The sequence below is a fragment of the Leptodactylus fuscus genome, chromosome 8, assembly GCF_031893055.1.
Source record: "Leptodactylus fuscus isolate aLepFus1 chromosome 8, aLepFus1.hap2, whole genome shotgun sequence".
Classification (NCBI taxonomy): domain Eukaryota; kingdom Metazoa; phylum Chordata; class Amphibia; order Anura; family Leptodactylidae; genus Leptodactylus; species Leptodactylus fuscus.
In genome coordinates this window covers 89012401-89126047 of record NC_134272.1, presented here as the reverse complement: position 1 = coordinate 89126047, position 113647 = coordinate 89012401, and the positions used below count along the sequence as shown (strand labels likewise).

The window sequence follows — 113647 nt, the reverse complement described above, 5'->3', positions numbered from 1 at the left end:
CTATCTATCTATCTATCTATCTCCTATTCATCTATCTATCTATCTCCTATCTATCTATCTCCTATCTATCTATCTATCTATCTATCTATCTATCTATCTCATATCTATCTATCTATCTATCTATCTATCTATCTATCTATCATCTATCTATCTATCTATCTATCTATCTATCTAATATCTATCTCCTATCTATCTATCTATCTATCTATCTATCTATCTATCTATCTCATATCTATCTATCTATCTATCTATCTATCTATCTATCTATCTGTCTGTCTCCTATCTACCTATCTATCTCCTATCTATCTATCTATCTATCTATCTATCTATCTATCTATCTCCTATCTATCTATCTATCTATCTATCTATCTATCTCCTATCTATCTATCTATCTATCTATCTATCTATCTATCTATCTATCTCCTATCTATCTATCTATCTATCTATCTATCTATCTATCCATCAATCAATCATCTCCTATCTATCTATCTATCTATCTATCTATCTATCTATCTATCTCCTATTTATCTATCTATCTATCTATCTATCTATCTATCTATCTATCTATCTATCTATCTATCATCTATCTCCTATCTATCTATCTATCTATCTATCTATCTCCTATTTATCTATCTATCTATCTATCTATCTATCTCCTATTCATCCATCTATCTATCTATCTATCATCTATCTATCTATCTATCTATCTATCTATCTATCTCCTATCTATATCTATCTATCTATCTCCTATCTATCTATCTATCTATCTATCTATCTATCTATCTGTCTGTCTGTCTCCTATCTACCTATCTATCTCCTATCTATCTATCTATCTATCTATCTATCTATCTATCATCTATCTCCTATCTATCTATCTATCTATCTATCTATCTCCTATCTATCTATCTATCTATCTATCTATCTATCTATCTATCTATCTATCCATCAATCAATCATCTCCTATCTATCTATCTATCTATCTATCTATCTATCTATCTATCTATCTATCTATCATCTATCTCCTATCTATCTATCTATCTATCTATCTATCTATCTATCTATCTATCTCCTATCTATCTATCTATCTATCTATCTATCTATCTATCTATCTATCTATCCATCAATCAATCATCTCCTATCTATCTATCTATCTATCTATCTATCTATCTATCTCCTATCTATCTATCTATCTATCTATCTATCTATCTATCTATCTATCCATCAATCAATAATCTCCTATCTATCTATCTATCTATCTATCTATCTATCTATCTCCTATCTATCTATCTATCTATCCATCTATCTATCTATCTATCTCCTATTTATCTATCTATCTATCTATCTATCTAATATCTATCTCCTATCTATCTATCTATCTATCTATCTATCTATCCATCAATCATCTCCTATCTATCTCCTATTTATCTATCTATCTATCTATCTATCTATCTATCTATCTATCCATCAATCAATCATCTCCTATCTATCTATCTATCTATCTATCTATCTATCTATCTCCTATTTATCTATCTATCTATCTATCTATCTATCTATCTATCTCATATCTATCTATCATCTATCTATCTATCTATCTATCTATCTATCTCCTATCTATCTATCTATCTATCATCTATCTATCTATCTCCTATTTATCTATCTATCTATCTATCTATCTATCTCATATCTATCTCCTATCTATCTATCTATCTATCTATCTATCTATCTATCTATCTATCTATCTCCTATTCATCTATCTATCTATCTATCTATCTATCTATCTCATATCTATCTATCTCCTATTTATCTATCTATCTATCTATCTATCTATCTATCTATCTATCTCATATCTATCTATCATCTATCTATCTATCTATCTATCTATGTCATATCTATCTATCTATCTATCTATCTATCTATCTATCTCCTATCTATCTATCTATCTATCTATCTCCTATCTATCTATCTATCTATCTATCTATCTATCTATCTATCTATCTCCTATTTATCTATCTATCTATCTATCTATCTATCTATCTCATATCTATCTCCTATCTATCTATCTATCTATCTATCTATCTATCTATCTATCTCCTATTCATCTATCTATCTATCTATCTATCTATCTATCTATCTATCTCCTATCTATCTATCTCCTATCTATCTATCTCCTATCTATCTATCTATCTATCTATCTATCTATCTATCTATCTATCTATCTATCTATCTATCTATCTATCTCATATCTATCTATCTCCTATCTATCTATCTCCTATCTATCTATCTATCTATCTATCTATCTATCTATCTATCTATCTATCTATCTCCTATCTATCTATCTATCTATCTATCTCCTATCTATCTATCTATCTATCTATCTATCTATCTATCTATCTCCTATTTATCTATCTATCTATCTATCTATCTCCTATCTATCTATCTCCTATCTATCTATCTCCTATCTATCTATCTATCTATCTATCTATCTATCTATCTATCTATCTCCTATCTATCTATCTATCTATCTATCTCCTATCTATCTATCTATCTATCTATCTATCTATCTATCTATCTCCTATTTATCTATCTATCTATCTATCTATCTATCTATCTCATATCTATCTCCTATCTATCTATCTATCTATCTATCTATCTATCTATCTATCTCCTATTCATCTATCTATCTATCTATCTATCTATCTATCTATCTATCTCCTATCTATCTATCTCCTATCTATCTATCTCCTATCTATCTATCTATCTATCTATCTCATATCTATCTATCTATCTATCTATCTATCTATCTATCTATCTCATATCTATCTATCATCTATCTATCTATCTCCTATCTATCTATCTATCTATCTATCTATCTATCTATCTATCTATCTATCTCATATCTATCTATCTATCTATCTATCTATCTATCTATCTATCATCTATCTCCTATCTATCTATCTATCTATCTATCTATCTATCTATCTATCTATCTCCTATCTATCTATCTATCTATCTATCTATCTATCTATCTCCTATCTATCTATCTATCTATCTATCTATCTATCTATCTATCTCATATCTATCTATCTATCTATCTATCTATCTATCTCATATCTATCTATCATCTATCTATCTATCTCCTATCTATCCTATCTATCTATCTATCTATCTATCTATCTATCTCCTATCTATCTATCTATCTATCTATCTATCTATCTATCTATCTATGTCATAGCTATCTATCTATCTATCTACAGTGTTGGAAAAAATTTTGGCCCCCCTGCAGTTCTGTCAGATAATCCTCGGTGTCCCCCAGATAATGATTACAAGCACAAACTCTTTGGTAATATCTTCAGTTATTTTGCTTGCAATGAAAAAACACAAAAGAGAATGAAAAAAAAGTCACATCATTGATCATTTTACACAAAACTCCAAAACTGGTGCGGACAGAAGTGTTGGCGCCCTCAGCCTAATACTTGGTCGCACAACCTTTAGACACAATAACTGCGCACAACCGCTTCCGCTAACCAGCAATGAGTTTCTTACAAGGCTCTGCTGGAATCTTAGACCCTTCTTCTTTGGCTCCTGCTCGCGGTCCCCCCTGAGATGTGAAGGGGGCCTTCTCCAAACTGCCACCAAGAGATCTCTCCCCCTCCCCCACAGGTGTTCTATGGGATTCAGGGCTGGACTCATTGCTGCCACTTTACAAGTCTCCAGGGCTTTCTCTCACCACCATTTTCTAGTGCTGACCTGAAGTGTGTTTTGGGTCCTTTTCCTGCTGGAAGAGCCCTGACCTCTGAGGGAGACCCCGCTTTCTCACACTGGGCCCTACATGATGCTGCACAATGTGTTGGTCGTCTTCAGACTTCATAATGCCATGCACACGGTCAAGCAGTCCAGTGCCAGAGGCAGCAAAGCCACCCCAAACCATCAGGGACCTCCGCCATGTCTGACTGTAGGGGGCGTCTTCTTTTCTTTGAAGGCCTCTTTTTTTCCTGTAATCTCTATGTTGAATCCTTCTCCTACTTTTGTCTCCTCTGACCAGAGAACATTCTTCCAGAACGGTTTTGGCTTTCTCAGGTAAGTTTTGGCAAACTTCAGCCTGGCTTCTGTCTGTGGGTAAGAAGTGGGGTCTTCCTGGGTCTCCTACCATACAGTCCCTTCTCATTCAGACGCTGACGCTGGATAGTACGGGGTGACACTGTTGTACCCTCGGACTGCAGGGCAGCTTGGACTTGTTTGGATGTTGGTCGAGGTTCTTTATCCGCCATCCGCACAATCTTGCGGTGAAATCTCTCATCAATGTTTCTTTTCCGTCCACATCTAGGGAGGTTAGCCACAGGGCCATGGGCTTTACACTTCTTGATGACACTGCGCACGGTAGAAACAGGAACATTCAGATGTTTGGAGATGGACTTGTAGCCTTGAGATTGCTCAGGCTTCCTCACAATTTTGCTTCTCAAGTCCTCAGACAGTTCTTTGGTCTTCTTTCTTTTCTCCATGCTCAATGTGGTCACACAAGGACACAGGACAGAGGTGGAGTCAACTTTATCCATTTCAACTGGCTGCAAGTATGATTTAGTTATTGCCACCACCTGTTAGGTGCCTCAGGTAAGTAACAGGTGCTGTTAATTACACAAATTAGAGAAGCATCACATGATTTTTGAAACAGTGCCAATACTTTTGTCCACCCCCTTTTTTATGTTTGCTGTGGAATTAGATCCAATTTGGCTTTTTGTGGTTTTCCATTGAAGACAAATTAAAAGAAGATAATAATACCAAAGAATTTGTGATTGCAATCATTTTCTGGAAAAACATGAGTATTATCTGACAGAATTGCGGGGGGCCAATACTTTTGGCCAACTATCTTTCTATCTATCTATCTATCTATCTATCTATCTATCTATCTATCTATCTCCTATCTATCTATCTATCTATCTATCTATCTATCTATCTCCTATCTATCTATCTATCTATCTATCTATCTCCTAAGATAAATAATTTCAATACGTAGTTACTTAATCCTAGTTTTTGGATTAAAAATCAGCTATTGAAATTATTTGGATTGCTGCCACTTTTCCTTCTATCACTTCATTTCCTATTTATGTGTCTATAATATAGAGACGGACAGACAGATCTGATACAGACATTATATTCCATTATTGTCTTGTTTAAGGTTCTTAATAATACGGCTGTATTAATTTTGTTATTTTTGCATCATTAAATGATTACCGTATATCTTATTCTATTATAGTAGCATTATTATATTATATATTATTATATATTATTATTATATTATATATTATTAATTATTATTATTATATTATATATTTTCCCATTATTCTGCTCTTTGCTCCTTTTTCATTATGATTAGACATATCACTATATATTACTATTATCTTCAGTATATTAGTGCTGTGCTGTGTATTATACACCACAATCCCTCTGTATATGGCATTCTATACATCTCTGTCCCCGTCACATCTTTAGCCTATAGAGCTCTGGGGTGCGCACATTTAATATCAGAGCGGACATTCTTCCCTTCAGTTGGGTTTACATTTCATCTCCGTCTATGTAATTCCCCCCCAGTATCTGATGTACAATCTTATACACACGACGTCTCCCGTCAGGCCGACCTTCTACAGAACTTTTTTTTTCATTTAAAAAGTCTACATTGAGTTTAATTGAATTCCCTGTAAACCGCAGTCCGCAGAATATTCTCCTGGATATTTGCCTCTCTATACAGTGCAGCGGCCTGGACTTGGCTATGGCTATGACATTTTACTAGAAGGTGCACACATTTATAGTTTAAGGAAGTCAATTCCAATATATCTGCAGTACATGATAGAATCCTGCCTTCTGCCACCACTAGGGGGAGCTCAGGAGCCTAATGCCTCTGATAGTACATCCTTCAGTAGGTACTGCTCCACTTATTCTGACACTGTTGGAATTTTTCCTCTTGCCCCCACCGTTCCTGAGTAATCATGCTCCCTACGATGTGGGCGGTCCTGCTCTGTCTAGGACCACCCACCTCACTGTAAGGAGCTGTACTGTGCAGAAACTAACAAATGATTGCTCAGGAATGGTGGGGGCTAGATCCAACTGAGCTGGAATAAGTGGAAGGGCAACTATTGAAGAGTGCAAAGTGTTGGAGTTGGTGAAAGGATGTTTTTTAGGAACAGAAACATCTTAGGCACAAAAAAAACTTCAGATGTTCCAAAATACGAGAAATTCCAATAGTGTAGAAGATCCTGGAAGATTGTTCAGGATTCTGCTGCTCCGGCACTTTCACGGTACATGAGAAAATGGTGGCGGACTAATGTATGGTGGAGCAGTGGACGAGAAAACTTACCTTGTAGCATAAGACATAAGACATGAGACATGATTGTCCTCCACGTTATGGCTGTTGCTTCTTGAACCAGAAATAGACGATCGGTCACATCTCACAGGCAGCAGGAACAGAGCGCTCGTATTTCCATAAACTTCCTCTACGTGTTAATTTTTCATGTTACTTTTATGGTTCTTGCTGATCATTTGGTTCCCGGCGTATTTTTATTATTATTGAGGCTAACACATTTGTGTCTGTAGATTTCCATAAACTGGGACTGAAGCTGTAACAATAACATAGAACTTATGGTGTGAATAGTGCTATACCCTTATAGTATAGAGGAGAGAGGACCAGGGTCTGCTGAGAGACTGCCCCGAGATCTCCAAGTCAGGGAAACAGGTTATATCCTGTATTATACTCCAGAGCTGCACTCACTATTCTGCTGGTACAGTCACTGTGTACATACATTACATTACTTATCCTGTATTATACCCCAGAGCTGCGCTCACTATTCTGCTGGTGCAGTCGCCGTGTACGTACATTACATTACTTATCCTGTATTATACCCCAGAGCCGCGCTCACTATTCTGCTGGTGCAGTCACTGTGTACATACATTACATTACTTATCCTGTATTATACTCCAGAGCTGCGCTCACTATTCTGCTGGTGCAGTCACTGTGTACATACATTACATTACTTATCCTGTATTATACTCCAGAGCTGCGCTCACTATTCTGCTGGTACAGTCACTGTGTACATACATTACATTACTTATCCTGTATTATACTCCAGAGCTGCGCTCACTATTCTGCTGGTGCAGTCACTGTGTACATACATTACATTACTTATTCTTTATTATACTCCAGAGCTGCGCTCACTATTCTGCTGGTACAGTCACTGTGTACATACATTACATTACTTATCCTGAAACACTTTGTGCTGCTGGATGGCCTTCATCTTTGACTATATAACCCTCTACGTATAACCTCTCACAAGTGCAGAACACGTCCCTCCTAAAATACTCTGTGTTGCTGGGAACGCTGCTCCTTCCACTATGTCATTCATCTTTTACCATCCACAATATCAGCACACTTCTCTTTTATAATACTCTGTGCTGCTGTGGTCCCTGCTTCTGCATTTTAATATTAGATGTCCATGTAACTAAAGGGAATGCAGGAATTCTAGGGGACACCTACATTTAGGACTCCGCTCCTGACCGGGCTGCAGGGTAGAAATGGTTAAATGTCCCCATATTATTGCTACACTGTGTAGTGTTACTAGAGCAGCATCAGATTGGCCCATTCGGGGGCCCGTAGGTTGGTGGGTCAGTCTGCTGCAGGTTGGTGGGTCAGTTTGCTGCAGATTGGTGGGTCCGTCTGCTGCAGGTTGGTGGGTCAGTCTGCTGCAGGTTGGTGGGTCAGTCTGCTGCAGGTTGGTGGGTCAGTCTGCTGCAGGTCAGTGACCATTTGACTCAGATCCCGCAGATTATTGCAGCCTTTTCCTGCAGATCATCTCACACTTGACCTTATTGTACAAATTAAACTGTCAAATGTAGAAAAAAAAACAAAAATAAAATCACATTTATTAGAAAGATGATCATAAAATAAATCCTTAACGTCCTGGATATAAAACTCGAATCCACGGTAGACTCCTCGCAGCCGCAGCCAGACACATAGGAACGGGAGTGTGATCTGCATCATCACCACTAGGGGGCCACAGCTTATCAGATGGAAACCTATCATGGTGAATCAATGCCCTGATAGCCAGATAACTGGGGGGAGGGGAGGGGGAGAGCTTCTGTCCTGTGTAGTGTCGCCCCCACCTGCAGAGGTTTCTCATGTGAACAGTCCCTTGGCTTTCCTTTTCTTGGCCTTGGATACTACAATTGAGGGGCGCTGCGTCATAGAGAGGACGTCTTCTGGGGGGGCCTGTGTGAGACAAGATATATACAAGGGGTTAATACACGTCAGAAATTGTACAAAGAAAGGCTTTGTGTTGTGATCTCTGCTTGCTGTCAGTGAATGGGGGTCACATCTACAAGCTGAAAACCTGCACACACCTAATACTTCTCGCAGCTGAGCGTTTGTCACAGTTGTATTCAGTCTACACCTTCCTCTGTGCTACAATGTATCAGTCTGGACTGTCAGAACAGGAAAGAGATTTGTTATGTGTAACCTGCGGCTCAGAACTACAACTACCAGCATGCCCTGAGTGACTCTGTCATCTCCAAGGGTTGTCAAACTACAACTCCCAGCTTGCACAGATAGCCACATGCTAGGAGTAGTAGGTACAAGACTGTTGGGGATGGTCTTAGGCTGGGCATGCTGGGAGTTGTAGTTTTGCAACAGATGAAGAGCCAGAGGTCAGAGGTCACTGCCCTACAAGATTGTCTAGACTGGATACAACTGTATCTAACAATACTGTGCAAGCGGCCATTTTCCCGTGGCCTGTGCGCCTGCGCAGTCTGCTCTGCCCAAGGCCTAGAAGTTACGAGCCTGCGCCGGAAGAAGACATTGAAGATGACGCTGCGGACGAAGGAGGCGGCGGCGCTGGAGACAATTCTCTGGCAGTGGTGGGGACGCCCTCATCACTGCGAGAGAACTCATTTGCATACCGGTAAAAACCGGTATTTCGGCGCGGCGGAGACCATGTCTAGAGGTAAGAGACGAATAGACTTTCTAAAGACTATTCCGACGTCTTATCCACACAAAAAAAGGTTTTAATGGTAGAATCCCTTTAAGGAGGGACCCTGCTTCTATTAACCTGAAACAGCAGCTCCATCTCTGGTGTGACCGGGTATTACAAGGCGGCCTATTCATAACTATTAACCATGTGAGTCAACTGCAAGGTGTGAATACGGCCTTATAGACACGGACACTGTTATATCCCCTGGCTAAGGATTCATGGTGGGTCTGGTCGGGATTTGCGGGGCTCTTGGGTAGCGTCTGGAGGAGTTCACCCCTTGTCTTAGCTCCTGAGCGCAGTGACCTGACTGGTCCAATCCAGCGAGCTCAAGAGGTCACAAGACAGTAGTGGGCACCAGATCAAAGGATCTCCTGGGTCACAATGTCCCCGGTGATCAGCAGAGCAAAAACCTCGCAGCTTCTCCCTCATCTGTGCATTCACCTTCCCTCTGAAACTTTGCAATAGTGCACAGTAACAGTAGTCACCCTGATGACATCATGTGATGACATCATCGGTGGATTACTAGAGGTAATAGATGAGGATGTGCTGCCCCGAGGGCAGGGAGGTGACCAGTCCTCCTCCAAATCACAGACTCACATTAGATCTATTAAATCCAAAGTGTATAAACACCGTCTTGTCTCCAAACTTGGCAGATGATGTTTAGAGGTGATCTGTCACTTTAAATGTTTCCCTTCTTGTAATTGGTTATTCTGCGTATCCTCCATTCACATCCAAAGCTGCATTTAGAATTCTTTTGCGCTCTCATTGCTGGATTCCATTTCTTCCTGCCTGTATATTGCATGCTGTGCTGCAGTGCATTGTTAGAGACGTTGTGTTTGCAGTGCAGACTGATGTATGTCGTGGTCTTGGTGATCTGGACTCACCTGGGAGGGTTTCTGCGTCTGCCCATTGTCCACCTCTTGCTGAGTTGCTGTCGGGTCGCTCACACCACAACCACGGCTGTCACTTGCAGGCGACTGTGCAGACATCGGCAGGGCTCCATCAGCTGATAATACATAATGATAATACACAGTTGGTTCTGGTCTGGTGTATACATGGGGAGGGGTCCGGGGTCTGTATACCAGGGAAATCTCATTCATTGTTATGATGAGGAGGGGTCTGTTCCGGGATCTGTAAATATGGGGGGGGGGGGGGTTAGTCAGGGGACTTTATATGGGGGTCTGGGCTATGGTTTGTATATGGGGAAGATCTGATTTGGTGTCAGTAAGAGAAGAGGAGTCTCGGGTCGGGGTCTATAAAAATGAGGGCGTCTAGTTGGTGAAGTTTTGGGTCTGGTCTGGGATTTGTAAACATGGGGGAGGGGTCTGTATAAAGGACTGGGCCGGAATAAGGAGGGGTCTGGTTTGAGCTCTGTATACATCTTGGACAAGGCTGATGGGGGTCTTATCTATATACTAGGATTTGTATACTGTAGGTTGTGGGCGTGTCCTATATAGACTTCATAAAGGCTGTCACCCAACTTTCCATAGACTCCATTCCATAATAATGCAGCATTACATCCATTCTGAATCTGTGGAAAGCTGGGTTGCTGCCCCTGTGCAGTTTGAACGGGACCTGAATATAAAGAATTCAATCTCTTCTGAGTTTTTAAAAATTCTAATTAGCCATTTCTTCATTATCTGTGCCTGGGAAAGCTGGGTGACACCCCATAAATCCAGAACGGCGGCTCCTGCAGAGGTTGGCACCCAGATTTTCTAGATTCCTGAATGGTAAGCCACCTCGTTTGCAGCCTTATATCTGGTTTCCTTTATAACTTTGAGACTTAGCTGTGCTGGGGCCTAGTAAAGCTGAGTGATGGTCTCCTGTGTCATGGCAGCAATACCGACCATCACCCAGCCTTACAAGAAACTGATATATAACCAGGTAACAGTAGTGGAGACTTTTTGGGTTTAACCCCTTTTTACCTGCAGCCTCTGCCTCCTGCTGCTCTTGAATGGCGATCACGTCACTGTACAACTGCTGCAGCCGCTGACCGAGCCCCGACGCACCGCACGGCTCCGGAATATTCTGAAAGCACATCATAAAGAACTATGAGACCATGAAAATACACAGAAACATGGGAAGGGCACTAGGGGACATTCACAGGCAGTAATAACCACTGAGCCAGGAGAGGAGCAGCAGTGCTGCAGAACTGGTGGAGGTGCTTCAGTGCCGTCAGAAGACAGTACTGGCCACTGAGCCTGAAACTATACCAACAAAAGGCTGCAGTGCTGCGAGAAGACTGTACTAACCACTGAGCCAGTGGAGAAACCTCAATATAGCAGAGACTGTACTAACCACTGAGCCAGTGGAGAAGCCTCAATATAGCAGACTGTACTAACCACTAAGCCAACCGAAGAGCACCACTGCTCCTAGAGGACAATACTAACCACTAAGCCAGTGGAGAAACCTCAATATAGCAGACTGTACTAACCACTAAGCCAACCGAAGAGCACCACTGCTCCTAGAAGATAATACTAACCACTGAGCCAGTAGAGAAGCCTCAATACTGCAGAGCCTGTGCTAACCACCGAGCCAGTGGAGAAGCCTCAATAATGCAGAGACTGTACTAACAACTGAGCCAGCAGATGATCACCACTGCTCCTAGGAGACCATACTAACCACTGAGCCAGTGGAAAAGCCTCAATACTGCAGAGATTGTAATAACCACTGAGCCAGTGGAGAAGCCTCAATACTGCAGAGATTGTAATAACCACTGAGCCAGTGGAGAAGCCTCAATACTGCAGAGATTGTACTAACCACTGAGTCAACAGAGGAGCCCCACTGCTGACAGGAGACTGTACTAACCACTGAGCCAGTGGAGAAGCCTGAATATAGCAGACTGTACTAACCACTGAGTCAGTGGAGGAGTCTTACTGCCGTTTTCCCATTTGCAAAAATGATGTGACAAAGCCAATGTATGTGTCAGGTGCAGAAATCAGCGGCGGAGCTGAGACATTGTTACAGTGTTTTCTACAAGGCTTCTTGAGAATGTATCAGTCTTATATCCAGGGAGAGCGAGATACTGGAACTGGACAAGGCCATGCAGGACCCTGGAATGTCATTAACACTTTGGGTCCCAGAAACATTAGATGGTTCGGCTAAATGTACAGGTTACTAGAGGGGAGCAGAAGAGATGAGCAGCTGCCAAACAATCCCTGGCACCGCTTATCTACAGAAGATTCAGAGGATTTCAACTAAAAGAGCCCATCACGTCCCCCTTAGATTCAGGTCTAGTCCTCGCTGAGGGTCGGGCAAGTCAGTAAACCGGAACAAAGCAAAATGGTGCAAGATTCATAGCAGCCCTTCCTCCTCAGTCACTCACTAGAGTCTAACAGGCCATGGTTGTATTTTTGACGCCTATTACAAATATTCAGAGGGCGCCACCATTGGTGCTGGGCAGAAGTAGCTATTACACCGCACGGCTCCAGGACAGTCCAGGTAGGTAGTGATATAATGCAAGGTCAGCAAAATGTCATATTTCTGGAAGTCCTAGGGAAGACGGGTGCACCCCAATAACCCAGCGCTAGGTTACAACTCGTGCACCCCAACAGGGAACGACAATGAGCACGGGAGAGAACTCTGTGCTTCATCCTGAGGCATGATGGGAGCTTTAAATGGACCTGAGCAGTATTCACAGTGCCATGATAGAGTGGTCGGGTGTAACTGGAGTTGCCCTTTAAGAACCGTGGGCCACTAGTGATGCCTGTGACTGCAGAATGACGATAACGCCGGTCAGATGTCTCCTCTGCTACAAACAAGGACTCAAGGTTGTGCAAAAGACGTAACAAGAGCTGATAAAGCAGACGAGTGGAGGAACCGCGTCTGTACGGACATGGCCTGTACACACAGTGACGTCCACCGTACTGTACTGGGAAGGGAGACGCATGTGGACCTGCCCTTTAAGAGAACATTCCACATCCTAAATAAAACATCAAGTAACATTGTGACTACTGTACACAGGTCATTCCTTCTCCAATCACATCTGGAGCTATAGTCCGAGATCTGCCCCCGGCGTGCAGAAGACAAGGGAAGAGCTAAGACAGGGGAAGAGAAACAGCCCAAATACAGAGCGGAAATTGGCCAAACCAAACATTTCAAGATGGCAGAACCCATTACCATGGATAGAAGAGAGAATAAACAATCTACAAAATAAAAATGGATTAGAATAAAGTGATCGCTTTCACTTTCTGGGTTTAATAAATAAAGAATTGGTGATACATTCCCTTTAAGAGTAAATTAGTCTTCTAACCACCCATGATATGACGACCTGAAGGGTTTGCAGCACATTGCACTGGATACGCCGTATACAATGCATCTGCTGTAGTGTGACAAGTTCCATTTGTTCCCCCTGGTGCCGATAGGTGTTGTATTTACAAGCTGCAATGATAGGACGACCACAGCCGAGACTGCGCGGCAATGACCTGACTCCAGACATTCATTACCCGTCATCCTGCGGTCGCTGACAACCAGTGAGACTACTCGGAGCTGCAGCCTTTGTTGCTGTGTTACATGCACAGTGCCAGATCTTACATCATAAATATCAGGGCACAGCAGAGAACAGCGTCTACCCTTCCATTTCCCACATTAAAGCCGCCGTCTTACACTAATGTGTCCTCTGGGCTACATGAGAGGAGTATTTTGGGCCGTACTCTCCCCCTTCTTCCAGTATCTCTGTGCTCCATTAAAATCCATCTCCGCTCAGGGCTATTTTCACCACTGCGGGTGAGGCACAAGCAGAGATTAACTCCTCCTCTCCTGCAGCGCACAGCAGGGGTAGCGCTTACATCGCCCCATCATAATGGGAGTTGGGATATCATGACAAGCTAGGCAAAGCCAATGTCACCAGCTCAGCTCCTGAGTCACACAGTCACCCAGGCTTCACAGAACTGCATAGCCCCTGCTAGCTCCTCCCCTCTCTTGGCCCCTCCCCTTCTATACTGATCTTGATGCCCGAGAGGGGAAAACCTAGTAAAATATATGATGTAATACATTAACACATGTGGCATCCTGCTGTGGGATATCAATGAAGAGCCGTCTGGTTTTCACCTCTGGGGTTAGAGCGGTTTTTAATCTTTGCATTGCAAAAGGGCTCACAGCAATAACTGACATGCTGCAGGTTCAGAACCCGCAACACTAAACAGGTTGTGCAGCTGACGAGTTATCTGCTGGTGATTCTGCTTACAATCCCGCTGCCAAATTGAGACATATGGTCCTGACTTAAAGAGGACCTTTCACAATCCTCTATTTCCATCCTTTAATAGCCGCTCTTCAACCGATTCTGGTACAGTTGGAATTTTCTCTCTAGCCCGCACCATTCCTGAGCAATCAGTGCAGTAAGTTTTAGTGCCTGATATGTGAACTAGACTCCCTAAGTCCATGTGGGTGGTATAAGCCAGGAGGTTGTGACACGGTCTGTCCCTGATTGGAGCTCTAAGTCACACCCTCTTGCCTGCCCCTCCCCAACACCATCCACTGGACATTAGGGAGTCTAGTTAACATATCAGGCACCAAAAGTAACTGCACTGACTGCTCAGGAATGGTGGGGGCTAGAGAAAAAATTCCAACTGAGCTGGAATCAATGGAGGAGGGGCTATTGAAGGACTAAACGCACCGAGGTTGATGGATTTGGTGAAAGGTCCTCATTAAAGGGGTTTATGACATGATGACTCCAAGGATCAGTCACTGGATTTGATGTGGATTTTGGTGCAGATTCCAGGCTAAAGTCCCCATCAAATCCTGTGACAATCTACATGTCATTCATCAGTCTCTGTCAGTGACTAAGAAGTCTGATTTCCATTCAGGGCAGTGACCCTGCACATCGCTGGTCCTGCTCTCAGCTGATACACTTACATCTAGCCTAGACAATGCTCTGTGAGCCTTGATCTCCCTGCTAGTTTGCTACAATGTATCAGTGTGGAGTCCAGACTCTTTAGCTCACATACAATGGTCTCCACTTCTCAGCTTAGAGCTATGTACAGGAATGTAACCAGGGGTGTCCTCATTCTCTGACAGCAAGCAGAGATCTTACAGATGGTATATTATGATATATTAGATAGTTGTAGAAGTTTAGTAACCTGACCCCTGACCTCCCCTTTCATACAGTGAGCCCTGTAACCTTTCACCTTACCCATTCTGCTGAATCACCCGGCCCCGTCCGCCCCCATGTGGTGCGGTCACCTGTAAGTCTTGTACCCAGGAGCCTCGGACTATAAATCATTGAACAGCTGAACTGCTGACTCCTGGGAAAGCAGAACTGAACCCAATGAACTAGAGACGAGAGAGCCCGGCCCCATTCTCCGCAACACTGCCAGGTTGTCAGACATCATCTTGCTCCATCGATTAGGATTTAGAGAAAAATTCCTTTAACCCGGCATCTATAGGGCAAAATATCAGGAGGACGTCTGTGGGGACCTGCAACTGTAACGAAGCAGGAAGCTCTGACAACTCCGGCTGCAGGAGAGGATATCCCCCTATGGGACAAAGTAACAAAAGCAGCTGACACTGGGGTGCGAGGAATGAGGGCAGCAAAATTGAATTTTTGGACACACATATCCAATACCAGTCCAATGTATCTCAGATACACTTAAAGGGAATGTGTCCACAACTATCGGCCTGCCTTTTATAGTGAACTTAGTGACATGAAAAATAAAATCAATATCTATGTGGAATAAAATGTATTATATCTTGCAATTATTATTTTTTTTACTCTGGCCACTAAGCCTAATAATAGAATGATGTTTGCCAGTTCTGTAAGGGTGTTCTTTGCAGCATTCGCCTCATTTACATCGCAGACAGGTTAACAATAGATAACACCTTTATAGATAACACCACTGAGCCATCATTACATCACTACTGACAATAGATGATGTCACAACTTAGCTCCTCCCCCTCCCTGCACAGAACAAGTCTAGATACCGTTCCCATAGAGCTGAATGAGTCGGCTCCTAACAAGTTAAAGAAGCCCTGCGGCATTATGACGTGACCGTGTTACCTGCTTAGACAGAGGTGCGGTCATTGCTCCCAAATGTGATCACAATTCTGGGTAGTGCAGTTCCTCTGTTATTCCTCCTGAACTTATATGGGTAAACTGTCAACGGGGCGTTACCATTCCCAATGTCCAAGGCGTGTGGCAATAGTGTCACTGGCAATAGTGATTGGACAATGTGCAAAGACACGCCCCCAAGTGGTAACACCTAAGTGTCCATATATCCATACATTTCTAGGAGGAATAACAGAGGGACAGGGCAACACAAAGTTATAAGAATTGATATTTTATGAGGAAAACAATTATTTAGCGTTAATGTGACTGAGTTGTAATACCACACCTAACCTGTGGACAAGTGTGGCGCTGTTTTTGGAAGAAAGCAGCTAGGTTTTTCCAGTTCTGTCCATATCATCTTTATATGAGCAGTCAGATTATTAGTGAATATGGCCAGTAGAGGGCACTATGAGCAATAACTGCAGTCTACAGTGGGCAATTTGGGGAAGAATACATGATTTTGGTTACCTTCTGCCTTGATCGCACCTTTATATGACGCTTCATTTTAGGAAATACGAGAAGTTTCAATAAAATATCAATTTTGGAGCATCTGTAGTTCTGTACTTCTGTTATTCCTCCTGGAAATGAGTCTTATTGTCAAGGGGGATGTCCCTCTGCTCTGTGTTATCATTGCTGACACATGTTGGTGAGGCCTAGTTGTCGACCAGTTCATACTCTTCCAGGAGGAATAGCAGAGGAATGACACAACGCAGAGTCTAAGACTTCTAGATTCATCCCCTCTCATCTAATAGGGTTTTGACTTTGGCTCTAAGTGATGTCAATGACCGAAGTGAAGAGACCGAAGGGCCAAATATGCGTCTGCTCCATAATAAGGCAGTCATTAATCTTAATATAACAGGACAATCGGCTACGACTCGCCACATTCACACTATGCATCATTTATAGGGCGCTGACAGTATAGATTCATCACAACGGAGGAACCGCCGATCCCTGTAGTCACCGCGTCAGGATTAATAATAGTGGGACTACAGCAAACAGGCTGCGGGGTCTGCTCGCCTCAATGTGACTGCTGCCATATACCCCATACTGATCTCTATACGTCACCTCTATATGTGACAATACATTGCTACTATAGAGTATACAGAAATATTCTAATATACTGTCTATAGCAATTTCTCATGGAAGTTATATCCTGTATTATACTCCAGAGCTGCGCTCACTATTCTGCTGGTGCAGTCACTGTGTACATACATTACATTACTTATCCTGTATTATACTCCAGAGCTGCGCTCACTATTCTGCTGGTGCAGTCACTGTGTACATACATTACATTACTTATCCTGTATTATACTCCAGAGCTGCGCTCACTATTCTGCTGGTACAGTCACTGTGTACATACATTACATTACTTATCCTGTATTATACTCCAGAGCTGCGCTCACTATTCAGCTGGTGCAGTCACTGTGTACATACATTACATATCCTGTATTATACTCCAGAGCTGCGCTCACTATTCTGCAGGTACAGTCACTGTGTACATACATTACATTACTTATCCTGTATTATACTCCAGAGCTGCGCTCACTATTCTGCTGGTGCGGTCACTGTGTACATACATTACATTACTTATCCTGTATTATACCCCAGAGCTGCGCTCACTATTCTGCTGGTGCAGTCACTGTGTACATACATTACATTACTTATCCTGTATTATACTCCAGAGCTGCGCTCACTATTCTGCTGGTACAGTCACGGTGTACATACATTACATTACTTATCCTGTATTATACTCCAGAGCTGCGCTCACTATTCTGCTGGTACAGTCACTGTGTACATACATTACATTACTTATCCTGTATTATACTCCAGAGCTGCGCTCACTATTCTGCTGGTGCAGTCACTGTGTACATACATTACATTACTTATCCTGTATTATACTCCAGAGCTGCGCTCACTATTCTCCTGGTGCAGTCACTGTGTACATACATTACATTACTTATCCTGTATTATACTCCAGAGCTGCGCTCACTATTCTCCTGGTACAGTCACTGTGTACATACATTACATTACTTATCCTGTATTATACTCCAGAGCTGCGCTCACTATTCTGCTGGTACAGTCACTGTGTACATACATTACATTACTTATCCTGTATTATACTCCAGAGCTGCGCTCACTATTCTCCTGGTGCAGTCACTGTGTACATACATTACATTACTTATCCTGTATTATACTCCAGAGCTGCGCTCACTATTCTGCTGGTACAGTCACTGTGTACATACATTACATTACTTATCCTGTACTTGACAGATTGTTAGGAGCAGACAGCAGACTTGTGAATACAGCTCTGGATGTGACTACAGTAGAGAGCTGTTGTGATTATTTTGCTGGTTTCTGTTATTTCTGGGTGTCACTTCCAGCTCAGTCTTCGTTTCTGTGATTTCTATAAATACGCGCCCCCCTGGGTCTATAACCGGACGGACTCCGCATTCACCGACCCCACAAATCTAAAAATATTCTCCCAAATTTATATTTATCCGAAACAAGAAAACAAATTGCTTAGACCAGGCTTTACCCCCCGTCATGTGGCGCAGCGTTCCCGCCATCAGACTGCAGCCTCCTGTTTGAAGTGGCCAGTGGGCTGACAAGGCTCGAGACACCGATGGCCGGCAGACGTCTTCTGGTGGGCCGGGGGCCTTCTGGGCACATCTGTCTCTTCACCACAGATAAAGATCTGCCCATCAACTTCTACCCAACCAAAAACTGGCAAGAACTTCAGGGTCTTACTGCTGGGAATGGGCGGGAATATTTATCTGTGCCCACCAGCAGGACGGGAGGGGCGGCCATTGGTGACCGGGGCTCCAGGATGGGTCTAGTGACCTCCAACTCCAAAATAATTCAGAATGCAGCTTTGGATGTGATTGGAGTAAAAGATGTAACTCAAGATGTTATGGATATTCAACGAAGGGGTTCCAAAACTAATTTGAATTCTGAATGCAGCTTTGAGTGTGACTAGAGTAACAATATAACCTATAGAATATATTACTGTATACTAAGGCAGATTTGCAATGGGGTCATCCTTGTAACCTGCCCAATGGAATTCTGAATGCAGCTCTGGATGTGACTGAAGCATTTGATCTAAATCAATAGGGAAACTGTAAAGGCAGCCATATTGTTTGCCACCCAGCTTTCCCAGAACCGAACTAGTTCATAGTATTGTTAATAAATTGACTGGAGAGAAGTCTTTGGATTCCAACTGTTGGCCAACAGAATTCTGACTGCAGCTTTGGATGTGACTGCAGCATTGGATGTAACACAAACGGTAAGGTCACCCATATTGTTTTTCATCCAGCTTTCCCAAAAACGAACGTTATACTAAAGTATAACGAACCAATTCATGTTAACGAAGAGAGGAAAGTCTTGGCATTCCAGGCTTCAGTCAGCTGAGTTCTGATTGCAGCTCTGAAGGTGACTGGAGTAAACCATAGAATTTATAGCGTATAGGGTTTATTACTGTACAGTTAGGCAGATTGGCAATCGAGTTGTCATTGTAATCCGTCCAATGGGCGACTGCAAGAATTAGCCAATGGAATTCTGAACGCAGCTCTGGATGTGACTGGAGCAGGATGTATCTCATGATAAGATTTGATGGGATTGATAGGTGAAGTGTCTGTGATGTGTGCTCCGGCCTGTCTCATTGTACTTTGCCACTTGTCATTGTACACATGTATTTCGGGGACTGCAGGGACGCCATGGCCGCGCTCCGCTCTCCCCCATACGCTCCATCACAAGCTCGCCTTTCTTCCTGGAGGGTGTCATTCCTGGCAGGCTCTACGGCAGCAAGCAGCGATGAAGGAATCTTTCAGTGCCTACATGTTTATCTTCCTTCGGGGAGTGACTAGGTTCGGCTGGCCCCGGCTGCAGCCCGTAGCATGCCATATATGATGTGTGCCAGGGGGCACCGTCACTGACACTCACAGGCCTGGCCATCGGCCACACATTCCGTATTCTGCCGACCCCTCGACAGTGGGGAAGTGACGGCCGAGCGCTGGAAGTGTTCGCCTCGTATGGGAAGTGAGGGCTTACTAATCTAGAGCCTCCACTTCCTAAAGTAACTGGATCCTAAACCCGGTAATATCCAGTAATCCCGATCACAGCTCCTGGGCGAGCCGTAAATCTCCTAATCCAGAGCATTAGCAGGTGAAATCCCCGCACCGTGAAGACGTCTGCAAACTTTCTAATATACTCTCTGCATCCATCCCACCATCTCTGCTGCATGGCAGGGAATAGAAACATTAAGGTTTAGGTCTATGGGCTTAAAACCCATCCTGATCTCATACTGGTGCAGGGCTCGTTACAGTGTATCAGTATCTTTTACAATACCGCACAACATTTAAATGGAGTCCATCAGCAGAACGCAGCCCTGCAGACAGATAAGTTAGGGTTGCCCGAATTAAATGGTGTGTGCCCGTTGTGAATCGGTGACTCCATTCTCAAGACCATGAATGGGGTCAATGGGGCTGCTGTATACCTAGCCTCTCTCAGAAGTCCGCTGTTGTGACACTACAACTCCCAGCATGCTCCATTTACTTCTATGAGAGTTGTAGCGTCACAATAGCTGAAGGTTCCTGACCCCGGTCTTAGTCTCGATGGGCAGATTTGCTCCTTGCAGATGACCTTAGCACCATCTTGGTGTCACTTTAGGAAAAGGAAGGAACCTGACAAGTAAGGTGGAACTTGTCAGAGGGGCTGAATACACAGAGGGGTGCGGGGGCTGTTTGTGGCCCAGGGGCCCAGAGGTTTATTGCCAGCAATCAGATCTTACTAAGTAGGTCAGAGGCGCAGAAGAATAGAGAGCACCTTCTTAGGTAGCCGGAGGCCGTGAACCCCTCATCACAACGGGGGGATTGAAAGTCTTCACCTTAAAATATGCCGCTTCCTGCACGAGCAGAACATGTACGTTTCAGGCTCCAGATCTCAGCTGACTGTGGCTTGGCACGGCCCGGACCTGCTCTCTATGGTCAGGGCTGACATGAAACATCTGGGAGACACAGTGAAGGAAGCGAGCGGGGACCCCGACCCAATCAGACAGCGGCAGCACGGCACCCTGTCACAGAGGTGCCACCGCAATAAGCAGGAGGGGAGGGGGGCAGACAAATATTTACACTGCTGTATCACAAGTCTGTATTATGTTCAATAAACAGGATAGTGTCTTATTCGCGCTCTTCGAGGCTGGATTTCAGTTTATTTGGATTTGTTATAAAATAAATGTACATAAATAGACGCGACGGCCGCCGATCCAAGGGGATGTATCCCGGGTCATTGCTAGCACATCACAGGCATGGCAGAGGGGGTGGGGTGTAGGGATCCCAAAAAGAATATTCTGCAAAAATGGAGTGGTTTTGTTCCAAAATTCCAGGAATGCTACATGTAGCAACATATCGGTGCAGCAGAGCCGAGTCTGTCACTAAACATTGCTATATACGTAGGATTTCAGGGACATCGAACTGCAGGATATCCTGGTCCAAAAAGAAACGGTTCAGTGACAAATTCATCTCAGCTGTATCTCTATAGATGTAGCAGGGGTGCATGAAACAAATTCAGCTCTGCTATATCTCAGGATCTTCTGGGGATTTTGCAGTTCTAGAAAACCTTGCATACAAATCTTCTGGCCTACTCACAGCTGATGGCTTGTTACAATGTGACAGTGCAAGTAAATCTCTCGTTCCCTGTTATCAGCCACTTTGGTTGTAACACTGCTGCACATTTATAAGCTGCCAATTTCAGCATCCCCGGCCCTTTAAATAGTTCAGGGGGACCCTCGTCCTGCTCAGGCTCAGTCCCTGTGATTGCATTATAGCATGTTCTAGAATATTATATGTTATTTTTGGCACTTGAGGATTTTAACATCATATTAACAGATCAGACCCATGGAAATTTCACACGTTTAACTAAGTGTCAAACACTCATAAACTGCAGCCGGGGGCGCGGGAATAGTCCCCAGGCGAGGAGAGCCCTATAGAAGTGGATGGAGCAATATAGTGTGTGCAAGGCAGGCTAGGGGTGGGAAGACGTGGCGCACGTAACCACTGAGCATGCCGACTGACCCACTGACACTACTGGGCATAGAACTAGAAGGCGGATTTACACATAGCTTGTCCCCTGCCCAGTAGGGGGAGCTGTATTCAAGAAGCTCTTTAGCTCCCCCAAGTGGTGGCCACACGTAAAGGGTTTGCATACGCCTGCAACCATTTTTTCATTTTATGCAGCTAAAAATTTTTTAAAAAAGTATTTTATATAGCGCTGATGAACTATCCGCCATGTTACAGCTCCTGTACAGCTCCGTGTGCTGCAGACTTTGTAGTATGAGCCTGCAGTCGTGTTAACTCTTTGTCATCTGCCGCCTCTTCTACTGATTTTATGTCGTCATGAAGACAAAGGAGATGGAGGGAAAAAAAACTTCTGCAGAATCTGACCGCACTCAGGACTGCCAGTAACCAGGGACACACAAAGTTATCATTTCTGCCTTTTCTAAAAGACATTTAGAGCAGTGATATAATAAGTAGACCTATACAATGATTATCTGCAGAATTATAAAACTTCCCCCAACTTACACAGCCTGCCTTTACTATCTGTGAGTGCTGTGTGCAGAATCTTCAGAGTATTACTATGATAAGCAGCTTCACACCGCTCCCTCATATTGCCGTTTATACTATCTGTGAGTGCTGTGTGCTGAATCTTCAGTGTATTACTATGAGAAGAAGCTTCATACTGCTCCCCTAACCTAACAATGCATGTCTATACTATCTGAAAAAGTTGTATGCAGAATCTTCAGTGTATTACTATGATGAGCAGCTTTACACTGTTCCCCCAGACTGACAGTGCCTGTCTATACTATCTGTGAATGCTGTATGCAGAATCTTCAGTGTATAACTATGAGAAGAAGCTTCATACTGCTCCCCTAACCTAACAATGCATGTCTATACTATCTGGGAATGCTGTATGCAGAATGTTCAGTGTATAACTATGAGAAGAAGCTTCATACTGCTCCCCTAACCTAACAATGCATATCTATACTATCTGGGAATGCTGTATGCAGAATGTTCAGTGTATAACTATGAGAAGAAGCTTCATACTGCTCCCCTAACCTAACAATGCATATCTATACTATCTGGGAATGCTGTATGCAGAATTTTCAGTGTATTACTTTGATAAGCAGCTTCACACTGCTCCCCCAGACTGACAGTGCCTGTCAATACTGTGAGTGCTGTGTGCACTGCAGAAAAACCCATTTAATAGTGATCTAGGCTGCAGTGTATAGGTTAAAGAAGCACAGAATTTCAGATCTTTCTCTACCCTGACCAGGGGTGTAGCTATAGGGGGGTGCAAAGGAGCAGTTACTCCTGAGCCCTGGACCCTTAGGGGTCCCAAAATTCCATCTGCCACATAAAATATACAACTATATATATTTACATAGTAGATGAGGTTGGATAAAGACATGAGTCCATCAAGTCCAATTCTAAATGGTACAAGGTAGGTTGGCGCTTATCACAGATTTTACACTGGGACCTATGACTCTAAATTTTGTAGATTTTGCACCCCACACATCAGAAGATATACCCAGTATTTCCTCGTAATTGCAATCATTTATTGTCATTTTGCACTTGGAGTGACACAGTTAAACGTCTCCTGAAAGAAATTGTAACCCCGTTCGGTAGCGGCTGCAGAGGAAATCTAATTATTGCGTTTCTGTGTTCTCGGGTGCCATTATCAGGAGCAGGCCCGCGCACACATCACCTCTGCGGCTTTATGAGGGGAGATGAAGGGCTTTCAGGGGTCTGGCCCCAGCTTTCTCCGAGCTCCTGGTCTGGCTGCTGCTGGGGACAGAGCCCCGCCGTTTTATTGAGAAACCTGACTCTCAGGTTCGGAGTCCATAGGGACCTACCGTCGAAATCCGACTGAGAGCAGGCCCTGTTGTAAGAAGGGGGACTTTTCACAAATTTTTTTTTTCCGTCCTTTAAAACTAAAAATACCCACGCACGCACAAACAGAAAAACAAACATAATAAAAGGTGAGACACTCCCCTGTATTCATGCAAAAATAACTCTGGTTAGCCGTGAGGTGAAAGCGCCTGCCTGTCAGACCGGCCGTCCAGACCCCTTATTACCCTCAGCCCAGAGAGCAGCTGGAAAGGGACAGATAAGGAAGCAGAGAGGGGAGTGCGGGCGCCTGGCGAAGCTCGGGATTAAGAGGAGGGGGTGCAGACCAAAACTTCCCAAAAAAAAAAGGAATTGCAACGTCCTAGAATGTCCCATATCGGGTCATAGACCTGAACAGAACAACTGATAGCAGGGATCTGCAGGAAGGAGGGGGGGCAACTGGCCCTTTGATGCCCCAGGCTCCGTGTCACTTGAAGTGGGATTGGGATGTTTGGGCTGGAGAATGGCCAATCAGGGATCAGCATTCCAAGTGCGGAGAAGTATGGGAGACGGGAGTCACCGCAATACAGGTAGCAGAGGGAGCGAGAAGGGGGAGGGGGGGGGGGTCGCAGCCAAAACCCCTGTCAGGGAAGTGATAGGTTTAGCGCAGCGGAAACAATGCCAGCTACTGTATATTTTACGAGGTAAGGAGCACAGGACAGGAAGGGGAATGGAGACAGTACGAGGAGCAGTCTGCGTGCAAGCCACCAAAAAGAGGGGCATTGACTAGCCCCAGTGCCACAAAGCCTCGTATATAAAGTGTTCACATACACAAGTCCTGTGTCCGGCGGGTGACACCAGAATACAAGAGACCATTGCTACGCCGGGTCACCAGATTATAGAATGATAGTGAGTATCAATGCCCCATTCAGGGAGCCGCAGCAAGGTCAGAATATCGGGTGCACTGCCGGAGCGCAGTACATAGAGTCTGCAAACCTGAAGATGTAGCAGAGGTGGATCTGTCCTTGGCCTTTATGTCATCGTGTCCTATAGAATGGCATTATAGCTGTGCACAGACTAGTTACCTGCAGTCCTATGGAAGGCCAGATATGGGGAGGTATATATATATATGTATGTATATATATATACTGCAAAATCCCTTTCATCTGCCCTTTGACACAGCACTGAGAAATGTCTCTAATACTTGTGTACAAGAGAATCGGAGGGAAAACAATAAGGAAATGAAAAATACTCCAAAAACACTCGAAATCTTATGGAGCTTTACTTAAAGAGCATCTACCTTCTTCCCCAAGTATATTCAGCTGTCAACACCACATTACAGGCATAGACATCATACCCCTGTTATATATACCAAATAACAGGGTACACGCAGATGAGTGCACTGGAGGCGGAGCTTCAGGCTTCAGAAGACTGCACTTGCCACTCAGACCCGTCATTTCCTGCCTGAACCAGCCCATAAGAGGTGATACTAACCATAAAGGCCCCGCCCCCTGTGCACTAACTGCCTCATTTGCATAAGAATTCAAAGTTCGGTTTCCTCCAAATCTACAAAAGAAATAACATAACAGGGGAGCGATGTACAGTATATAATGTCATGTGGTGGTGACAGCGGAATATACGAAGTGGAGGTGGGAGGCTCCTATTAATGCATTGTCTCTGTACCGTGACATCACTGTGTGTATTATCTCTGTACCGTGACATCACTGTGTGTATTATCTCTGTACTGTGACATCACTGTGTGTATTATCCCTGTACTGTGACATCACTGTGTGTATTATCTCTGTACTGTGACATCACTGTGTGTATTATCTCTGTACTGTGACATCACTGTGTGTATTATCTCTGTACTGTGACATCACTGTGTGTATTATCTCTGTACTGTGACATCACTGTGTGTATTATCCTGTACTGTGACATCACTGTGTGTATTATCCTTGTACTGTGACATCACTGTGTGTATTATCCCTGTACTGTGACATCACTGTGTGTATTATCTCTGTACTGTGACATCACTGTGTGTATTATCCCTGTACTGTGACATCACTGTGTACTATTAGATTGTGGATATAGGACGCGCCATATTCCGTGCACCAGGTGGGTTATTATATTACAGGTATTATAGATTATAGGCATGCTACACTTGGGGTCCGGAGCTCTTCTCCTCACAGACTGACCTGAGACGTCTCAGACATGACAGCACATATTAGATATAAAGCCTTGTGCCCGCGCTCAATGTCAATCAGGTGCTGCAAAAGCCACAGAAATATAATAGATGATACAATGAAGTGTTGGGCCCCAGGAATAAAGTAATCCATTCAGATTCGGGGTGGGAGTGGATGTTATTCAGGGACAGACAGCAAAATGAACAGGGAGGGAAATCTCGGTTATGAAAATAGACACATCTTGGTGAATATAATAACTTTATCCAAATATATTCAAGGTCATCGAGTCGGCGCTGAAGGAAACGTTTTCACCCAGCTGTATAAATAGAATGAAGTCATCTCGAGAATTATCAGAAAAAGGAACGAAGCAGATCCCTGTACACGAGCCGCAAACCCCCCATGTCCTCAGATAGGGGGAGATAACGGACTGCCCATCACAGGGCTGCTCTCTGAAATACTCTGTGCTGCCGCCATACCCCCCATTCCTTCCACATCTCCAGTCTCTCCTCCCATCATGACATGCTGCCCTGTCCTCACTCACATCATTATCTCTAGATACTCTTCTTCTGAAACACTCTGTGCTGCTGTGAATCTTCACCTTGTTCACTGGTAACTCTAATACCCCCCCTCAAATCATGACGCTGTCACTATCCCCTGCAGCCCTGGCCTCACTAGTATCATCACATGAGCAGATCGGTCATTGCCATTGGTCAACCAATGTGCGGGGACATCAGGCCTCATTCTGCTGCGTACTGCAGCGAGGACAACAACCCCCAGCGGGCGTACGGAGCGCGGAGCAGTCGTATAAACACAACACCCTAAACAAGCAGCGCCGGCTGTCAAGCACATTGGAATATAATTATAAAGCCATATTAATTACCGGTGATACTCTGCCACCCCAATTTGTCCGGGCACACCCTAAATAGATACAACGAAGCATAGAAAGCAAATAACACATAACGTGTGACTATGTAACAACCCCGCTCCTGTATCGCTGGGCGACAACTGTGGGAGCTGAAATTGTGGCCACTTTGGTTGTCATCAGAATTTAGAGGGGTTTTACAGTGATAAAACATTCCCAAGCCAAAGGAGTAAGGGTCTGATCAGCCAGGGGTCTGGGGGTCAGACTCTGGCCAATCTTTCATTGAGGGGTCGTCAAACATTTAGCCTGTGAAACCCCTTTAATGGAGCAGTAGACGCATTTGTGCAACCATCCCAATCACATGGAGGGGAAAAAGAGCAGCAGACACACAGGCAGAGAGGCTGCTGCAGCTAATAGTAAGTTTTCTATATTATCTGAAGTGGTTTATTCACATTAGTACTATTAAGGACTGCTGTATAACGTCCTCTATGCTGCCACTGAGAACACTACGGAGCACAATCTCCTGTTTTACCATACGACAGACATCATGGCAGCCAATCCCTAAGAATTAGATATAGAGCCTGCAGAGGGGAAAACTGCAAAAATACAAGTCATGTAATGGCCAGAAATAGTGTTACTGCTCATGTGCACGCGCCGCAGCTTTTCCTGAAAGCACAGATGTATTTTACATAAAGCTGTATGATTGTGCTCAATGTCAGTAAGGTGCTGAAGAGGACACAAAGTTATCACTTACAATAATATTAACTTTGTCCTTAAAGGGAGTGTCACCAGAATGCAGGATATCAACCCAGATAGATAGGTTAGGGTTCCCTGAATCAAACACTGTTTTCCCCTTGTAAATCAGTGTAAATGCACTCTTTGGAGCAATAAGGGCATGGGCACTTACCTTAGCAGCAATGTTAGTGCCCATGTTGCTCCAAAGAGCTAATTTTCATATTGACAGAAACAGCGATATCTTGGCAATGGAGGCAGCCGTTCACCAGCAGGATATGCTTCATATGATCCAGGTAACACTAACCTATCTATCTGCAGGGCTGGGGTGATATGCTGGTTCAGGTGACACTAACCTATCTATCTGCAGGGCTGGGGTGATATGCTGGGTCTGGTGACAGTAACCTATCTATCTGCAGGGCTGGGGTGATATGCTGGGTCTGGTGACAGTAACCTATCTATCTGCAGGGCTGGGGTGATATGCTGGGTCTGGTGACAGTAACCTATCTATCTGCAGGGCTGGGGTGATATGCTGGGTCTGGTGACAGTAACCTATCTATCTGCAGGGCTGGGGTGATATGCTGGTTCTGGTGACAGTAACCTATCTATCTGCAGGACTGGGGTGATATGCTGGTTCTGGTGACACTAACCTATCTATCTGCAGGGCTGGGGTGATATGCTGGTTCTGGTGACAGTAACCTATCTATCTGCAGGGCTGGGGTGATATGCTGGTTCAGGTGACACTAACCTATCTATCTGCAGGGCTGGGGTGATATGCTGGGTCTGGTGACAGTAACCTATCTATCTGCAGGGCTGGGGTGATATGCTGGGTCTGGTGACAGTAACCTATCTATCTGCAGGGCTGGGGTGATATGCTGGGTCTGGTGACAGTAACCTATCTATCTGCAGGGCTGGGGTGATATGCTGGGTCTGGTGACAGTAACCTATCTATCTGCAGGGCTGGGGTGATATGCTGGGTCTGGTGACAGTAACCTATCTATCTGCAGGGCTGGGGTGATATGCTGGTTCTGGTGACAGTAACCTATCTATCTGCAGGGCTGGGGTGATATGCTGGTTCAGGTGACAGTAACCTATCTATCTGCAGGACTGGGGTGATATGCTGGTTCCGGTGACAGTAACCTATCTATCTGCAGGGCTGGGGTGATATGCTGGTTCCGGTGACAGTAACCTATCTATCTGCAGGGCTGGGGTGATATGCTGGTTCTGGTGACAGTAACCTATCTATCTGCAGGGCTGGGGTGATATGCTGGTTCTGGTGACAGTAACCTATCTATCTGCAGGGCTGGGGTGATATGCTGGTTCTGGTGACAGTAACCTATCTATCTGCAGGGCTGGGGTGATATGCTGGTTCTGGTGACAGTAACCTATCTATCTGCAGGGCTGGGGTGATATGCTGGTTCTGGTGACAGTAACCTATCTATCTGCAGGGCTGGGGTGATATACTGGTTCTGGTGACAGTAACCTATCTATCTGCAGGGCTGGAGTGATATGCTGGTGACAGTAACCTATCTATCTGCAGGGCTGGGGTGATATGCTGGTGACAGTAACCTATCTATCTGCAGGGCTGGGGTGATATGCTGGTTCTGGTGACAGTAACCTATCTATCTGCAGGGCTGGGGTGATATACTGGTTCTGGTGACAGTAACCTATCTATCTGCAGGGCTGGAGTGATATGCTGGTGACAGTAACCTATCTATCTGCAGGGCTGGGGTGATATGCTGGTGACAGTAACCTATCTATCTGCAGGGCTGGAGTGATATGCTGGTGACAGTAACCTATCTATCTGCAGGGCTATAGCGATATGCTGGTTCTGGTGACAGTAACCTATCTATCTGCAGGGCTGGGGTGATATGCTGGGTCTGGTGACACTAACCTATCTATCTGCAGGACTGGGGTGATATGCTGGGGTCTATAGACTGTATCCTATCTATCTGCAGGACTGGGGTGATATGCTGGTTCTGGTGACAGTAACCTATCTATCTGCAGGACTGGGGTGATATGCTGGGGTCTATAGACTGTATCCTATCTATCTGCAGGGCTGGGGTGATACGCTGGATCTGGTGACACTAACCTATCTATCTGCAGGACTGGGGTGATATGCTAGTTCTGGTGACAGTAACCTATCTATCTGCAGGGCTGGGGTGATATGCTGGGTCTGGTGACAGTAACCTATCTATCTGCAGGGCTGGGGTGATATGCTGGTTCTGGTGACACTAACCTATCTATCTGCAGGACTGGGGTGATATGCTGGGTCTGATGACAGTAACCTATCTATCTGCAGGGCTGGGGTGATATGCCGGGTCTGATGACAGTAACCTATCTATCTGCAGGACTGGGGTGATATGCTGGGTCTGGTGACAGTAACCTATCTATCTGCAGGACTGGGGTGATATGCTGGTCCTGGTGACAGTAACCTATCTATCTGCAGGGCTGGGGTGATATGCTGGTACTGGTGACAGTAACCTATCTATCTGCAGGGCTGGGGTGATATGCTGGTTCTGGTGACAGTAACCTATCTATCTGCAGGGCTGGGGTGATATGCTGGTTCTGGTGACAGTAACCTATCTATCTGCAGGGCTGGGGTGATATGCTGGATCTGGTGACAGTAACCTATCTATCTGCAGGGCTGGGGTGATATGCCGGGTCTGATGACAGTAACCTATCTATCTGCAGGACTGGGGTGATATGCTGGGTCTGGTGACAGTAACCTATCTATCTGCAGGACTGGGGTGATATGCTGGTCCTGGTGACAGTAACCTATCTATCTGCAGGGCTGGGGTGATATGCTGGTACTGGTGACAGTAACCTATCTATCTGCAGGGCTGGGATAATGGATGTTTTTTTGGCACTGTCTTTAATAACAATGTAATCCATTCTATCCTATCAGGCAGTGAATATTCTTATTATTTAGCAGTAACCGCAGTAAGTTCTCGGTCTCTCTGTTAGTCCCGGCTTGTAGCATTATTGTAGATAAATTCACATTTTGCATCAGATACAATCTTTCTCCACGGCCGTGTTCCCTGAGCCCTGCTGCAATGTGTGACTGCTCTTATATGAATTCCCTTCTTCTCTCTGACACTGTCTACTGAGTACTGACACTGTGTGTGTTGCCCTTTAATGTGTAGTAGCGCAGACAGGAGGACGGATCAGTCCCGGGGGAGTCTACACCAGCAGCCTGGAAGGTGAAAGGTGGCCGGGCTGTCACCAGTGAACAATAGAGAGGGTTATATACAGGACACACGCGTGTCACAACGTCCGGCATGTTGTGCTGCAGCTTTCACATGCCAATAATTCTCTACATGGGGTTTCCCAAACTGTGTGAAGTGAATACAGGGAAGAGCGGCGCAGATCCTACAAAGGAAAGCCTCCTCGCCTACACTCTGGGCCTGGAAGAACATTTACTGCTTATTCCCTGATCCTTAGAGGTCCCCCTAGCAGGGTATCATGTACTAAAATATTCTATATCAGATACTGAGGGTTTATCCTTAGGATTGGTCATCAATACAGGATTGATGAGAGTCTGACTTCCAAGAAACAAGGAACTCGGGTGAGCATTACAGCCTCTTAATCTAATACCACAGCGCCGTACCTTATATAGTGGCTGTCCTTGGTACTGCAACTCAGTCCCATTCACTTAAAGGGGACTGTGCCACAAAAAGTTCATGTGACTAGAACATGGTGTCACAGGTTGAAGAAGAGTTCTGTTCCACTTATTGGTGGGGGTTCTGAAAGTTGGCCAATGGTAAAATGCAAGAAAACCTCTCGGATAAAGAATGAAGAGTCAAGTTTTGGAGAAAAACAACTTTCCTACTTCAACTGGGCACCAATAATGAGGACTTAGGATTGGCCTTGGTGCATGTGCTGGACCCTACCCGATTTACAGAGGGGGCCAGTGGTTAGCGGTGTGCCTAAATCCTAAATACAATTCAACAGAAACATCACTGATCTCAAGGCATCTCGCCGAGCATGGCCGCCACATTGCCACGGAAATCAATGTACGTTATTAAAGACTGGGTGGGGCAGAACTGGGCACAACTGGACCCCTTTGTTTAGAAAATTTTAGGACAAGCACATAGAAAACCCCAAAATGACACAGTGACCCCCTCACCTATAACTAGGTGACCAGACCCCCACCCCATAACATGGAACCGCAGAGTTGTCATCTCAGTAACAACCATTATAAGGAGGTAATTAGCGAAGAGGCTGGAACAAGGAAGTCATTGCCTCCGTGTTCAGTACAAACAGACACAAAGAATAAAATTTCCCTAAATTAAAAATTAAAGCAGACAAAGCAAATATAGAAACAAATTGTAATTAATTTTCGGCAATTGCCTTTTTGTTCTGCATGTTCCGAGCGCCGATGATACAAATGTTATTAAAATTGGAATTTTTCCACTTCAAATGATTCAAGACACCTAACAGAGTATTTGGCTGCGAATGTCCAATTTGGATCCTTCGGATATTGGTGTTCAGGGATTCGTAAATCTTAGCTACTAATGGTTCATAGTGGGGCGAACTAAGTGGCCTCCTAAATTGCCAGTCATGGGCTGGAAAGCAGATTGTCAACATTTACCTGCTGTCTGTAAACTCTTCCAGCCATTAGGGTGAGCAGGCAGAGTCACTCCATAAACTTTCCAGCAGTCCATACAAAACGAGGCTCACTTTTGGAATCCAAGGTTCTATGTATGGGATCCATTTAGTAGGTGCCATCGCTGGATCAGATTTGCAGATATCGGGGTCTAAAGAGCTCTGGTCCTGTAGTGGTTCTCCCTTTGGCTAAGGCAATTTCCACATTAGAAGAGGCCAACCCAAAGGTCTAACGTCATGGTAGTCAAGTGCAAAACCCTTCTTTAGGGTAGACTTTTTTCATGCCAAACTGACTGGGAAAACTGTGCAGCACCCTACAAAGTGGTATCAAGAAGAACCTGGGAAACAGAAGTGACTGGATTTCTCCTCTCATATGTTTCCTACACAGTAGAGAATAAGATGTCTCAGCACCTCGAGAGGTATAGCAATAACCAAGTCACAATCTAACCGAAGAACCAGAAGATCTAAGGTGAAGATGATCAACCAAAATTCTTTACCAAGAAGTGTACACAGTATGCTACACTTCCATACCTAAAGCACTAGAGAAGCCTAGATCTAACATTCCTAGATCAGAGTGATTTCTAAAAAATTGGTAGGAGAACCAAGATATACAGTATGAGGTCTTTCTCAAGCCTCTACCAAGTTCTCGTCCCGACTTTACGGCGTTGGGGTTATAAGGTTTAATCTTTATCCCCTTTTACTATCCATTAGCACAAGTGCGCTCACCAGTTGGTACACATGCTGCAATGTAGAGAGAACCCGTCTCGGAAACAAGTTTCCTCCAAATTTTTGTTATAGAGTAGTAGTGTTAAAATCACAAGGATGGAGTAGAAGGCACAAAAGAAGAAATCATTGATGTATTTGTAAAAAAGAAACAAAGTCTAATTTTAAGATGGTCAACCAAAATTGTTTACCGACGAAGTGTTTATAAGTGCACCGACAAGTTACGATCTTCTAGAGAAGATTGCTTTCATAGGGAACTGAGCAGTGACCGCTTTACCAATCCACCAGCGCTCCACCAACGATGTTTTAGTCCATGTCAATCATGGCTGGTGTCTGGAGACTGTCCAAACTTTGTAAAATTGTGTCTCTTCTTCTTCTTACGTAAAGGTAACCTTCACAATATTGGATCGCGCTCCAAAACTTCAACCTCCACACACTTGAAACACTGCCTACACCCTAATACCAATGGTTTAAAATTTGGAAAAACCTAGGTTAACAAATAATAAGATCTACCTTCAAGATGGTCAACCAAAATTTCTTACAGCAGACAGAGTACAATATTGGAAATATCTACCTGTCCATCAGCAACGTCTCAGTGATTCAGAGAAGATACATGGCCAGGACTTGGTGTACAGAGATGGTTCTAGGGGTGTGAAACTGGGTAACTATTCTTCATGTAACGTGGTGTTATCCAACATGCAAACACACCCAAAATTCAATCATCTCCAAACATCCACACAAGCCTTCACCATAAACCAAGAATTTCCAAATTGGAAAACCAAAATATTTTATTGGCTCCAGGAAAATCAAGACAATAACCTTGAGGTCTTCTTTTCCGCTCCTCCACAAAGTTGTCTTGTTTTTAAGGGATGACAGAGCTTGAACCTAATGCCCGCTCACTTGGCACTCTACCGGGGTGCAAATGTATCCTCTATTTGGTAAAGATGTCATAATGTAAAAGGAACCTGTCAAGGAGACAGGTTAGTCCTTAATTATATGTATGGCAACGTCAACGTCACAAGAGGGTCAGTAGAGGCCGCAAGAGAAGAAGACATCTTTCTATCCGTACGAGGAACCACAAGGTCTAATTTCAAGATGGTCAACCAAAATTGTTTACTGAAGAAGTGTTCAAAAAGTACAACAACCTTCCCACCCAAACCTTGAGATCTTCTAGAGAAGACAGCTTTCATAGTGAACGGAGCAGAGTCTATGACCATCATCATCCTACCAACTAAGACTTCTCTGTGATTCAAAAAAGCATCACGGCAAAGACTCGATGTCCGGAGACAGTCCAAGGCGTGTGCAACTTGGTTTCTTCCACGCGCTAGAAGCAAGATGTACACCTTGTGGGTATAACACCCCCACAACCCAACCACTCGCTACACACAGGGCACAAAGACGACGATTCTACTGTCTCCGCACCTCGAGCGCCGTCCCCACCATAAAACCTTTCCAAAGATTTCAAATTTGGAAAACTAATATCATTTAATGGGCTCCAAAATAACCAAGACAAATGTCATGAGGTTGGTGACGCTGCTGAGACCACAAGTTATCGTCACACTGTAATCAATATTTATTTAGCTTGTCCCCCCCCATGGTCTGTCATCGGAGCGTGATAGGCTTATTTGTTCTTTCGGGTTAAGAGTCTGGCTCAGACCACTGGGGGAAAAAAAAAAGCAAAACCCACAAAAGCATCTGGTGAAGAGAAAGATGAAGCCAACAGTGTGGACAAACCACGGAGCAAGCCACAGACAGATTGGGCATTGGAATAATTACCGGAAAAAGGCACAGAGTCTCCGATGGCCGGAGCGGGGTGAGGGGGGCAGGTACAGAATAAGCCACCATGTGTGCGTCACCGGCAGTTATATACATAGAAACCTATTACTGTGCTACAAACTGAAGGGGTTAACGCAGGCCAGCGCGGTATATATATATATATATATATATATATATATATATATATAACGTATCCGAATAGCCCGTCTGTGTGCACCTTATTACTGCAAGATTGTGGCAGACAGAAAATTAATGGGTATGGGTTGAAATATATACGGAAACGTATACAGATTAAATATCAAATTGCTCGCACACCAGCGGCTGCTTTCACTTTAGGCATTTTGTGGATTCCAATAGTATTAGTGAAAAAATATGATCTAATACAGAAGGAGCTTTCTGCGGGATGGTTCACCGACATCCACTAGTACAAACCAGTGCTTCTAGAAAAGCTGGATACAACCAAAATGGCCGCCATCGGTATGTGATCTGCGGGGGTCTGACCCTCCGGACCCCACACACATCAGCTGTTCGGGCACCACAAACTGCTGCAGTGAATGGGGAGCTCCTACTAAAGTAATAGGAGTGGCGCAGCAGCCCCGTCTACTATACAGCGGTCATCAATATAAGAACTCCCTGCTCCACCTTACCGCGGGTGCTGTGGCTGATTTAGTGGCGGAGTCCGCAGCTCATGGCTCCCCGCTTATAAGGTCCATTCATCTATTCATATATAATGAGACAAGATGGCCAATGCCCCAATAGTCTATACAGCTGTGTGGTAAGTCTGTAAGGATGCATTCACACAGTGCCGTTAAAACTGCATAAAAAAAATAATAAATTGTTGCCGTTTATTCATTTATTTACCATGTTAATCCTGTAAAATCAAAAACAGCATCAAAACTGCATGCACGTATATTCATTGCACCCAGCAGCAGTGTGTGAATACACCCTGACAAGAGAGTACAAATCCTAGATCAATACTACGCCCCCTGTTGGTGCCTACATGGTAGCGTCTTCCTGCAGCTCCCATTATACTACGCCCCCTGTTGGTGCCCCACAGTAGTGCAGCTCCCATTATACTACGCCCCCTGTTGGTGCCCGCACGGTAGTGTCTTCCTGCAGCTCCCATTATACTATGCCCCCTGTTGGTGCCCGCACGGTAGTGTCTTCCTGCAGCTCCCATTATACTACACTCCCTGTTGGTGCCCGCACGATAGTGTCTTCCTGCAGCTCCCATTATACTATGCCCCCTGTTGGTGCCCGCACAGTAGTGTCTTCCTGCAGCTCCCATTATACTACACTCCCTGTTGGTGCCCGCACGGTAGTGTCTTCCTGCAGCTCCCATTATACTACGCCCCCTGTGGTGCCCGCACGGTAATGTCTTCCTGCAGCTCCCATTATACTACGCCCCCTGTTGGTGCCCGCACGGTAGTGTCTTCCTGCAGCTCCCATTATACTACGGCCCCTGTTGGTGCCTACACAGTACTGTCTTCCTGCAGCTCCCATTATACTACGCCCCCTGTTGGTGCCCGCACGGTAGTGCCTTCCTGCAGCTCCCATTATACTACGCCCCCTGCTGGTGCCCGCACGGTAGTGTCTTCCTGCAGCTCCCATTATACTACGCCCCCTGCTGGTGCCCGCACGGTAGTGTCTTCCTGCAGCTCCCATTATACTACGCCCCCTATTGACATCAATGGCTGTACATATTGGTTTCTTCCTGCAGCTCCCATAACACGTTGCCCCCTGTTGGCACCCTGCATGTTAGGTTGTCGCCCCTGGCACGACTATTGTCTCCCGGACGGATACATTTGCATCCAGTGAAATCTCGCACCCGGACTTGCAGCTCATGAACTCCTGACAGGAGAAAGCTTCATTCAGCCCCGAAAGAAGTGGAAAAAAAAAATTCAAAGGCCATATAGAAAGGCTGTGAGTAATGGGAGCAAAGGAACGAGCCCCTGTAATTAAATCTAACTGCAACAGCGGCCTGTGCCCTCAAACCTGTAACGCTGAAACCACTTGAAAAAGGCAGCTACATTAGAGTGCGGGCTGGGCAAGGAATTCCATCATTCCGAGACCTATGCATTACAAAAATAAGCCGGCCATGTGCCCAACATAAAAAAGAGAGCGAGACGCAAACCGCAGCTTAATCGCTTTCCGCCACTAGAGGAAGAAGCAAGAACGAGGGGAAAGATGGAGCAAGGCAGCCCGGCTCTGACTGAGAGGTAATTAGAGAGGGAGACACATTCCTGGCTAATCCTCTGTGCCAACCAATAGTACAAGAGACTGGTTTTAGGTATAATGAGGTGAGGGTCCTTCTGAGCACATCGCACAATGTGGACGGATGGGCCCTTTTAGCCATACTGTGCTGCAGAACTGCAGCCAGTATTGTGTGTGTCATCATAAACTGCACTGTAGAATTACGTTCATGGATCTGCAGGTAAAATATAATCCTACTTTATACGCAGCCATCTTGATACTGAAGGAATCATCATCGTCCAGCACTGGCCGCTCCCTCAGGGGTTTTTAAGGTTCATCTTGTTTAGCAGGGTACCCCAATATAGAGAGGGTTGAAAGGGTTAAAAGTTGAGAATGCTGCATTCATCTTCTTCAATGGGATCTGCACTCATCAATCATAAGATCAAAACCGGGTGAAGCGAATGACTATTCGGGGACAATGGCGCCTGTCGAGGTGGCGGAGATATATCAGGGAGTAAGTGAACGGTCTTTAGGTGGAAGCAATAAAATGGGCAAGCGTAAGGATCTGAGCGACTATGACAAGGGCTAAATAGGGACGTCTAGAGAAGTGGGCCAAAGTATCCCCAAAAGAACAAGTCTTTGTTGTGTTCCAGGCATGCACTGGTTAACACCTACCAAAAGTGTACAAGGAAGGTCAAGAGGGGAACCAAAGACTGGGGCAAGGGGCGCCTAAGGCTTGTAGATGTTCGGGGTGGAGGCTGGTCCATCGGCTCCCACACACTGCAGAGCGAATGGAGCACAAACTGGTAAATGGTCAGCAGGTGAGAATCAGACCTGGACCACGGAGCACCATGGGGCACTATGGAAGGAGGAGGCACCAGGGAGTACTACGGAAGGAGGAGGCACCAGGGGGCACTATGGAAGGAGGAGGCACCAGGGGGCACTATGGAAGGAGGAAGCACCAGGGGGCACTATGGAAGGAGGAGGCACCAGGGAGTACTACGGAAGGAGGAGGCACCAGGGGGCACTATGGAAGGAGGAGGCACCAGGGAGTACTACGGAAGGAGGAGGCACCAGGGGGCACTATGGAAGGAGGAGGCACCAGGGGGCACTATGGAAGGAGGAAGCACCAGGGGGCACTATGGAAGGAGGAGGCACCAGGGGGCACTATGGAAGGAGGAAGCACCAGGGGGCACTACGGAAGGAGGAGGCACCAGGGGGCACTATGGAAGGAGGAGGCACCAGGGGGCACTATGGAAGGAGGAAGCACCAGGGAGTACTACGGAAGGAGGAGGCACCAGGGGGCACTATGGAAGGAGGAAGCACCAGGGGGCACTATGGAAGGAGGAGGCACCAGGGGGCACTATGGAAGGAGGAGGCACCAGGGGGCACTATGGAAGGAGGAAGCACCAGGGGGCACTATGGAAGGAGGAGGCACCAGGGGGCACTATGGAAGGAGGAAGCACCAGGGAGTACTACGGAAGGAGGAGGCACCAGGGGGCACTATGGAAGGAGGAAGCACCAGGGGGCACTATGGAAGGAGGAGGCACCAGGGGGCACTATGGAAGGAGGAGGCACCAGGGGGCACTATGGAAGGAGGAAGCACCAGGGGGCACTATGGAAGGAGGAGGCACCAGGGAGTACTACGGAAGGAGGAGGCACCAGGGGGCACTATGGAAGGAGGAAGCACCAGGGAGTACTATGGAAGGAGGAGGCACCAGGGAGTACTATGGAAGGAGGAGGCACCAGGGAGTACTACGGAAGGAGGAGGCACCAGGGGGCACTATGGAAGGAGGAAGCACCAGGGGGCACTATGGAAGGAGGAGGCACCAGGGGGCACTATGGAAGGAGGAGGCACCAGGGGGCACTATGGAAGGAGGAGGCACCAGGAGGCACTATGGAAGGAGGAAGCACCAGGGGCACTATGGAAGGAGGAGGCACCATGGGGCACTATGGAAGGAGGAGGCACCAGGGAGTACTACGGAAGGAGGAGGCACCAGGGGGCACTATGGAAGGAGGAAGCACCAGGGGGCACTATGGAAGGAGGAGGCACCAGGGGGCACTATGGAAGGAGGAAGCACCAGGGGGCACTATGGAAGGAGGAGGCACCATGGGGCACTATGGAAGGAGGAGGCACCAGGGGGCACTATGGAAGGAGGGGGCACTATGGAAGGAGGAGGCACCAGGGGGCACTATGGAAGGAGGAGGCAGTATGATGGTCTCAGCAACATCCTGCTAGCAAGTGTTAGATTCGGGATGTTACTGTGATTTGCAACACCTACCCAAACGTTACACAGCCAAATACCCCCCTTCATGTCAGCAGTGCCCCCTAATGACAGTGGCCTCTTTCAGCAGGATAACGCCCCTGTCACTCTGCAAACATTAGGCAGGTGGTTTATTATCTGTATACAGTCATCTAGTGGCCGGGGAAAGTAACGCAGGTGCATCTGACCAAGTCCCCGCAGTCACGGAGCAGTCCACAGAATGCATTTCATACAGCCATTCCCTGAAAAACTAGGTGACAAATCATTACGTGAGGTCATCACCCAACTTTCCTAGACCCCTGAACATCTAGGTAAGCTGGCACTAAGAAGTGTAAGAAAGTTGGGTGACAACCCTGCCAGAGTGGCCGTCCTGGTAGTCACTCAGCTTGTCCACAACTAAGAAATGCCGGGATAGAAGGTCAGGCAGATAAAAGGGACTCATGGACTTTTTGTCAGAGTTTTAGTGGGAGACCCTCACTCCAGAGGGAACGACCATTGCAGAAAAACAGCAAAATTTTTTAGAGCTGTAGCCAATAAATAGCGCAGACCGTTGTCGTGCACTCGCACTGCGCCCTACACAAATAAGAAGTGACGGAATCAAATTCTGACCAAGAATAAGTCTTATACTTGTTGGGTCTTTTTTACAAGTAGTTTGAGGGGAGACACTCACCCGAGAAAGAAGGACCATTGCAGAAAAACGTACAAAATTTTTAGCGCCGCGTCCCATAAGTGGCGCAGACAGTTGTCGTAAGCTCGCACTGCGCCCGTACAGTAGCACACTGTTAGATGGTGCATTCATCTGCACACAGAGACACAGTGACTGGCACAGGACTGGAACTTATCCAGAAGTGAGCTCCTTCCTGACCCCTGGTGACCTGCAATCCTGCCGGGCCGGGTGATTTATCTGGTCTGTCAGAGCTATTCCTTGCACATCCCCTCGCAGTTACAAGGGCTGTGTGTTTGTGTGTTACCTTCTCTGCTCACCCCTAATTCTACAAGCCTTCCGTCCTCAGGGCCAACCCCAGATCCCACAGAGAACAGTAAACACCAAGGAAAACAGTGGGGCCCAATGTGGGCTCTCAGACGGTGCGGCCACCAACCTTTCCGGGCTAAAGGACCGTGAGGCACAGGCTCTCATGAAAGGACTGCTATGAATAGCCAGGTGAGCACCGTGCGGCTTAATGAAGCCACACTGCAGCCATTAATTCCACATTCACCCGCATGACTTGGGCTTTTCATCTCCTCTTCACTTTGGAGATCAGATCCCGAACCAGGGCAGTAATAGCAAGAAACCGCAGAGAGATAGAGAAGGGTGGCGAGGCGGCCGCCGGGTCCTCGGTGCCATGGAGCAAACTTCTGGAGTAGCTTTGACGTGTCACAGTCATTTAGTCTGAAGTTGTCAAGTCCAGGGAGGGGAGGAAGTTCTGCTAATACACATTATGGGGTGGTGACAACATGTCCACAAAAAGACCCAGGAAATCGGGAGAAATGTGTGGCCTTTAATGGAGTCCATCCAGACTCTCCTCCTTCTGTCTGATGGAGATGAATGTCAGATTGGCCCTCCAGAGCCCCCGAGGATCCTGCAATGGGCCCAGACTCTAAGACAATGGCCCAGCAGAAGATACCCCCAAAGATGTAGGGTGCTATGGTCTATTTTCTAGTGGTTATTGGTGCATGGGCACAACACTGGATAAAGGCCCCCCATGGTGAACAAGTCTGTGGGCTAGATTACTTATGGGCGCCACCAATAGCATTTGGCCATTTAATCTGCCAAGCGTCTAACATGAGATGACATCATCACCTAGCCAGGGTGATGTCACTGGTCCCAGATGGGAGATGCTCGTTCTACCCCTCCTCTGATTTCACTGCCCCCTGGTGAATAACATCAGAACTACCCAATATAAACAAGGGCAGAGGTCAAAGTCACACCGGAGTCCTGGTGTGTGAAAGTTCCCTTTGCCATGTAAGAAGACGTCATAATGACTTAGTCAATAAGGTTGGATAAAGAGACTAAATCCAACCAAGTTGATGCATTGGAAGACAGAACAATTCCATGAGATTGGATTCCCCACTGGACAAAGAAATTCCTCCAATTCCAACTATGGCCATTGGGCTAAGTCTTTGGATCCCCTCTGAACGGTATTATTAATGGGCTCCTTTATCTAAGCAGCACCAGTTTCTTATTAGTCAAGAATGAGTTTCACTTCGGGCTCTTTTGGAAGCCATTCAGCAGGTGCCACCATTGTGATGGGACCTAAGCTAACTCTGCATTGTGCCGGGACCTAAGCTAACTCTGCATTGTACTGGGACCTAACCTAACTCTGCATTGTGCCGGGACCTAACCTAACTCTGCATTGTGGCGGGACCTAACCTAACTCTGCATTGTGCCGGGACCTAAGCTAACTCTGCATTGTGCCGGGACCTAAGCTAACTCTGCATTGTGCCGGGACCTAACCTAACTCTGCATTGTGCCGGGACCTAAGCTAACTCTGCATTGTGCCGGGACCTAACCTAACTCTGCATTGTGCCGGGACCTAAGCTAACTCTGCATTGTGCCGGGACCTAACCTAACTCTGCATTGTACTGGGACCTAACCTAACTCTGCATTGTGCCAGGACCTAACCTAACTCTGCATTGTGCCGGGACCTAACCTAACTCTGCATTGTACCGGGACCTAACCTAACTCTGCATTGTGCCGGGACCTAACCTAACTCTGCATTGTGGCGGGACCTAAACTAACTCTGCATTGTGCCGGGACCTAAGCTAACTCTGCATTGTGCCGGGACCTAAGCTAACTCTGCATTGTGCCGGGACCTAAGCTAACTCTGCATTGTGCCGGGACCTAAGCTAACTCTGCATTGTGCCGGGACCTAACCTAACTCTGCATTGTGCCGGGACCTAACCTAACTCTGCATTGTGATGGGACCTAAACTAACTCTGCATTGTGCCGGGACCTAAGCTAACTCTGCATTGTGCCGGGACCTAAGCTAACTCTGCATTGTGCCGGGACCTAAGCTAACTCTGCATTGTGCCGGGACCTAACCTAACTCTGCATTGTGCCGGGACCTAACCTAACTCTGCATTGTGCCGGGACTTAACCTAACTCTGCATTGTGCCGGGACCTAACCTAACTCTGCATTGTGATGGGACCTAAACTAACTCTGCATTGTGCCGGGACCTAAGCTAACTCTGCATTGTGCCGGGACCTAAGCTAACTCTGCATTGTGCCGGGACCTAAGCTAACTCTGCATTGTGCCGGGACCTAACCTAACTCTGCATTGTGCCGGGACCTAACCTAACTCTGCATTGTGCCGGGACTTAACCTAACTCTGCATTGTGCCGGGACCTAACCTAACTCTGCATTGTGCCGGGACCTAACCTAACTCTGCATTGTGCCGGGACTTAACCTAACTCTGCATTGTGCCGGGACCTAACCTAACTCTGCATTGTGCCGGGACCTAACCTAACTCTGCATTGTGCCGGGACTTAACCTAACTCTGCATTGTACCGGGACCTAACCTAACTCTGCATTGTGCCGGGACCTAACCTAACTCTGCATTGTGCCGGGACCTAACCTAACTCTGCATTGTGCCGGGACCTAACCTAACTCTGCATTGTGCCAGGACTTAACCTAACTCTGCATTGTACCGGGACCTAACCTAACTCTGCATTGTGCCGGGACCTAACCTAACTCTGCATTGTGCCGGGACCTAACCTAACTCTGCATTGTGCCGGGACCTAACCTAACTCTGCATTGTGCCGGGACCTAACCTAACTCTGCATTGTGCCGGGACCTAACCTAACTCTGCATTGTGCCGGGACCTAACCTAACTCTGCATTGTGCCGGGACCTAACCAAACTCTGCATTGTGTTGTTCCTTTGTTGCTCCCCATGGAAATTTACAAACACATGGGGTGACAGGGAGTCGGCACAACTATTGCTCTATACAGTTAGCTGTGATCTTGCAGCGGGGTACAATAGGTGGAGGGTCCCCCGCCCTGGAGAGTAATGGGGGCCGCAGCAGCAGAACCCACCAAACTAATACATATGAACTTCCCAGTGGAAAGGTGGTATATGCTTGAAGTTGGAATATCCCTTTAAGTCCTACAGTTCCCGTCTCGCAGCTGACCTTACACAGACAGTCTGGCCGCAGCGGCATTCTTGTAGAAGATGTTAAAATAGCCCATTCTGTAAATGACCATGTGTAAATATCCCGTGACCTGGCGATGCCCAATGCAGTCACCATTGTTCCCTCACTAACCTCAATGCACAGACTAGACCTAGACTGGCACCTGGTCCGCAGCTCTCACAGAGCATGCTCCGGTGCCACTCACAGTGTACAACCACAACACTGGCATGCCAGCCGGGACCGGAGCTATTTTTATGGGTTGACCATCCCTGTGTTCCCTCTTCTAATGTTTTAACACAACATTCCTGGCATATCACACTCACGCCCATTGTGCTCCCAGCTGGGATTAGGCCAAGATAAGCCTCGGTCAGCGGCTGGAGCTCACTCACTCCACCAAAACACAACACTGTGACGCAAGATGGGGAAATTTAACCCGCTCGCTACCAGGCTGGATGACGCTGGAGCCTTCAGACCAGGGGGTTACCTGAGCTTCAGGAGACAGAAATGAGATGCCGCCGATGCAATGGTTCTTCTAATTCTGCATTGTAGCGCGGACAGGAGCGTGCAAAATTTGCAAATATATAGATTAAACAAAAAATGATACTAAACTTGCAAGAAAATCTGCTCCAGTTTGGAACAACGGAAATTATTTATTTAGGTAAAATTTTGCAAACTGGAAAAATAAACTACAATTCTAAAAATATAAAACCAAATAATGCCGTAATATAAGGTTATTATGGGAGCAGCTCCCTACACAAGCACATCATAAACCTGCCAGACGTATAGGGGTTGCACTGTAGGGCCTAGACGTAGCTTATTGCAATCTGTACTAATAGTATCATAAACAGCAGCCTGTTGGTGGATCCTGCACGATAATACAAGGGAATGTTACAGGTGGACCCCAATGCAGAATATGTAATGGGGCCCCTACTGACCATTTACTATCTGTAATCCTGGTGTCATCTTGTGATGTAGAGAGAGGCCTATGGGGCCCAGTAACATAACAAATCCTCTGATTGGCGCCGTCACCCTGAGCATTTTGCTGGTTTATTTATCAAAATCTGTTCAGCTATTCCAAAGATATAAGTCCTCTTAGTGCTGAGTATGACATATATAGCACATGGAGGCCACGCCCCAGAGAAACCACAGAGTTACCGCCCACTTGGCTAGTAGACTTTCATATTCTATGGATAGGACTTATATCTATGGAATAGCTGAACAGATTTGGATAAAGCACCACAACGCTCAGCCGATCGGTTGGTGGATGTCATGGGGATTTGCAGGCGTGAGGATAATATTTAGGACAATTCAGTGAATACATAAAATTCTGCAAATCTCTCCTGCAGCCCTGTGCGGACCCCAATGCCCAAACCACCATGACACTCAGCTCTGCTACATCGGTGTACTGATAAATTTCAATCTACACAATAACAGATGCAGACCAGGAATTTCAGTGCAAGTTCCATGGAAATGTGCATGTTATCGCCGTCCCACAATATGATGTATAGGATGGCAAATGTGCACTAGTCCCAAAGCCGCATCTGTATCCAGTTCGCTTTTGGCAGAAAAATGTCAGCGGGATCTGCAGAAATTTTTATCTGTTTACCTTTGTCTCCCCTCAAAATGCTTAACAGATCTGACCAAAAATCCCAAATCCTTAAGTTGTGCCATGGTGTTATTACAGAGGAGGATGCGAGGAGGACAAATATAGGGTGTGTTTATTACAAGGCAGGAGAAGAGCGCTGGCAGGGTGATTACAAGGCAGCTTTATAGGGCTCATGGTACAGACACCGCACTAACATTCTGTCACACAGCATCTGCTTTAAGTTCACTGCTTCCTTACGAGGGGAGACAAAAAAGCCCGTCCAAAAACCACGGGCTCAGTTCTCCTATCTCGCTGCTCTGAGCCCGTGCCATGCCACATGACGGGGGAGTGGGAGTGTAAGTGTGCGGCACTCAATATATTAACTGCCAAGCGTTACACATAGGAAGCAAAAAAAACCCCGACGTGCAATTTACTCTAATTGGGTAACAGAACGTTGTACACAAAAGCAAACATTGATCACACAAGCAAAGGAAGCCGGATCATCCTGCAAAAATCACCATCGTAAAACCAAGAGGCAATCGGTTCGAAACCTGTCGACTTATTAACCCTTTTAATTTAAGTTTATTTAACCAACCCAACGCACAAATGGTCCTTGTCCTGTTCGAGAATTGGAAGTGTCTCAAAGGGGCAATCCTGCCTTGTTTCTCCAACAGGTCCATAAGCATGGACTCAAGAAGGTTCTCCTAATAAAGGGGCGCATTGCATTCTCAGCCCCTATACTCTACTCCTGGCACCAACAAGGCTTCCATCTGTGCCAGTCTCCACCAAAACCTTTGTCATTAAATTGAAGTGTCTATGAACGAATTGGAGTGGCCAAAAAAATTATTCCATGGCATAAGCGGACCTTCAATTTAGGACCATCATAAGGGTGGTGACGGACTTGCAGTTTTCATGGGGTACCAAGAGAATCTTGCCAACCTGCTCTCCAACGAAGGATGAGGTTGAAGAAGCAACAGCCAACATGTTATAGGATGTGATACCATGGACCAACACCACCAAGATGTGGGATATGTCCGACACCAATACAAGCAGGATAGCCATTTTGATTTCTACTATGGGACCATTCTATACCAGGACCACCACTGGTAAGGGCTAGATTAAAAATTCACCAAAGCAGATTTCCAAGGACACCCAATAGGGGTTAGTGCTTCTTCTAGTGTTACGGACCGAACCCCATGAGGGAAACGCAAGCATTGCATAAGAAGCGTCACTTTGCTACAAAGAGATTAGAGTCAGAACCAACAGAAGATCATTATGGACCAACGAGAACTGCTTGAGGCGATGCCATGACCTCCTCAAGTGAAAGCCGTCTATGAAATACGTGGCCAAGGTGCAACAGGACGGACCTTCGCCAGTCTATCACTCAACACCAGGGGTATCTAGTGGCTGACCAGTTGGCCACCATCTATAGCACGTCAATGGACAACTTCATGTAACTCTACACTTTATTGTGTCAATAAATGAATTGTGTCAGAAGATGAATTTTAAAAAAACCTCAAGAAGAAATCTTGGAATTTTAAGGAAAAACGTCTTTATTAAGAAATCGTGTAGTCACACACCGTACAGGAAGAGATTGTTTGTCTCGGAGTGACAAGCCCAGGACTGTACATAGAACAGATCCACTGATACTGGAAGTGAGTAAGATGGACAAACAAGATGACTGGACTGAGGATCACGCAAGGAGGACGTGGACTCACTGCTACGTCATTGTGATTCAGACGAATCACCTCAGTCACCCTCCAGGTGGCCACAAACCTATCTAAGAACAAGACAACCTTTGCCTTTGTTTGTTTTCCTTGCAATGACTTCAAAACTGTGGTTCCAAGGAGTCACATGTTGACCTTCTCCCTAATGGTAAGCGAGGACCGCTCCCATTAAACCATAATTGCCTCGAGGCATGTTCCAAGGTTCCAGGAGATGCTCCAGGCAATGAGGGGTAACCTTTACAGGGGATGTGGGTCGTGTGTAGTGGAACACTCCCATGTTTACAAGACCAGATGATTCTAAAAAGCCTATGTTTTGAATACTGTAATTGATATGATGTCATGGTAGAAATTGGGCCATCTTGGTCCACATCAGACCAGGAAAAACAATTACAGCGGCAGAGACAAACTGACCGCAAGTGGACAAGGCGCAAGGAATAGTATAGAGTATAGATAGCAATCTGAGTCCGGAACGTGAAATGGTGGAGACATCATATAATAGACTACAACTACACAAAGAGGGAGGAGACAGCGAGATTGGGAGACTACATGATGGTCCCACCAGTACTAGAAATGGCTGCTCTACAAGGAGTAAGCGGATAGATCCTGTTATGTATGATGGGTACTGAATCCAATACCATAGGGCTCATATATGGTTGAATATAGGAGCAGTATTATAGTTGTTATATTCTTGTACATAGGAGGTAGTATTATAGTAGTTATATTCTTGTACATAGGAGTAGTATTATAGTAGTTATATTCTTGTACATAGGAGCAGTATTATAGTAGTTATATTCTTGTATATAGGAGCAGTATTATAGTAGTTATATTCTTGTACATTGGAGTAGTATTATAGTAGTTATATTCTTGTACATAGGAGCAGTATTATAGTAGTTATATTCTTGTACATAGGAGGTAGTATTATAGTAGTTATATTCTTGTACATAGGAGCAGTATTATAGTAGTTATATTCTTGTACATAGGAGTAGAATTATAGTAGTTATATTCTTGTACATAGGAGAAGTATTATGGTAGTTATATTCTTGTACAAAGGAGGTAGTATTATAGTAGTTATATTCTTGTACATAGGAGCAGTATTATAGTAGTTATATTCTTGTACATAGGAGTAGTATTATAGTAGTTATATTCTTGTACATAGGAGGTAGTATTATAGTAGTTATATTCTTGTACATAGGAGTAGTATTATAGTAGTTATATTCTTGTATATAGCAGTAGTATTATAGTAGTTATATTCTTGTACATAGGAGTAGTATTATAGTAGTTATATTCTTGTATATAGCAGTAGTATTATAGTAGTTATATTCTTGTACATAGGAGTAGTATTATAGTAGTTATATTCTTGTACATAGGAGGTAGTATTATATTAGTTATATTCTTGTACATAGGAGGTAGTATTATAGTAGTTATATTCTTGTATATAGCAGTAGTATTATAGTAGTTATATTCTTGTATATAGGAGTAGTATTATAGTAGTTATATTCTTGTACATGGGAGTAGTATTATAGTAGTTATATTCTTGTATATAGGAGTAGTATTATAGTAGTTATATTCTTGTACATAGGAGCAGTATTATAGTAGTTATATTCTTGTACATAGGAGTAGTAGTTATATACATATTTATATGGCACAATATTTTATCTATATTATGATGTACTCATACAGTAAGCACTGTGGATGGGTACATTTACTGTCCGGATACTATAGAGTGGTGACACTCCAGTACATGATGATAAGCCATCCGACTATGTCTCCATTATGATACCTTAATGAGATGTCTTCAAACTGTGGGTTCCTTGGGGAAAATGAAATTTTGGCAAGCACTGCTATAGAATCTGAGTGTCTCAGTTGCCTTTAATCTCAAGAGAGAACAACACCCAAGGGGGCAACAAGAAGCCATATATCTGACTGCCTTCAGGGGCACATGACCGGAGGAGGGTCCTTTCCCGTAAGGTTCTGTTTGAACTCCTTCCATCTCCTTCGCACTTGCAATGATTAAGCTGGGGGTGACACAAGGTCCCCTCTGCCTCGGATACACTTAGCTAAAGCGTTTCCTGCCTCTCCATGAATACACAGAGTTATTTTTTGCCTGGAATACAATGCCGGTTGCCAACCCATCTCCTCCCAGGTCAGCCGGCCTCACTCCGGGCATATTAAACAAACAATAAGCCGGGGCGACTGATACATTTCAGCTCATCTCAGAAACGCACTGGAAGGACCCCCACCTAAAGGAAAGGCAATATCTTATAAATGGCTCAACCCCGGAAGCTTTCCATGTCCCCTCATTTGGATTTTTTGAGGTGAGATAAAGGACAGTTTTGGGGTCATGGGGTTATCTCGCATAAACAAGGGAGTTTAGATGGAGCACCTCACTTCCAGCAATGCAAGTGGCTTCCGCTGTCACTGAAAACAAGGCGAGCGCGTGTACCCGACAAATCCAGCAACGACTCTGTTAAAGGGACACTGAAACTAAAGTCTGTATGCTCTGCAGGTGAATGAGTACTATATGTGACTGTGTGACCGGCGCGCCATTCTCTTCTATGGCGCTGCGGGCACTGCCAGTGGTTACAGTCAGGACCACCCCGCAGCAGCGACCGCCGTTCCTTTGGCGAGGAGGCTTTAGGGTGACCCAGCGGTCGGACCCCCAGTGATGAAATACCTCCTGTGGATACGGAAGAAGTCTACTGTAAACTTTTATACCCGAACTGTATGTAACAACATGCACAAGAATATGGTAAAAATCGCAGTGTAACAAAGGATGCAACATTCATTTTCTTCACGACCATTTTGAATCCGCGGCCGCCAATTTCCCAGATCCCTCCTAGACTGGAATTCATTAATGGATCCGTGAAAATGGAGAAAAACACAAGATTTTTTATTTATTTTTTTGACAAAAACATGTAAAATAATAGACCGAGATCTAATAAATGGGGGGCGATTATTAATTTACGCCAGATATCGCGTTGGTGACTTTTTAAATAAGATTTGTGGCAATAACAGTCACAACTGGCGTTTTTGGGTCTCCCACACCCCTGCCATGGCTGCTAAGGTACGACACCATATTTTATATGATTTGCGCCATATTAGAATCTGGCGTGGTCTGGTGGTAGAGCCGTCACATTTATGAGGAGGCGCAGGCCTTGGCGTGTCGAATATTCCGGTCTTCATAAATATGCGCCCCGGTATGAAAGCATTACAGTCTTAGTTGCCCATAGCAGCCAATCACAACACAGTTTTCAATATCCCCCCCAATGGGCCCAAAACAGATCTGCCTCCGAGAGATAGACGTTAAAAATGGATCCTCAGGATAGGCCATTCAATATTCGATCTGCAAGGGTCTGAAACCCAGGACTCCCACAGATCAGCCGCACTGTCCTGAAGTAGCTGATCTGCGGAGGTCCCAGCAGGTAAACATTATATGGAGCCATGCTGTCCCGGAGCAGCTGATCTGCAGTGGTCCCAGCAGGTAAACATTATATGGAGCCATGCTGTCCCGAAGCAGCTGATCTGCGGTGGTCCCAGCAGGTAAACATTATATGGAGCCATGCTGTCCCAGAGAAGCTGACCTGCGGTGGTCCCAGTAGGTAAACATTATGTGGAGCCATGCTGTCCCGGAGCAGCTGATCTGCGGCAGTCCAGGCTGTCAGCCCCCTGCACATCTAATATTGATGGCCCATGAATATTAGAACATGGATAAGCTCTTTAACGCTCCCCTAGCATCTTTTATAATTCATCTCTGACTTTTCCATATATTTTCACTCTCCTGTTGCAACTGGAAACCATAACCAAGTTGCTGTTAATGGAACTAATATTATCTTTATGCGTTTGAGAATTTCGGCTCCATATAAAGCCATCCTGTTGGGTAAAGGGTGACTTCTGAATACGTCTTGCCACCTACTAGCCACCTAACCCGACTGCTACCAGAGGGCACAAGCTGGGCTACCACTCAATCCTTTATTATAGTCCAATATTGTCCCCTTCCAGATTATCAGGATTCCCGATGGCGCTATTCCGGCTGTAACAAGGTGTCGCCAGTCCATGTAGACTTGGAGCTGAGCTGGTGTTGTCAGGTGGTCGTACTTGTAACGGCTTTTACCCAATAGGATTAGTATAATGGAGTCAGAGACACATAATGATATTACTGGATCTGCCAACAGCAACTTGTTTATGGTTTCCAACAGCAAATAAGCCTTGTTCCCCCTCAGGCCAAGGTCTTAAGGGACTCATAAGACCCCTGTTCTGGTGGTTGGTGGGGGGCCCAGTAGCTGGAGAATACCCCCTAGTAGGAAATACATTGAAAACTTTATTTATATTTCTTTCAATAAACAGATACATCGAATTTGTAACAATGTAGCAAAAGACGACGACGGAGGATTCTGAGATTTTGGCCAGAGATGAACTTTATTAGGACTGTGGATAGAAATCATTGACAGACAATATACGGCAGGTCTGGCTCTGGTCACGTAATGTGCCCCTGGTGACATGCAGAACATGACGCCGATCGCCACAATGGGTTTGAAATCGTTTCATTGTGTTGTCACTTTGACCACTACCCTGGTGCACTAACCACAGCCCTGTCATTGTATCCATCCCATTATCACAGGGAGACGGCAGCCAAATAAACAAGAGCGCCAGGACGCCTGACACAGGGATAATAGAGAAGGCACAAGCTGAGCAGCCGGAGAACAACCCTTGTTATGACTGATAGAGAAAAGCCATTATACTAATGGCCGACGTTACATGGTCACTGACTGGATATTTCAAGGACGTTTCCTCAAAAAGCAAAACTTTCCCCAGTAACTACAAGCCCACGCGTCCAGCAATGGTGACAAATTCTATTAAACCATTTCTTAGTCAAGACTTTGTTTTTGAGGAAGCGGGGGTCACAGCCAATATGGCCGCCAAGTCACCCAGCGCACCCTAAATAAATCTGCTTAAAGGGGTTGTCCGAGACCCAAAGTAACCAGTAGGTAACCAGTATCAGATTAGTGGGGGGGTCTAACACCAGGACCCTGCACTGATCAGCTGATTCAATTGGCCATAAACCATACACAAGGTATATGGACGAAAACGGCTCTGCTCTTATTCAGTGTACATAATGGAGCTGTATATAGTGTACGTAATGGAAGCTGTATATAGTGTACGTAATGGAAGCTGTATATAGTGTACGTAATGGGAGCTGTATATAGTGTACGTAATGGGAGCTGTATATAGTGTACGTAATGGGAGCTGTATATAGTGTACGTAATGGGAGCTGTATATAGTGTACGTAATGGGAGCTGTATATAGTGTACGTAATGGAAGCTGTATACGGTGTACAGAGACATACACTATATCGGTGGTGCTGGGAAACTGCAGCTCTGCTCCCATTCACTAATTTCCAGTATACCCAGCGCCACACCTCCCATGAGGCGACCACTTCAGGTGGCGCTATGCCGGGGCCCAAGGGGAGGGCGGCATTTTTGCTGACCTAAGCCAGTCCAGGACAAGATGCCCTGGACTGGCTTAGCGTCACCGAGCGGCGGATTGGGGAGGCCACTGGAGCAGCGCTGCTCCAGCGGCCTCCCCTCACGCTCAGGCAGAGAGCAGGTCCTCTCCCTGCCTGCTCACGACGCTCACTCCGCTCGGCCCCGCCCCCTCCTCCGGTGTGGGGGGGGGGGGGCGGTTTTCTGACGTCCGCCTCAGGCGGCAGAAAACCAAGGTTCACCCCTGAGTATACCTTGTACATGGCTTCATTCTACAGTCCTCCCTGAGAACCAATCCATAGAAGTGAATGTATAGGTAACCATATAAGTGCACCACTGCTCAGGGGGTAACACGGTGGCTCAGTGGTTAGCACTGCAGCCTTGCAGCGCTGTAGTCCTGGGTTTGAATCCCGCCAAGAACAACATCTGCAAGGAGTTTGCGTGGATTTCCTCCCATTCTACAAAGACATACTGATAGGACAAAAAAACCGTACATTGTGATCCCTATAATGGGGCTTATAAAAAATAATAAGTGCACCACTGTTCCAGTCACATCAAGGCGCTTTCAGACCCCTCCTTTAACCTCATCTACGATTTGGTCCACCAGTGGTCATAAACATATCCCCTGTCTATGGATGGAGGCCAAGTAAACAGTGGGACAGGGGGACCTTTCACCACCTCAACTACCTCCAACGCTTTAAATATTTCAATAGTTGCCCGTCCACTGATTCCAGCACAGTTGGAACTTTTCCTCTAGTCCCCACCGCTCCTGAACAATCAGTGCTGATAGTTTCAGTACCTACTATGCTAGTTAGTCTCTCTACTGTCAGATGGGCTGGAGCAGACAGTCTGGGACCGCCCACCTGACAATAGAGAGCCTAATTAGCATATCTGGTGCTGAAGCTAACAATTGCTCTGGAACACAGGAGTGGCAACAACTGAAGGATGGAAAGAGTTGGAGTTGGTGAAAGGTTCCCGTTATGTAGAGTTCGCCTTCTAAATAATGATGTGACCCGCCATCTATAATACCGAGGGTCAGTGATAAACAGCAGGGAGAGGAGCTAAATGTGTCCCCGGCCGGAGCTGATGGGAGCGGTCAGAGCGCCATTAATAAAGGTTCTGTCCTGGCCGGCGCTGTTTACCGTGATGCTGTTTTTAACTCTCTGAGGTTTCTTCATTTTCCAGGACGGCAAACACTGAATCTTCTCTTTCTAGATTTTACTCTCTCTGACTAATCGGCCTGAAGCTGCGGAGGGAGCGAGAGCAGAGCTGGCCTGTCTGCTGCCATGTCACCGGGGCCCTCACGCTGCTCACATAGGAGCCCCCAAATAAAGAGCCACAGGATAAAGCAGCAGGTCACACCCTGCACCCTATTACTTTACCCCCACGGGCTGCATTAGACCCTCCCCACTTAGCTACAGGGGCTTCTCATCTTCTGCAAATAGAAATTGTTCATCAGATCAGAAAATTTCATTATTTTGGGGGACAAGTTGTAGTTTGTAGTATGTACTTTTTTGATCACTTGTTATTGTTTTTGTTTTTTTTTGGGGGGGGGGTTTGGAGGGTGGAGCAAGGTGACAAAAACACATGAATGGGTGCATTGCATTATTTCTGTTACGGCGTTCACAGTACAGGTGAAATAACATTATTTTTGGATGGTTCGGTCATATACACACACATGGCGATACCTAATAGGGTTTGTTGTTTTTTTTTATTTACTTACGGTATATTATTTTTTTTCTAATGAACTTTTAATTATTTATTTTTGATGCTTTTTTCAGTTTCCTTTGTATTATTAATATTATTTTTTATTTTTACTGTCCCACGAGGAAACTTCCACCTGGAATCCCTTGATCCCCTGTACAATCTGCTGCAATTCTTCTGGCTGCGAAGGCAAACCCTGCAATCTCAGCAGCCCACACCCAGATATTGTGATTGCTGTTGATGACGGCATCTAATGGGTTAAGTTGCCGCCATTACAGCATCTTCTGACTCCTGCAGTTGGTCCCTGGTCTTGGCTTTGTATTACAAGCTGGAACCCGGAGGAGATGCTGCAGGCACGGCTCCTGTAACTGCTGCAGATCTCTGCCATACAGAGAATTGTTGACCACCAGACCTCAGCTCAGTAGGTGGACATGCACATTACTAAACACTCCGAACACCAGGTGGCGCCAGACTATGCCACTCTTCATTGGATTAATGCTTTTAAATTGCAAATATTGTCACTTTTACATGATCTACAGAATCAATATGATATTCACCGTCAGGGCAATAGCTCTCCCTGCAGCTTCTCTATCTCCCTGCAGTTGCGGCTTCTCTCTCTCCCTGCAGCCGTAGCTTCTCTCTCTCCCTGCAGCTTCTCTCTCTCCCTGCAGCTTCTCTCTCTCTCTCCCTGCCGCTGCAGCTTCTCTCTCTCTCCCTGCCGCTGTAGCGTCTCTCTCTCCCTGCAGCTTCTCTCTCTCCCTGCAGCCGTAACTTCTCTCTCTCCCTGCAGCTGCAGCTTCTTTCTTTCCCTGCAGCTTCTCTCTCTCCCTGCAGCTGCAGCTTCTCTCTTCCTACAGCTGCAGCATCTCTCTCTCTCCCTGCAGCTTCTCTCTTTCTCTCTGTGTCTGTGAGACTGCATGCAGTGACAGAGAGAGGAGGAGCAGAGAGAGGAGACATCTGATTGGACACAGGGATGTCCCGCCTACAGAGGGAGAGAGAGAATATGCATTGTCCAAATATCAGACCCCCACCAAATCCAAAAGTTACACCTCGTACATATGCAGGTGCCTGAAGAAGGGGAATCGGTCATTTTTTCCCCCTTTTGTAATGATTCTTTTCAACAAATCTCAAGCTCAGTGTGAACAGATCCTACAGATGAGCAGCCACTTCTGCGCCCGTCCTGAGGAGGGGAAGCCTTCAGCCGTGTACCTGGTGTTGATCCTGGCCGGTGGACGTTGTGTGCGGGTAACACTATGGGGTTGTGTTGCAGACTCACATACACATTATGTAGCACGCAGGCCTGGAGCCGAGGTGTATAAAGAGGTGTGTGTGGGGGGAAGCTCGCTCGCTCGCTGCCTATTCTGGGCCCGTTCCGTGGATAAACACAGAGGTGACTCACAGCCCAGCGCCTTTTAGGAAAATGTGGGTCGCCGCAAACAAGGCCAAAGGAGGGAACGTAACAAGGATGTGCTCTCAGTACTCAGACGGTAAACAGCAGGTGGGGTATTTATTATTGTCCGGTAAGACCGCAGCCTTACGTACGGCCACGCCTGACTCGCGCCAAACCGCTCGTGTGCACCAATATAACCGTGGAGCCTATTTTACTAGAAGCCACCGGTTATAAATGGGTTTGCATTGACTGCGCTACAGAAATGTACACAATACGCAACCAAGGAGTTCATTTAAAGGCGACCTTTCACCACCTTCAGTTCTTTCCACCCTTTCATAGTCGCCCCGCCACTGATTCTGACACAGTTGGAATTTTTTCTCTAGCCCCCACCGTTCCTGAGCAATCAGTGCAGTTATTTTTGGTAACTGACATGATAACTAGGCTCCCTAATGTCAAGTGGGTGGTACCATACAGGAGCAGTCAAGGAGGCGTGACTAAGGACAGTGTAAGAGTTCTGAGTCACCTCCTTGCCTGACCCTCTGTGACACCACCCATCTGACATTAGGGAGTCTAGTTAGGATATCAGACACCAAAACTAACTGCTCTGATTGCTCAGGAATGGTGGGGGCTAGAGGAAAAAATCGAACTGTGCTGGAATCAGTGGAGAAGGGTGGACTATTAAATGATGAACAGGAGGTGGTGAAATGTCCTCTTTAAAGGGCAACTCCACAACACAGAGATCAACCCCATGATCAATTAACCCTCTTATCCCTGGGTAGTTAAGATAATTCATCTGGCCTCACAGTGACCCCCTACAGTGGAAATGTAGTATTACATGCCAAGCACCTAATACATAGACAGGTGGCCAGGGCTGAGCATGTGCCATAAAGCAAGACATGCTCTTTGTAAGTGGCTCCTCCTAAACGAAAGCATCTGGGCCCTCCTTGGCAAAGTCCTAATTCTTCATCATTTCCCTTTAAGGGGAACTTGTCATGGTAAGCATGATGTCTATAGAGCAGGAGGAGCTGAGCAGATTATTACATAGCTTTGTGGGGTAAGTTGCTGGAGAACTTCAGTAATGGATAAAATACTGCTCTTTTCTCCATGCCTAGGAGTCCAGGGGGCGGTCCTACTCAGTGTCTTACATCTATGCAGTCAGGGAAGCAGAAGATGTCAATCAAGGCATAGGCCCGCCCACCTGACCCATTTAAATCCTTCTATACTTAGGAGTCCAGTGGGCAGTCCTAAGCAGGGACTATAAACCTTCCCGCAGTGGGACCGCCTACCGGACTCTTAGGAAAATTAAAAAAAGAGAAATGTGCCGGATCTACTGAACCTTTTCCCATAAAGCTATATATCCATGTGCTCAGCTCCTCCGGCTCTAGAACATGGTCGGGCCCCGCGTTCAAATGAGAGGTTCCCTTTAATTCCCACAATATCGCTCAGTGGGGGATAGACTCCAGGTAAACCAAATCCAAACTCCATATCCGTCAGCATCCCACTCTCCTCCATGCTTTACACTACAGCCTGACCTCCTCTGCCCTCAGACCTGACTATTACAGAAGCATGATATAAAACTCTATCCACTGGGGAGAAAAAGAGGCGGCACACGGGGGCCCAAGAAGGGGGCGGGGCCTAAATTAAAGGGGCACCCCATTACCAGTGGTTGCTGGTTCCTTATTGTATTTGCTAAAATGCTGAGCAAATTTCTCAGGACGGAGAGAACTTTTTCAAAATCCAAAAAAAATCCAAACCCTTTCTTGCCCCGTCTCCCCCGCCCTCCCCTTTACTAAATCTATTTCTGTATAACACTTTGCCACATTCTAACAGCTCCTTTCTGTCACCTGGGCCCCGGGGGAGCGCTCCGGCAGACTGTTACATTCACTTTTTGACTCTCTCTAATTTGTTGACTTAGCAGCGTGTCTCCTTCCAGCGGCTAATTGACGGCTACTGGGCAGCAGAAGATCTGAGCGCGCCCTCCGCCAACTGCACAGACTTCACCCGGCTCCTTTAACTAATAAAATTTATATACCTTTATATACCTACAGACACATACACACAAACTCTTATTAACGGTTTGTACAGTAGCTTCGGCTCCGGGCCAGGAACTTTTTTTTTGCAATTTTTTTTTTTTTTTTTTTTTTACTCCTCGAGAACAAATTTTAAAGCCGTTCCGAAGCCAAAAACATCACTTAGGCCTCTATTAGCTTTTACCTCTCGGCCTCTGCGCACGGGCTAAATATGGAGACGTGGCTATTTTAATGGTTTTATGGTTTACATGAATGGCCCGAGCCTCTCCGCGGACGCAAATAAACAGACAGACGCGTTTATAGAGACGGCACCAAGAAAATATTGATGAAAACGGCCAAACAGATTATCGGCTATCAAAAGATTGGAATTTTTCTTCTTTTTTTTTTTTTTTTTTTTTAACACATAAAATCTCACATAGAAGGTTCTTATTTTCCGAGATTAGAGGAAGGTTTTGCTGGTGGCGACATTTAATTGAGGGCGTCCATTTTTATTTTTTTTCTTGACCAAAAATGGAAACCTTTGAAGATGAAAAAGTGCTAGAAAATAAAAAATCACAGGAGGCGCAAAGAGCGCCGACCTCACCAAAGACCTGCGGAACATCATAGATATTCTATACGGATATAAAGGAGGTAGTCAGATGGTTTATAGGGAGGGGGAGGGGGGCAGGAAGGTGCAGCGGGGAGACAAATAATATGGCTGCTCTCTATCTCCTATCTATCTATCTATCTATCTATCTATCTATCTATCTATCTATCTCCTATCTATCTCCTATCTATCTATCTCCTATCTATCTCCTATCTATCTATCTATCTATCTATCTCCTATCTATCTATCTCCTATCTATCTATCTCCTATCTATCTATCTCCTATCTATCTATCTCCTATCTATCTATCTATCTATCTATCTATCTATCTATCTATCTATCTATCTATCTATCTATCTCCTATCTATCTATCTCCTATCTATCTATCTCCTATCTATCTATCTCCTATCTATCTATCTATCTATCTATCTCCTATCTATCTATCTATCTCCTGTCTATCTATCTATCTCCTATCTATCTATCTATCTATCTATCTCTTATCTATCTATCTATCTCTTATCTATCTATCTATCTATCTATCTATCTCCTATCTATCTATCTATCTCCTATCTATCTATCTATCTATCTATCTATCTCCTATCTATCTATCTATCTATCTATCTATCTCCTATCTATCTATCTATCTATCTATCTCCTATCTATCTATCTCCTATCTATCTATCTATCTATCTCCTATCTATCTATCTATCTATCTATCTATCTCCTATCTATCTATCTATCTATCTATCTATCTATCTATCTCCTATCTATCTATTTATCTATCTATCTATCTCCTATCTATCTATCTATCTATCTATCTATCTATCTCCTATCTATCTATCTATCTCCTATCTATCTATCTATCTATCTATCTATCTATCTATCTATCTATCTCCTATCTATCTATCTGCATAACATTGTCACTGGTGTTATAAACCAAACCGACAAGGCTGATGTGAACAGCGCTTTATATGCACCATAAATACATATAAGAAAATCTCCGGGGAAAGCGTATCACTAGTACAGTAGAGCGTCAGCTCCCGGCACTACATGTACCACAATGGCGCACGTGTCATAGTACATTTGCTGCATTCCTCTACACAATTCTGCATGTGGTAAATAACTTTGCACTTTTCTTCAGTATTAACCCCATATTTGCTGCACTTCAAGAACTCACAATATGGCGCCATCTACCTCCATACTCTGCTCCATTGTACTTAGTGTACTTACTCTGCTCGCACATGGTGGATACGCTGCAAAATCTCTGTTCCATCAAAAATTATACCGCCAGCGACAGACTGTGACACATCTCACCCGTATGCAGTGCCGAGTTCTGCAACGCATGGGGTGAATATTGTTGCAAATCTGCAAAACTCCACAACTTTTGCTGCTGATTCTTTTTGGATTTGCAGCAAAATCTCCTGCAGAAAACAACATATCCTAAATCTGCTGCAATCTCTGCGACGCAGCCCCCCCTGCAGACAGAGAATGACATGACATACAAGCTTCAAAGACGTCCTCAATAAAAACTAATGTTGTGCAAAAGATACATTTATATAGAAAGTTATAAAAATCTGAAGAAATCCTAGGAAATAGCAGAAGGTTCCCCTGCAGCCCAGATGCCGCCCGTGTGCGAAGCGTTGGGCGGCCGCCAGCTCCAAGTGTGGTTGACAATCTTAATGATCTCTCCGCAACACAATTAGACGCGGCTTATTACGCCTCAAGAAAAGAGATAAAAAGAATTAGGAGCGAGAAATAATATTCTCTGATCGAGCGGCGGCCGAGATCAAAGAGACGAGTTACGATTCACACACCGCGCCGTACAAAAAGCGCCGGCTCCAAAGACAACAAGTGACGTCGCCGTCAACAACAAACCTACGCGCGGCCCCTTTAATACACATGTGATCTGGGGACGGAAACGTAAATTGGTTAAGGCTAATTAAGACTTTGCCGGCTGTTAATCTTGGCGCGGAGAAAAAATATATTCTACTTTGTTTACTTTCCAAATAAAGTGTTTAATTACAACCCACACCGAGGCCGACATCAGCGCCGCGCAATATTCTCATACCTGCCCGGTGCCTGAGAGACGTGCAGTATACAGAACATAGCAAATACAGGATGTATGTACACAGTGACTGTACCAGCAGAATAGTGAGCGCAGCTCTGGAGTATAATACAGGGTAAGTAATGTAATGTATGTACACAGTGACTGTACCAGCAGAATAGTGAGCGCAGCTCTGAAGTATAATACAGGATAAGTAATGTAATGTATGTACACAGTGACTGTACCAGCAGAATAGTGAGCGCAGCTCTGGAGTATAATACAGGATAAGTAATGTAATATATGTACACAGTGACTGTACCAGCAGAATAGTGAGCGCAGCTCTGAAGTATAATACAGGATAAGTAATGTAATGTATGTACACAGTGACTGTACCAGCAGAATAGTGAGCGCAGCTCTGGAGTATAATACAGGATAAGTAATGTAATGTATGTACACAGTGACTGCACCAGCAGAATAGTGAGCGCAGCTCTGGAGTATAATACAGGATAAGTAATGTAATGTATGTACACAGTGACTGCACCAGCAGAATAGTGAGTGCAGCTCTGGAGTATAATACAGGATAAGTAATGTAATGTATGTACTCAGTGACTGCACCAGCAGAATAGTGAGCGCAGCTCTGGAGTATAATACAGGATAAGTAATGTAATGTATGTACACAGTGACTGCACCAGCAGAATAGTGAGCGCAGCTCTGGAGTATAATACAGGATAAGTAATGTAATGTATGTACATAGTGACTGTACCAGCAGAATAGTGAGCGCAGCTCTGGGAGTATAATACAGGATAAGTAATGTAATGTATGTACATAGTGACTGTACCAGCAGAATAGTGAGCGCAGCTCTGGGAGTATAATACAGGATAAGTAATGTATGTACACAGTGACTGCACCAGCAGAATAGTGAGCGCAGCTCTGGAGTATAATACAGGATAAGTAATGTAATGTATGTACACAGTGACTGCACCAGCAGAATAGTGAGCGCAGCTCTGGAGTATAATACAGGATATGTAATGTAATGTATGTACACAGTGACTGTACCAGCAGAATAGTGAGCGCAGCTCTGTCGTATAATACAGGATAAGTAATGTAATGTATGTACACAGTGACTGCACCAGCAGAATAGTGAGTGCAGCTCTGGAGTATAATACAGGATAAGTAATGTAATGTATGTACACAGTGACTGCACCAGCAGAATAGTGAGCGCAGCTCTGGAGTATAACACAGGATAAGTAATGTAATGTATGTGCACAGTGACTGCACCAGCAGAATAGTGAGCGCAGCTCTGGAGTATAATACAGGATAAGTAATGTAATGTATGTACACAGTGACTGCACCAGCAGTAAAGTGAGCGCAGCTCTGGAGTATAATACAGGATAAGTAATGTAATGTATATACACAGTGACTGCACCAGCAGAATAGTGAGCGCAGCTCTGGAGTATAATACAGGATAAGTAATGTAATGTATGTACACAGTGACTACACCAGCAGTAAAGTGAGCGCAGCTCTGGAGTATAATACAGGATAAGTAATGTAATGTATATACACAGTGACTGCACCAGCAGAATAGTGAGCGCAGCTCTGGAGTATAATACAGGATAAGTAATGTAATGTATGTACACAGTGACTACACCAGCAGAATAGTGAGCGCAGCTCTGGAGTATAATACAGGATAAGTAATGTATGTACACAGTGACTACCAGCAGAATAGTGAGCGCAGCTCTGGAGTATAATACAGGATAAGTAATGTAATGTATGTACACAGTGACTACACCAGCAGAATAGTGAGCGCAGCTCTGGAGTATAATACAGGATAAGTAATGTAATGTATGTACACAGTGACTGCACCAGCAGAATAGTGAGCGCAGCTCTGGAGTATAATACAGGATAAGTAATGTAATGTATGTACACAGTGACTATACCAGCAGAATAGTGAGCGCAGCTCTGGAGTATAATACAGGATAAGTAATGTAATGTATGTACACAGTGACTGCACCAGCAGAATAGTGAGCGCAGCTCTGGAGTATAATACAGGATAAGTAATGTAATGTATGTACACAGTGACTGTACCAGCAGAATAGTGAGCGCAGCTCTGGAGTATAATACAGGATAAGTAATGTAATGTATGTACACAGTGACTGCACCAGAAGAATAGTGAGCGCAGCTCTGGAGTATAATACAGAATAAGTAATGTAATGTATGTACACAGTGACTGCACCAGCAGAATAGTGAGTGCAGCTCTGGAGTATAATAATTATTTTTAGTGTTTTTAATGCAGAACTCGTTGGGGTCCATCCAGTTGCTCAGATTTACACTCCTCTTTTGTCTGCTCACCCAGTACAGTGTCTTCTTTTCCATATATATCGCCTTCCTCATCTCTCCCACAATCCTTTGTATATTGTTGACAGGTGGATAAAATAAACAGGACCTCCGTCTCCTAATGAGTCCTCAGACTATGGGAACGCGCGGGCAGGAGGCAAGTCCCTGCAGCCCCGTATGTTTATATACACACCTTGTATCAGGCGTGTGCTGAAGTCATACCAGGAAAAGCCAAGCTCCTGCCAACTGGTGCCGCCCCATAGATCTGCATACAGGGCAGTGCGCACAGATCCATAGAAGGGAAAGTTCTTGTAAATATGAGATTTGGGTTTATTAATACTCGGAATCAGGTAACGTAAGACATGAGAATTGTCCACACTGGATACGACTGTAACAACCCCTCAGCTGTGAGATATATTAGTCCGGGGCTGCCTGCTGAGACCTCAGGGGACTTACCTTACTCACGAATGACCCGTAGAAGGAATTCTCATCAAAAGTCTCTGTTTTCAGTCGTTCTGCAAAGAAATCACCGGAATATATAAATGTATCAGTCACGACACTGATGGGGGAGGAGCTTTAGGCGCCAAAAGACTTTAAGTATCAAATCGTCAATTTTTAAGTGGGCGTGGCTTATAAAAGGTCCTTCAGCGGGCAATTAAAGGGGTTGTCCACGAATAAAAGAAAATGACATGTAGTCAGGAGGGGAGGGCTATGGAATAAGAATATATTATCGGTACCTGCGCCCTCCCCTCCGTTTTTGCTCTGCGCCGGCCGTTACCTTGGTCGCTCTGTTTGTATGTAGAGGCTGCAACAGTGACATCACCGTGACATGGACATGACATCATCACTGCAGCAGAGGGGCGATGCAGGGGCTCATAAAGCATCCTTATCCTATAGCCCCGCCCTCCTGACTACAAGTCACTCTGTGATCCCTGACAACTCTCTTAACCCCTTAACTACCAGTCCTGTTTGAGCCCCATCTTACATTGCAAGGACCTGGTTTATCTTTGATCCCGACAGGATCCTGACAGTCAGTAATCTCCAGGATCTCAGGGTGATCACGCGGGTGCAGATTATCACTATATCACTGTACCGTACATCGGTGCCTTAAAGGGAATGTGTTGTCAAAACCAGATCGTGAAATCTATTATTTTGTTTTGTTTCTATTTTCTGATTGTAAAACCCCTTACAGAATTGGGAAGTTTCTGTCTATGATTAGGCTTAGTGGTTAGAGTGAAAATTACAGGATATAGTAATACTTTAAAAATATAAACAGTGATATGGAAAATGAAAAAAAAAATTCTACATTCAGAAAAATCTGGTTTTTACATATATTTTGGTAACACGTTCTCTCTAATATATCACACTATCACGTACATATAAAGTACATCAATATCCACGAGAACTGGCTTTAATGTACGGTGACATCTTATAGATTAGTCACACAATCCACCACTAAAGGGATCTACGTTTCATAAGGAGTGTGCGCTCACATGGTACATATACTGAAGGAGTTGTCCAGAATTATAGAACAGCACCACACTTATTCACAGGTTGTGTCTGGTACTGCAGCTCTGTCAAATTCACTCTAATGAAGTTGTGCTGCAATACCAGACACAACCCGTGAACGCAAGGGGCGCTATATCTGACAACCCCTTCAACATTCCAGTCTCTCAGCTCCTTACCCCGAGACAGCGCTGCGCCGCCCTCCTGGTAATCCAGAATTTCTTCATCCTTCCTCCTCAATAAGCTGCAGAGCTCCTGACACTGAGAGTCCAAGACCTTGGTCATAGAAACCAGAGGCTGCAGGAAGTGGCGGCAAACCTGTCAGGCAAACACAGCGGTCATATCCATATGTCACCAAGGGTTATATACCGCCACAGTACACCAGTATATACTACATCACCCAGACACCCAGCTGCTAATCCCACTCTCTGTGGCACTACAAGCCCCAGCATGGCATCAAAGATGGTCCTAAGGAACGACATGCAGGTGATATCTGGAGCAGGACGGCTACAGAGGGAGCGAAACGGCATCAATGTCATGTAATCTAGGCAAATGGCGCCCCCTAGTGCTCAGACAGCAAATCACATGATCATCCACATTTAATGGAAAAAAAAAAAGTTTTTATTTTTGGATCTTTTAAAAGGGAATCCTATCATTACTGATGTTACATTATAACCTACGCACTATTCACATCCAAAGCTGCATTCAAAATTCTGCAGACAAAGATTAAATCTGCAAATATAACAGCTCCCTTATATAGGAGCACATTGCTATGTTGTGTAGTATGGACACTACATCTCCCACAATACAATACAGCATAGAGAGAGGAGATACCCTGAAGCCTAATGCTCAGAAGTAACCAGAAGATTTCTGAATGCAGCTCTGGATGTGACAAGAGCAGAGTATAGGGTCGATAGAAGACGGCAAAGTCTGCACATGTTATGGGTTAGATTCTACCTAGGAGCCGTTACAGTCCATCCCCTCCCCGGCTCTCACCGTGCTGACGCTGGACTCTCTACAGTGAAAGTCCCAGTAAAAGGGGAGCCCCGAGAGCTGACTCTTCACATGCAGCATCAGCGCCCCCTGGGGGCGAGTGCAGGACAAGGCATTCGCCGACTTCTCCTTAGAATCCAAGAGCGGACGGATGAGCTGGGACAGGTGGCTGAGAAACGAGGAGATGGGGGCTTTAAGACGCTTATTCAACTCCTGAAGGGGAAAATGGGAAAGAAGACGAGAAAGGTAAAAACTAAAACTACAGAAAATAAAGACAGCGACGCCCGAGAGCAGAACCAGAAGTCCCAGCAAACAATGGAGGACGGAGATCTCTGCAGTGTCACAGAATCAAGATGGGACAGAGAGTGTGACTGAGGCCCGGGTCACATATGCATTAAAAAGTGGTTACCTAAGCAAATCCCCGGGACCCCATAGACTATAATGGGGTCCGTGTGGTTCCTGAAAAAATGCAGAGAGGAAACCAGCACCTGCTGTAATAAAACAACCCCAAATCCTCACCTTTGACCTCTCCTGTATGACATCCGCTGTGGCCTCCTCACACCACACACCCCTCAGGTCGGACACCAGGAGACAATAGGAGGAATCTGTAAAATGAACTTTAGTGAAGAAGCTGCAGTCACCGATGTGCAGGGTCTGCCACGGCAGCTTCAGGAGGCGAGCGTCCATGTCCTGCGACAGCGCCATCCTGCCCACACCCTCGGCCTATTAGGATATATAATGATATAAGATGAAGATAATAGTAGTGATATTCATCACAGTGGCTGATAACATCAAACAGTAGCTTGTAGTCACATTACATGTCCTGCACCCTTGATTGTCCCCGGCATTGCACTGTGACCTGTGACTTCCTTACCCCGGGCTCTGTATAGTCACCTGATGCAGCCAAAACTAAGTGCCCCCTGTATTCTAGGAGCGCGGCTGTAATCGTAAGGGGTGTCTATAACATGGGGGGAAGTGGTGTCAGGACCAAAACCTACTGCAATATAAAACCTCACATTCAGCCAATGAAAAACATATTTACAGATGCCTTAAAGGGGATGACAGTTTTGACAACCCAATTTGCTTTCAGATTGTAGGTCCCCTCCCTCAGTCAGGTGGAGCCTATTAGATTGGCTCCACTCCCCCTCTCTCTTTATGGGGTACGGTGTCTAGAACTTGGGGGGATGTGTTATATTTGTACTCATTTGAATAAAATGTATTTATAAGAGTCACATGACAATAGTCGCGACATATTCTTGTACCCACTGGCAATGCTTCTCATGTATACCTGGCAATAGAAGGAGCTATGTGATATGTGCGGCGTTATATAACTAATAGTAACATTGTACAAATCTACAAAGTATCACCCTGTGGTTACATTGTATCAGCCTGATCAGTCTATAATGACAATGAGCTGGTCTGAGGTTATCACAATCTAATATTATACAATGTAAACCATCTTCAGTTATGACACTGTAGTAACATTATCAGTCTGCGGTCACAAGGGGGGGGGAATTCATCAGCACATCTACACCAGATTCCTATCATAGATATGTGATACAGTGTCACGTCTTCGGTGCAGGACCCTCTCCAATACATCCCCCACTCTGCGCCTCGCTCACCACTTTGTGGGATGTGGACTGCGATGTCTTGGCCCAAAATATTTATGGTAACTCATGTCAGTTTTATAATGTGACTTGCACAGGAAATCTAAGCTAATTCCTAAGTGGTGCAGATTTCCATTATGGATCCCTGGTGTGAACCTGATTTACTGAGAGGCCGGAGCTGCTGTTCTCTGCGCCTGTAGGGTCCTTTATTAAGACTGATGTACGAATCAACAGTCGTAATAAATATACCCCGATGTATGTCCAGAGCCACAAGGGCCGACTATCAGTAATACATGTGATTCTGTAGTAACACTGCGGTCACAATGTATCAGTCTGTAGGTGCAGCCTGTCTGTCATTACAGTGTAACCCCGTACAGTCATCAGTCTGCACTTACCATGTATCAGTCTATAGTTATACTGTATCAGTCAGCAGTCACCAAACATTAGACTGATATTACAACGTATCAGCCTGTGATTGTCGGGTAGCAGCCAGAAGTTACAATGTTTCAGCCTGTAGTAATATTGTGTCAGTAGTTACATTGTATCAGTTGGGAAGTACAATGAATCAGCCAGTAGTTACATTGTGTCAGTCAGTAGATACATTGTATCAGCCTGTTGTTACATTGTATCAGTCAGTAGTTACATTGTGTCAGCCTGTAGTTACATTGTATCAGCCTGTGGTCACATTGTATCAGCCAGTAGTTACATTGTGTCAGCCTGTAGTTACATTGTATCAGCCTGTGGTCACATTGTATCAGTCAGTAGTTACATTGTATCAGCCTGTGGTCACATTGTATCAGCCAGTAGTTACATTGTGTCAGCCTGTAGTTACATTGTATCAGTGAGTAGTTACATTGTATCAGTAATTACATTGTATCAGTGAGTAGTTACATTGTATCAGTCTATTGTTACATTGTATCAGTCAGTACATTGTGTCAGCCTGTAGTTACATTGTATCAGCCTGTAGTTACATTGTATCAGTAGTTAGTCACATTGTACACTATAACTACTGACTGATACAATGTATCAGTAGTCACAATAATCTGCTGCTCGCTGTCTCTCTCCCACCACATCCAGTGTTACTTCCTTACCCGCTGCCAACCAGTCCGTCCTCTACAATCTTCCCCCGGAAACAGCGCAGCCCTGGAGATGTTCCCGGGAGCTGAGACGTGTAGTAATAGTGACATCTAGTGGAGCTCCGGAGCACTGCAGCCTGAGGTTCTGCCCCCTGCTGAGCTGTGCCGGGTATTTCTCTTCTCTTCATTCCATGTAATAAAGTATAAATCATTCATTTACAGGGTATAATTATATGTAATGAGGCTCCTGCTAAATACAAGGATTACATGGCTGCTCATTCTCAGGAACATCCTGGTATCTCTGATACTTAAAGGGAATGTGACACCACAAATTACATAGTTATTAATGTTTCATGATCAACATATTAAAATATTTTCATTATTGTATTAAAAAACAATATTACATCCTGCAATGTTTACACTTAACAATTTCTTAAATCTGTACTGATCTTTGCATCAATGACCTCATTTACTTCACAGACAGTATTATAATAGGAGATAACAGCTCTATAGATAACACCACTGAGCCATCATTACATCACTACTGACAATAGATGACATCACATCTTATCTCCTCCCCCTCCCTGCACTGAGCAGGTCTAGAAAACTCTCCCATAGACATCAGTGAGTCGGCTCCGGACTATTGACACTTATGGCCATCAGTGTGCTGTAAAGCAGATCACTAAATGCTGTAACCAGGGCCGAGGAGACGCTCAGGCAAGATGGCCGCCCCCATATTCATGTAAAGGAAATAGAATAAAAAAATGTACAATCAGAAAATAAAAACATTAGAAAATAAAAAGTGATAAAACTGATCGATTTAATAGATTTTAAAGATGGTGACACATTTCTTTAAGCCTCTCTGGTTCTTACTCTATAGTAATGGTGTCTGGGAATTGCAGCGCCATTCCTATGACTTGTATGGTAATAGTGCTGCGCATTCTCCACCTCTACTAGCACCAGGAGACTTCCCACTCACTGATCTGTGCAGGGTCCAGGCGTGCAGGGTCTGTGCAGGGTCCAGGCGTCAGGCTCCCACACATACTGAACACCAATGCTTTATATAGGTCGTAAGTATGGAAATCAATTTGGAGACAAAAACCCCTTTAATAATAAAATATACTTGGAAGTAGACATCATGTTCGGGCCGGTGGTTTGCACCAAGATTACGGCTGACCGGGTCACCTGAATTTTCTCTGACTGTGTATGAGCATTCTTCTTATCCAACCAGGCGGCATCTGAAAGAACAGGGATCCTTACACCCGCATTAGCCACATGTTCAGTTTTTTATGTTAAAGCTTTTTTTATTTTTTAAATCCATACTGCAGGTGAAGATGACAAAGTTTATGATATATTTTATTAAAGAAAAGTTCTGGTTTCTTCACGTATTCACCTCCTTCTACCAGAAATGAAATCTGTACAATAGAAGTCTATGGAGAGGGGAGGAAGAGGAGCGCTCCCTAAAGCAGGAGACCTGCACCCAGGCCTGGGCCCATAAGAGGTCTCTTCTCAATATGAGGAGATCTCTACTAATAACAACCAATATAATTGGGGGGGGGGTTGATACCAATTTTATCCTGGGGTGCATGTTACATCTCTGACAATGACACCCCTGTATATGGGAGGTATACAGTATATTCCCCTCCACCTCACATTATATTTGCAGCATTTCCATCTTTGTACTTTACAATATTTTTCACATTACTTAAAGTCCAACCAAAAAAAATATATCTGCTATGTTATTGTAGGTTTACTGGTGCAGCTACAGACAAAGGAGCGTGAGCTATCCTGAGCATCAGATTGGTGGGGGCAAAGACCCGGGACCTTCCTCTAATTCTGCACCTTTCTACAAGACTTGAAGGGCTAAAACATAAGGAACACCAACATTTTGTAAACTACAACACTCAAAAAGTTCAGCCTTTGTTTATTTTGCCATTTGCCATATTCAGGGAGCCAGAATTTATTTTGCCACTGCTAGAGCTTGTGAGGGCTTCTTTATTGACCTGTAGTTTTGTGTACACATGGGGCCTAAGGGCCTAACTATAGGTGATACAGGGGGCCTAAGGGCCTAGCTATAGGTGATAAAGGGGGCCTAAGGGCCTAACTATAGGTGATACAGGGGGCCTAAGGGCCTAGCTATAGGTGATAAAGGGGGCCTAAGGGCCTAGCTATAGGTGATACAGGGGGCCTAAGGGCCTAGCCACAGGTAATACAGGGGCCTAAGTGCCTAGTCACAGGTAATACAGGGGCCTAAGTGCCTAGTCACAGGTAATACAGGGGGCCTAAGGGCCTAGCCACAGGTAATACAGGGGGCCTAAGGGCCTAGCTATAGGCGATACAGGGGGCCTAAGGGCCTAGCTATAGGCGATACAGGGGGCCTAAGGGCCTAGCTATAGGTTATACAGGGGGCCTAAGGGCCTAGCTATAGGTGATACAGGGGGCCTAAGGGCCTAGTCACAGGTAATACAGGGGGCCTAAGGGCCTAGCTATAGGTGATACAGGGGGCCTAAGGGCCTAGCTATAGGTTATACAGGGGGCCTAAGGGCCTAGCCACAGGTAATACAGGGGGCCTAAGGGCCTAGCCACAGGTAATACAGGGGGCCTAAGGGCCTAGCTATAGGTGATACAGGGGGCCTAAGGGCCTAGCTATAGGTGATACAGGGGGCCTAAGGGCCTAGCCACAGGTAATACAGGGGCCTAAGTGCCTAGTCACAGGTAATACAGGGGCCTAAGTGCCTAGTCACAGGTAATACAGGGGGCCTAAGGGCCTAGCCACAGGTAATACAGGGGGCCTAAGGGCCTAGCTATAGGCGATACAGGGGGCCTAAGGGCCTAGCTATAGGCGATACAGGGGGCCTAAGGGCCTAGCTATAGGTTATACAGGGGGCCTAAGGGCCTAGCTATAGGTGATACAGGGGGCCTAAGGGCCTAGCTATAGGTGATACAGGGGGCCTAAGGGCCTAGTCACAGGTAATACAGGGGGCCTAAGGGCCTAGCCACAGGTAATACAGGGGGCCTAAGGGCCTAGCTATAGGTGATACAGGGGGCCTAAGGGCCTAGCTATAGGTGATACAGGGGGCCTAAGGGCCTAGTCACAGGTAATACAGGGGGCCTAAGGGCCTAGCCACAGGTAATACAGGGGGCCTAAGGGCCTAGCTATAGGTGATACAGGGGGCCTAAGGGCCTAGCTATAGGTTATACAGGGGGCCTAAGGGCCTAGCCACAGGTAATACAGGGGGCCTAAGGGCCTAGCCACAGGTAATACAGGGGGCCTAAGGGCCTAGCTATAGGTGATACAGGGGGCCTAAGGGCCTAGTCACAGGTAATACAGGGGGCCTAAGGGCCTAGCCACAGGTAATACAGGGGGCCTAAGGGCCTAGCCACAGGTAATACAGGGGGCCTAAGGGCCTAGCTCTAGGTGATACAGGGGGCCTAAGGGCCTTGCTATTGGAGATACAGGGGACCACAGGTTGCTAACTATAGGGGAACCAGAGATAGAAATCGCTATACAGGGCCCAAAGGCCTCTCTACAATATAAGAAGACACCAGGACCACAGATCGCACTTACATTTTTATTCTTATAAAACATTAGTCCAAAGGTTTTGTGTTTTGTTTTTTTTTTACCTTTTTTCACCACTTGTCTGTTCACACCCACAGGCCGCCTATTAGACTTTGCTCTGACAGGACTTAATAGGCTTCTATTCATGACAGATTTGGCCCTTGTTCGGCCATTGAATGTAATAGCAACCTGTCAGTACCCTGTGCTCACAACATGGGGGCTGATGGGGTACAGAGGGTGGTCCCTCCTGGCTATGTCACTACTGACTGCAGCATCTAAGGGCTGTTGCCTATCCCAGCCATTGTGTATTAGAGTTGTCTCCCTCAGCACAATGTATGGGTCTGCAGTGAGTCTGTGGTCCAGGAAGGGGTTAAAAAGAAAAAGAAAGCAGAATAAATAATACAGTAATATCTATGCAGAGGCGCCAGGATTGTCCAGGCTCCGTATATATCCAAGCTCTACATCCGTCACTGGAGGTTGTGTCAAGAGTTTGTCGTCTTCTCCTTCCGCAATGACCACGGACTTGGCTGGTGGAGGGCAGAGCTGGGTGAACGGGTATGTGGCTGGTAAGAGATGGGCCAGTACTGGAGGGAGTCCATAAATCTGTGCCAGCTCTCCGTCCTGATTCCTGTGCGGCTCTTCTGTAGATTTGGAGTCCCAGGAGGAGACGTTGGACTGTAGACCTCGTTCTTCTAAGGTTCCTGGACGAGAGAAGGACATGTGTATCATTATAAATGGGAGAACTGCAACAACATGGCCAAGGGGAGGAGGCAAGTAGGCAGAATATAAGCAAAAATAAGGGAAGGTGCAATGACTTTCGATTTGAAATCTCCTCCCGTTTTGTGTCTACAGCTCCCATGCACACCTATGTGTCTCTATTGCTAATTTTAGTGGCGACCACCTTGGATCTTGTCAATCTGGTAGACCAGCATGGTAACCTTCTATGTAAGATAGAGATAGAAGAAAACATGGGTCAAGAGCCGGAAGGATGTGGGATTTCTTACCTTCCACTGTGTTATCCAAAACAAATGAGAATAATCCCCCTAGGAATATAGGAGTGGTGAGAAGTGACAGTAGGAGCATGTCCAGCGCCGGCCAGCCTGAAGAGGGGAAGAAGGAACGTAAGTATCAGCGATGGCCATCACTGTCTGCAGGTCCTAAATTCAGTGCCACAGCATAACCGGGCTTGGTCTCACCTGTGTCCAGTCTTGTTGGCATGGCATTAAGCCATCGCGGAACCAGTAAAGCCATGAACATAGTGAAGCCTACAATGAAGATGTTCCTTCCCGAGTCAATGTCCGCATATTGGAAAAACGAGATTCCACCACCCACTGCCATGGAGAAGGTCAGAGACAGAGTCCCCCCTGCAAGGTAAGTCAGAACCGAGGTGAGACTGAACCCTCAATGTCCAATACACCAACCCCATTCACAAACATATTCTGTGAGATAGCAATACACACAATAAGGTGCGAATATATAGTGACCTGTGTGATCATACCATGGACCGCAGAAGGGATAGTCATTAGGAACTGTGAGAGTCTCGGGGAGGAGCCGATGAGAATGAACAGCAATGCACCAAGATAAGCAGAGTGACGTGAGCCCACCTGGAAATGGCATGTCAGGATTACTATAAATACCCCCATGTACAAGCAAGAATATTACTACTATAATACTGCTCCTATGTACAAGAATATAACTACTATAATACTACTCCTATGTACAAGAATATAACTATTATAATACTACCTCCTATGTACAAGAATATAACTACTATAATACTGCTCCTATGTACAAGAATATAACTACTATAATACTGCTCCTATGTACAAGAATATAACTACTATAATACTGCTCCTATGTACAAGAATATAACTACTATAATACTGCCTCCTATGTACAAGAATATAACTACTATAATACTGTCCCCTATGTACAAGAATATAACTACTATAATACTTCTCCTATGTACAAGAATATAACTACTATAATACTACCTCCTATGTACAAGAATATAACTACTATAATACTACTCCTATGTACAAGAATATAACTACTATAATACTACTCCTATGTACAAGAATATAACTGCTATAATACTACTCCTATGTACAAGAATATAACTACTATAATACTACTCCTATGTACAAGAATATAACTACTATAATACTACTCCTATGTACAAGAATATAACTACTATAATACTGCTCCTATGTACAAGAATATAACTACTATAATACTACTCCTATGTAAAAGAATATAACTACTATAATACTACTCCTATGTACAAGAATATAACTACTATAATACTACTCCTATGTACAAGAATATAACTACTATAATACTACCTCCTATGTACAAGAATATAACTACTATAATACTACTCCTATGTACAAGAATATAACTACTATAATACTGCTCCTATGTACAAGAATATAACTACTATAATACTGCTCCTATGTACAAGAATATAACTACTATAATACTACTCCTATGTACAAGAATATAACTACTATAATACTGCTCCTATGTACAAGAATATAACTACTATAATATTACTCCTATGTACAAGAATATAACTACTATAATACTACTCCTATGTACAAGAATATAACTGCTTTAATACTACTCCTATGTACAAGAATATAACTACTATAATACTACTCCTATGTACAAGAATATAACTACTATAATATTACTCCTATGTACAAGAATATAACTACTATAATACTACTCCTATGTACAAGAATATATCTGCTATAATACTGCTCCTATGTACAAGAATATAACTACTATAATACTACTCCTATGTACAAGAATATAACTACTATAATACTACTCCTATGTACAAGAATATAACTGCTATAATACTACTCCTATGTACAAGAATATACCTACTATAATACTACCTCCTATGTACAAGAATATAACTACTATAATACTGCTCCTATGTACAAGAACATAACTACTATAATACTGCTCCTATGTACAAGAATATAACTACTATAATACTACTCCTATGTACAAGAATATAACTGCTTTAATACTACTCCTATGTACAAGAATATAACTACTATAATACTACTCCTATGTACAAGAATATAACTACTATAATACTGCTCCTATGTACAAGAATATAACTACTATAATACTACTCCTATGTACAAGAATATAACTACTATAATACTACTCCTATGTACAAGAATATAACTACTATAATACTACTCCTATGTACAAGAATATAACTACTATAATACTGCTCCTATGTACAAGAATATAACTACTATAATACTACTCCTATGTACAAGAATATAACTACTATAATACTACTCCTATGTACAAGAATATAACTACTGTAATACTACTCCTATGTACAAGAATATAACTACTATAATACTACTCCTATGTACAAGAATATAACTACTATAATACTACTCCTATGTACAAGAATATAACTGCTTTAATACTACTCCTATGTACAAGAATATAACTACTATAATACTACTCCTATGTACAAGAATATAACTACTATAATACTACTCCTATGTACAAGAATATAACTACTATAATACTACTCCTATGTACAAGGATATAACTACTATAATACTGCTCCTATGTACAAGAATATAACTACTATAATACTGCTCCTATGTACAAGAATATAACTACTATAATACTACCTCCTATTAGTAGATTAGTGATGACTGATATGGAGTATTTTAGGGTACCTGTGTGATTCCTGTGACCCCGGCGCTGGGGATATTGGATCCCGCTCCGCACACGCTGCCTATTATTCCAGATAAGATATTTCCGATCCCCTCCATACTGATCCCTCGGTTACAGGACTGTGGGGGGATCGGTGGACAGTTCAGCATTCGGGCACATAAGATGTACGATCCAAGAGAGGACAGGCTGGAGATCACCGCCATTGCTGCCCCTACCCCGGCTGTTTCCAGACTCAGAAGGGGCCAGGACAGCGCCCCTGTGGAGATCAGAAATTAGTGTTAGTGCAGGATGTGCTCAGATTCAGTAATCACAGAATCACACCAGATGGGATTAGATACAGCGGCTTAGCTAACAGTATCACACATATAGGATTAGATACAGCGGCTCAGCAGACAGTATCACACATATAGGATTAGATACAGCCGCTCAGCAGACAGTATCACACATGACAGGTTTATTAGTCATACCTGGATATGGGAATTGAAACCATGGGGCCGGTTCGGTGACGTTCCCTATAAGTTCGGGGAGTGTCCGCTGCGGATTCTCGGTCATCAGTGCAGATATATTCTGTACCAGCCGGACGTCACTTGGAAACTCCACCGGATCATAAACCCAAAAACTGCAGACAATCCAGATGCAAGAAACAGGGAGGAATATCTGTACGAAGAGCAAAGAATGAAGGGTGAGGTGTAAGTGACGGCGTTTATTGCAGCGTGCGGATGGCGGGTACCTGTAATGTGCGCACTTACAGACAGCATACGGAATACGGGGGCGTACCTCTTCTCTACCCCTCCCCAGGTATACAGAGGCAGGTGCACACAGCGGAGGGTTTGGGACAATAGACCACTCACTGCAATGAGGCTGCAACACAAAATATGATAGAAAATAATGATCACCACTAGGGGGCAGTAAATTACGGAAAATCAAAATATTAAATGCAGCTCTGGATGTGGCTGGAGTAGAGGACATGATTGAATGGTATCAGCTATTAATGCAGCTTTATATGTAACTAGAGTATAAGACCTTCTCATGCTCACTGGTGGCCATTTTGGAACACCTACCTCATGGAGATACCCCAGTTGGAGGCGCAGAGCATGGCTGCAGGTTTGTAACAGGAAAGTCCAATAATGGAGAGAACGGGCGCAATGACCATCGGGCCACAGAACTGTAAAATCCAACCCCAGAGTCCTGAGACTCCAAAGAGAAGCTGCAGAAGTCCCGAGACCAACAGCGCCCCCGACACCTGCAAAAGGGAAGGATAATAGTGACCTGTGGAGGGCGCCATATGTGAGGCTCAGACACAGCTCAGTACTGTCCCCGTCTGCTGCTCAGGAGGAAGGATGATGGTGCCAGTCACATACAGAGGAAAGGGCGGCACAGATTAGTCACCTGATACAGAAGGGTTTGTACAGTCATGGCCAAAAGTTTTGAGAATGATACAAATAGTAATTGTTACAAAGTCTACTGCTTCAGTTTTCCTAATGGCAATTTGCATATACTCCAGAATGTTATAAAGAGTGATCAGCTCAACAGCAATTACTTGCAAAATCAATATTTGCCTAGAAAATGAACTTTATCCCCCAAAACACATTTCAACATCATTGCAGCCCTGCCTTAAAAGGACCAGCTAACATCATTTCTCTGATTGCTCCATTGACACAGGTGTGGGTGTTGATGAGTACAGGGCTGGAGATCAATCTGTCATGATTAAGTAAGATTGACACCACTGGACACTGTAAAAGGAGGCTGGTGCTTGGCATCATTGTTTCTCTTCTGTTAACCATGGTTATCTGTAAAGAAACACATGCAGTCATCATTGCACTGCACAAAAATGGCCTAACAGGGAAGAGTATCGCAGCTAGAAAGATTGCACCTCAGTCAACAATCTATCGCATCATCAAGAACTTCAAGGAGAGAGGTTCCATTGTTGGCAAAAAGGCTCCAGGGCGCCCAAGAAAGACCAGCAAGTGCCAGGACCGTCTCTTAAAAGTGTTTCAGCTGTGGGATCGGGCTACCAGCAGTGCAGAGCTTGCTCAGGAATGGCAGCAGGCAGGTGTGAGTGTATCTGCACACACTGTGAGGAGGAGACTCTTGGAGCAAGACCTGGTCTCAAGGAGGGCAGCGAAGAAGCCACTTCTCTCCAGAAAAACCATCAGGGACAGACTGATATTCTGCAAAAGGTACAGGGAGTGGACTGCTGAGGACTGGGGGAAAGTCATTTTCTCTGATGAATCCCCTTTTCGAATGTTTGGGACATCTGGAGAACAGCTTATTGGTAGAAGACGAGGTGAGCGCTACCACCAGTCTTGTCTCATGCCAACTGTAAAGCATCCTGAAACCATTCATGTGTGGGGTGGCTTCTCAGCCAAGGGACTCGGCTCTCTCACAGTCTTGCCTAAAAACACAGCCATGAATAAAGAATGGGACCAGAATGTCCTCCAAGATCACCTTCTCCCAACCGTCCAAGAGCAGTTTGGCCATCAACAATGCCTTTTCCAGCATGATGGAGCACCTTGCCATAAAGCAAAGGGGAGAACTAAATGGCTCAGGGAACAAAACAGAGATTTTGGGTCCATGGCCTGGAAACTCCCCAGATCTTAATCCCATTGAGAACTTGTGGTCAATCATCAAGAGACGGGTGGACAAACAAAAACCTACAAATTCTGACAAAATGCAAGCATTGATTGTGCAAGAATGGACGGCTATCAGTCAGGATTTGGTCCAGAAGTTGATTGAGAGCATGCCAGGGAGAATTGCAGAGGTCCTGAAGAAGAAGAAGGGGCAACACTGCAAATATTGCAACGCTGCATTAACTCATTCTAACTGTCACTATAAGCTTTTATTACTCAGAATATGATTGCAATTCTATGTCTGTATGTGATAAAAACATCTGACAAACACACAGAAACCAGAGGGAGCAGATCATGTGACAATAGAAGATTTGTGTCATTCTCAAAACTTTTGGCCATGACTGTAGATAGATAGTGTTGGCCAAAAGTATTGGCACCCCTGCAATTCTGTCAGATAATACTCTGTTTCTTCCAGATAATGATTGGAATCACAAACTCTTTGGTATTTTCTTCATTTAATTTGTCTTCAATGGAAAATCACAAAAAGAATTGTCAAAAAGCCAAATTGGATATAATTCCACAGCAAACATAAAAAAGGGGGTTGACAAAAGTATTGGCACTGTTTGAAAAATCATGTGCTGCTTCTGTAGTTTGTGTAATTAACAGCACCTGTGACTTACCTGAGGCACCTAACAGGTGGTGGCAATAATTAAATCACACTTGCAGCCAGTTGAAATGGATTAAAGTTGACTCCACCTCTGTCCTGTGTCCTTGTGTGACCACATTGAGCATGGAGAAAAAAAAGAAGACCAAAGAACTGTCTGAGGACTTGAGAAGCAAAATTGTGAGGAAGCATGAGCAATCTCAAGGCTACAAGTCCATCTCCAAAGACCTGAATGTTCCTGTGTCTACCGTGCGCAGTGTCATCAAGAAGTGTAAAGCCCATGGCCCTGTGGCTAACCTCCCTAGATGTGGACGCAAAAGAAACATTGACGAGAGATTTCACTGCAAGATTGTGCGGATGGCGGATAAAGAACCTCGACTAACATCCAAACAAGTCCAAGCTGCCCTGCAGTCCGAGGGTACAACAGTGTCACCCCGTACTATCCAGTGTCAGCGTCTGAATGAGAAGGGACTGTATGGTAGGAGACCCAGGAAGACCCCACTTCTTACCCACAGACAGAAGCCAGGCTGGAGTTTGCCAAAACTTACCTGAGAAAGCCAAAACCGTTCTGGAAGAATGTTCTCTGGTCAGATGAGACAAAAGTAGGAGAAGGCCTCAACATAGAGATTACAGGAAAAAAGAGAAGAAGACGCCCCCTACAGTCAGACATGGCGGAGGTCCCTGATGGTTTGGGGTTGCTTTGCTTCCTCTGGCACTGGACTGCTTGACCGTGTGCATGGCATTATGAAGTCTGAAGACGACCAACACATTGTGCAGCATCATGTAGGGCCCAGTGTGAGAAAGCGGGGTCTCCCTCAGAGGTCAGGGCTCTTCCAGCAGGACAACGACCCAAAACACACTTCAGGTCAGCACTAGAAAATGGTGGTGAGAGAAAGCCCTGGAGACTTGTAAAGTGGCAGCAATGAGTCCAGCCCTGAATCCCATAGAACACCTGTGGGGGAGGGGGAGAGATCTCTTGGTGGCAGTTTGGAGAAGGCCCCCTTCACATCTCAGGGGGGACCGCGAGCAGTTTGCCAAAGAAGAAGGGTCTAAGATTCCAGCAGAGCCTTGTAAGAAACTCATTGCTGGTTAGCGGGAGCGGTTGTGCGCAGTTATTGTGTCTAAAGGTTGTGCTACCAAGTATTAGGCTGAGGGCGCCAACACTTCTGTCCGCACCAGTCCTGGAGTTTTGTGTAAAATGATCAATGATGTGACTTTTTTTTCATTCTCTTTTGTGTTTTTTCATTGCAAGCAAAATAACTGAAGATATTACCAAAGAGTTTGTGCTTGTAATCATTATCTGGGGGACAGCAAGGATTATCTGACAGAACTGCAGGGGGGCAATACTTTTGGCCAACTCTGTAGATAGGAGATAGATAGATAGATAGATAGATAGATAGATAGATAGATAGATAGATAGATAGATAGATAGGAGATAGATAGATAGGAGATAGATAGATAGGAGATAGATAGATAGGAGATAGATAGATAGATAGATAGATAGATAGATAGATAGATAGATAGATAGATAGATAGATAGATAGATATGTATATAGAATAATAAATCCCTTCCTCACTCACCTCTCCGATTGGCTGGAGGTCACATGAGCTTCCTGTGCACTGCACTGATTCATGAGCATCTAGAAGAGAGTTCAGTAACCTGATGACTGGGGGATATTCAGTCTCATTCCCCAATTTTTCAGGGATTATTTACATATGAAGCCATGAGCAATAAGAACTAGAATTTATTCTATACAGAATTATCCCCTGTCTGGGAGTTGCAGTTCAGCCGCTGTTATTGCTCTATAGGTGATATAATGTACTGCTATTATATACATAGGAGGGCGAGACTCACCTGCTCTAGTGTCATTGTATCTGCTGAGGATAATGGCCGGGACCAGCAGCTCGAAGGTCGGAGCCTGAACCAGAGGTAGCCTGAATGATGGGAAATATAGTTATATAGCATGTAAAGGGAGTCTGTCACCAGAACCAGCATATCACCCCAGCCCTGCAGATATATAGGTTACTGTCACCTGAATATACTGACTACACAGGCATTGTTTGTGGTAACCAGGTCTGCATAGGAGCTGTGTACACAAAACGTGGCCTACAATCACAATTATAGTTGCATTCACTTTATAATTCAGATACATGTCGGTGACCTTTGCTGACGTGTGCCACCTCTGATCCACAGATATTGGCTTCAGCAGACATTGTAGATAACCCCTGTATGTCGGATTCCATGCAGATCACTATGGATAATATTCCAGCTACAGAAGAAGAAGAAGCTGCTTGTGAGGTCAGAGTAAAGTTCACACTGTGAGAAGTGTTGACTGACAAAAGCCAGAAGTGTGACGTACAATAGTGTGACCTTTGTGTTATAGAGAAGTAGACCCCGAGCCTTCCTGAAATAGCTTATAGGGAATATAGATAGACAGGTAGATCCCATACATTACATAATATCCTGAGTTAGTTACACGATCACTCGCTGATTCATACTCATTGTATTCCGTGACCTTTGGCCCTGCAGAACATTCTCCACATTTTTGCCATATTCACTATTATGTAAAACAAACAAAAAGCTAAAAATGTAAAAAGTTACAACACGTTGCGACCTTTAGGCGAGAGACACATGGGTGCCGGGCTCGGGAGACCCAGACAATGGAGTGCCAGACCGCTAACACAGCGGTTACCCAGCAGACTCCATATATCGGGGTTCGCCAGGTGCCCCCCAGCTTCATACTGAAAGTAGCAGACTTTTCTCTCTGCCGACTTCTAGTAGTTTTTGCCGCAGAGATGTGAACTCCAAAACTAACTGGAAAAAATAAACCAACGTAAGAGATTTCTGTACAATCCTGAGACGTTCTTGAAGGAGGCGCCAACCTATTGTAACGCGTCCTGCACCTGTGCGCGTTGGAGAGGATCAGTTCTGTCTATGCAATACATGACTGCAGGATCTGACTACACAGGGTTTGTTTGTAGTCTGTTACTGTGGAGACATATTGATCTTAATAAAAATTGTACGCACAAAATAGTTGGATTCTATTTGGGGGCGATCCTGTCCTGATCGTCCTTCTCCCCCTCTAGCCCCGGAGTCTCGGCATCTATCACCACAGCCCTATTGGTTTACATGGCGGTAGACTTAGAGAATATGGAGGACTCCAGTAAAGCAAAGCGTCTCGCTGATCGGCCCCTTCATTCTACGAGTGCTATTGGACTGCAACGAAAACGATCATCACGTTCCAATGGCAGAGTTAAAGGGGAACAGACCCTTAATAATGTCCTGGCCCCTTCACTCTTCCTATTGCAGCGTGCACCTTTAATGCTGATTAATACGCGGACGCCATCAGATAGAATCAGCTATGGAGACGCAGATCTTGGCGCGGCTCCTCAGACATTTCCTGGATTATTAGATTTATTTTGGGACAATGAGATAATAAATGGGAATAACTAAAGTTCCACCAAAAATTTCCTGTGGAAACCCCAAAAGTACTTTACAGTCTAAAAGATCCTTGTTCTTAAAGGGAAACCCCGGTAAATTGGGGCTTGACTATTTTTTACAGAGTTACAGATACACAGACTGATGAATGTGAAGCTCCGAGGAGGGAGATTATTGTTCCCCCACCTTACTGAAGGTCCACAGAGACGTACAAGGGCTTATTTTTTGTGGGAGAATCTGTACTTTGTAAAGCTAGCATAGAACATTGTGTACGAGGTCCTGGGAAAAAAGCAGAATGGGGTGGAATTAGAGAAAAACTGCGCCATGTTCTTATGGGTTTCATCTTGACAGCGTTCACTGTGTGGTATAAGTGTCAGGGTCTTTATATTCTTTGGGTTGACCTGATCAGAGCGATTCCACATTATATATCTATATCAATACCATAATCAAAAACTTTGAGAAATACAAACAATTATTTTAGTCTTTTGCACCGGTCACTTGTTTTTTTGCAGCAGAAGATATAGGTTTTATGTATCTCAATTTGGGGAACGTCCAATGTTGATCAGTTTTTATTCAACTTTTTGGCCATGTGAAATAGTGACCCCCCTGCGTCATAACCTTCCGCCGACCCTTAGCTTGTTGTGTTTACTCCCCCCTCTTCCTCTTCTCCATATCTTCTGCCTATCTCAAGCATCGGACACAGCACTGTAACAGACCACTGGAAAATGGTGGCTTGGGCAGAGCCAACTGTGCATGCCCGGGCCGCCATTTTGCGGTGGTCTGTTTCAGCACTGTGTTCATTAATGATAGACTCCCTTTAAAGACCCGACATCTGCAAAACCATCATGGCATATGCTGGGGTAAGGTTGAAGGGTCGCATCATAAAATGCTACTTCTTATAAACAGAGACCACTTTCCCGACAAAAGAACAAATGCAATTTCATTATATTCACTGACAGCAAGCAGAGATACATTGATGTTGCACTTATGCCTTAAGTCGATACCTTGTTCCCAGACTGCTTTGTAAGCTGGTGCTGATCCCACAGACAAAGAGGCTCCGGGCCAGTAAACGACTCTGATCTTGGAGCGTCAGTGGCCGATGCTGCAGGAAGAGGCTGTGACAGGTGCAGAGCAGCGAGGTCTGGACCAGGAGGTGCTGGAAGAATGAGATAACAAGATGTTTGTACCACTTGGGGAAGTGTCATGTACTCATCTAAGGCAGATGTCTCCAACCTTTGGCTCTTGAGCTTGTTACAAAACACTACAACCCCCAGTGTGCTCTGACAGTACCCGCTGGACTGACGTATATTTGAGAGTACTGATCCAAGACAAAGTTCTTAAGTAAATATCTTTCACTTACCTGAAGGGCAAAGAAGAAGCTGAGCAGCCACGGTGGAGTCTCATGAGGTCGGTAGGAAGATTGCCGGGTACTTTTGGTCCCACAGCAGATCATAGACATCTCTGTGCCCACTTGTAGTGACTTCTAATAGGTCATTGAGGAACAGCTGAGCCTACCATTACCTGCAGACCTGACAAGGAGGGTCAAGACTCTTTCAATGGTCACGACAACCTTTGTCTGTTCCTTGTAGACCCTTCCTCTGTCATCCATTAACCTTGGTGTTCCATTTGCTTGCACAGGGGTTTTCCAATAACCTGGGCCTCTCGTGTAAGGAACGTGGCTCTAGGAACTCAGGATATGATGAATTAAGAGTTTTTATGAGGAATTCTCCACGTATCAGTAAGTTCACAATGTAACAGTTGTGTAACTTGTAATAAGAGATACCATGGAACCCGCAGAGAAAGTATTTCCCATAGAGCCACATGGATAGGAGTGATGGCCGACACAAGCTTCAACTATGCTCCAAGACATTGTGGATCCCCAGAATCCTAAATATGACATAATATATTCCTAAATATAAAATTCCTGGAGGCAGATTAACGTAACTTCTTACATTGTCTAGTAAAAATTTCCCTACCATTTCTGCTACAGAGCCTGTGTAACTCTTTCACGTAGATCATTGTCCTGCTGAAGTGGAATCCAGTTCAGCAGGACAGACATCTATGTGAAGGAGTAGTACAGACTCTGCAGCAGATATGGTAGGAAGTGTTTAATGAAGGCTATTTAAAAGTTTTTACATATATATATATATATATATATATATATATATATATATATATATATTAGGATTTTGCATTTAGGTTATATATCCCCTAATGTTTAACTGGTCTAGAGAGCCCCAGAATTCGGAGACACAGCTGATGCTTGTGTTGGTCCATCACACCAATGGCTCTGACAGCGTGCTGCTCCTGGGAGTGTTGGCTCTCTCTCCATTTCTCCTCTCTTCTCTCAGTGCTAAAAAAAAAGAGCAGAGAGCGGGATGAGATTGCATATGGCAGCGCAGGACAGAGCAGAGCGTAGAGAGGATGAAAAGTATGCAAGTTCACAGGAAGGGCAGATCACACAGGTTGTAGATAGGGAGGAAAGTACTCTGGGAAGTGGGTGAATTATATCATTTGTGTTCCCGACACTGGAAAGAATCCACACCAGACTCTTCAGAGGAACAGAGGATGACTCCTGGAGAACTACACATTTGAACCTTGTATGGGGCCATCACAATGGCTCCATAGGAAGTAAATCTGACAGCAGGCTGCCTCTGGCGGTATCAGCTCTCTCTTCTCTTAGTACTACATAGATCGTAGAAAAAGCATCCAAGTTTTCAGGAAGGGCAGATCACACAGGTTGTAGATAAGGAGGAAAGTACTCTGGGAAGTGGATGCTTCACATATTACGTGTCCCTGTTCAGACATTGGAAAGAAGTGACATCAGACTCTTCAGAGGGACAAAGGGGCAACAAAATCCTGATACTAAAACAAGTATGTTTCAATCTGCAAAATTAGAGGACCCCAAACATCCGCCTGTCCTGGAGGTCGGAGACCAGTAAAATGCACACCATAGGTGAGAACACTGGGACAAATTCTGCACTGGGGCCCCAAGTTACCCCTCTGACTCTGAATTTAGGAATTTGTGGGTTGTTGTTTCCCCAGCAGATTAAAGAAAATTAAACAAATCACACAAAGAAATAGATGAGAAAGCGACAGGTTTATTATTTCCTGAAAATCTCCAGTTGCATTTTCTGTAAGAGACGTAAACAGAAGTCCAGGAGGGTCAGTGAGAAAAGTGCAAGAGAAATAACATAGAATAAGGCATGAAGGGAAGGACGTCGGGGTGCAGAGGACCCGGGGGGGTGCAGTCCACTCCGCTGGTCACAGACCTACCGCACATCTGCATAGATGTGATCATACGAGATTTATTTATTTCTGATTTTATCCTCTAGTCACATCCAAAGCTGATGTTTGAAGTAACCCCAGAGGAACTCAGAGGACGGTTACACAGAACTAAGCAGTTTGGTCACAACGCCTGTCTGTTTCCAAGGTTGATCTGCAAAATTCCAAATGCAGCTTTGGATGTGAATAGAGAAGAAGATCGACTATAACTCTAAATAAAGCCAGGCAACGCCTAAAAACTATTCATAGTGACTCACAACAAAATGTTTTCGCCTCCTCAGAAAGAGGTCATCACAGAAGTGGAGTTTGTAATCCGAGACCCCCTTTAAGTGGCACTACAAGAGCTACAACTACTGTATAGTACAGCAGGGGGCGCTGTGTGCAAATGCAAACAACCCCCAACAGTGTATATTAATCTGACTAGTGCAATGGCAATACACATACACTCAGCACAGTAATCCGGCCACGTATAGTATCACATATGGATGACTCAGTCCCATCGCTGCCAAAGCAATTCTATAGAATACCTGGGGTTGCGACGCAAAATCAGTAACAAGACCCCTCCCCTCTGACTATATGGTAACAGACAACATGCTCTGTGGGGTCAGATTCGGTTACCCCAGTGGCCCAGGAGGTCACCCCTTCTCGGGGATCCTCCCAGAACGTCCAGAGAGTTGGCAAGTATGATTAAGTGTTTACTTCCCCTACAGCGCCACCATAAGGACAAATGAGGCATTACACATTGTCCATTACAATCTGCGGGTCCTCCAGAGACAGAGATCATTGCAACCACTGCCCACTCTCGCTCCCTGACCCCTGTTATTACATCACATGACTGAACATGGTGGAGGAGAGCCCTGACGTGCTCAGCAGTAGCAAAGACTTCTGGGAAACATTGGCAGCCAGGGATTTGATCTAATACGTTCACTCTACAGATATGTCTATGTATCCGCTATATAGGAGATATATGCTTAAGTGTGGGCTGTGTAAACGGCATATATCCAGACACGTAGTGATGAGTCCCACTCACAGGTCCAAGGTCGTCTCACACGAGGAACCATTAAGGATTCCGGCTCCAAAGTTCTTATGACCACAAAAATACAGTATATTGTATATCCAACACAGACAACAAAGAGAAGGAAGATTCAGCCAAGACCATACGATTCCTTTAACACATCTGGAAGAAGATGACCGACATCCTCCAGGCGGCAAGTGAGCCTGCACTCGTCATCATGTGCACAGGCATCAAACAGCGCCCCCTAGCCAGAAAATGTCCTATCATTTCACTGCATGTAGCTGGCTCACGACGTTCCCAATGACTCCATCACAAGGAATTGCGGTCTAGACCTGGAAGAGATGAAAGAAAGAAAAAATAGTGGCTCAAGAAATGAGGTGGAGTTATTAAGACGAGTCACAGAAAACACCAGAAGCAGTGGAGTAATCCCTTAAAGCAGAAGTATTCAGGATGGCAGTCAGACACGATGTCATCACTGAGGGTTTAGGCAGAGCAAGGAGACAGAAAGGTGCGTGCAGAGAACAGGGACAGACAGAGGAATTCTCTGAGTATTTCTGGCCTAGCCATCAATTTGGATATTCGGGAATACATTTTTCAAAGTCTGTTTTCAGTTTTGAGATTTGCAGAACATAACAAGAAAAAACATAGCAAAGAAGTTACAGCTGCACAGTCCTCTCTACCCCATCCCTGCTGCACAGCCCTGTTGCAGAGTCCTCTTTATCTCCTCCCTGTTGCACAGTCCCCTTTATCTCCTTCATGCTGCACAGTCCTCTCTATCTCCTCCCTGTTACACAGCCCTCTCTATCTCCTCCCTGTTACACAGCCCTCTCTATCTTCTCCCTGCTGCACAGCCCTCTCTATCTCCTCCCTGCTGCACAGCCCTCTCTATCTCCTCCCTGTTACACAGCCTTCTATCTCCTCCCTGCTGCACAGCCCTCTCTATCTCCTCCCTGCTGCACAGCCCTCTCTATCTCCTCCCTGCTGCACAGCCCTCTCTATCTCCTCCCTGTTACACAGCCTTCTATCTCCTCCCTGCTGCACAGTCCTCTCTATCTTCTCTCTGCTGCACAGTCCTCTCTATCTCCTCCCTGTTACACAGCCTTCTATCTCCTCCCTGCTGCACAGCCCTCTCTATCTCCTCCCTGCTGCACAGCCCTCTCTATCTCCTCCCTGCTGCACAGCCCTCTCTATCTCCTCCCTGCTGCACAGCTCTCTCTATCTCCTCCCTGCTGCACAGCCCTCTCTATCTCCTCCCTGCTGCACAGCCCTCTCTATCTCCTCCCTGTTACACAGCCTTCTATCTCCTCCCTGCTGCACAGTCCTCTCTATCTCCTCCCTGCTGCACAGCCCTCTCTATCTTCTCTCTGCTGCACAGTCCTCTCTATCTCCTCCCTGTTACACAGCCTTCTATCTCCTCCCTGCTGCACAGTCCTCTCTATCTCCTCCCTGCTGCACAGTCCTCTCTATCTCCTCCCTGCTGCACAGCCCTCTCTATCTCCTCCCTGCTGCACAGCCCTCTCTATCTCCTCCCTGCTGCACAGCCCTCTCTATCTCCTCCCTGCTGCACAGTCCTCTCTATCTCCTCCCTGCTGCACAGCCCTCTCTATCTCCTCCCTGCTGCACAGCCCTCTCTATCTCCTCCCTGCTGCACAGCCCTCTCTATCTCCTCCCTGCTGCACAGCCCTCTCTATCTCCTCCCTGCTGCACAGTCCTCTCTATCTCCTCCCTGCTGCACAGCCCTCTCTATCTCCTCCCTGCTACACAGTCCTCTCTATCTCCTCCCTGTCACACAGCCTTCTATCTCCTCCCTGCTGCATCGTATTACAGCCAAGACAACACTGGAGTCTGGAGGAGTAACTTTAACCCTTTTTCTGCCTTCCTCCAGGGATCTTACAATTACCTATTTGACTGCCAGAGTCCACTGGGGAGCTTTAAATTAACTCCTGATATATTCTGCAAACAGTTTCAGAAAGGCATTTTTCAATCTTTTTCTGAGTGCTTACAATAATAGGCCATGCAATGTCACACGGGTCATCCATAGTCTATTGCAAAATTCATTTAGAATTTCAGGGGGTTTTTTCACAATAGACATTGACTTAAAGAACTGGAAGGAAGGAAGAGAGCAGCTGGCCCAGGACACCTCAGGAGCGCAGCAGGAGGGGAAAAAAAAGAAAAGCAAAATTTCAGGCAGTGCGTAAAACCTGGTGGCAGCACAAATGCAGATTTCTGACGTTCCAGGGTACAAAGTGCAAAGATGAGCTTTCCAGACAATTCTCACACGGACGTTTGCTCCTGCCAAGAACTGTAGGGGGCGTACCTGTGCCTTAGAGAGGAGAAGGAGGTGCAGGGTGAAGGTAGAAAAGAGCCTTCGCAGGGTTAGGAATTAAGGGCATCAATACCTGCGGGGGTTAAAACCAGGGCTTGTAGGATGTCAGACAGGGACACAATCCCACGGGGACGATGTTCTTCATCCACCAGAACCAGTCGATGAACCTGAAAGAGGGAAAGTCACAATAATAAAGAAGACAAAGCTGACCCCTATAATATGGACCGTGCTGGTATAACCTGGGTATATACTGTATATAATATATATACACATTATATATATATATATAATAATATAATAATATATAATAATAATTTATACATCTTCTTGTATATAGTAATACAGGCCACGCTGATTCAGTTGTCTGGTATATGATTATAGTTATGTATACGATTATATATACAGTACAGCATTATATATATATATATATATATATATATATATATATATATATATATATATATACACAATCACTGACATCCTCTGTATACAGTCAGTACCTGTTCTCGTACCACTCGGTCAATCACAGTTTCCAGGGTTTCATGTGGATAACATGTGAGAACACCTTCCAGACACAAGGAACGCCGTCGCAAAGCTTCCCCTACAGTTATATCCAGGTTATTATAGATCTTCTGGGCTGCTAAATGCTGAAGAAAAGTACAAGAGTAAATATGAATGAAGACGGAGTGACCAAAGACAATGGCCAGGGACTGAAGAATGTCCAACATTTACATAGAGTATAATGGACTATAGCTGAAACCCCAGTACATGAACCAATCCAGAGACATATATCTGCTTATACCGCCAGTCACAGCTATTACGCTATATAGAGGTCATGTAATATAGGAGGAAAACCTAAACATAGAGCGGGTCTGGGGGATATTCTGTGACCTCCGAGCTCCATAGTCAGAGGAAGCTTCTGTCTGGGGAAACAGAATCCAATCTCCTCAAGAGTCAGAGAAGTGAACACTGCAACTACTCTAATAGTAATGACACCACCCCCCGCCCATACCTGAGCAGCCAATACAGTGTAAGAATGGAAAGGAAACTCACTATAACATCAAAGCGAGAATACAGACCGACCACCTGTCCTGGAAAGAGGAAAGTGAGAAAGTTACAGTCATATTCTTATACAGAGGAGCAGTATTATAGTAGTTATATTCTTGTACATAGGAGGTAGTATTATAGTAGTTATATTCTTGTACATAGGAGGTAGTATTATAGTAGTTATATTCTTGTACATAGGAGTAGTATTATAGTAGTTATATTCTTGTACATAGGAGTAGTATTATAGTAGTTATATTCTTGTACATAGGAGTAGTATTATAGTAGTTATATTCTTGTACATAGGAGCAGTATTATAGTAGTTATATTCTTGTACATAGGAGTAGTATTATAGTAGTTATATTCTTGTACATAGGAGTAGTATTATAGTAGTTATATTCTTATACAGAGGAGCAGTATTATAGTAGTTATATTCTTGTACATAGGAGTAGTATTATAGTAGTTATATTCTTGTATATAGGAGCAGTATTATAGTAGTTATATTCTTGTACATAGGAGGTAGTATTATAGTAGTTATATTCTTGTACATAGGAGTAGTATTATAGTAGTTATATTCTTGTACATAGGAGTAGTATTATAGTAGTTATATTCTTGTACATAGGAGCAGTATTATAGTAGTTATATTCTTGTACATAGGAGCAGTATTATAGTAGTTATATTCTTGTATATAGGAGCAGTATTATAGTAGTTATATTCTTGTACATAGAAGGTAGTATTATAGTAGTTATATTCTTGTACATAGAAGGTAGTATTATAGTAGTTATATTCTTGTACATAGGAGTAGTATTATAGTAGTTATATTCTTGTACATAGGAGTAGTATTATAGTAGTTATATTCTTGTTCATAGGAGTAGTATTATAGTAGTTATATTCTTGTACATAGGAGCAGTATTATAGTAGTTATATTCTTGTACATAGGAGCAGTATTATAGTAGTTATATTCTTGTACATAGAAGGTAGTATTATAGTAGTTATATTCTTGTACATAGAAGGTAGTATTATAGTAGTTATATTCTTGTACATAGGAGCAGTATTATAGTAGTTATATTCTTGTACATAGGAGTAGTATTATAGTAGTTATATTCTTGTACATAGGAGGTAGTATTATAGTAGTTATATTCTTGTTCATAGGAGTAGTATTATAGTAGTTATATTCTTGTACATAGGAGCAGTATTATAGTAGTTATATTCTTGTACACATGAGTAGTATTATAGTAGTTATATTCTTGTACATAAGAGGTAGTATTATAGTAGTTATATTCTTGTACATAGGAGCAGTATTATAGTAGTTATATTCTTGTACATAGGAGTAGTATTATAGTAGTTATATTCTTGTACATAGGAGCAGTATTATAGTAGTTATATTCTTGTACATAGGAGCAGTATTATAGTAGTTATATTCTTGTACATAGGAGTAGTATTATAGTAGTTATATTCTTGTACATAGGAGTAGTATTATAGTAGTTATATTCTTGTACATAGGAGGTAGTATTATAGTAGTTATATTCTTGTTCATAGGAGTAGTATTATAGTAGTTATATTCTTGTACATAGGAGTAGTATTATAGTAGTTATATTCTTGTACATAGGAGTAGTATTATAGTAGTTATATTCTTGTACACAGGAGCAGTATTATAGTAGTTATATTCTTGTACACATGAGTAGTATTATAGTAGTTATTCTTGTACATAAGAGGTAGTATTATAGTAGTTATATTCTTGTACATAGGAGCAGTATTATAGTAGTTATATTCTTGTACATAGGAGTAGTATTATAGTAGTTATATTCTTGTACATAGGAGCAGTATTATAGTAGTTATATTCTTGTACATAGGAGTAGTATTATAGTAGTTATATTCTTGTACATAGGAGCAGTATTATAGTAGTTATATTCTTGTACATAGGAGTAGTATTATAGTAGTTATATTCTTGTACATAGGAGTAGTATTATAGTAGTTATATTCTTGTACATAGGAGCAGTATTATAGTAGTTATATTCTTGTACATAAGAGGTAGTATTATAGTAGTTATATTCTTGTACATAGGAGGTAGTATTATAGTAGTTATATTCTTGTACATAGGAGGTAGTATTATAGTAGTTATATTCTTGTACATAGTAGTAGTATTATAGTAGTTATATTCTTGTACATAAGAGGTAGTATTATAGTAGTTATATTCTTGTACATAAGAGGTAGTATTATAGTAGTTATATTCTTGTACATAGGAGGTAGTATTATAGTAGTTATATTCTTGTACATAGGAGTAGTATTATAGTAGTTATATTCTTGTACATAGGAGCAGTATTATAGTAGTTATATTCTTGTACACATGAGTAGTATTATAGTAGTTATATTCTTGTACATAAGAGGTAGTATTATAGTAGTTATATTCTTGTACATAGGAGCAGTATTATAGTAGTTATATTCTTGTACATAGGAGTAGTATTATAGTAGTTATATTCTTGTACATAGGAGCAGTATTATAGTAGTTATATTCTTGTACATAGGAGCAGTATTATAGTAGTTATATTCTTGTACATAGGAGTAGTATTATAGTAGTTATATTCTTGTACATAGGAGTAGTATTATAGTAGTTATATTCTTGTACATAGGAGCAGTATTATAGTAGTTATATTCTTGTACATAGGAGTAGTATTATAGTAGTTATATTCTTGTACATAGGAGGTAGTATTATAGTAGTTATATTCTTGTACATAAGAGGTAGTATTATAGTAGTTATATTCTTGTACATAGGAGGTAGTATTATAGTAGTTATATTCTTGTACATAGGAGGTAGTATTATAGTAGTTATATTCTTGTACATAGTAGTAGTATTATAGTAGTTATATTCTTGTACATAAGAGGTAGTATTATAGTAGTTATATTCTTGTACATAAGAGGTAGTATTATAGTAGTTATATTCTTGTACATAGGAGGTAGTATTATAGTAGTTATATTCTTGTACATAGTAGTAGTATTATAGTAGTTATATTCTTGTACATAAGAGGTAGTATTATAGTAGTTATATTCTTGTACATAGGAGTAGTATTATAGTAGTTATATTCTTGTACATAGGAGCAGTATTATAGTAGTTATATTCTTGTACATAAGAGGTAGTATTATAGTAGTTATATTCTTGTACATAAGAGGTAGTATTATAGTAGTTATATTCTTGTACATAGGAGCAGTATTATAGTAGTTATATTCTTGTACATAGGAGGTAGTATTATAGTAGTTATATTCTTGTACATAGGAGGTAGTATTATAGTAGTTATATTCTTGTACATAGTAGTAGTATTATAGTAGTTATATTCTTGTACATAAGAGGTAGTATTATAGTAGTTATATTCTTGTACATAGGAGTAGTATTATAGTAGTTATATTCTTGTACATAAGAGGTAGTATTATAGTAGTTATATTCTTGTACATAGGAGCAGTATTATAGTAGTTATATTCTTGTACATAGGAGTAGTATTATAGTAGTTATATTCTTGTACATAAGAGGTAGTATTATAGTAGTTATATTCTTGTACATAGGAGTAGTATTATAGTAGTTATATTCTTGTACATAGGAGTAGTATTATAGTAGTTATATTCTTGTACATAAGAGGTAGTATTATAGTAGTTATATTCTTGTACATAGGAGCAGTATTATAGTAGTTATATTCTTGTACATAGGAGCAGTATTATAGTAGTTATATTCTTGTACATAGGAGTAGTATTATAGTAGTTATATTCTTGTACTTAGGAGCAGTATTATAGTAGTTATATTCTTGTACATAGGAGTAGTATTATAGTAGTTATATTCTTGTACATAGGAGCAGTATTATAGTAGTTATATTCTTGTACATAGGAGCAGTATTATAGTAGTTATATTCTTGTACATAGGAGGTAGTATTATAGTATTTATATTCTTGTACATAGGAGGCAGTATTATAGTAGTTATATTCTTGTACATAGGAGGTAGTATTATAGTAGTTATATTCTTGTACATAGGAGGTAGTATTATAGTAGTTATATTCTTGTACATAGGAGGTAGTATTATAGTAGTTATATTCTTGTACATAGGAGGCAGTATTATAGTAGTTATATTCTTGTACATAGGAGGTAGTATTATAGTAGTTATATTCTTGTACATAGGAGTAGTATTATAGTAGTTATATTCTTGTACATAGGAGTAGTATTATAGTAGTTATATTCTTGTACATAGGAGGTAGTATTATAGTAGTTATATTCTTGTACATAGGAGTAGTATTATAGTAGTTATATTTCTGTACATATATGGAGTAGTATATAGCAGTTATATTCCAGTAGTTAGATTCTTGTATATTGTTGGAGTTTAGGATACTGAGTTGTTGACAAACAATTTAAGCACAGATAAAAGGGCGGTGGGTCGCTTTTCATTTACAGGGCGGTAAGCGATCCCTTACATGTAGAATATAAAGTATCCTCCTGATATTACAGCTCTGTGTGGTCTCCATGTACTACCGTATGTGTCTGGTGTTCAATTGCTGAGCTATTTATAACTGTAAATGCCTTGACGTCTTCACAAATAGCAGCTGTAGATGGGTGACATGGACATTGCTCTGACCCCTATAAGCAGGGTACCCGGACTCCAATCAGGGTCACTAAGTTTGCACTGAATACAATTTCTTAAATGCAACCTGCAAAAGTACAAATGTCCTTTTCTTGTTATGAGATTTTAACCCTTTGTGTTCAGTTGTCTCTACAGCCGTACTAGTTATTATTCCTATGAATCTGAAACTGATAAAGAAATTTTCACCTAACTTATCCAAAATTGTATCAGAGGGTTGGTCTGCTGTCCAGGAGCCTAGAAAAGTTGGGTGCAACTTGTAATGGACAGTCTACATTGTGATCACTAGCGCCACCCTATACAGTATAAAATGTAACAAGTGCTCAATCTGCCCCCTAGTGGTGCTCATGGTAGTTGTCACTTCCCTTTGCCCTCGATGGAACACAATGAGAAAGGGAGAGGTTGTAGACTGGCGGAAGACTTGTGAGTATTTAGTAACACCGCAGCTTTGGTAGAAGGCTCTGGGGCTTCCTGTTAGTGCACTTTGGAATTACTAATCATTCCCGTGCCAGGCAGGAAGCCTTTAATCTGCTCCAACTCGGGAGGATGGAGAAGAATCTGCCAGGGAAGGAAGTAGTATACAGCTCCTGCCTGTAGAAAGTTGCACTAGGAGCTGAGATATGAGGAGCGTCTGTCCGTCTACTAACCTGAGACATGGAGGGAACGTTGTGGTCAATACCGTATCAGGCAGGAAAGGAAAATCACTCATCTGATCGCTCCGCATTTACAGGAATGTATGGACAGATGGATCTTATACAACCCTAAGAAAGATATTGATAACCTATCATAAGAATAAGTCATCAATATTAGATTGTGGGCAACTGAAACCTCCATGATCAGCTGTTCTGGAACAGGAAGCAGACAGTGCCGTTCTCTGTGTAGTGGCCAGACAAAGTACTGCAGATCAGCTCCCATTCACCTGAATGAAAGCGATCTCTTTATCTTTATGCCGTCACCTTATATATTGGAGCTGAAGCTTAATATCTACACCTATGAGGTGTACGCCATATGTGTAGATGAATGTGATACTATTGGAGATTGTTTTGTTTCGGATACTCACCGGCCCCATTGACTACAGGAAGCGCAGACACCCTCCTCTCCACAAAGATATCCAGAGCGTTGTAAATGGACGACGTATCGTGAATAATGGCTATATCTCTGAAGGTGCCGATCCCCAACTCCTGGATGGTCTTCTGCAGGAAGCGTGGTCTGGGAATGGTTTGCCCCTGGATGGTGAATACATGTATGAGAGATCTGGTCTATATTGCCATGTTGAACACCTGCTGTCCTGTATACGGACACGGCGGGTCATAGTTAGGGTATCATGCACATGTACGATAAGTCCCTGCCTAGAACCCCCTCCAGTCTGTGCACACTCACACATTACACCTTTTTTGGGAAAGGATCAGCCAACATTACTGGGGTTGCTATTAACAATTTGGGATATTCTTGGCAAGTGTGCCCAGTGCGGTTCATGCCATAGGAGGCAAACTGGCTGTGTAACCTCCACCCCCGTGCACATCACTTGCAAATCATATCAGCAGCTCGGCTTCTTGTTTAGAATAGGGAACGAAAGACCCCTGTTCTCCCGATCAGTGGAGGCCTCAGACATTGGACCCCACAAATTCCACCATTGTATCACACAACAAAACTAACCATGTGGCCCTGCCATGAAAGCGTCACCCCGGACCGCTACTCACAAATATATGCAGGAATTTGAGCAGGCGTTTGTGCGTGAGGATGTGCAGGATGTTGCCGGACACCGGCTCCATTACTGGTAAGCGGTGGATCTTGTTCTTGATGAGTGAATAGACGGCATGGAAGAGACTGAGGAGATACAATGTATCACAGGTCACTACTGATCCGCACCGATACCCAGCTCTCACTACAGGACGCTATACTCTCACCTGTCACCGGGGGCGATGTAGATCAGGGGCTTGAAGGAACTCTGCAGGTACACTTCTACAAGACAAGAAAATCACTGAGAGACGCCGATCACTGAACTATATGAAAGACAACAATACGAAGACGTTTTACCTCTCCATGTCTCAATCTTATGTTCCTCCAGCTCGTATATCTGCACCTAAGAAGAAGAAATGTATAATAAGGCAATTATACAATATAGGCGTATTTCAGCCATTTAGGATTCCGAAAGCTATGACAGCCATTCTGGATACTGGAAGAGCTGGATGGTGGGTCTGTAAGACATAATAGTTGTCATCCAGCTTTCCCAAAGTCACATATAAGTCGTCTTGCAGTGATAACACACTCTTATACCGCTGCATCAGGCAGACTTGTCATTCAGGGATCTAGGAAAGCTGAGGCAATCCCTGCAGGAGCTGTGATAGCAATCATATTGGCCGTCACCCAGCTTTTCCAGACTCATAAACAAGACTTGGGAAGAATATGCAAATCTGACTTCCATGATGTAATTAGGAAGACAGAGTCTCAGTCAAACACACCTATAGAGGGCGCCCCCTTTAACATCATGCCGACCTTCTCAGAAGCCTTTGTTTGCAATGATGTTGGGATTATACCAGATACAGTCTCTCAGCCAAGGACGGCCGCTTCGATGTATTTGCATCTCATCAGCTTGGCGCAGAGAGGACTGATCTGGCAGACGTGAGAGGCTTAGACAGGGTCCCTCTATTGGTGTGCATACTTGAGGCACTGGCATCCTAATTACATCATGGAAGTCAGATTTGTATATTCTTCCCATGTTCCTTTGCACAGTGGAGCGCTCATGGCTTAATAAGACTCCACACACCTATATGGTGGTCTCTCCCTATGGAGAGACGATATCCCCTTAAACAAGATTTGGTAATGGTGCAGTGATCTATTTCTTGTCTGTATCGGTGGCTGCATTAGTTGTCACCCAGCTTTATTAGCAAATGAACAATTCTGGGTAGAATTGCAATGATGTATCATGTATAGCGCTGCATTGAAAGACCTGGGAAAGTGGATTGACAACCGATGAGGAGTAATGGAGCTTCTGTATTGGTTGTCACTCAGTTCTCTCAGACTCCTAAGGCTAGGGCTACCTGGTGACTTGGGCTGCAACTCTGGTTTCCCTTCCAAAGATCGCCATGTCGCTAATGTAAGTGAATGGAGTCGCATTCTATTCGCAAAATCAATTGTTTCTTTTAGCGACTATAAATTGCAGTGACATCTCCCTCGGGGTCACAGTGAGTCTCCGTTCACTTACATTAGAGGAGTTGCAGGGTGACAGGGCGATCTTTGGTAGTGGTGGTATTACTGGTTGTACTCTTCACTATTAGAAGAATGTAACCAATCGGCTTCTATCTTCCATGTAGCAAACTGAGGTCAGAAAATACAAGCCGGGCTGTGATTGGTTGTTCTGGGCTCCCCTGTACTTGCTGCCACAGACGACCCCCCCATGTATTATAGATATTTGATCGTCCTCGTACCAGTGGAGCTTTGTAGTATCTGTGCAGGATGTTGATGAAGTCGGTGATGGTCAGCATGCCTGCAAAAGCCAGAAGACACATCCGTCATTAGTAATGACATCCGGCACATGGACCGACAGCCTAATAATAATCTGTAACTGCAGGGACCCCGGACACAGTCACTGACTGTACGAGCTTGTGAGGCTACAAGACATCTTCATCTTGCTATGCTGGGCATTGTAGTCCATCGGTGAGGGATAAAGCAGATTTCTCCAGGCCTTATATAGAACGATTTTTTATTTATCTATTAAACACAGATATTTAAAGCTTTAAAAAAAAAAATTCACATCTATTTTTACTTTCTGTTTGTAGATTTTTTCATTCTATTTTCTGTACACGATTATGGGGGCGGCCATCTTGTCTCAATAGTTAACAGCATTTAGTGATCTGCTTTACAGCACAGCCATAGGTAGCAATAGACTGGAGCCAACTCATTGAGGTCTATGGGAGAGTGTTCTAGACATGCTCAGTGCAGGGAGGGGGAGGAGATACGCTGTGACATCATCTCGTCAGTAGTGATGTAATGACTCAGTGGTGTTATCTATAGAAGCGATATTGTAATGCTGTCTGTGATGTAAATAAGGTAACTGCTGCAAAGTGAAGCCCTACAAAAAAGGGCAGGTATCAGTCTATTATTAAGCTTGGTGGCCAGAGTTAAAGTTGCAGGATATGATACTTTATAGATAGTGACATGGAAAATTAAAAATAAAATCATCAAAAATGCTTAAGAAATATTTCTAAACATAAAAACTTGAATTTGAACATGAATATTATTTTGTCATTTTGGTGACACATTGAAGGGAATTTATCAACAAATCTATGTCATATGTATTGTGGTGTAGACCTGTGATAGATGGGCGGCGATCTGATACACCTTTGGCGCAAGAACCTTTCTTGTGCCAAATATGCAACACATTCCCTGCTAATGTGGGTGGAGCAGGGCAAAGGGTGGGTGGAGCAGAGTGGGGCAGGGGTGGAGAGTAGGTGGAGCATGGCAGAGCGGGGCATGGGTGGAGAGTAGATGGAGCAGGGCAAAGGGTGGGTGGAGCAGGGTGGAGGGTGGGGCATGGGTGGAGAGTAGGTGGAGCATGGCAGAGGGTGAGTGGAGCAGAGTGGGGCATGGCTGGAGAGTAGGTGGAGCATGGCAGAGGGTGGGTGGGGCATGGGTGGAGAGTAGATGGAGCAGGGCAAAGGGTGGGTGGAGCAGGGTGGAGAATAGGTGGAGCAGGGCAAAGGGTGGGTGGGGCATGGGTGGAGAGTAGATGGAGCAGGGCAAAGGGTGGGTGGAGCAGGGTGGGGCATGGTGGAGAGTAGGTGGAGCATGGCAGAGGGTGGGTGGAGCAGTGTGGGGTATGGTGGAGAGTAGGTGGAGCATGGCAGAGCGTGGGTGGAGCAGTGTGGGGTATGGTGGAGAGTAGGTGGAGCATGGCAGAGGGTGGGTGGAGCATGGGTGGAGAGTAGGTGGAGCATGGCAGAGGGTGGGTGGAGCAGGGTGAGGCATGGCAGAGGGTGGGTGGAGCAGTGTGGGGTATGGTGGAGAGTAGGTGGAGCATGGCAGAGGGTGGGTGGAGCATGGGTGGAGAGTAGGTGGAGCATGGCAGAGGGTGGGTGGAGCAGGGTGAGGCATGGGTGGAGAGTAGGTGGAGCATGGCAGAGGGTGGGTGGAGCAGGGTGAGGCATGGGTGGAGAGTAGGTGGAGCAGGGAAAAGGGTGGGTGGGGCATGGGTGGAGAGTAGATGGAGCAGGGCAAAGGGTGGGTGGAGCAGGGTGGAGAGTAGGTGGAGCATGGCAGAGGGTGAGTGGAGCAGGGTGGGGCATGGGTGGAGAGTAGGTGGAGCAGGGCAAAGGGTGGGTGGGGCATGGGTGGAGAGTAGATGGAGCAGGGCAAAGGGTGGGACATGGTGGAGAGTGGGTGGAGCAGGGCAAAGGGTGGGTGAAGCAGGGTGGGGCATGGGTGGAGAGTAGGTGGAGCAGGGCAAATGGTGGGTGGGGCATGGGTGGAGAGTAGGTGAAGCAGGGCAGAGATTGAGAGGTTGAGATGGGCACACTTTGGCACCACATATTTATTATAACTCACATCAGTTTTCTGGAGTGAGTTATACTGGAGGTTCCTGACTGGCGTAGATTTCCAGTCTGGCACATGGACCAGGCATAATAATTATATCAGATTTGCTTGGAGTGTTCCTTTAATAGAGACCCATAAATTGGTTTTTATGTATGAGCCACTTGTTTGAGGTCCAGGAGGGAAGAACATCTGAAACCTGGCAGGCTGGAGGTCACCACATGATTTCTCAGGCTCTGGGACTCCACTATGAGAGCCAAGAGTTGGAACAGTGGCGAATCTCTGAATGAGCGAACAGACTGCCAAAAGCTCTACAAGAACATAACGATATCCCATTGAGAAAGTCACAGGAAATCCCAGAAGAACGTGCAAACAACTCAGATTCCTCAAGTGTCATGTCAGGTTATTGTTCATGGGGCCATGAAATGAGCTGGACAACATGGGGCTCACAAGAGGGAAGCACTACTATCGGAGAGGAATGGCAGCACTCCGTGATGGATCTCAAGATGTATGGGATAGTCCAGGTCTGGGTCAAAAGTTGAGTTAAAGAGAACACAGGTCCTGTTACCACTGCGGTGAACCAAATCCAGCACCGGCCATCTGGCCTTGGATAGGTCCTTGCATAGACAATCTACTCATTTTAATGGACATTATGCAATACTGCTTTTCTCCTGTGGCGGCGCTGCACTCAATTACCGCACATTCATTTGGTACATTCTACATCCTATAGTATACATTGTATCAGACATTGACTGCCGCTCCTTTAAGACATGAGGTGACCCTGGAATAGTTCACGTATTACTGATATCATCGCCACCATCATACAGGACATTGACTCTTACCCACAAAACAGTGCTGCTTGCTGTCCCAGAGAGGCGCCGCCCGCACCCCATTTGCCACCAGGGCCAAAAAGGCTTTTTTAATCTGGAAACAGAAATGGAAGAACATCAACAAGATGAATACGAAGCGAACAAAGAGAGAAACAAAGTCGTCTTATTGCCAGGAAACGCTGCGGCCCGGAACTTCACATTTTTTTGTCTTTTTAACTTTCCAGATGACAGATGATTTATAATGTGCTTGGCTCATATACACACACACACACACACGATTGGATCAGGCTCGGTGGGGGGCCCCGGATAGATACGTGTGGGAGCTGCCGCCTTCCAGGCTCTTTGGAAAGAGTAATAATGCAGTTACACTGACCAAGCAAAAGAGCTGTACAATGTAATACTGCCATACAGCGCAAAAGTAAGAGTGCTATACACAGACCACAAATGCCTATGTAGAATAGTTATACAGTGCCTACATAATAGTGCTACACAGTGCCTATATAGTAGTACAACACGGTGCCTACATAATAGTGCTACATAGTGACCACATGATAGTGCATATATACAGTGCTTATATAATAGTGCCACTTAGTCACCACATAATAGTGCTGTATATTGTCTATTTAGTAGTGCTATACAGTGCTCACATAATAATACTACACAATGCCTACATATTAATGCTACACAGTAGTGCTGTACAGTACCAAATTAATAGTGACACAGTGCTAAAATAGCATCATATATTGCCTAAATAATACCGCTGTACAGTGCACAACAGTAGTACAAAGCAATAACCGCAGTGCAGTTCACCCCGACACCAGAGCCTCATACTGGCAACATCATACTACTATAAAGCAACATACACTCACCGGCCACTTTATTAGGTACACCATGCTAGTAACGGGTTGGACCCCCTTTTGCCTTCAGAACTGCCTCAATTCTTCGTGGCATAGATACAACAAGGTGCTGGAAGCATTCCTCAGAGATTTTGGTCCATATTGACATGATGGCATCACACAGTTGCCGCAGATTTGTCGGCTGCACATCCATGATGCGAATCTCCCGTTCCACCACATCCCAAAGATGCTCCTCTATTGGATTGAGATCTGGTGACTGTGGAGGCCATTGGAGTACAGTGAACTCATTGTCATGTTCAAGAAACCAGTCTGAGATGATTCCAGCTTTATGACATGGCATTGCATTATCCTGCTGAAAGTAGCCATCAGATGTTGGGTACATTGTGGTCATAAAGGGATGGACATGGTCAGCAACAATACTCAGGTAGGCTTTGACGTTGCAACGATGCTCAATTGGTACCAAGGGGCCCAAAGAGTGCCAAGAAAATATTCCCCACACCATGACACCACCACCACCAGCCTGAACCGTTACTGATACAAGGCAGGATGGATCCATGCTTTCATGTTGTTGACGCCAAATTCTGACCCTACCATCCGAATGTTGCAGCAGAAATCGAGACTCATCAGACCAGGCAACGTTTTTCCAATCTTCAATTGTCCAATTTCGATGAGCTTGTGCAAATTGTAGCCTCAGTTTCCTGTTCTTAGCTGAAAGGAGTGGCCCCCGGTGTGGTCTTCTGCTGCTGTAGCCCATCTGCCTCAAAGTTGGACGTACTGTGCGTTCAGAGATGCTCTTCTGGCTACCTTGGTGTAACGGGTGGCTATTTGAGTCACTGTTGCCTTTCTATCAGCTCGAACCAGTCTGGCCATTCTCCTCTGACCTCTGGCATCAACAACGCATTTCCGCCCACAGAACTGCCGCTCACTGGATGTTTTTTCTTTTTCGGACCATTCTCTGTAAACCCTAGAGATGGTTGTGCGTGAAAATCCCAGTAGATCAGCAGTTTCTGAAATACTCAGACCAGCCCTTCTGGCACCAACAACCATGCCACGTTCAAAGGCACTCAAATCACCTTTCTTCCCCATACTGATGCTCAGGTTTGAACTGCAGGAGATTGTCTTGACCATGTCTACATGCCTAAATGCACTGAGTTGCCGCCATGTGATTGGCTGATTAGAAATTAAGTGTTAACGAGCAGTTGGACAGGTGTACCTAATAAAGTGGCCAGTGAGTGTACACTGTACAGAACTGAGACATATTAAATATATGTAACCCTAAAATAACTTAACAGTACTATACAGTGCCAACATAATACCGCTATACAGTGTCTGCTCAATACAGTCAGTATCATAGTACCCACATAGCACTGCACCATACACAATTATACACCCGCCATACACATTCCACAGACTATAGGTCGGCAGGTTTTCCGCCTCTTTCCAGTTTTTGGCTGAGTTATTATTACATAATACTACATAAGGGGAATATGTGAAGAATGTGCAGCCCTGTGTCACCTACTACATGTACTTACCTTTCTGTGTATCCACAAGCAATGATCAGATTATTCACTGTTATGTAATTTGTTGTGATACATACAGTGTGTATACATGTATACAGTAATCTGCCAAAACATTAAAGTCACTGAGGGGAATGTACAGGTGAAGGGATTAACCTGGATTATCTGGTGACAATGGCAGCGGTCAGGGCGGGATAGAACAGGCAGAATGTGAACACAAAGCAGAAACATTGGGCAAGAATAAAGATTTGAGCAACCGGACAAACTGCGATGGCTACAGGCGACCCACTTTAATGACAAGCAATGTGATGGCCTGGTCAATCTGCTGGGAGACCTTGGGTCTTGGTATCATTTGGAAGATACAACCAAGTACACCCCTATATGACAGTGGTCCCCTCTTTGGAAGAGTCCAAAGAACATGACAAAGAGATCAAGGTGGTGACTTGGCTCCAAATTTCCCAGATCTCAATCTGATTGTTGCATGTGTGGGATGTGCTGGAGAACTGTAATCCATGGAGGCTGCACCAAGCAATTCACAGGATTTAAAGGACCTGGGTGGGATACCACAGCGACACCTTGAGTGGTGAACGGAGCCTCCATGGTCACCACTTTGTAATGCTCTTTAGATGCTTCCAGGATAATTTTGCAGTGTGGCCGGGGTGCATGCTCAGTTCTGCAGGACCAGAGATGTAGCAGAGCTGAGTGTGGCTGAACCCTGCTGTACCAGAGATGTAGCAGAGCTGAGTGTGGCTGAAACCTGCTGTACCAGAGATGTAGCAGAGCTGAGTGTGCGCTGAACCCTGCTGCACCAGAGATGTAGCAGAGCTGAGTGTGCGCTGAACCCTGCTGCACCAGAGATGTAGCTGGGCTGAGTGTGCGCTGAACCCTGCTGCACCAGAGATGTAGCAGAGCTGAGTGTGCGCTGAACCCTGCTGTACCAGAGATGTAGCAGAGCTGAGTGTGGCTGAACCCTGCTGTACCAGAGATGTAGCAGAGCTGAGTGCGCTGAACCCTGCTGCACCAGAGATGTAGCAGAGCTGAGTGTGCGCTGAACCCTGCTGTACCAGAGATGTAGCAGAGCTGAGTGTGGCTGAACCCTGCTGTACCAGAGATGTAGCAGAGCTGAGTGTGCGCTGAACCCTGCTGCACCAGAGATGTAGCAGAGCTGAGTGTGCGCTGAACCCTGCTGCACCAGAGATGTAGCAGGGCTAAGTGTGCGCTGAACCCTGCTGCACCAGAGATGTAGCAGAGCTGAGTGTGCGCTGAACCCTGCTGTACCAGAGATGTAGCAGAGCTGAGTGTGGCTGAACCCTGCTGTACCAGAGATGTAGCAGAGCTGAGTGTGCGCTGAACCCTGCTGCACCAGAGATGTAGCAGAGCTGAGTGTGCGCTGAACCCTGCTGCACCAGAGATGTAGCAGGGCTGAGTGTGCGCTGAACCCTGCTGCACCAGAGATGTAGCAGAGCTGAGTGTGCGCTGAACCCTGCTGTACCAGAGATGTAGAAGAGCTGAGTGTGGCTGAACCCTGCTGTACCAGAGATGTAGCAGAGCTGAGTGTGCGCTGAACCCTGCTGTACCAGAGATGTAGCAGAGCTGAGTGTGCGCTGAACCCTGCTGCACCAGAGATGTAGCAGGGCTGAGTGTGCGCTGAACCCTGCTGCACCAGAGATGTAGCAGGGCTGAGTGTGCGCTGAACCCTGCTGCACCAGAGATGTAGCAGAGCTGAGTGTGCGCTGAACCCTGCTGCACCAGAGATGTAGCAGAACTGAGTGTGCGCTGAACCCTGCTGCACCAGAGATGTAGCAGAGCTGAGTGTGCGCTGAACCCTGCTGCACCAGAGATGTAGCAGAGCTGAGTGTGCGCTGAACCCTGCTGCACACTCTTTTATTCTTATAATAGATAGGTGGGTGCATGTCATAGTATCATCCACTTGAGTCCAAGACGCAATGTTTCCCGGCAGAAGACTGGCCAGGCCATCACAGCGTCTTCTTCCCATAGTGCACCCAGTCATGGGTCAGTGCTATTGTGATGACATGAGGAAACCTCCACAATGTTCTCTTCCTCTATAGACACCCCTGCTTATAACAACGCCTTATATACCGACCTGTAGAGTTGTGTCAAACACAACCAACTTGCAGCTTGTGGGGATGGCATCGTAGCATCGCCGTTTCATCATAAACTCCATATATACCCCGGCGTCCTCCCCGAGATCGGCTGAGAGAGAAGAGGATAAATCACAAGGTGTGAAAACAATAGTCATAGTGGGAACGTATCACAATGGCTTTCTGTATGGCAGTCCTAAGCCATTCCCCCCGCTGTAATAATTTGTGGGGCCTTGGTCTCTGCCTCATTCTGCCGATCTTCGTAAAAGATGGCGAGCAGGGCAGAGGTAGACGGTGCAATTTTGGTGCAACAAAGGCTCATGTGCAAAGGATGCCCCATAACTAGTCCCATGTACGTCGGTTTTCTGGTAAATTCTCCCCCCCGGTGTATATAAAGTTACCTTTAATGAATGACGGAATAAAGGAATCTATTAAGACATATCAATTAATGGCGCCCGCACCCCGGAGGGCACAGAATTTGTTACCCCAGGTGCCGGATATCCTGGCTGTGACTCCACACACGGACGCCGTCCCTAAGCAGGATAACAAGGTTGCGTGAACACAGCCTAAATAAAGCCGACCGTGGAAAGGAGATAATGGATGGCACTTGTCACCCCCGCACTATTAATGTGCCAGCTTTCCTTGGCAAGGCCTACATGTTAATTCCTATGGAGGGAGGAGCAGGGCCGGAGTCACTGACTGACAGGAATACAATGTACAGTAGTTATAGGTTATATACGAATAACGTCATCAGTTCCTTGCCAGTGAGTGTGATACTAGGACTTCTGGCATCCATGCACCGGGCAAAGACCGAAGGGACACAATGGCGGACAACGGACAGGCAAGTATGCTTTAAACCGGAAAAAACGTTTTTTTTAACTAGACACAACGTCGGACATGCAGGACTTTGTGTCCGGTTAAAAAAAAACGTTTTGCCGCAGAGACCAGAAGACGCTCACGGCAGACACGGACCGCCGGGTTTCCGTCTCCTGGGCAAGGGCGCAGGTGTGAACCCACCCTTACCCTAAAAAAGGAGGCTTATTATAATTACCTGGGGTGGGGTACAGAGGGAAGCTGGGGCCAAAAACCAGGTCTTCCTATAAAATCAGAAAAAAACAGAGTATTAGTTACCAACATCATGTGATTCATCATCTATCTCATATCTATATCTCTCATATCTATCTGGAATAATGGAAGCAGCACCAAGCAGAGACCTTCGTCAGGGTACAACGTGGCCACCTGATTCCCACCTTGGGTATGTACAATATTGTGCAAAAGTTTTAGACAGGTGTGGAAATAAATGCAGCACAGTAAGAAAGCTTTCAGAAATATAAGGGGTTAATAGTTTACTAAAGAGATATATGAACCCCATCAATATTTGGCTTGACCTTTGCCCTTTGGAGGCGGAGTCCTGGAAGTGATGATACGGCCACAGATATAGCCCGGATCTCATCATCACCCAGTCCGTCTGGGATAACAGGAAGAGACAGACGGATTGGAGCAAGTAACATCCACAGAAGATCTGGGCTTAGTTCTCCAAGATGGCGGCGGGAGCAATCTCCCTGCCCAAATACTGTCTGCAAGACCCGAGAAGAAGGCAAAGGTCACACCGAATATTGATGGGATTTCCCTTTTCTTCATTTTATTCATTTACAAAAATAATCTATTACGTCTTCTATTTCTTACTTCGCTGCATTTTCACTACAGCTGCCTAACACTTATGCACAGATGAAAAAAAAAATCAAAAAGTACTGCAAGGCCTCTGTGAGGGCCAATAGATCCTGGATGTTATTTTGGATTTTTTTGCTTTTTGATCCTCCTATCTATGCATCTTGATATAGGTGTAGCATGCACAATATAAATGCAAATAACCCTGGACTATGTCTTCTGATTCTGTTTGTTTTAGGTTTTTCTGTGGCACTACAAGTCTCAGCACAGCACACATACTATGGCTGACATTTCTTGTAGTCACTGCTAAGGTCATATGGTCAGGGCCCCATTACAGGAAGATTCAGGGGCCCCTACCCAGAGTCTGTGGAGGAGTCAAAGCAGGAGCCGATGTCACATGACTGCGGCATCAGCGCCAGGACTTGGTCCTGAGCGTTGTTTATTGGGCACCATATGGTGACATTCAGTAGATGTTATATCAGTATATTATATTATTATATCAGTATATTATTATATCAGTATATTATCGGGGTCCTGCTTTTTAGGCACATTATAACATTATTTGGATATTTCAGTACAATTCTTTCACTATTGTTTGGCAGTATTATATGAGCACTATGTTGTGGTATTATTTGGCTTCCGCACCATATAGCACCCCATATAGATCTTGAATAGTAACTCAGTACAGTGCCAAAATACCCTATAGAGCCCTCCAATAACTGAATACATCATGATCACCGCCATACAGCGTCCAGATAAAGTCAGCTAGGGTTCACTTATAGGATCTTATTTGGGCCCAGTTTTAGGGTTATTACTCATATAATGTATGGGGGTAATATGTGGGAGTATTATATGGATACTTTAGGTATATTTGGGGACTAAATGACACATTTCCGCCAAATGTTTTTCCTCGGGGTCCTCCACTTCATGTTTTGCCCTGGGGGTCTTCAATCTAATATTTTGCCTCCACCTAATGGTTTGCCCCGGGGCCGCCAGGGAACATATTATGTTGCTCCTTTACTCAAAATTCTCCCAGAACAAATAGTCCCTCAATCTATTTCCCGTCAGGATCTGTGACCATAAATCCCACCCGAAGACATCTGAGGTCGCTCATATAACCAAGAGGAAATCTGATGTTTTGGCCGACCTTTATGTCATATATCTCAGATATACCCGAGCGACCGCAGAAACGGCGTCATATCAATGTACACAGCACAGAGTTCCGGGGGACTACAACTCCCAGTACAACTTGTGCTGTAGGAGGATGGGAAAGTCATCCACTCTGAGAATGAGACGCTCTGCAGAAAAGAATCTCACTAAGATATAAGCAATAATCTGCAAAGAGACGAATCATCCAGAAGTAGCAAAGACTAGAGCGGTGCCGACTACGACTACATGTAGAAGAGATACATTTGTCATTTGGCATGTAGTGATGTCACCCAAAGCAGTAAATGACACGGTCAGCTCTGCTACATCTGTACATGTTAGAGGTAAAGCAGAGGTAATAAGGGATATGTGGAATCGCTTACCTGTTGGGGGTCATCCTCGTCCATAATCTCCATGCTGAAGCCTTGGGATGGGGGTGCAGGTTGAGTCCTGGGGTGCAGTCACTATGCGCTGCCTCGGGAGCTGCAGGGAATCCTATCCCATCCTGAGTCCTTGCACACACATCAACCCTTGTTTCCTTATGTGGATCTAGCAAAGTGACAGTCCCAGAGAGCAATGCACTAAATGGGTCACTCAGTCAGCTGCGCCCTTCTTACACCCCCTCCCCCATGGAGGAGGCTTTATCCCCCTGGCTCCTCTGTATTATCTTGTACCCAGCTCCTTCTTGCTCCCCAGTCCCCTTGCACATTCTCCCAGTCTATGTCCTCAGCCTGTGAATCTGTTCCTTCCCTCTGATTCCTCCTCTTCCTCTCTCCCCCTCCTCCCTTTGCAGGTTGTGTTGATAACATTTGCTCCTAGGATAGAATGTCATTGCTGGGCTGCTTGGCAGGGGCTGGCAGTGCAGGGTAGCCCCCTGGTCACAGCAGCCCCATGCACTGACTGGGCACCTGCTGTGGCCATGCCCTCTGTAAGCCCAGCACATTCCCAGTCCCATATTTCACATCACCCCCAGCTGACTCAACAGATATGGAGCGGTATTATATTATGTAGGAGCGCGGCAATAGATACCACCTCAGCTGTAGTGGCGAGGATAGTGGGTGGAGTATTCCTGGGGGGCTCTGTGCGGATCAGTATGGACACATGGATTTCCTACTACACTCTATACATTGTATCTTCTCGTACATTCTTACACGTCAATCATTTGTATCTTTAACTACTTGTTACTCTTTATATATTTTATTTGCAACATTGTTTTCATTTGTAGCCTCTGCCTAGATGATAAAGACACAAACATATAGGACCAGACTACATGGGGTTTGTTGGTAGTCTCTAACCATGGAGACACATAGTTAAAGGGTTTGATTTTTTTCCAGAAACCTCGGTGAACTTTCTGTCTAAAGCGCTGCAGGGAGACCCATGATGCGTTACCACTGTGTTTTTTGCTGCGGGACGCAACGTGGGGCCTTAGCCCTATTCTGTGGCCGCTGGTGTCACGTGCACCAAGCGTGTGGAGTGTTCTGTGCCCTACAACCTAAAATCTACTCAAGCAAGGGGCTGAAATAGTTTGTAGGCATTTTGTTCCCCAGCTATCCGCGGTTACTGCACAGGTATACTACTTTCTGTTTCTGTTATAGTATAGCAGTATTATACGGGCACCGTAAGACAGTATTATCTATATGTCCTGTATCAGTATTGTGATCACTGTATACCACTATAAGGTAGATACTGTACGGTAGCATTAGGTGACACTATTATTTGATGTAGCCACTATATAGCAGATTTATGCAGGCACTCATGTTTTCACCATATGACACTATTATGTAGATATTATATCATGGAATTACGTAGATGCCATAAAGCAGTATTGTGAGGGCATTGTATGACACTATTATATAGTATTATGTAGGTAATATATGGTGGCATTATTAGATATATAGCATTATTGTGTAAGCACTGTATGGCACTAATGTATATTTTCACAGTATGTATACAGTATATGTATTATGTAGACACTGTATGGCGGTATTAGATACTATTAGGCTATTATATAGCAGTGATGTATATTTTCACAGTATGTAAACAATATATGTATAAGGTAGACAATGTATGGCGATATTAGATGCTATTAGGCTATTATATAGAAATTATGTATATTTTCACAGTATGCAAACACTACTGAATATGTATTATGTAGACACTGTATGGCGGTATTATTTAGATTCTATTAGGCTATTATATAGCAACGATGTGTATTTTCACAGTATGTAAACTCTCTCTCTCTATATATATATATATATATATATATATATATATATTATGTAGACACTGTATTGCGGTATTATTTAGATACTATTAGGCTATAATATATCAACAATGTATATTTTCACAGTATGTAAACTCTCTCTCTATATATATATATATTATGTAGACACTGTATGGCGGTATTATTAAGATTCTATTAAGCCATTATATAGCACTGATGTATATTTTCACAGTATGTAAACGCTCTCTCACTCTCTCTCTCTCTATATACAGTATATATTATGTAGACACTGTATGGTGGTATTATTTAGATAGTATTGGGCGATTGTGTAGCACTGTATGGCACTGATACATGTATTCACATTTTGCATACACTATATAGCGGTATTATGTAGACAATCTTGCATTACTCAACATTATGTATAGAGTTATGACAGTAAAGTTATTCGTATAAGTGGAGCTTGGGGATAAGCTTCACATCTACATTCTTTTGCTTACATTGGGAATGTCACTTACATTTTTCTTTTGCTTGACCAACCACAAAGAAGTAACTTTTGTGTTTTTATATTTTTCAGCTAAGCATGCAGACATCTTCCTAGTAGGGGTAATTATTCATGTGCGCCCTCTGCAGGGGAAATTATAGTATTACATGGCGTCCATTCTTCTCCCTATATACTACTGGGGGTGCCTGAATAATAATGATATACCCAGATAAGCTGTATGAACTATCCCAGGTATATAACCGCCTCACAGGCCTCTCTGTAGGACCGCTCTCCTGGTGCACAAGTGTGCGCTTTCCTTACTATCACTTGCTTGGCTGATGCATTATCTTGTACAGATCTGTAATAATGAGCGCAGCCTCGGGCGCTACTGAGCTGCAAATCTTATTTGTTACCAAGGAATCTCCAGCGAAACCTGATAATGAGACACGAGATCCGATACTCATATAATTCCGCCTAACCCTGCCCAAATGGGAGAAAATCACATCCAAAGGAGAAATATTCTCTTCAGATTGTAATAGAAACAAATACAAGTAGTAAATCCCCTGAGCAATGTCATTACCGAGCTCCCGGGAGATGAGAATGGTCCCATAATATGATCAGTGGTCACATAATACCCCCCAGGGGCCAAACTGACTTCCTGGCTATATACCAGTATCTTGGTTTTGTGCGAGATTCATCTGGGAATCCTTATAAGGATTGGCACCTCTACACACCGTCTCTCCACGTAACGTCTTCTCAGCATGTGTGGTGTTGTTACTCTGCAGGCAAAGCCGGTCACTGCCAGCACAACAATGGGGAGGGAATGAAAGGGACATGTACAAAGTACGGGATAAAAGCCAAACGTTACTGGCCGGACTACAGGGACTTCATGAGAAGATATTGGATATCCACAAAGACTCCGAGTACTCCAATATCTCATCCAGAAACCCTACGATCGATGAAAACAAAACGCCATCATCTCTGCCATGTCTTATGTTACATGTATCACACAGAAAACATGTATAATAGCAGATATATTCTTGTTCAAAGAGGCAGTATTATAGTAGTGATATTCTTGTACATAGGAGCGGTATTATAGTAGTTATATTCTTATACATAGGAGGTAGTATTATAGTAGTTATATTCTTGTACATAGGAGTAGTATTATAGTAGTTATATTCTTGTACATAGGAGTAGTATTATAGTAGTTATATTCTTGTACATAGGAGGTAGTATTATAGTAGTTATATTCTTGTACATAGGAGGTAGTATTATAGTAGTTATATTCTTGTACATAGGAGGTAGTATTATAGTAGTTATATTCTTGTACATAGGAGGTAGTATTATAGTAGTTATATTCTTGTACATAGGAGGTAGTATTATAGTAGTTATATTCTTGTACATAGGAGCGGTATTATAGTAGTTATATTCTTGTACATAGGAGCGGTATTATAGTAGTTATATTCTTGTACATAGGAGCGGTATTATAGTAGTGATATTCTTGTACATAGGAGCGGTATTATAGTAGTGATATTCTTGTACATAGGAGCGGTATTATAGTAGTTATATTCTTATACATAGGAGGTAGTATTATAGTAGTTATATTCTTGTACATAGGAGTAGTATTATAGTAGTTATATTCTTGTACATAGGAGTAGTATTATAGTAGTTATATTCTTGTACATAGGAGGTAGTATTATAGTAGTTATATTCTTGTACATAGGAGGTAGTATTATAGTAGTTATATTCTTGTACATAGGAGGTAGTATTATAGTAGTTATATTCTTGTACATAGGAGGTAGTATTATAGTAGTTATATTCTTGTACATAGGAGCAGTATTATAGTAGTTATATTCTTGTATATAGGGGGTAGTATTATAGTAGTTACATTCTTGTACATAGGAGTAGTATTATAGTAGTTATATTCTCGTACATAGGAGCAGTATTATATTAGTTATATTCTTGTACATAGGAGTAGTATTATATTAGTTATATTCTTGTACATAGGAGCAGTATTATAGTAGTTATATACATGTACATAGGAGTAGTATTATATTAGTTATATTCTTGTACATAGGAGTAGTATTATAGTAGTTATATACGTCTACATATAACATCTCAGTGTTTATCGCTGCATTGATATTATTATGGGGTTTGGTCCAGTTTTCCATTTAATATAGAATTTGCTGAGATTGTTACATAACAGGGTGCCTTGTACATGAACCTTTCTGGCTGTAAATTTACTTGTGGGTCTGAGATATGAGGACGTTGATGAAAACACGGCAGATCCAATATCCCCTGTGAGTGTCTAGCAGGGGCTGGTCCAGGGTTAGTAACCTCAGACACAGGGTCTATGTCGCTATCTTTAGTGTCTTTGGCACAACACAAACTGCTGAAATCCCCAAATCACTGCCCAAGAAAACAAGTTACTGCACATCCGAGCAGAGGAGTGAAACCTTCCTTGACTAGTGATACCCTAGGTAAGCTGCATCGTATGGGGGAAGGGTTCAGTCTCTAACCATAACTAGCTATAAAAATAGGGAATCGTTGCTTTCATATTTTCACGCAGTTGAATGTAAAGTCTCTCTTAAAATGGATGGTCATCGTCTAATATTCTGTATCACAAACTTATAAGAGAACATTCTGTTTTCCTGTAGACACCACTAGAGGGTGCTCAGGAGCGCACTGGATACCTAGAAATCAATGATATACCAGGTGCAGTCCGCTCTAGCTCCCTCCAGTGGTGGCTCCAGGCAGATAATGTTATTGTGTCTGCAGAGGATTTGGAGCAGTGTATCCTAAAAATAAAGTTCTGGCTTTTATAAAGATGCATTAAAAAATTATTTGGCGCAGAATTTTGGATCTGGAAGGCAGAGATTTTACATTTTAGTGCCAGTCCATGAAAACAGAGAAATCTTACCTACTGCTTCACATAATGCAGTGCTAGGAGTTCGGATAAGGAGACCAAGTATATCGCAACACTAAAGCAAATATATGGATAGTAATATTTAATCCTAGTTTTTAGTTTTAAGTGCGAGTTTACATACCATAGACAAGGTCCAATGCCTAGGGTGGTGCTCTATGTGCAGTCAGGTGAAGCATCTGGTTGATGAATAGAATGACAGATTGCAGTAAAGACTGATACAAATGAAAAGCAATGGAATGTAGGAACTAATGAATGTGAAACTTTACTATATAAACTGACATACCAATCAGGGTCTGAGTAATGCGATGATATGCCTAGTGTCAGGGCTCAGTAATGCTATGATATACCTGATGCCAGGGCTCAGTAATGCTATGATATACCTGGTGTCAGGGCTCAGTAATGCTATGATATACCTGATGCCAGGGCTCAGTAATGCTATGATATACCTGGTGTCAGGGCTCAGTAATGCTATGATATACCTGGTGTCAGGTCGCTGTAATGCTATGATATACCTGGTGTCAGGGCTCAGTAATGCTATGATATACCTGGTGTCAGGGCTCAGTAATGCTATGATATACCTGGTGTCAGGGCTCAGTAATGCTATGATAATACCTGCTGTCAGGTCTCCGTAATGCTATGATATACCTGGTGTCAGGTCGCTGTAAT

General features: G+C 44.2%; 3 protein-coding genes across 4 annotated transcripts; all 3 read right to left on the bottom strand.

Annotated features, from left to right (window-relative positions):
* Positions 1-7950: 7950 nt before the first annotated feature.
* NHEJ1 (non-homologous end joining factor 1) lies at positions 7951-67496 on the bottom strand. Its single transcript, XM_075284633.1, has 8 exons — positions 67480-67496; positions 65301-65504; positions 64785-64994; positions 63968-64106; positions 62739-62797; positions 10937-11039; positions 9896-10017; positions 7951-8254 (listed from the first exon to the last, which is right to left on the bottom strand). Exons 2-8 carry the CDS (start codon positions 65484-65486, stop codon positions 8162-8164), a joined length of 912 nt encoding a protein of 303 aa, XP_075140734.1. The 5' UTR covers positions 65487-65504; positions 67480-67496; the 3' UTR covers positions 7951-8161.
* A 3568-nt stretch (positions 67497-71064) lies between these two features.
* Positions 71065-83292, bottom strand: SLC23A3 (solute carrier family 23 member 3). Its single transcript, XM_075285696.1, has 12 exons — positions 82780-83292; positions 82424-82575; positions 79836-79915; positions 79562-79620; positions 75808-75989; positions 75496-75607; positions 75214-75403; positions 74749-75002; positions 72522-72627; positions 72220-72387; positions 72028-72123; positions 71065-71724 (listed from the first exon to the last, which is right to left on the bottom strand). Exons 1-12 carry the CDS (start codon positions 82876-82878, stop codon positions 71435-71437), a joined length of 1788 nt encoding a protein of 595 aa, XP_075141797.1. The 5' UTR covers positions 82879-83292; the 3' UTR covers positions 71065-71434.
* A 1208-nt stretch (positions 83293-84500) lies between these two features.
* PRKAG3 (protein kinase AMP-activated non-catalytic subunit gamma 3) lies at positions 84501-108134 on the bottom strand. Of its 2 annotated transcripts, none has more exons than XR_012717358.1 (13): positions 107734-108132; positions 105588-105633; positions 104539-104648; positions 100073-100154; positions 97130-97188; positions 95739-95784; positions 95609-95663; positions 95402-95528; positions 94762-94927; positions 89099-89136; positions 88546-88692; positions 88037-88212; positions 84501-86051 (listed from the first exon to the last, which is right to left on the bottom strand). XR_012717358.1 is itself a non-coding variant. In XM_075284588.1 (13 exons), exons 1-13 carry the CDS (start codon positions 107764-107766, stop codon positions 86029-86031), a joined length of 1026 nt encoding a protein of 341 aa, XP_075140689.1. In that variant the 5' UTR covers positions 107767-108134; the 3' UTR covers positions 84501-86028. The 2 variants fall into 2 exon arrangements, 1 of the variants encoding a protein (XP_075140689.1); XM_075284588.1 differs by having other exon boundaries at positions 88119-88212; positions 107734-108134.
* Positions 108135-113647: the final 5513 nt, after the last annotated feature.

Coding starts and splice junctions, on each gene's coding strand:
- SLC23A3 (XM_075285696.1), bottom strand. CDS start 82,878: ATGTCTATGATCTGCTGTGGGACCAAAAGTACCCGGCAATCTTCCTAC. Junction 82,576..82,779: donor GCTTCTTCTTTGCCCTTCAG/GTAAGTGAAAGA, acceptor TCATTCTTCCAG/CACCTCCTGGTCCAGACCTC. Junction 75,608..75,807: donor AACTGGGGTATCTCCATGAG/GTAGGTGTTCCA, acceptor TTTGTGTTGCAG/CCTCATTGCAGTGAGTGGTC.
- NHEJ1 (XM_075284633.1), bottom strand. CDS start 65,486: ATGGCGCTGTCGCAGGACATGGACGCTCGCCTCCTGAAGCTGCCGTGG. Junction 64,107..64,784: donor GAGAGTCCAGCGTCAGCACG/GTGAGAGCCGGG, acceptor TTTGCCTGACAG/GTTTGCCGCCACTTCCTGCA. Junction 11,040..62,738: donor ACGGGTCATTCGTGAGTAAG/GTAAGTCCCCTG, acceptor ATGTGCTTTCAG/AATATTCCGGAGCCGTGCGG.
- PRKAG3 (XM_075284588.1), bottom strand. CDS start 107,766: ATGGAGATTATGGACGAGGATGACCCCCAACAG. Junction 95,529..95,608: donor TACATCGCCCCCGGTGACAG/GTGAGAGTATAG, acceptor GTATCTCCTCAG/TCTCTTCCATGCCGTCTATT. Junction 89,137..94,761: donor TCCTGTAGTCAATGGGGCCG/GTGAGTATCCGA, acceptor TCCTCTTTCCAG/GACAGGTGGTCGGTCTGTAT.